Genomic DNA, 133,982 nt, shown 5'->3' with positions numbered 1-133,982 from the left:
TATCCATGCAAAGCAAATTTGGACACTGAAATGTACAAAACGTACAGAAGAAAGGACTGATTTAGCAGTAAGGCTGCAAAGAGGAAAAGCTGGAGACACTGGTTTTGTTTGGTATTGCTGGCTGGGAACAGACATGGAGTCATTTAGCTCCAATAGCTGCTTGGGTGACACAGATTTTACAACTTACTAGGAACAGGAACCAATAGTGTAGTTCTATCTCTGTTCCTTCGTAGCCATGGTCTCTGAGTTTGTGAAGTGTTGCTAACTGGCCTGACGATCATGACAATGAACAGCAAGCAGAGAATGGATGTTCCCAAATACTTGTCAAGACCAGGTGACCAGCTACAGAATTGTCTTTAAAAATAAATGGGTGGATTAGTTTTCCCCTGCTTCCCTGTAGAAGAATAATTCTGTACAAGTAGTTATTACAACAAGCTTAAATACTACTTTTTGGAATATGGGAGGCCTCCATCCAATCCCATGTGTCCTATCTACAGGTGATACCCCTTTTTGGGAAGGGTAGAGTCAGAGCATTGAGATACGTAACAGAAGTACCAGCCCTGCTGTGTATACATAGCCTTAATCCCCCTGGGCTTGCTTATTCTATTTGTAAAGCGGATGGATTTTACTATAATGAGATATTCTGATGAAGTATATGAAGAATTTTAAATTAGTGTGCAATGGATACAATATGAGAATTTTAGTCATTGAATTACTTGATTTTCAGTTTATAGTTTTCCCTTGGGATTACAAGGTAGATAGGTTTACTGTTCTCTCGGGAAGGATAAAGTATAGCTAAATGTTGGAAGATGTTTGGGAGGATTTTTTTCTTCAGATAGGTAGAACTCAGCTTGGAGCCTTACATGGCCATTGACTGTTACTGTGACCTCCTTCCCTGAAAGGGGTCTTTAAGTCTGGTTGGAGAAAAGTTCCTGCGAACATCTTGTCTGCTGTGTTCAGAAAGGCTTGGGTCCATGATCTAGCCAGAGAACAGCAGTTCTTTGGAAAAGTGTAAAAGCATTGCTTACAGGTCTCCTTTGTTATTTCTAGAGTCCTTTTTTCTGCTTAATAACCCAGAAGGGTTGGAAACAGAGGCAATGATAGGCAGCTGTGTGACCATACTGAGAAATAACAGACAATTTGTTTTAGAAAGACACTGTTTGCATTACTGTCAGGTTACTATTCCTCCACTGGGCACACTGCACTCTTAAAAATTTTCAGTTACTCTTTTTTTTTCCTAAGAGTAGTTGGGAAAGAGCAATGTGCTCATTTTTGCCATAGGAGAGCATGATCTCTGAGGGGTCTGGAGAACAAGTCTTATGAGGAGTGGTTGAGGGAACTGGGGTTGTTCAGTCTGGAGAAGAGGAGGCTTAAGAGGGGAGACCTTATCATGCTCTACAGTTACCTGAAATGGGGTTGTGGTGCGGTGGGCATTGGTCTCTTCTCCCAAGTAACTAGTGATAGAATGAGAGGGAATGGCCTCAAGTTGCACCAGGGGAGGTTTAGACTAGATATTAGGAAAAATTTCTTTACTGAAAGAGTGGTCAAGCATTGGAACAGGCTGCCCAGGGAGGTGATGGAGTGACCATCACTGGAGGTGTTCAAAAAAACATGTAGACGTGGCACTTTGGGACATGGTTTAGTGGGCATGGTGGTGTTGGGTTAACAGTTGGACTTGATCGTAAAGGTCTTTTCCAACCTTAATGATTCTGTGATCTGAGGTTTGCTGAATGTCACCAGCTCTGCTGCATAAGGATTGACTGTGCTAATCAAACACAGTCCCGTGTAAAGCTAGTCTGGTGACACATTGCCACATTGTTCGAGCAAGAACTGGGATTAAAATGCCTCCCTCACCTTACACCAAGCTAGGGAAGCGTAGCCTATCTGACCACACTCTCAGGCCAGTAAAAGGTCCCACCAGCTCCTTCTGGCATGACTCTACACTTGAGAAGAGTTCATAGTGCTCAGGATTTGCAAACTCTTCTCTCTTCGTGGAGAACCAATGAGGAAGCTCCTTGTATCATGTTGTTTGGACATACATGTTAGTCCCAAACAACCTCTGAGCATTAAACTATCATTTTTTATCTTCATATGGGCTTTGACTTGTGTGTGCAGACACTGGAACTTCTTTCCAGAACCACTGTGAGCCATGAACATGTCTTTGAGGAGAGTTCTGCCAGCCAGCAATATAGCAAAGTGTGGTAGAGAGGTCATATTTTGCCTTACAACAAATCCTGCTGTCAAGCTATAGCACCCTCTGAAATCAGCGGAAGACGACCTTTAAATAAGATATCTTAAAACCGTCATGCCTCTAGCCCATCTGCTTTGCCCATCAAGATAAGCAGTTTATCCAGCATCTTGCCTTACTTGTATCACTGGGAGAGTCTCTGTTCTGTGCAGAGCAATCAGTTTCTTTTTCAAGATTCAGCTTGAAGCGCAAGGCTGTAAGCAAGAATATTGGGTAGTATGACTCATTCTCTTGGAGGGCTATTTTTATGATTGTTCTCTATGGAACTACATTTTAAAACTCCCAGTTAATGTTCTTAAATAATTTTCACAGCTTTCTGCTAAGCCATCTCAGGACAGTGGTTCTGAGGTAAGAACCTTTCGCATGTTCTCCAGTATATAACTATCCTCCATCCCTGTAGTCTGTGAAACCAAAGTATTGGCTGAATACTTCCTTCTTTTTCTTTACCTCAGTAAGTGGCTACAAGTCAGGGCCATTTAAAATTTAATCAATCTTGTCCTAACAAGATATGCTACTTGGATTTTAACCCATCTTCTACATAAAACAAACCACTAAATTCAGCTACAGTAACTGCCTCATGACAGAACTTTTGTCTCAAGAACCTTTTAATGAGCTCTCATTATCACAAATTGCCCCTGAATATCTATAATATCCTTTGTAGCTCCACACATCTCACCACTTCCTGTCTCCTGCTTTCTTTACAATCCATTAGCATCCCTTAGCAGCCTCATTTGAACAATTAGACTTTACTATTTCTAGAAATTTCTTTACTATTTCTAGAAATGCATAAGGAGCCTCAGGTTCTCCTGTTAGGTCTGTGTCTTTGAGAGACCTGGGAAGGGATTCCAGAGCCCAGATTTCTCCTACAGTTCATGGTCCTCAGAGAAAGATTTAGTGCAGGTTGTTGGCCTGATGTGACTGGTAACTCTATCAGTCTCTGAATCACCCTCTTGGAGGTCCCCTATAAAGGTGCTTAAACTAAACATCTAACTGATGTTAGACAGTAAGAATCTACATCCTTTCCTCATATGCCAGTTTCAAGTCTCCCTGGTTAATCTCAGCACACAACTTTGCCTTCTCTAAACAGTTGATTTGCCAGCAGTTTTTTATTGTGCTTGTTTATGTTCACCATTAATGGCTCAAATTGCCCTGAGCGAGCTGGATGTTCTCATTCACATGCCTGATAATAGGTTCTTATTTACCTGTGAGCCTGGATGTTCTCATTCATACGCCTGATAATAGGTCCTTACTTACATGTGAGTGTTCCAACTACAAGCAGACAAACTCAAACTCATTAAGCCACTACAACGTTTCCTTGAAAGTGTTCTCATGGATTAAAGGCTTGTGTGGCCCTGGAAGATGCTGATCCCTTGCAAAGGGTACGTCCACGGTGTCTGTCACTACTGACATCAATTCTAAAAGTAATTTTGTGGTGTGATGCAAACTGTGTTTTCTGAGCTTGTCTGGTGACTGTGTTTGAGGTCCCCCAAGAACAAACATATCGGAGATTTTACTGCTACAAAGAGCTTGTGCCTGAACGCTAATGGGTACATTGGCAAGCAGATGTAACTTGGACTTTCTTACTCTTTCCTAAAGATATGGAAGTTTTTCTTTTGACAGTTTGATAGATCAGCAGATTCTCATTCCATGTTATATTCCAGGCATGCAGCTGAGAGATGATTCATGTCTATGAAAGTAAAAATACATTTCTTATGTCTCTACTGTGTTGACTGCATTATATCTTACAGGATGACTTCCAGAAGCAAGAAACCATGGCTCCATTCAAGTCAATTGCAAAACTCCCAGTGACAAAAGTAGCTCGTTCATAAAGCTCTAAGGACACCTCACTGTCTTCTGTAACTTTAATTAATGAAATGCTCTCATGAGGAACCAGGCAGAACAAGATCTCAACTCCAACCTTCATCCGATCTGAAGTCTCTCCATTTTGCTGAAGTTCCATGCAGGTATAAAGCTCTTTTTTCTAGTATCACATGGTAAAAACAGAGCCTGTTCCTTTCTGAGTGCAGGCTGTCATACTTTTCTTCACCAACTTCAAAACCATGGTAGAAGCAGATCTTTATTTACTTGTTTGGGTGTGGCTTTTCCCCCCCCCCCCCCCCCATACATTAGGTTTTGGAAATAATAGATCCGTTTTCTTGTTCCCCTTCCTGGATCCCCCAAAGTGGATTTCACCTTACAGATGTTTAATAAGGACTGAATCACTTGCTAAAAATCTGACAAAATACTCTGGGCCTGAGGCACCAAAATACTTTCAGTTGGTTATTTTCTGCCCATCTTCAATGTTTTTTCTAAGTTCAGAGAGTCACTGGGGCTAGAGATGACAACGTCAGCCCCGATCAAAGGAAATGCAGACTTTACGCCACTTGCTCTTGGAGCTCACTGACACTAGAAATGAGAATCTAAGAACATAGCCAGGTTGTCCGCGGAGGTAATGCAAACTCGGCTGAAGCCGTTTAACTGCAAACAGTTAAAAATTTTCGGAGGAGCCCGGGCCGGTCGCAGGCCGGGTGTCTCCGGGCCCTGCAATGCCAGCGGTGGGGGAGGCCCCTCGGGGCAGGGCAGCGGGAGCCCGGGGAATCCCCGCCTGTCTGCGGTCGGTCGCAGGCGAGACACGGCGCTGCAACCCCACCCCAGTTTCCCTTTTTTTGCGCCCCCCTCCCCCGCCATGAATTTACTGCGGGGTTAAAAGGCTTCGCGTAAGAGGAGCTGCGGGCCGGCAGCCCCCGCCCCGCTGCGCTGCCTGTCCCGGGGAGGTGTCGCGCCGGGCGGCTCCCTTGGCTCGGCGCCGCGGTGGGGTCACGCCTGCCCGGTGCGCGGCGCTGGGCTTTCCGAGCTGCCCGCCCGCCCGCCGCAGCCCCATGTCCGCGCTCCCCGCCGGTGCCGACATCAAGCGGGCTCTGGAGAACAGCCCCGAGACCAACATCGAGGATGAGCTGCCCGACGGGCCGCCGCAGCCGCGGCCCAAGAACTACCTGCTCCTCAGCATCCTCGCCTGCTTCTGTCCCGCCTATCCCGTCAACATCGTCGCCTTCGTCTTCGCCGTCATGGTGAGTAGCACACCGTCGGGTGCCCGAGCGACCTGCGGCTCGGGGCTGTGTGTGTGGCGGGGCGACCTCCGGCTCTCCGTGCCGCTCCCGCCCGGGAGCCGCAGGAGCAAAGCGGGACCGGAGGAGCCGTCAGGGTAACGGGCATGCAGCCGCCTTTGTAACCACTGTCCCTGGCGCGTCTGGACAAAGTTAGGTGAGGCGGCGAGCCTGAGGGCATCAGCGGGTCCACTTAGCTGTCCCAGCAGCAGATTGAAAATGTGGAGTGAAAGGTAATTCAAATCAAGTTTTCAGTTATCAGGCTACACAAGGGAGGGAGGTTTATCCCAATTAATGGGATTTGTTACATTGACTAACTTGCACGCTGAATTGCACATAGTATCTATGTGTGAAAGTGGCAACTGGGGAGTGGAAATCAGATTTGCAAAGAAACATGTATCTCATGATTAGCTGAAGTAGAAATCACAAGTGCCTTTTTTCCAGTGAACGGGTTCTTCCACCTGATACTGTTTGCTAGAATTACACACACAACAATAACGATTGTAGGTTGTTGGCAAAAGCCCTTATAAAATTAAGTAACGAGTACGCTGAAAGAACAGCCGTACTCCTACAAGCAGCAACTGATTTTCATAGTCCTTAACAATCCAGCAATCCTGATAACTTCAAAGGGATTATTAGAACAGAATCTTCTTTGAGTTAAAAGTTGCAGAGTCAGATCCAGACTTTTCTAGTAGCATACATGATCAGTGTGATCAAGTAATACTGCAATGTATATGTGCTCTTTAGGAGCTGAAAAGGGTTTAAAATATGTTGTCTATTTTCATCCTTTTCTCTGACAGCCAAGCTGAAAAGGTAAGTAAAAATACAGTTGATTCTTTTTGCAATTAAGTGTGAGAATAATTAACTATATCTAAAATACACTGACGCACACTCTTAAAACTACTAAGATTGATCAGAAATCACACCTAAATATTGGGATACATGCATAAACTTGAAAATTACTTAAAGGAGCTGTTCCAAAGCCATCTTCACAAGCTTTTTTGTCAAGAGAGGTATTATCTGTCACTTTATTTTTTCCTATGTGTTTATTTTCTTTGTTGTTAACTTGGGTACACAACATACTCTTTTCCTTGGTTTGAGAAGATTTGGTTCTGCTGGTACCCAGCATCCTTTCTGCCTGTGGACACTTACGGTGCTATATAAAGTAATGAGAGCTGATGATCTGGGGCTGTGAGCATCTGTTCACTGTGACGGTGCTTTTACCAAAGCACTGGGGCTGCACAGAAGTTAACTGTCAAGGACAGAATTTGGCCTCTAAAGATTTTTGCACCCCATATGGAGAAATCTCCACCCACACCCTAGTTCATGCAGGCATTTGGAGTCAGGCTTAAGTAACTGTCATCGGGGGATATGTAGAAACCAGGGTGGGAAGAGCACTTCCTGAATGCTAAACAGTTTGTGCGGGTCTCAGCTGCCCACTCTCTTAAGGGGGGAAACAAAAACCAAACCAGTAATCTCCCCTGTATGTGAATGCCTTCTGTTTCAATATCATTCTTATTTTCCATGAAAATAACATGTCCAGTTTCCTTTCCACAGGCTGATTCCCCTGCCTTTCCAAGCTGCAACCTGTAACTGCTCCACTAACCTCAACTCTAGGCTCTGCATTTTAACCTATGCTGGTTTTATTTCCACTTCTGCTGGGATCTACATCCTTCCTCTCTTTCTCAGCTTGTTTCCTAGATTTGCTAAGGGTTAGCACTGAGATCCAGGAGTGGGTTATTTTCTTGCAGAAAATACCTTTATAGTCTGCAGAGCTTGCCTGAAATCTTGTGCCAGAAGAGGTAAAGACCCATGAGAGTGTGGTTCTCTATACATTTCTACTTCCTAGAATGGGCCTGGAAGGAAAAGTCCTGTTTGCTTCTAGAGAGGCATGGTTTGGCACCCTGTTCGCCTTTGTAATGTCCTGTTTAAGTGCTCTCACTTCACACAATGTTTTCACTCTGAAAGTAGAGTCTAGGCTCTAACACACCACCAAATCAAATGACAGATTGGTCTTCAGTCTCTTCTGCTGTCCCATTTACAACTCCAGCACTGGTTTCTTCACTTTCTCACCTTTGGAGGTACAAACCTTACCATTTCAGATCTTACCTTCTTGACGACTATGTTTTTAGAATCAACCTCTCCCAAGTTCTCCCTATTGTGATAGTAACCTTTTCTTGTTCCTTATCTCCTTTGTGAAAGAAATCTATTTCTCATGATAGGGCTAAGAGGATAGCTAGTAGAAAGGACGGTTAACAGCATGTGTGTTGATAATATTGGCATTACAAGATCTGTCTCCTCAAAGTAGTTACTGGTCACTTGCAGGCGTGAGGGTTGCTTGGCAGGTTTAGCAAATGGAGATCTGTTTTCCCTATGGTCCTGGACAGGACTTCTGGCTGTAGGATTACTGTTCTCCTCAGTACTATTCTGCAGTTCTGGCCAGATGCTGTCAGTTCTGCTTCCTGTTGCAGCAGCTGTATTCAGTTGCTGTATGATTAGTTGGCTCGCGCAACCCCAGAAGTGCCTTGCTCAGACTTTCCCTATTCTGTCTCACATGGGTGAGACCACAGGCATCAGGCCAGGAGTGTGGGGTGCAGGTACCACAGGAGGTCAGGAGTCAGGAGGCTCATGTGACAGAAAAGACTTCTCTGGTGCAAGGTTGTGGCTAGGTAGTGTGTCACTGAGCTCTTTGGCTTCTTATCTGCAATCATGTCTTTTTCCCCTATTGTGAACCCAAAAGAAGTGGCTTAGGTGGGCTGGCTGTATCTGACTCATGGAATCAGAGCTCAGAGGGAGGCTGTGGGACACCTCTGAAAAATGAATCGGTTAGATATTTCTAATACCAGCACTGAGGTCTGACAGTTGAATGAACTTTGGCTTTTCTCAGTACAGCACCTTCAGTTGACTTCATTTCAAAGATCTGTATGTCAGACTAGTCATCTAATTCCATGAGGCCTTAGATTTATAACAATGTCAAAACAGTCTCTCAAACACCATTTCTCCCTGATTGTTTGCTCCTAATTCTCTCTTTATGTTGACACATTTCTGTTTAATCGTTTGCATGTTTCAAACAACATACATGGTCAAGCTGTGACAATCTTGGCTGATCTGCTCTGATAGCAACAAGTTCTTTTGGCTGCATTTGTTATCCTTGGATTCAGATGCCTTGTCTGTATGTTAGGTTCCCTAAGCAGACAATGAGCCAGAGGGTGGTAGAAGTCATGGGACAGCAAAGGATGGAACTTGCTTTCTGAGGGGGTCACCTCTTCTAATTGGGATCCTAGCGAGCCATGTACAGTGTGTTGGCTTTGGTCAGGTCTGTGACTAGCATAGTGACCAGTGTTCCTGTGCAGCTGTACTTCTCTTTAGTTAGAAAGTTTATTTGGAAAGTTTATTATTTATACAACTTTTTTTTTTAAGTAGCCTGTAGGTACCTGGACACCTAACACCATATGGGACAGCTTGTACCTACTTCAGGGGTGTTAAACAACAAGGCTCAGCAGCTGTTCTTGAGCATTTTTGCATGGCCTTTATCTTTGCAAACTGTTAAACTTTCCCTCTGCAGCAACACTTCCAACTAGTCCCCAGAGACACAGAATCCCAGTGTTTGTTTGCATGCTGCTGTACAGCCTGCAGAGCAAACTGCCCTTTCATTGTGTGTTGCTCATCACTTGTCTCTTTCATTTGCCAAAAAGCAAAGATCAAGCCCTATTCTGAATTGCTCCCCGAGTGCCCCGTCTTCTTTCTCCTTCCCTGAAAGTTGTTCACAGTGAGGAGTCATACTGAGCCAGCATGTCTGATTCTTCCTTTGGTGCGAACTAGAGAGTGTCTCATTTCCAGGCACAGCCTGGCTCATGGAAAGCCTAGAAAATGTTGATTAAAGATTTGTAAGAGATGTAGAGGAGGATTTCTGAAGTAATTCAGTTTTCTTTCTGCCTTTGCCATAAACAGTGCGCTGGGAATGTGGAATAGAAAATGCACATTTAAAAGGATTAATAGTTTGTAGCTAATTCGGCAAATTTCCCTTCATATGAGGTTAAATTGCTTCATTGTTGAACTGAGAATATCTTTTATAAATAGATGTGTGTGAACCTGATGAAGTCACTGAGATTGCTCAAGTAAATAAGCAGCTGTAGAACTGTGGCTTTAATTTAGTTTATGACTTCATAGTGAGCGAGGTAGCAGAAACTTGAGAAATCATATGGTATTAGGTTGAAAATGGCTGAAATTTGTTTTAAAAGTTGAACAGACCAAGCGTAGCACACAGATGCTGTATTCTGTGTATATTGCCTAGCCCTTGGAAATAAACAGATGTAACATTTAAGGCTTTAACAGTTAATACTGTCTATGTCTCATGTTGAAAACTGGAAGCTTGGTCCAAGGGCCCTTTGAAGCAGTTGGACATAGATGAATTTCAGAGAGCTTTGCACCAGACCCCAACCACTCCCCCAAACCTCTTATTTTCTTGACTGCTGTCTAAATTATGCTATTTAATTTAAACCTCTGAATAAAGAAACTTTTGTCTCTTCCTTGTCTCTCCCAAATCCTTTTCTTTATCATTAATGCTGTTTCCCTCCTCTTTAGCGTGGATTTGTATTAAAATGACATTATTTATTAAAGTGCACAGGGTGAATTATTTATGCAGTACCTGCAGAAATCACATGGACATTCTCCAGGCTTCCTAAGTACATTAGTAAAATTGCACGGAACTGCAAGCTGGTGCCTCCATGCCTTGCTTACAACTCTCTCTCAATCTTGAGACCACATATATGGGGAACTGAGTTTAGAGTCCTAGATGTCATGGAGAACGAAGTCAGGGCTGGGGTGTCAGTGATGCTTCTCCATGTGTCTCCTTGTAGCCATAGTCACATCCGTAGCGTTGACAGAGGCAGGAGGAGTCGACCTGCTCAAGACCAAGCCAAGCCATGTTTCTCCTGATACTCCTTTTATTGATCTTCCCAAATGTATTTTGAGAAAACTTAAGAAAGCTTTTCTCCTGTAGACAGGACTGCTGAAAACAGTGGAGTAACTTAGGGGACCTTAGGAACTGCGCCAGCCACCCTTTGTAACAGGAAGCCACACTGGTGGAGAACTGGAGGTGACTGTGCCTCAGCACAGCTGCTGGTTTTCTGCCTGAATTAGGTGTGGCTAGCCTGATACCCTAAGGGAACAAGGCTTGGGCAGTCATCCTATTTGACTATGTGTTTATGTCCATCTCTCATTTTCATCTCTTCCCTCTTTCCCCACTCTATCCTTTAAGTCCACTAGCCAACCTTAACAGAATTTGACAGCAGAGCAGAGGTATTAGTGATATTCTTTAGGGAAATAAAACAGAGAAATGTTTTGGCATGTAGGCTTCCAGGAAGAGAAGAAATGCACCCGTGCTCTCTTTAAGGGCAAGAGTGCATCAGCAGCTCAGCCTTTCTTAGACACCAGAGAATAAGTACCTGCACTTATCCTTGAGATGCAATTCTAGGAATACAGGCTTCGTTGCTTTGGGACTGTCTTGGCAGGAGTGATCTTACGGCAGTGCTAACACCAAGGATGCATCTAGCCCATTAACTTCTGTGTGCTCACTAATCGACAGAACACACACAGATAATGTCCCTAATTATTTTTCTGCTTGGGAAGAAAGGCTCTACAACAATGCTTGGTATACTTTGAAGCTCATTCCTTTTCTGCTCTCCACAGTCTCAGGTCTTCACTCTGTTGAATTAGCTGTTCTGTCCTTGATACAAACAGTGATTCATAACTAAAGCACTTTTGTAATAGCACTTGCTAATACCTCATGCAGTCGTTTTCATTTGATTAGGTCCCCATATTTCTCCCTCCACACCTCCCATTTCTGCAATGCTTCCTGGAATACTTAAAAGATACTAAAGAACAGGTTATGACTAACCTGATTCCTTGAGGAAGTATGCTGAGGTAGTTCAATAGTGCAATCTGATAAAGAAATATGGTCTTAATGTCATGATTTATGAACTCAAACTCTCCTGATAATACAAAATAATTATTAGAAATAATATTCTTTGATAGCATCTTATTCTTGGGAAAAGGTTACTACAAGCTGTTAGACTCGTACTAGAATACTTTAGTGTCCTTCACTGAACCTTTTCTTTTAAAAATGGTGATTTCTCTCTGTATCCTTCTACAGTACCAATGTGCACTGAACTTAATGTTATTTCAAAGCAGTCACATTGGTTTGTGTACAGATTTCTTTTAAAAATGTGGTCTGGTTAAAACAAATTAATTCAGAAAATCCTACAGTCTGTCTCACAAAAGACTGGAAGATCACCGTGGTCCTATCACACCTTGCAATCTCTGCATGTAATGAATCTGCTAAATCATGGGTGGATAGAGATAAACTCAAGTCTGTTGAGATAATATCCATATGTCTGATGCGTACCTCACAATGTATGTGATGATAATTATCAGCGTGTTCCAAAAATACAAAGGGACAGACTTTCTAGCCCATGAAGATGGCACTCAGATGTTTTGTTCAGATGATCTATATTTCTTTGGTTTCGTTTTTTTCCACCACCAGCAAACTACCTATTAATTCTTCAAGCTTAGTTTTGAAAAATAAAACATTGGAAAAAGAGGAAATTTAATAAGCTCCCTACTTACCTTGGACTGTTGGCAGCAGATGTTTATTTTTACAGAGAGAAATCACCACTTTCTGAACTCCCTTCTACAGTACCAATGTGCACTGAACTTAATGTTATTTCAAAGTAGTCACATTGGTTTGTGTACAGATTTCTGTTTAAAAAAAAGTCACAAACTCTCTGTTTCTCTTCTACAGGCTTTAAACAGTTATAATCAAGGAGATATAGAAGGGTCAAAAAGACTGGGTCGTAATGCACTCTGGGTTGCTGTTGCATCAATTATCATTGGCCTTGTCATCATTGGAATCTATTGCGTAGTTCATTTCACAACGGTAAGCAAAATGCTACTAGTTCCAATGCAAGCAGTTCCCTGTACATGAGCTTCAGAATAAGAAACTAAAGATTGCCAGAACTGTCTACTAATGTTAAAATTTAGGGATGCATGCATGTTTTCCAAAAGAACAATTTTTACTTATTTTGCAATTTAGAAAATTCTGTTGTCTGTGGTTAAATGTAAATGACTGTGTCTCAGCAGCAGTGGATTTTCTAGAAACTCTTGCCGTTCCCATAGTGTTTTTCCGATTTAGGCCATTTGCTGGCTTTTTTTTCTGCCCCTCAGTTTCACCATGTGCAAGACCAGGTGCATAGAGATCCTTAGATTTCAGGTAATAAAGTCCCCAGGTGATAATTTTCAGTCTCATAATCTGTCCGACATATCTTTTAACTTTTTAAAGAGAAGAGTGTCAGTTACTATTTTACTGTTTGATACTAAGGTGACCATAACTCTATGAAAAGTGACCACAAATGTAATTTTGGCTTGGCTTGCTGTGGGAGAAGGTTGTTCTCTCTCAACGCTGTGTACCTGACCTGCCTTTGTACACCTGGAAAAATAGTGAAGAAGCTCAGCAAATGAATCTCTGTATACACAGTGGTTACCCAAATGGATTATAAGCTTATTTAGAAAAGAGGACAAAAGTAATTAGGGTATCTATATCCTTTCTTAAGGTTGTGCAGCAGTATGTTGTTTTCTCTATAGTAATGTGCACTTCCTATTAAAATAACCAATTTAAATCAATTTATTGGCTATTTTGGTTGGAGAGCCTTTCAGTACACCATAGAAACTTGTAAGTATAAACACAAATGACCTCATCCACCGCTGAAATGCAGATATCTCCGGGGGGTGGAATGGAGTAGCTGGTTAAACACATACGACATTTTCAGACAAAAACTTGAAGTATGTCATATTGAACTGCAAGGAAGTTAGTGGCAATGGGGTTCCTTTCTGTAGGATATTAGTGGATGGTGCCGCAGAATCAGAAGTTTACTGTATATTCATTAATTCCCCATGCATTTTGCAAGCATGAATCTCTCTCTGGTTCAGCTTGTGTTCAGTTTGTTCAGCCCTCACAGATTTAAAACCAAGTCACTTCAGGCTGAGTGTGCCAAGGTTTGTAATTGACAGCAGCAGTAAATTCCTGTGTTCACTTCTAGTACCTTACTCATCATTTCTCAGACAAGGATAGCAGCTCAATAATCTTTTTTTTTTTAAGTAAGAGGAGAGAAGGGCAGCATGAGGAGTGGCAGACAACACTGACCCAAAGCAGTCACGTTAACCAGGGCACACAACCTGCATTTAGTTGTAGTCATCACTTCTGCTGCAGTAGGGCCCTGTGTGCTGAATGTTTGAATGCTGCTTTGTCCCCACTGCCAGATTCTAGTGGTAGCTAGCACTTTACATCTGGCTAGTATTTGTAAGCACCTCTCTCCTACCCTCAAGGAAATGAGCAGCAGTAAGTCTGTATAATACACCTTTCTGCTTTTTCTTAAGTTTTGTCTTTTGAGGATTTTTTAAAATTGGTTTTGGTTTGTTTTGTTGGGTTTTTTAAAACGAGAAAAATGACTATGTGAGATGGAAGCATTGCCAGGAGCCTAGAAGCCCTCAGCACACTGCTGGGATATTAATTTCTGTATTCAGTGAATAGTTTCCATACAGGTCTCTTGGGCAAATGATGCCTTGAGTTTTGTGAGAACTCAAGGTTTACTGGATTCACCCTGCTCCCTGGCTTTCCAGTCTCTTTAGTGCTCCCCTTCTCCTTCTCACCTATCACCCTCCAAAGAGCCCTTGCTTCTAAGAAAGCATTTGATGGGAGCAACAATCTTCATTCTTCTAATGTGAAAATGAGTGAACAGGAGCACCCAGCTGGCTTCTCTATCCTCCATGCTCACCTGAGTCCCCTTTGTTGCCTTACTCCTGGACATCCATATTTTATACTAAATTGTTTTTGGGTTTGACGTGCCACTGGTGTGGATGGTGTTGCATGCTCCATGCAGTTATCTTGCATCCATTTGTACCATGGTCATGGTTATTTACTAACAGCCACTTTGCGCTCTGCTAATGTGTTGTGGTTTAGCCAAAACCAGGACATAATGTGAAGTGATTGTAAATTACTTCTATGATAGCTTTAATGTATATGCTTCAGTATTAGTAAGCCTTAATAGAATAATATGATAGTCAGCCCTATAACTGATTTATTTGATTACAATTCGGCACACATTTGATGTTTCCATGACCTACACATGCATTTTCCTGGAAGTTAATTTAGACTTCTGCAATAAGCTTGACCCTTCCAGGATTCATTACTGTGTGTTTTATCCACATTAAATTCATCAGCTACCATATTACCCAGTTGCTCCTGCTGATATTCCTTATGGCTTCTTTTGGCCTTCAAAGGATAAGAAGTCTCATTGCAAATTACCATTGGGCATATCCCCTTGTATTCTCCTTCCATATTCTTCTGTGTCTCTCCCTAGAGCTTGTTGTTACCGTCCTACCATGCCATATCTGATCTGTGTTAGTACTTTATCTGTTCTCCCATGACTGCTAGAGCGTCTCACAGAGGATGTTAGTTGAGTATTCATAAACTCATTGATAAATCTTCCTAGCTCATTCTGACTTATCTGTTGTTCTACTGACAGTATCAGAGATGCAAGGTGTAATGAGTTTGAGGGCTGGGTGAGCCTTGGGAGTTCTTCCACAATGTCCCAGGTCTGAAATCTGGAAAGCAGCAAACTTGAGACATCCAAGTCAGGTTGGCAGTAGGGAATCTCTATCAGTTGTTATACAAGTTTTCCTCTTGGTACAGAAACTTGGTTCAGGCTCAGCTGGCTCTGAAGTCTCCTTCAAAATAACTCCTCACCCTCTCCTGGAGGGCTGGCTACACATTTCCTGGAAATGCAGATCTGTGAGACAAAAAGGAACCTCCCTTCTCCTGCCAGAAGTGACAAACTTCAGGCCCTCCCCATCGTGGAAGTCTCCATTCAGCTCTTGTTCAAGTGTAGTCTTTAGTTGTTCATCCTTTGCTTTGTGGAGCTCAGGCACTCTCCTCTGCAGAGTCTCTGTGAAGACCCTGTTGGTCTCCTGTTTGTACACCCTGATGGTCTGCAGTCTGCTCACCTCCTCCTGAAGCCCTTTTCCCTGGAGACTCAGTGCCTCAGTCAGAGTACAGCTCCCACCAGAGACCACTGATGTCCCAGCCCAAAAGACAGGCAGCAGGCACTCCCTGCGGCTGCAACCTGGACAGCTGCATCCCTCTTCCAAAGCTCCATCTGGGTCAAGGCACTGCCAGGCAGTTGCTCCAGCAGTTTTGGGAATGGTGCCCTGTGGCTTGTCACCACCATCGTTGCACAGTCCCAAGCAGTCCCGTGCTGTCTTCAGCAGAGTTTCTGGGTCTCCTTCTGTGCAAATTCACAACTTAACTGAATTGTTAAAAACAGTCATAGCTGCTCTTGAGCATCTCTTACTGAAACCACTGTGAATTGAGCACTGAAATACTTCTCCATTTCTTCTCTATGAATGGTATTTCTAGAACACCAGGTCAATGAGGTCAGTGCCTAACTTGATGAATTTCAGTGGCCTCTGAGTATCAAAACCCGCATGTCCTATTAAAAATTACAACCAAAGTTACCCATTTGTTCCCACATCTCCTCTTTGTGCTTTTCAGGTACCCAAACCTACTATGCATTCTGTCTTGCTTAGGAAAGGGGTTAAGTCCTGTGCTTTAAGCAGAGCTGAGGAGGGCTCACATGGTACTCCACATGCCTCAGCCAGGAGGAAAACATTTATTCAGGGGTGTTGAGGGTAGAAATGGTAGAAGCTGCAGAGAGAGGAAGTGCAAGAAATTCCTGTTTTGAACAGTGACACTATACCCCAAATAATACCCCCAATAATACTGGTAGACTCAGGAAGAGGAAGACCCTTTCACTTTTCAGAAAATTCCTACCTCTGAGCCCCAAGCTTCCTTGCATGCTGCCTTTGGTTTATTCAGTTGCAAAGCAATGTTAGCACAGGAATAACAGCAGGTGACACCGATGTCAGCATGGAAGAAACAGCTTTGACTTTTCATTTTGAAGATTTACTTGGTGCTAAGCCAACTCTGGAGACCCTCCTTTGTCTTTAACACTGGCATGTTATCTTTAGCAAACATATATTAATCTCTGTAGTGATACACACACACATAGAGAGAGAGAGAGAGATATATATATAGCATGGAACAGGGCCCATCTGACACTTGGGAACCATCTACCTTCTACAGTCATGCCATCACTTGCATCACTGGACTTAACAGCCCAGCAATAAAATGTGTCTGTCTTCATCAGTGTAAACTGGTGTGTTCCTCATTATGCTAAGGACTCACTGAGTGTTAAGCTGTGGTGTGTGCTGAATTTGGGCTGTCCCCTATTCCACACTAGGTCAAATTTATTCTTACTCCACCCTGTAACTTTTACCCTCTCCTGTCAGCTTCTCCTGCACTCCTACTTTGCCAGACCTGAATGCTGAATTACATTTCCACTGCTTGCTCAGATGAAACTTAAACCAGTATTTGTGTCACTGCTGAGTCTAGCCCTGCATATGTGCCCGTAGGCATCTTGTCCATCAAGAACTGCAGCAAGAGAAGGGACGTATTTGTCTTCCATAAGGAGACATCACTACAAACTGAAACAGTGCAGAGTTGTGTGCCATAGCCTGCATGTGGCCTTAATCTGCTGTAATATGCCTGGTTAGAGAGTAAGATGGCAAGATATGTAATGACAGGCAACACTCATCTGTGAACCACATCCTGAATCCTGCCTTTAGTTCTGATGTCCTTGTCTTAAGAAAGATGTGGTATACACCCACACACACACAAAAAAAAAACCACCCACCAAACCAAAAAACATCAAGAAAAAGGGCTGCAAGGTATGAGAAAACCTTTATATGTGGAAAGACAAAATAGACACAATCTCTTTGGCTTGGGAAAGAAAGACTTGGGAATCAGTAGTTAAAGGCAGTGAAATAAAGAGTGATTATTTTGTCTCTTCTGAATGAGATGAAGGGGCATCAGAGGAAAGCAGCTTTAAACAAGGAGGAGGTACTTTTCCATGTGACATACAATGCAGCTGTGGGATTTATTCTTTCTGGTTGCTGTGGATACAAAAAATACAAATGTTTTGAAACAACAACAAGTGAAATTACCAAAAAAAAAAAAAGCTTAAATGCAAAGATGCAGATATAACCTCAGTTTCTAAGCTGCAGATTGGCAGAGCTGGAAGGCAGTAAAGGGAGAAATATCATCTTGGACTTAGCCTTTTCTTATATGGTCCCTTTAGGCATTTGTAACACATCATTGTCAGAGCTAGGATGCTGTGAAGATGGCTTTTTGGTCCAACCCACTACCACTATTCTTATGCTGCTTCATGAAGCCTGTTAGTAGCCTTTCCACTGACTTGAATGGATTTGGAGTCAGCCTTCCTCTCTCTTGCTAAATATTTTGATCAGCAAAAGCTGATAATTTTGTCAGTGAATGAGAGCTCTCCAGTAGTTCACAATTTGTGTTTTCAGAGCAGTCTCCAAATTTTTAGAGCAGATTCCAAATTCTGTTTTGTTTTGCTGTTTGATAACACACGATGCTTGGTGTCTTTGGATTTCATTTGAGTCCCACTGGCAGATTCAGGGAAACATAATCCAGGGCTGGAACCTCCTTACATAATTGAAGGAGACCTCAGGTATCGCAAACCCTGTTCTTAACTGGGTTAACATGTCATATTCTACCACAAGAATCATGCATTCTTATTCCATTGCTGGGTTTGCTGCATAGCCTGTTGGTAGTCTGAAACAATATGCAGTTTCTTACTTTTAGACAGCAGCACATACTTTTAGACTATCTCTAGCATCTGAGTGACGCTTGACAATGCTGCTCCATGCAGAACTAGAGTTCACATGAGTTTTGCTTCCCCATTGAGACACAAAGCATAGCATGTAAAGCCCATGTCTTTTGCGCACCCCTCTAGTGGTTCTCTGCAGCCTAGGCAAGTAGGAGTGAGTCAAGTACAAATGTGGAGAACTAGTAAGAGGTGTTAGAGTTAGTGTTCACTAGTTAAGTGAAGTAAAGACATAAGCTTTTCTGTAGAGCTCTGACTGAGATAGCGACAACTTTAGTATGAGGAAGGGTAGCCAAAGTACTGAAGGAAAGGAATGCAAGAAACTCCTGCCAGTGGACCAGTGTCCAAGACTTTTTTTCATTCACATAAGAAGTTTGTGGACTCTCTTTATCTTGAACCCCAGGGCCACAGGCAGGGTAGAATTATCTTCTGGTAATAACTTATGTGAGAAGGATAGTCATATTCGGTGACTTTGGAATTTCATGCAAACCATTATGATATTTTAATGTGTTCATAGAGGAGTGTGAACTTCTGACCCCTTCTTTAATCTCACTTGATCTAGAACTTCACCCCAGGGAAGTCACAGAAATACCACCTATCAGCATGGCTTCGAAAGAAGATGGAGAGACAGCCAGGCTGTGCAGAAAGTACTAGCTTATACTACTTAATAATCAGTAGGGTCTTAAATAAAGCATATATGCAGTCATGCAACATTGGTAATTACTGGTAGAAGAAAAAGGAGTAAGCATTTAGACTATGTACCAGGGACAGATGTATGCATATATTTTTCTTACTAACTTACAAATAATTCTTCAGGGGGAAAAGGCATGCAAGATTATTTTTGGTATCTCTGCTGTCCCCTTCCTGAGGCTCTTAAAAGCCTTTGCAGCCATTTCTCTGAGTGACTGTCTCTCCTTCAGAGAGAATAAACTGAGAGTGAGTATGATGACAGGAATTACACAGCCAGCCTCCAGATCTTTACATTGCCAATCCTGTTCTCTCTACCTTACCATGGGGGGGAAAAAAAGAGCTAAGGAGGACTACCTGCTTTTCACTGCAGGGATTGACCTGGAGTGCCAGTAACTGGAGCACAAAATCTGAAGTCAGGGCATTCCTATTGTCTTTTACCCACATTAATTCTTGGTGTCCACCTAGCCAGTGAGCTCATACTGTTGCTTTTCTATCAGTAAGGCTGCTAACTTATTATCTCCTTGATACCCTACCTCTTTTTACTAGACTTGTAAAAACGTAAGAGCATAAAGTCCCGCTGCCTGTTTGTCAAACACGTTCAGTCAGCTCAGAAGCTGAGTCGTGGGCAGACACGTGTAGATGCACTGAGGCTGAGGTAATCACGTTGCCTCTTTTCCTTAGCAAACCACATTAAAAATTCTGGTCCAGTAGTTCCATCCGTGCATGGAGGAAATGTCCCTGCCATAGATTCTGCCTAGTGGAGTCCTGAGTAGAATCCAAGAGACAACGAACAAAGAAGTTAATGCTGTCTGCAGGATATATTTACTGTTTAATACCTCATGTCCTAGATCCCTCTTTAAGGAGGTGCGTGCTAGAAGGCAAATGCTTGATGGAAAAGATCTCGGGACTCTAGCAGAGAGCCCAGCATCTAGAGACAAGCCAGTGAGATCAGTACATCCATAAGTAATGTCTGAGACCTAGCCCCAACACAAGAATTTGAGGGAACTTCTCAGATCTTTCCTAACGCAGATGCACAGGAGAGGTTACGCAGTCCTTTTAAAACATCTGTCATATATTGCTGTTGTATTTACCAAGCTGTCTACTGCTGAAAGTATTGTTCTTGCCTGACTGTTCCATGTACCACTTCAAGGAAGCAGAGATGCTGTTGACCTCATGAAACTTTGTCAAAATAAGAGCCCATTTCCTGGCAGTGAAAGATCCTAACTTGCATTGATTCAGGTAACCCAGTTTAAAAATTCAGTTTGGATTGACAGATCACCGGTGCCATTAGAAACTTAGCTCTTTGATTCAAAACTATATTGAACCACTAATCTACAGGGATGTTTAAGAGAACAAGTGCCACTAATGTGGCATAATGTATCCATTAGATGTGTAGAATTAATAATTTAAACTCACAAGGCAAACTCTGTCTTTTCCTCCTTTAAAAATATGTATTTCTGTGTCCTTGCAGCATGCTATCTGAAGACCGGGACTACACTTGGAGGGTATCATCATGTAAATCTCAGGAGGGGAAAAAGAAGAGGAGAAGGAAACCCTTCATTCCAGACTGTTAGATTTGACCCTCAAGTCTGCAGAGGCATGTTCCTGGTGGATGAACTGATAGTCCAGTTAGTTAATCAGCATGGCGTAACCAGGTTTTCAAAATTATTTATTTATAAGGAATCTCAGTATAAAGCAGCATTTTGTCTTTTACCCTAATGTATAATGAGATCTTGCCCTAACAACTCCCTTTTCTTTCTCATTTACATGGAATGTTTGCTGGATCCATGATGTTCCTTGGCTGACCCTAGCCAGACAAAGCCAACATATCTAGACTGTTTATAGTGTGCGGTATAAGATCTGATGCAAGCCTGCTGAAGCTAGTAGAAGAACTCCTGTTGCCTCCAGTGGGTTTTGGATCAGGCCATTAAGGATTTTTTTAATTCCTTTAAAATAGTCTCAACACAATCGTAACCATGGGTTTGTGATTTTATCCTGCTATGTGATTTTATAATGCCGTGGGCGTACTCTGATTCAGCAGCTGCTTTCTTCTGTCATCCTCAGCTTTTAGGTCTTTACCTTGGATTTTTAACCACCTGGGACCGACTTCAATCACTTGATTGTTAAGAGGCACTCTTCTTCCATAGCATCCATATTTTTCTTAATGATTTTTTTGTTTTGTTGCCTTTCATTGTTGAACTCCCTTGACTTAGCTCTAGTCCTGCATTAAAGTTGCACTGATCGTATTTTCCTCTTTAAAGTTCGCATATGTAAAAAGTTCCTATTTTTTTATCTGACAAAAGATCTTCTTTTTGAATAGATGTTCTTCATCCTTTTGTTATTGTTCCTCTAGCAAGTCACATAGTTTCATTGTGTTTTACTTTGTTCATGTCTTTTTTTGTTTAGTTCATCCTCTCATCTTGCTATGAATAGTTTATACATCAATGCAGTTAGAGATGGACAGACTTTTGTACCCTTACGTAGTTACATAGGCTCTTGCTGATCCTAAGATACTGTTCAGTGAACAGCCTTAGATTACAGAACTGATGGCCTCTGAATTACTGCAGTTTCTTGATAGCTTATGAAAATTTAGCATGGGACAGCCAATTTTTATTAGCTGAAAACTGTTTGAAGGAGTGTATTTGTTTTGTTACACAGATACTCCATGTTAAAAGGAGTAAATTCTGGTGAGCGTTAAGACAGACGGATAGGTCTTTAATGGTTTTTGCTCCATTTGCTTTAACTTACTACATCTTCAAGCAAGCTATGCCAACTTATGCTTACTCTCCTTGCACTAATGTAAGCCTGGACCAACTACCCAGAAATGCATGGGAATTTAGCGGGTGCAAATGAGAAAAGAATCATGCGTGGCAAGAGTACAAATACCTATTTAAAAAAAAAAAAGTCCCAGAAACCTTTACATGTTTAAAGCATATGCCTGGAAATAGCATGTATTTTCTGTGTCTTGATACTATACTTTTAATGTGCTTTTTTGCTTTTCTTTCTGCCAAATTCTGTTTTTCATTGAAGTCAGTGATGCATCACCTATCCTTAATTACTCCAGTATAAAACTTCATGAACGCTGGTGAAATCAGTTGATTTCTTCAGCATTTACAGTGATCGAGTTTGTCCACGTGGGAATCTTGCCACTGATTTTGATGATCCCAAGAATTGGCTGTTCTGTGAACTCCTCTTTGGTTTTTGAATACTATTTCAATGGTCTGGTATGTCTTGTGGGACTTCTAGTAGCTTGCCTTATTATCAGATATGCTAGAACTGTCATTGAGAAATGGAATAAAATTACTTTTAATTCATGTCCATTCTGGTATGTGGGAAGTGTCTTTCCTAAGTTTTGTTGCTTCTTCTATTTTTAAAGAGTAATACCCCTTTTTCTAATCCCTTGGACAGTTTCAGAATAAAGTGATTCAAAGCAAAAGCAGGATTTCTGACCTACATGGATACTATACAACCAGTCTGTACTGTAGCTAGTATGTTCAGAAGTGGCTAGAGATCAATTAATGCTCAAAATATCAGCAAGGTAGGCTCTTTTCTTCATTTTCAAAATAGCATCCAGAAAGAGTGTTGAGGCTTTTTCAAAATGGTCCCTTGGTGGTCTCTTTAGGGCTTTTCCACCATGAAGGGAAAAGCGGTCAAATGAGGTCACCACAGGAGGGCTCTGAGCAGGTAACAGAGGTCAGACTTCCACCACCTTGAATTGCTGGCATCGAAAGTAAACACCATTGCATTGCTGTAGTAATAGTTTCCTACATCAGTGTATTAAAAACCAAAGCATGTACAAAAAGTTTCATCCTTCTGCAAAATATTAAACTCCAGTACTATAAACTAAACTACAGGTAGTGGTGTGGGAGGGGAGAATGATTGCTGAAGTTATTTGGGCACTAGAGGATAGGGATAGGCAACCTGAAGTATTTTTTTGAAAGTGCCTAACAAGGATTTAGATCAATAGGAGCTAGACACCTGACTTGTTCAGATGTTTTTGAAAACTATACTGGAAATCTAACTTGCATCTTGATGCTCATAAATATCTTTGAAGTCTCACTCTTAATGTAATTGAGAATTGAGCCATTGTATCTTCAGTGCTTCTGAAGATAAATGATGCTACCTTACAGTGCTATTGATTGGTATAAAAATAAAGGCTTTATATTAAACCACTTAATGTGACAGAGAGGGGAAAATGCAGCAATTCCCCTAATGTCCTTAGTGCTTCTATGTCATAGGTAATCTTATTTTGGCTTTACTAATGTACTGGAATTAGTTCTCTTCATTTATTTATGTTTACATAAATTTTCAACCACGTTTGAGAAATGCAGTCAAACACAGCTTGTGCTGGAAATGAATATGGTCCTTGTACAACTAAATCATTCTGTTGTAGGTGTGACAGACCCACAAAAAGTGAGTATCAAACATAGAGAAGTTTAAATGTCATTCTACTGCCCAAATCAGCAAAACCCCTGGTGACAGCAGTGGGTGTGGAAAGCAGAACGCAGTTGTCTGAGGAATTAGTGCCTGCTTTATATTTTGAGGGGCATATAAACAAATTTCATTATCTATGACAGGCTTTGGAAATTATCTGTTGTTCATCATCATGCATCTAGATTTGGATTTAGCCCATTTGTAATTTCATGAAATGGCGAGGAGAAGCAGTAAAACATATTTCAACTCAACATCTGTGTCCTGAGCAGGTGAACAGATTCTTCCTTCCACAAAGCTGTTCCAGGCTTCCATTTTTTTGATGCAGTCTTCCTGCATGCTGAAGGCACCAACTAATGCCTGAAGTCCAGCTCTCTTTTCCTTCCTGCATGTATTACAGGCAGAGACAGATGGAAACTTGAAATTGCTGGCCTCAGCTACTGGATCATGTTAGCATCTTTCACTTCTTACAGGGCAGCTGCATTCTGCAAAACAGCAGTGTGCATGTATCTTGATATGTAACCCTAGAAGAGGGCTTCTAAATATAAGAGAAGTTTCTTTTCTGCCATATGAAGGGGGCTAGCCAGACACTTAAACAACACGTGGTGTATGTTTCATCAGATTGCACAGAAAAAAAGAAAATCAAGGGGACAATATGAAATCAAATTCTTGGGGTTCCTCCTCGCAGGCACACCCAGGAGTTTATAGCTTGTGACTTGAAGCTCAGCACTGGCTCTTCAATTTATGTGGTTGCAACCACAATCCATCAACAGTGTGGCTCAAGGCTCCAGAAGCTGTTGCTTTTGCACCTGTATCTTTTGGATATGTGCTCACAGTGTGAACTGCGTTCTGCCTCTCAGCCTGGAGATAGGTTGTATCTGATTGCTACCATGGTGTCCATCGCTCTCAGAATCCGTCCAGATGCATCTGCTGGAACAGCGTGCGAGCATCTCTCTCCAGGCTCATTTCCTTACCTGGACCCTAACTTTGCCTACCAGTTATTTAATAGGGATTTTGTTACTGATTTGCATCAGTAGGGGAGAGACTGGGTCATCTTCCCAGTTAGTTTTTACTTTGTGTGCATCGTGTGTGCACACATGCACAAGAGGACATTTGAAGGACTGGATTACCCAAGGCAAGGAAGATTTAAATACAAAGAAAGTCACTGGACTGATTCGGGGCCAAGACAGTTAGACACATCCTGGTTACCTGACAGGTGTTCAGGAGTCTTTATAGAATGTGTTGTTTTGTGGAGGGAAGAGTCGGTATTGCCAAACCTTTGCTCCTGATAATGGAGTAAACTAAGAGAGTTGAATAGATGTGGAACCTACCCTGACTTTGGAGGAGATACCTCCAGGCAAAGTCAGAGACATCAGAAGGCCTGTGGATGGTAGTCTGCATGGCTGCTGCTTAACCCGCAGCTCTTCTGAAACTGAGCCCTTTGCCTTTCACGGGCAGTACCTTCAGGTTGAAACACTACTTGAATGTTGGTTTCTTATTACTATCCTCTCATCTCCAACCTTATTTTTAATTAGTAAGTCTCTGAAGGTGTGCAGTGTTACGCTGGAGTAGAGGAGCTGAGAAGAGGTCTACAAGTGATTTTTATGTGCACTCACAATTTTCTGTTTCCCAATCACAACGGCATGTTCTGCACGCACAGCAACAGCATTTATCCCTGAAATGTGAGTGAGCCTTTAAGGAGGCTGCCCAACTTCCTCTGCATCGCTCCTCGGCAGCCTGGCAAAATGGGCTAAATTCAGATGTGACCTAAAAGGAGGAGGGGATTTGGAAACAGATCACTCAGCCAATGTAGAGATGGAGGAACAAACTTGGGACCTCAAGGTAGAATGGAAGGTTATAGTAAGAAATTCAACCGGAAGGTTTCTGCAGTTAAGTTTAATCCAGTCTTGAACTCTAGGATAAGTTCTGCTGCTGCTACCACCTAACTCATTCTCCATGGCACAGAAGCTACAAGAAGCACTTGCTTATGTGTCCTTTTATAATGTGATTTATGGCAAGTCTGAATTTGATCTACCAGCTCATGATTGAGGATGCCTCTTCTGTTTTTGTCATATCTAGCTGTAGGGTTGAGTCAGCTTTCTACTTTGCTTGCAATTACTTCTCTTTGGCTAAATAAGCTTGCATCATGTCACAGAAAAAGAACTTTGCTAGATATCAACAGATTGACAAGAACTTTAAATGGCACAGTCTAAAACTTTAGGCCACTGCATTTCTTTTTCAACACATACTCTGGGGTAAGAGAAGAAGAAACTCCACCAAAATTAAGGGATGCACACTGGCGTAGGCTGTGTGGTAATGGGGAGCCATGGCAGCCTCGTGTACACATACCTCAACCAATGTTCAATGGGGGCTTAATTGCCTTTTGATTTTAACTAATTCCAGGAGATAATCCAAACAGTGAGCATGAGATTCTGGCCTAGAGCACAGGTGGTTGGTGAGTGCCATCACTTCCTCAGGGCTTGCAGAGTTCAGCTTTGACTTTTTATGCCTGAAAGGTTTGTAAGGCCATTCGTCACCGCATTTAATCCAAGACATACATTCCCCTAACATAGTTCTCTCCTGACCTCAGATCTCTTTCTGTTTGGTGCATACTTTCTTTAAAAATGAGTCAGCTGATGAAGAAAGACGGTAAGTAATATCTCCAAGCGGGTGGAATGACTCAGTAGTAAAGATGTCAGTTCACTTGACCCCTTGGCCTCTACAGCACTGAAAGTGCTCTGTCATGATTGTTAGAATTTTGACAAAGTCTGCTGAGTCTCATGATCTTATGAGCCAAGAACCAAAATGCCTTAAAATTAATTTCTGAATAAGATGCTCTATGTGAGTTTTAATAGTCAGGCCAAGTCTAGATCATATTTATTAAAGAAGGTAGATGTGAGTAAGCGAAAACAGGCTGACCTTTGCTTGTGGCTAGCGACATGGTAGATAACACAGAGACCATGTGGCTCTTCATATCTTGCAGGTGTTTTGCAAACCTCTCCTTTTAAAACCTCACATTGCCCTATGAGGTGGTATAGCACAACAGTGAATTGTTGTGATTCCCCATACAATTTCCATGATACCACTTCTTTTTCCTGAGCAGACAACCATAAATCCTAGGCGCATTGTTGGTGTGATTGCTAATACCAAAATTTCATATTTGTTTTTGTGATGACTAAATTTACTGTTTACTTAAGGTGAGTATTTGTTCCATGGAAATGCGGGTAGTGAACACAAGCAGGGTCCTGAATACACCAGAACAAAATAATCTGCAATTCTGAATCTGTATTTAACTAAAAGACTTTGCAATATTCACCCAACCTAGCATGCCCTTCCTTTGGCTGATGGAAAGCTAATAGCTAAAGGCAAAAGTGATTAAGAATCCTTTTGAAGGTCATGCTGGCAGTTAGTGTTGGAGGCAAGAAGGAAGTCTTTATCTAATTCTTTCTCTCCTTCTTGGTGAAAATGCTTACAGTCACTATTCATGGGATCCCCCAAAATTGTAGGGCAACATACACAGCTGAACAAGTAAGGAACAAATTATTCTAGTACCAATGTTAGGAGTGCTTCGTGAAGGCTAAGCCTGCGTGGTCTGTTGCTGTGTCCCCCATCTCAGTGATAGGGTGCTTTTGGAATCTAGAGAGAGTTGTCATGATAAATTATTTCAATGGCAAGTGACACCTTTGACATTCTCACTAGGGAAGTTAACCAGGAACCAGGAACTTCATTTGTGACAACCAGGAACTTCATTTGTGGCACATAGAAGTCTTGATGAAAGGATGTGAACCAGCTCCCCATCCTCATCTGGCAGTAAGAAGAAGAAGGTTAAGACAGGTATGTAAAGGGACAGGAGTAGAAAATGTATTTTGTAGTCATCCTTTGGAATGGGGAGGCTGGTCTTGGATGGAGTGGAGGAGAGGGAGTTTTTAGCCCTTCAGGTTGCAGAGCATGGAAGGAGCCAAAAAGTCACAGATGCTGTTAAAGAGAGGAGCAAAGCTCCAGGGTTCCAGAAGATCAGTGGGTGGATGAGCTCTGCCAGGCCGTTGTGGCATGTCTTCAGCTAATCTCTCACTTCCCACTTCTGCTTTAACAGCTGTAGGGGAATTGGGCTCCCACTCAAGCTGATACAGGAAAACAACACCCCAGTGCATGTGAGGACCATGCATACAGACATGCCCATGAGGAGGTAGGGTGATGATTTAGTGGGCAGCAGTGGTAAGCCCCCATGTAAGACTCATTGTTCATGGTGTAATGTCATCCAGCCCACATAATTCATGGGGACCAGGCACCTCACAAATAGAATGACAGGCTGATTGCTCTAGGACTGTGCTACACGCCCTGCCATGACTGACAGTAAGGGAAGACAAGAATTGGGGTTGAAGAGGAAGCAGTCACAGGGGAAAAGAGGGAAGAGAAGGCAGCAACAGTGAAGCCCAGCCACCAAAAGGTTGAGATGCCTGTGTCCATTGCCTCTGTCCTGTCCACAAGGCTGGTAACTCCCAATGTTTTTGGTATGTAGCACAGCATGAGTGGATGGTTCATCATTGTGTAGGGAGGAACCATCACAAGTTCATACCAGAACTTTAAATTGAGTGATGCTTGGACCTACATAGACTAGCTACCACAGCCTCATGAGCTATTAGCAGTCCTTATCCTGCAGTTTATGACCTATCTGTGGTACTCGGAAGTAACAAAAAAGCATTGCAAAAAAGTGAGGTTGGGCCCCAAAGTGAGGTTGGGCCCCATTGCTTGCAACGAGTCTGGCTGGCTGTTGTGCAGATCATCACAATGGTCCTACTAGGCGAGTGATGGACAAGACATGGTAGCACATGTCCAGCTGACACTGCAGATGTAACCAGTGCATGCAGAGGCATGTGCATTGGTGTTGGCCAAAAAAAGAACTGGGGAGAGCAAAACAATTGGGTTTGGAGACAAAGAATTTAGAAGTGCTAAACAGTGTGAAATATCCAAGTAACAACAGCTGCATTTTATGGCAGGGTAACTGTTCTGCAGGGGCCGGGGAAGAGCTGCACGTACACGTTCCCCTCACACCCCCTCTGGCAGGCTGTCCCATGCCGAGGTGTTCCTCCCATGAAAGACAAAGTAGGAGCAGCTGTTCCTCAAAACATACTGCGGGAGCCAGCCATGCACTTGCGATTAAGCACAGTGACTCTGTCTATCCCCGCAGAATTCTTTCCACAACATAACAGCATGCCACAAGGATACATTTTGATTGGGTAGGAATTCTTCTGTCTGTTTGCAGGTTGCTTCGATGGGTTAAGAAAAATAAGTTTCCTTGTAAAGAGAACTGCTGACCTGGGAACCTGCAGTCCTTATAATTTTATGCCTGTTAGAAAAGTATAGAAGAAAGACAGCGGCAGCTGATGAAGAGCGAAGGGTAAAGTGAGATGGGGTAATTGGAAATGCCTAAGAGAAATATGTTACTGTAATTTAATTTGGGGCACATTTAGCAGTTGAGGACTTAAATTTCCATCTGTGCTTCCTCAGAGGAAATGCAGGCATGTGCTGGTGGTTGCACAGGCTGCTTTGAGCACCTAACAGTCCATGTCTGTTCAGCTGGCCCTTGCTCTTGTTTCATGAAGAGGGGAAATACATTTGTTGCTTAGTTCCAGCGTCCCCTTGTTCACTCATTGGCAATTCTGAGCTATCCAAAACCTCCTTACGGTGGTGATTTGGAGAAAATAGCTCTGAGAGGCAGGTAAAGAGCCGTCATGCTTCACTTCTGCCCTCGTCTGACCTCACGCCTACAACACCAGTTTAGCAGTCACATTAAGTAGGTAAGGGACAGGCGCCAGGGGCCTGATGGAGGCTGCCTGGCCCCGGAGCGCCCGGCAAACGCCGTGGCTGCAGCAGGGCCCGAGGGCCGTCTGCCTGGGGCCGGGCCCCCCAGCGGAACCCGCGCGCCGGGCTCGGCTCTCCCCGGGGCGGCAGCCCGGGGTACGCGGCCGGGCGGAAGCGGAAGCGCTGTGGCGGCGGGGATACCGCGGCGGGCTCTGAAGGCGGGAGGTGGGTTCCCTCGACCGGGCATGGCCGGGCCGGCCGGTGCGGGAGGCTCCGGGACAACCGGCCGGGAGTAGCGCCGGGGGGAGAGGCGGGGTCCTACCGGTTGCTAGGGGGGCGGCGAGCGCGGTGCCCCGGTGCCGCTGTCCCGGTGCCCCTCGGCTACAAGGCCCGGGTTTTGCCTCCGTGCGAGGAGCGAGTGGTCCCGGTGCGCGGGGATGGCGAGGTGCCGTGCGGGTGAGGCCCCAGCGGCCCTTGTAACGCCCTTCTGGGCGCCGGCGGGGGAACCGTGCTGGCTGCCGGTGTGCCCGGCGGACCCGGGAGAGGTGGGTGGCAGAGGCAGAGGCGGCCCGGCTGCCCACGGGCGGGTGAAATACACAAGTGTGTTCGCTGACGAGAACCTCAGCGGCTATTCAGTTTCGTTTGGGCTTTCTCAAAAGTCACTGTCGCAGAATCAGCGAGTCGCTGTTTAAAGAAGATAATGGAATGCTCAAAGCTGTTGCAGTTTCAGGCAGCTAGTTAACATTTGCGTGTTTACATATTTTTTATTGTGCCAGTTAAATTATTTGTTTGTTCAGTTGTTTGTTTATTTTAGTCGTGTACGCTGGGACTGTTTTCAGGTTGCAACTGACCTGAGATCTCTACAGCTGAAAGTTGGGCAACGTCCATAATTCGAGCTTGCAGGAAATAGGGCAATACCCCATCCACGTGTTTGTACCCTGCTGGGTGCTCTGCAAGGCCTGGTTTGTACGGTTCCACACGGCCCCCTTGGCCACTTCTAAGTTTCTGCTCTTCACCTGTAAGCAGTCTTTCAGATAAGATATGGCATGCACATCCCTTCTCCCTGTGGATGTGGCCAGACGGGCTGTGGAGCAGGAGGAAGTGTTGTGTTTCTTGTGTAGCAGGCCGCTGCCTCTCCCAGAGAAAAGCGGAGACTGGAGGAAGCCTCCATTGGAGCACCAGCTGGACTGTGCTGGTTGTGCTTTAGAGCCACAGCCAGCCACTATAAGGATCCTCAGCAGGCTGCCACCTCAGCAAATTTTTCATTTTCTAGTGATGCCCCATTTCTAGTAGTCTGTTTTTGAAGCGTTCTGATAGAAAGTTCTACTGATGTTTCAACTGATGTGGCAGAATGTTATATGCATGGGTTTTCAGAAGAGAGAACAAGTATCACAAGACTCACCGGTTGAAGGACCTAAAACAATAAGAATTGTCTTAAAACATCATAAGACCTCTTGCATCAGAAATCTCAAGTTTCACAAAGACTGGGACAGGAGCTAAGAAGACAGGTTGTCCTTAGCTGATTCAAGACCATAGGAGGACAAAAAGAGTGAGGGGCTAACTCCCCAAATGACCACCGACGACCACCTGAGACCCCCACGCGTGCGTAATTTAGTTTTGTGATGTCAGTAATTATGTTAATGTAGTAAGGTGGAGATTTCCTGGAAATTGTATGAATGTTTATGTTTGTAAGGTTTATAACGAGTAAGCTCTGTACCAGGGTATGCATGTTAGGTGGAGTGATCCCCTGTGCTTCCAGCACTGTAATAAAGAATGGCTGCTTCTTAATGCTACATTGGTGCTAAGAAGTTTATTCCTGATTTCGGTGACACAAGCACTTAGCTTGGGAAGACGGAATACTAGTGTGCTGCTGTGACAGATATCTGCTTGGTCAACTTTTAGAGTGGCTGAGTTGCAGAGGTGCTAGGATATTGAACTGTAGTACATTATCAAGAGTACTAAAGGTTGTCATTTACTGTCTTTGTTCTGAGTATGATATAATTTTAAGATGCTAGCAATTCTGGGTTAATTAAGTTTCTTGGACTCTTCAACTCGGAAACAGCCCAGGTCTACTGGTGAGCCTGCTTTCCTGCCTACTGGCATGCTGGCTTCAAAAGTATGTGTGCTAATCTGGCTTTTCCTGCTCTTTTAGGCCCTTAAAAATGGGGAACACAAGCAGCGAGCGAGCTGGACTGGAGCGTCATGGACACAAGGCATCCCGAGGTGACAACTCAGGAGGAGCCATCAGTACGAAAGAGGGTGATAGACCAAAAATTTTAATGGACAGTCCTGAAGATGCAGACTTGTTCCATTCAGAGGAAATGAAGGTATTGCTGGTTTGTGCTTGTCTTCTAACGGTACAAGCTTGGGAATGCTGTCCAGTTGTGCTGTTAGCAACCTTCAGTAATTCTATCACTGACCGTCTGCCTTGTTTCCCACGCTAAGGAAAGGTATTGCATTGATGTTCAAGCATATATATTGAGTGTAATGTCATAGTGTCCAGCAAGAATTAATTGTAGAAAAACTAAAACGTAATTGGCTCAAAGCTCTTCCTCAGTTCTAGGTACAGCCCACCCCCCCAGCATCCTTCAGATCCTTAATGCTCTTGCAGTCACCAGTGACAATTTACCTGGCTGTTATTTTCCATATTAAAAGATCTGTTAACTGGATTTTTGCTCAGTATTAGATGGATTGTTAAAAACATCTTGCTGTGTATCGTGTTTCATGAGAGTATCTAATAGAAAATTACAGTTATATTTTGACTGTTGAACAGAGCTGTTTCCTATTAACAACTTGGAGTCTTTCTGCCAACTACAGATTTTGTGCCTACAGTATTTGTATAACCTAAATGCTTCTTCAGTGTATTTTTTCTTCATTATTTTTCTCCCTCTTCTTATATGTGTGTATTTTGAAAAGTCTTGTGAGCTCAAGTCATTTATTTTTAATGAATTTAGGCTGGAGGGAGGGGGATTGTTTTGCCTTCCACTCTTTCTGCAAATTTGGAAGTCTTTTGTGCCTGAGCACAAAAATGCCGTCAGTAATATATATGTTGTCTAAGCCTGCCAGGAAAGAATTTCTTTTTATGAAGGCATTGTGCTTGTAGGCTCCGTTGGAGAAAGAAGAATTCCTAGCTTGGCAACAGGATCTGGAAGTGAATGATAAAACCCCTACTCAAGCTCGACCAACAGTCTTTCGCTGGACTGGAGGAGGGAAAGAAGTTTATTTATCTGGGTCCTTCAACAACTGGAGTAAAATACCTCTGACAAGGAGGTAATGAACTGCTGCTGTATCAATGATACTCCACATGGACTGGGAATGCTTAGTGTACCTTTCTCAGGTGGTCACTTGATAGATAGGTATTGGGCTTGGATTTACCACTTTCCTGCTGCTCTTCTCAAGTCCTTGATGAGAATCTGACTTCTTGATTCTTGTATGACACAGGAGGAGAGTTGAGCTGTGTGTCAGTTTTGAGGGAGTGGTTTGTTCACTAAGCACCACGCGTGAACGACCTTGTGCAGTCTGCTGCCTGGGGTAGAGCTGGGCTATGTAAAGTGAAGTGGGTTTTAAGCATAGCATCTTTGGTTGCCCATGTACTTTCTTGCCATATCATTGGCTTTTGCCCAGCTCAAGGGATCCAGATTCTGCTTAGGAAACTCTGAGCCTGGGATACCTGCTGATAAACTACATGAATGAGAAAATAAATCTGTGTTAAGGTACCAAGTGCTTTTTCCTGACAGAGAGCTCTAGAGCTCTGCTTAATTCTGTAACTGAGTAAGTACCTAATTTGAAACAGTGTTTTTTTCAAAGATGTAAGACTTAATGGATGGCAGAGAGTCTGAACTTAACTGCTGATCTGAGTCCTGTTGTCTGTCAATGATGACATATCCATGAAAGATTGGTCTCCTGCCAATTTCTGGTGTTTCTCATCTCAGTGAGTGGCTACCTGCATTGTCATTGTTGCAGAAGTGTCTTAATTTCTTAGGAAACTCGAGGGAGGCGCATAGTGGCCTGAGGAGGTGGTATGGGAGGATTCTTCTGTGCATGAACAATGTGAAATAAATTATCAAGACAGGAGTTGGAAGAAAGGCCGGTGGAACATCAGTATTACTGTCATAGTCTTAAGTAGGAAGCCTGGGAGACGGGAAATGGTGAAATTAACCTGCAAAAAGGACCAAAAAAAAAAAAAAAGACAGGTTTGTCTCTTGTCAGATTAGGTATTTTGGGAAAGGAGATGTTTGGACCTCCTTAGAGGCTGGATAAAATCATGTTACTGAATCAAATATGCTCAAGTAGAAGAATTCATTATTCCAAACTGAAATTTCAAATCCAGCTCTGTGATGGTATGCTTGCGCTCCTTAACAGAGAAAAGGTAAAGAGAGATGCTGGCATTGTGTGGCCTGTTTGAATTGTTTACATAACATTAACTGTTTCTGAGCTTCTTTTGAGATGCTGGTAAAGAGTTGTGAAGAATTGGGGAGTTCACAGGGTAGAAGTATCAAAATTACCAAGCAGCAGCTATTCAGACCCAAAGTAACTCAGAACTATTGAGTTGTTGCTTTCATCTTCTAGTCATTGTTCATTCATTTCATAGGCATTTGTGAGATGCAATTTATGATGGCAAATACTGAAAGGCAGGGAAATATGAGTAAGCTGATCTTGTTCCACCAGCAGGAGTATCGCAGATAAAATGAGGTCTCACATACTAACAAGTAACGCGAAGATGTGAGGGTGACTTTACAAAAGCTCAGTGCCAATTCCTTGATGCCAGGAATGTGGATACTAATTTTGAATGTGTTGGGACTTACTGTCACAGAATAAATGATCGCTAACTTTAGTGTGATTCTTTACCTTTAGATTGCCTCAGAGATCCTCTTAAATGTGGCACTCCCTCTTTAAGTTTTTGCATGCTAAGAAGGCTTGTACTTTGTGTTACAGCATTTGTCACAGTTTATAGGTTGATGTGCTTTTCAGAATATTTCAGGGCTGACTGTTTGTCTTAAATTCTAGTCACAATAACTTTGTGGCCATCCTGGACTTGCCAGAAGGAGAGCACCAATATAAGTTCTTTGTGGATGGGCAGTGGACGCACGATCCTTCAGAGGTAATTTTTTCTTTGACTCGCTGTATGTATTCATTGAGGCATCTGAAGAGGAGAAGCTGGCTGGTTTCTCCAGCCATAGCTGTCCTTTTCAGAGAGAAGGTATTTATTGGCTAACAAAAAATTGGCTAACTGTTTAAGCTGGTGAGAGAGAGATTTCTGATCCCAGCTGGCCTAGGTGGTGGCATCAGACTGATGGCCTCAAAGGACGGGAGATTTTGTAACGAATGGGTGACAGGGTCTCTTGGGTATTGGTTTATAAGAGATGGTGAGCTTTTCTTGTCTAGTGCCAAACTGTCTTTTAAAGCACCGTAGCATTGCTGACAGCCCAAATCTCTCTGTGCTTTACTTGCTATCTGTGCCACAATGTTGCTATTGCTGCTCTAGATCTTTTCATCATCCGATAATTGTGCCAAAAATCTAACAGGCCTTTTCTTCCTCCTCTGTTAAAAATGTGCTGTAACCCTAGCCGCCCAGCAGTCCCTACCTGCTTCAGAACTAATCATTCACAGCTGCTGGTTCCAGTCGTCTTGCTGTCTCGGCGAACCTTGCAGAGCCTCGCAGAATTTACCTTGCAGTAAATTCAGCTCTTTTTGAACCCTCTGCCTTGGACTCCAGTCTTGGCTTTAGCAGTAAGCCAGCACTACCAACCATACTCTGTCCTACAGCAGGCCATGCAGATCTTATCCTGGCTCTGAAAGCCCTTAGAAGCTAGAAGTAAAGCTTAGCTCCTTGTGTCATCACTGTTAACTTTAGCCCAAACCTGATCCTAGCCTTATGTATAGCCCAAGAATTTACTGAGTGCTGTGGACCTAGGAGGTTCAACTGACATGCATCCGCCCCAGTCATAAGTCCTGCACTTGCTCTTTAACTGAACAATGGTGAGCTCTTTTCATATCTGGTACTAGCATATTTTAAAAGCAATATATCTCATTCTTGTTAATGCTGGTTGTGTAGCTTTGAGAATCTAAAAGTCCTGCAAGCTTTTTTTATTGTGACTTTTGTTTCTTGTTTCTTCCTAGCCAGTAGTAACCAGCCAGCTAGGTACTGTCAACAACATCATACAGGTGAAGAAAACTGACTTTGAAGTATTCGATGCTTTGATGGTGGACTCCCAAAAATGTTCAGATGTGTCTGGTATGAGCTTACTGGTAATTTTATATCATGTTTTGTAGAGCTGTTAAAAATACCATCTTCCTCTTAATCTGGAGAGAAAGCTTCAGTATAGATTAATCTCCACTTTTGTCAGGCCCTGTGGACGTGTGCAAGAATCACAAATGCACAGAGGAAGAATGTGGAATTCATAAAGGAGGAAGCCTCTGACAGCAACACAGGTCACTGTAGATCTGATTAGGAGGAAGTCATGGGTGTGCTTACTAGCTGTTCGTTTGCCTGTGCAACGTAAAATGGCTGGTTTTAGTGCACTCGGTGGATCAGTCTCTACCTTACAACATCAAACCAGTGTTGACAGCCTACATTGCTCCTAATTCTATCTTCCTCTGCTAAGGAGGTGGAACCAGGAGGTCAGAAGTTGTGCATGAAGAGGTAGAAATTGGGTGCATCTTAGTAGTGCTAACTTAGGCTCGGGAATGTATCATATCCTCACAGTTTAGTATAAATTACCTATATGTTAGAATAATACAAAACTGCTATTTTTGCCTTAAGTTTCTTATTCTAATGTAACAGAAGAGAGGTAAGATTTAGTTTGAGTCATCTCTGAGATCAGCCTTGCCACCTGTTCTTTATAGACCTTTGTAGGGATGGAGACCACGAGTTGAAGTAGTACCTTAAATCCTTGTAGTACCTTTGAATCTGAGGCAGAAGGTGTGTTTGGTTGGGTTTTTGCTACATGCAACTTTCTTCTGGACAAAGCCTTTTTGGAGAAAGGGTGTGATTTGTGAGACTTGGACACTGCAAGAAGGCAGGAAGAGATTCTAGTAGATGCCTCCCCACCATGTGCTGTAACAACCTTTCCTTATATTTCTTTAGACTCTGAAGGGCTCTTTCTATTACCATGTCCCTGCACGGGAATAATACCTGCCTTTTACCTGCGCGTACCGTGTTTTTAAGTGCTTCCCTCGGAGGCAACGTTGTGGAGCAATGTTTCCTGTTTAAGTGTTTGCTGGAGGAGTGCTGGGCAGAGATGACAATGAAGTTCTGTAATGCAGTAGGGCCCTCAGAACTCTGCCTCCCACATCTTCACAGCTAGTCTCAAGTCAGACAGACTTTGGACGTGTTAAACCACTTCTTGGGAAGTGACTGATCCTCTGGCACTGCATCAGCTGCTGCAGTTCTTTTACATGAATTACATGCCGTTGATTTCTTTTGGCCGCATGTTCTTGGATGTGAAGATCAGCTTGGAGTTCTGGTAAAAACGTATCTATAAAGAGCAGATACTCTTACAGACTATTTAAGAATAAATATTTAACATCTCTCTGGCAGAGTTGTCAAGTTCACCCCCAGGACCCTACCATCAGGAGCCCTATGTTTGCAAGGCAGAGGAACGCTTTAAATCACCACCTATTCTTCCCCCCCACCTGCTGCAGGTCATCCTGAATAAGGATACAGGCATTTCTGTGAGTACATTACTTTGTTTTGCCGAATAATAGCCTTGAGGGTGTGAACAGATGGGGAAAAAAATACGTCCACAGACAGGGGTCGGGCAAGGAAAAACCTTGGAATAGTTGCTGTGTTGGTAAATTCCTTATCCATATGTCCAGATGGATCCACCTCAAGGAAATTTATTTTTCTACTTGACTCTCTTCAAAATTTAAAAAAAAACCTGGGTTGCTTTTTTACTCCCAGAAACCCTAATCTTCGCACTGCAACTCTATTAAAATGTCAGAAGCACATAAGAAATAACTGAGGTCTGTTTCACGATCACAGTGAGGATGCGGAGGGTTTCACCCTGGAGGGATCTTGGATTGTTCTGAAACTTTGTCTACATATGTTGATGGACTCGGTGTAAGAAGCAGCGTGGTGTACTTGAGGGTATGGCTAGTTCCAGACGGTGTTTATCACCCATCAGCTGTGATGAGCAAACTGTGAGTTCTGTTACTTTCACAGTCTCGCTTTCTCTTTTTTTCCAGTGCGATCCTGCTCTGCTCCCTGAACCCAACCATGTCATGCTGAACCACCTCTACGCACTTTCTATCAAGGTCAGAGGCCAAGGCATATTCTTCACACTTGCAGCTTTTAGATAACCATGTAATATGCTCACTTGTTTTCCATCTCCTGTAGGACGGAGTGATGGTGCTTAGCGCTACGCATCGTTACAAGAAGAAATATGTGACTACTTTGCTGTACAAGCCAATATGAACATCGTAGTTTGTGACCAATTGCTCTGGGCCAGTGCAGTCTCAGAAAAAAATACCTTCTCTTAACCAAACGTATTCCTGCTCTGTGCTCTAGTAAATGAACTCTGATTTCATATTGTGTCTGAGACTTCCAAGTTCTCCTGTATTTGCCTTATTTTCCCAGTCCCACCTTGGAAGTTCTTGGAGATGGCAGCTTCGTGGCAACTAGACAGATGGCAAGGGTGTTGGTGCCTGTTGCCAGCTCAGTTAAAAAACCACCAATTAGGCTGAAAAACGTGAGGGCAGCGACGGAGATTAAAGACCTTTAGCAGTGAGGCAGACTGTAAGAAATAAACAAGCGAGCCCAAAGCCTAGAAAATTCAGGATTCTTGCGGAATCTTATTTGACCTCAACACTCAGCAAAAGCAAGCCCATTACTGCTTTCATAACTCATCAAACACGCAATTATTTCAGTAGCAAGTTCCAGACTTGCGTGGTTGAAGTAAGTGTGAATATTGATGATCTCTTTGTAGCAGTCTTTCTGGGCAAAAGTTCACGACACAATCACTGACCAGCTTATTTTTACTTTACGGTAGACGGGGGTGCACTGTTTCTACTGTGAATAGCTCTGTAGTTTTTTTTCTTAATGAAAACTGAAATCCAGCTTTTCCCCTGTGGAATTTCTGGTAAAGACAATTGTTTTTAATGGCTGGATTTTTCTGTAAATCATAAGTGTGTCTTGCAGTAATCTGCTTTTTGAAACCAGTTTCTCTTGCTGTCGCTGATAAGGACTTCCTTAAGCTGGGGTAGGTAGCTGTAAGGAAATCGATGTGTTCGGTTTAGGGATTAGCTCTTCAGTAACAGCCTGAAGGTGACTGCAAGTCACCTGTGTCGCGGTGGCCAAACTTGCCCCTTGGTGTAAGCAGTTGCAGCACGCTGGATAAGCAGCACTGCACCCGCCTGTGCCCGGGGTTAGAGCTGGGCCTCTGCTCCAGGTTGCAGCATCGACTGCGGGTATAAAATCCCTGGTGCTTCTGCAGGCAGGGCTGTGGGGATCTCTGCAACCTTCTATTGTGTTTGTATTTTCTAAGTGATTATAGTAACGCCAGGTTGCCTGTACGTGGTGCTCGCAGCCTGTTTTATCCCAAACCAAATGCAATATGAATGCACAACTGCCTGCCAGCGTGCCTCGGGTCTGCCCTGGAGGAACCAGCTCAGAGGTGACCTGCTGGGTCCTTCCCACCGTTTGTTTTGTGGTGCCTGAGAGTGCCAGTGACTGTGCCAATGATAACCAGCCCCGTCTGACTGTGGGGAAGAGCGCGTTGCGCAAATCCGTAAGAAGTCTGAGCGGGGACAAAAGCTGCAGCAGCCAGCGTTCGGTGGAACCAGCCACACTGGAAGGGTGGTTTGCCATCCTTGGGTCTGTTCACTAGCCTTGTTGCAATATCCTGAGTAGCTCAATAGATCTGGGTATAGTGCAATGGTTTTCTCTGAAAACTCTTTCTTCATTCTGTGCTATGGATAGTATTTGGTATTCTGAAATACGGAATTGCTTTTGTTTTCAGTCTCTTTAGACACAAATAAAACATTTTCAAGAAAAGCGGGTTACTTGCTTTGTTATTATCCTTCCTGTCTTCGGTAACCTCAGCTTCCTTGAGCTGTTATTTTTCTTCTAACCTGTGATTGCAGTTTTATGCCTTGGTGGATTGTGCAAGCTCTTCATTCACAGGTGCAGTCTGAAACACTTTGTCCACTTGCAGTTAAACAGCGAAGGGGAGGAGGGAGGGAGGCGTTTGTGTGTATGTGTGATGTGAAGTTTATAGGAAGAACAAGAGTCCAATTACAAGCTCCAGTGTCGGTTCCTTAGGGCTGAAAAAGTTGGTATTGGCCCTAAGCCTCCCATCAGCTTCTCTTTGTTCCAGCCAGACACTCTTTAAGCTGTCCTTTTTTTCCCAAGCCGATCTCCTTGGCAGCATGGGATTGGGGGTTGGATGCGGTTTGTAGTGTCACAGGCGGCTGCAGGGCCTTGGGTTAGGCTGTGCAGGGGCACAGCCTGCACCCTCTGCCATGTTCATTTAGCACCAGAAGATGCTGACTTGTGAGGAGGTTGGGGAAGACGCTGGGGTGGCGTGATCAGTGCCAGCACCTGCAGGGAGGCCTGTGTGCTTGGTGGGGCAGGGTGGTAGAGGTTCCTTTTAGCCTGAGCTGTGGTTGTCTGGGCAATAAAAAAAGATGCATTGAAAGCAGACAAGGGAGAGCCGGTTGGAAGAGTTCCAGTTAACTAATTTAACAGGATTGCCTTTTGTTGAAATGTAAACTAGGCCAAAAACACCTAGAAGTTTAAATGCAGAGATACATGCTGGTAACTAAATGTGTGATCACAGCTGTTCTTTGTCAGTTCCTTGCTGTAGAGGAACCTGATGCTTAAATAATATTAAATAATAATGATGTTAAATAAAGGCTTCTCCTTCCATAGCAGCGTCAGCGAGGCTGTGCCAGTTCCCGATGTCTTGCAGGGCAACGGCGCTGTCGCACAGAAGCGGCATGGTGGTGGGGTCTTTCGTGATGTGCTCTGCTGCTGGTGTGATAGAAGTGGTCATGGTCTGTTACCGTGTAAGCTGATGAGTGAACGGAACGAGGGCCCAGGGCCTGCAGCTTGAGGAGCTGTGGGGCAGCGAGCCCCGGTACCCGGCTGTGCGCATGTCTCTGCTTGGCGTGCTGCGGCAGCAAACTGGGCGAGGGCACCTGTGCAGAGCTGAGTCTGCCTGGTAGGATGAGCGTCAGCAGAGGAGAGGCAGGTTGTTTGCTGGGAGGAATTTTTCAGCTGTGTCTGAAGAGAAGTGGATGTGAGAAGTCAGGCAGCAAGTCCTCGTAAATGCTTTTAGTGCCAGCAGGGAAATGATACCACAGGTTTCTTATTGGGATGACCTAGAATTAATTAAATTTTTGCGAGAAGAAAAGAGGAGCTTAGAGGTAGCTTAATAAGTTTGGTTGGTTATTTTTTTTCAGTTGCAAAACAAATTTTTCCAAAGTCAGAGACTAAAGCAGCAGAAACTTAGAGAAACGGAGAACAGAAAGGAAGGTGAAAGTATGTGTGACTTAGGGACTTGGTCTCATTGCTTCTTGCTGAGCCGTGTGGATTTTTTTCCAATTACATGTATGCATGACTCCATGCTTTTCATCAGTGGCGGTACGGTGGAACCACAGGACAGAAGGAAATATTTTATAGAAAGTTGTTTTGTTTTTTTTAAATTTGCAGCCTACAGCCATGTCTCGGGTGGTAAAGAGCACTTGGTACATGGTGTGCAGCCGGCACTGCACCACTAGCTTTTGCAGCCCCAAACCAGCTTTGTTTGTGTGCCTCAGAAGCCGGGGTGAGGGGCCCCGGCTTTGGGACCGGTGCGCAGCCCAGCAGGAGACACAACGCTGTGATCGCCTCCGCCTTTCTCTGCCTGTGTGGGGTGAGCGTGCGCAGATGCCCGAGGCCTCTCCCAGACAGGCCAGGAGGTGTGGTGTGCCCCGGCCCCAACGAGTATCTCCCAGGAGCCAGAGCTGCCCTCGGCCCCCCGAGGTCCCCTTCGCTTCAGCAGGAGCCTCCGGCTGATGAAGGATGAGGTAGGCCCTGCTTGTCCTGGTTTTTGCTGTGGGGTGGGTTTTGGGGTGGGGTAGGTTTTTCTTGAGTGTTTTTTTTTTTTTCTGGGTGAATGAATTTAGATTAATCACAGTGTGTTCCCTTATTGTAATGGAATGAATCAAACCCCTGCAAAGGCAAAGGCTGGATCAAGAGCTGGATTTATTAGCTCACATTCCCCACCCACATCTCAGAGTCTGTGCTGTTATGTTTATTCGTGGCTGTTGCTAGGGGAGCACATTTTTTAAGGTAGATGCAGAGACTTTTGTTAGAGTCATTTTTGGGACTCCTCAGTAAGCCGTTACATTCTGTGTCTAGGGCAGAAATAACAAGAGTTCCCTGCCCTCCCAGACCCCCTGCATTTTGGCACAGTGTGTGGTGGTCAAGCTGGCAGTGGATTTGTGCAGGGTTCTTGGTAATCAAAAGGCTCAATAAATAATTTTTTTTTTTTACTCCACCAGTTTCTGGATTATTTTAGTTTTGTTACAATTCTGATCATGCATCATCGGACTGCAACAATGAGCTTTAAATAAGTATTCTTTGTGCACAGTAAAAGAGAAATAAAGGAACATTTAACAAGTTAGCATTTCATCATATACATCAGATAGTAGGCACAATAGATAAATCAAGCAGCTTGGGTTTTATGTAGAGCATCTTCATGGAGAATGTCATGTAGACCAAAATGTAAGAGGAGCTATTAGTAACACACCCACACACCCTCCAACGAGGCCTTTATTGGGGGCAAGGCGGTGGGTATGTGCACAAAACCAAAAACACTGAACAGTAGGAGGACAAATTAAGTTACTGTAGGCAGCAGTGTGAATATTAAAAACCTCTTCCTGTGAAAGAATACTTCAGACCCTGTAAAAACTGGTTCAGTTAAAAATAGATGTATTTACATTTAAGTCTGATCTAGCAAGTTTTCCCAGCAGGTGTAAGTTAAGATGTACAGTTAACTCTGCAGGTTGTACTCAATCTGACTTGATTTGTGGATGTTTGGTTTTGTGGTTTTTTTAAAGTTGCAGCTATGAGGCCTTAAAGCACCAGCATATTACAGCGGTGGGATGAGTAACTATCTCCGTCCGCTTTGCTACCACTGCTGGGATAAATCCGCAATCTGTCGTCATTAGATCACACTATTGTTAATTAAGACTTTTTTTCCAGCTCGAGATGTGTGGGTCATTTGCCAGGGCGAGATTGTTTTCCCACATACTCACACGTGTCTTACCTCTACCCAGAGCACTAGTTAAGTACGTGAGGGCAGAACTTAGCTGTAGGTGTTTGCAGCTAACTGCTGCTATAGTAAACTCTTTGGACAAATGCGCCTGTTTCAGTTCATATGAATATGCTTTGTTTTTTGTGAAGCCACTTACACTACTTGTTCAGGGAATAACGACTATTGAAATGCTAACTATCGTCAAGGTTAGCTCTTTGGTGAGCTTTGACGCCTACAGATTACACAGCCTCTAATGCGGGGTGCAATGGTAGGATGGCTCAGTGTTACTCTGTATAGAAGGAAGCGTTCATTTCACCATGCCAGTCAAGATAGTTATTTGTTTTATTTGGTTATTGTTCAACAACAAAGTTCAGTACGTTCCAGGTGGAGCTTTGAACTGTCCCTCTGGTTCCCTCCCTTGTCAATAATAAAAAGGTAATGAAGAAAAATCCTGTACTTTTAGAGCCCTAAAATCTCATTTATGCTAAGAAGCTTCAATTGCAATTTAATGTTACAATATTTCTTCATGGGAGCGAGGAGGACTAAGCTGAGGCCCCTCCACTGTCTGAAGATGGCTGTCCACAACCACCATTAAAACAAAAAGCTAGTGTTGAAAAACGCACAGTTTACAATAAAAAAGTAGAAACCAATTCAATTCCCTTTTGTTACGAATATAAAGTTTCTTGTAAATATGTACAGTCCTTTGAGCTATTTCTATAGCAGGAAGCATTTCACGAACAAGACACAAGATATACACTTTCAGGACTCAACAACAAGCCCATTTCTGAGGTCTTGAAGATCTTCCATGAGATGCAAAGGTTTAAAGACTGATCTCAGTGACCTTTCAAAATATTCAGACCAGGAGACAACAACTTTCAGCAAGTTTCCTGCCAAATCATCTGACCTAAAATAACCCAACAGACGAGAGAACGGAATACAATATTCATGAAACTCGCCAAAGGACGCTGACAAGGCATTTGAATTGTTACGGGTTTCTAGAACAGGTTAGCACAGGCTTGCAAGGGACTAGCTGAAGTTTAAGAGTGTGGCCAAGGGAAGATTGGATGCAGTTTTGCTCTTTCCAGTTGTAAAGAACGGGGTTGTTCACTTAGAATGTTGCTATTGCAGACTGAATGGTCAAAACCTGCTTTGAAAATCATTTGCTCTCTGCTTCGTGTTCACAGCAAAAGAGAATAGAAAGCAATAAATGGCCCGAGGTCAGATACGCAGAAGCAAAGGCGAAGGTGTGTTCAGTACCCACTAAAGCTGTTCATTGCGAGTATCCTCTTGTGCCGTGACATTTGGTTCTTATTGTATGACAAGCTACAGATCACGGGTGGAAGAGCCAGCCCTGGGCTGTTCTTCTCTCTGGGGAGCGTGAGACTCTCAGGACCACGGTGTCATGTCTGTTCAATGCTGAGAGGAGAACACAAGTGTGACTGTAATTCTTGTCATAGAATAAGGCTTGCTAACCCTTCGTTGCCAAATTTCCAGAGTAATTAACGGTTATTTTGCAGCGTAATCTAAAGGTTTCAGTTAATTTACAAGTGAGGTACAATACACTACTCGGCAAAGCAACCTAAAAGGAGAGAGCAGCCAGTGATGGTGCAGCAGCATGCAGTGAACTGTCATGCAGAAGACCTGGATAAAGTCTTACACCCCAGTAGCTTATAGGCAATGCACTTTGTCTCAGGGCCGGGCACAGGGGATCGTTTAAAGCAGGGTTCTTCCCTCCCCATCAGAGCTGCTCTAGAGCAATTTTAGTGAGAACAAAATAACTTTCCGAAGTGGCAGGTGAACAGACTAATCGGAAGTAATTTTTCTCATGTTCCAGAGAGAATATCCAATCACACCTTCTACTGAAAGACTCACTCACCTTGGCCCTTCTGTTTCCAGGCCATCGGGAATTCCCAGCATGTCTCAGAACTATGATCAGTTATCTGGTAAGGGGTGCTAACCACATTAAAGACCTGGGGTGGGGACTCTAGTCCCGTTTAATTGATTTATTTCCTTGATGAACTACTAGGGACTAAAGTGAATACAAAAAGTTCATGAACTGCTTGAAAGAGTAACAGTAGTACAAAGTGCAAAAACAGGAGTGCAGGAAAGTGCAGAGAAATTAACTGAGATGCGAACAATCTTCAAAAGCGTCGCGTCTCCCGCGGCAGAGCGAGCTTTGGCCCGGGAATGCTGTTTGGTAACTGGGCAGCAGGCATCCGGAGTGCATATACTCAGTATATTTCCTTTTGTTTCCTGCAGGTCAAGACGAGTAACTTTGTCTAGCCGAGACTTACACTGAAGACTGGTCCCAGACCTGGCAGGGAAATAAAGTGACAGTCACAAGTCACACACATTTCTCTCTCATGTATGCACAGGTGCCAGCAGCAGTACCTCACCTAGCCCACTGCTGCTACGGCTGAGCCAGGGCTGTGTGCCTGCTTGCTCCCACAGGGCATAATTCTTAAACCACCCACAAAGGCAAGGACTCTCAGCATCACTCTGAACACAGCAGGCTCCCACATGCCTTCGTCCCCCTTCGAGTCCTCAGTTGGTAAATGCACCTTTGCTTTCCGAGATGGAGGACTTTAGCCTGTTCCAGAGTCATGCTGCTTTTACAGTTGCAGAACTAGCACAAGGGAAGGCGTTCACAGGGCCAGTGAGTTACACCGTATGTGCTCTGCTTTAATAGAAGTTGGGGCGGGGTGGGGGGAGATTTGATTTGCTCCTGTGCTTTACAGTACCACCGGCCCTTCTGCAGTCCACGCCGCCTGCTGAGAACAGAAAGGATCTCCAGGCTCCTGACTGACTTGACTTACCTTATTGACTTGAGCAAGAGGAGTTCTGGCACCACTCACAGGCATTCGTCCTCGGCTGCTCTCTTCGAACAGTCTTCCAGGGGACCTTTCTCTGCGGGTGCTGAGAAGCCGGCCTGGAGATTTCTCCCTCTCCAGCGGTCGCCCAGGTGACTTGTCCCTCCGCAGCTCTGTCCTTCCCTCGCGGTACCGATGTGGTGTGCTTGGTTCTCGAGGGTGGCTTGGACCTTCCGGCGGTCCTGGGCTTGATGCTACCCGCTTGGTTATGTGCTCGTTGTATGTGGGCGGACCTCTCTTGTTAGGGCTACTGTCATTCAAAAATAATGGACGCGAACAGCTGAGCGACAAAAACCTCAGGTTACATTTTCTGTTAGCAAAAATGTAACTTTCCCCAAACACCCAGCAGTGTCTAGGTGAAAAAGCATCAGCCCTCCCTGAGCCAAGGTGCGAAGTCCAAAGATACTTTGATAGCCGAGTATCCGTTACAGTTGCAACACCAGTCGAGTGCCTTAATCAGTTGCTAATCTAGGCCATGTCTATGTAACAGGCCCCAAAAGTACACATTTTCATACATATAAGCAGTGTGCTTTTTCACATGCATTGTCAGGAGCTCCACGTTAGGATGCGCCTCAGTTTCCAGTGCACGCTGGCACTGTCGACCCCAGTGTTTGGGGGTCACTTGTCTGAAGCATCGCTGTTCTGCTGAACAGAACAAGATTGTATCACAACAACTTCCCAACGGTGCCTCCCTAAGGCACGCTCGTTATTTAAGAGGAGGGGCCTCTTGCTTTTAGGGGTAGTTGCAGCCAATCGGCGTTTAGTGTCCTATCAATAGCATCTACGCGCACCGAACATTGAAGTCACAGCTATATCACAACGTAAACGAGTTGAAGATCACAAAGCACTTGTGGAGGTGATTACCCACATATTCCTACAGTGTTACTGTTTCTTTTAAAACCTCAGTGACTCTACTTGTTCCATTCCAGCATTACAATAGTTGGCTAACACCAGCCTCTCTCTCTCTGAGAATGGAACAAAGGCATCCAACACCTTGAGGGGAAAAAGGCGTCTGGAGCGAAGTTTGCTTACAAGGTGCGCAAGGACCGTGACACACTGACTTCATCATACCTGCGTGTAGCAGAAGATCCTCTGTGGTGCTGCTCATTGTTGGTCTCTCTCACTAGATTGCCCTTACAGCAAATCACCCTTAATTTGTCTTGGTAGGAGGAGGCCAAGTAGATAGCTCCCGATGAAATTGCAGGCCCTAGATACCGCGGATTTGGTATCTCCAAGTGGGCTCGTGCAGGAGTTCTGGGTAAAATTGCAGGGAAAAGTCTTTACAATGACAACACTGTACCTTTTTCCTGGCAAGTACACGTATTCTTGCAGCACGTGCTGTTCAAAGTAATGAAAAGAGGACAACTTAACTTACCCCAGAGCAGCTCGTGCCTGAATCTCGATCACTTCAAGGGAATTGAAGTGGGTCACAAACAGATAGGGCTCCCTGTAGGCTGAAGGAACATCGCAGAGGGAGGAAAAACACAAATAAAATTCTCTATTAAAAACTTCTAACAAGCATCAGTGAGCACAACAGAGCCTCACAGCCCCTTGGGATAACCAAGGGACTACATTTTCTCTAATATAGACACTATTACTAAGTAGAGCTTAAAAGAATTGTTGCTTTGAAACTCTCTGTACCTCAAGAATGTTACTAACCAAAGCGTCATGAAAAAGGCATTAAAAACAGACTATTAACTGAAAAAAAATCCCATTTGGTAGTGCGAAAGGCCCGAGGGAACCACACTGCCGTTACATGTTCTTGACTATTTGAGAAACTTCAAAGCATCATTAAAAATTCCGCTAGCCCGTGCAGTCACTGTCGGACTAAGAACATTACAAGGAAATACAACTTCAGTTTAGTTTTCCTCAAATTGTTTATACTTCAGAAGGTTTGCCATTTGGATTTATAATGATCTTAAATCACGGGAAGAGCTCCGTAGTTTCTGGGAGAATTGGGAGAAGGAAGAGGACACGGAAGCGGTGAGTGAAGAATACCTGTCCCACAAAGATGCTTCCCGGTTTCAGTAATTCCCATAATCCAAGTGAATGTCCCTCACACCTACCAAAAGCTAAGGGCAAGCGATTCCATTTGAGGTCATCTGTCCTACTGCGTCTTCCATAGGAATCCACAAAGACACCAAACTCTGTGAAGAAAAGTAACGTCATGTCATGAGCACGCACCTGAATTTTACTCATTTATTTTTGAAGGGACAAAGGCAATTGATCCTAGGCTTTTTAGCAGGGACAGGGTGCTTACTATCCTGCAAATGCTAGAGTGCTGTGAATTACTCTAATTGACATTGAAGCGGCTAAATGTAGGAATACTTTCAGTACCAAAAGGTACTGCAGTTCTAGGTCTTGCTGTACCAATTGAGGTAAGGTTGTTATTTAATCTACAGTTGGGAAGACTATGAGACTCCTACTGTTACTCACCCAAAATTACTGCTAGTGGGCTTTTGACAACTTCCTGTGCATTTCTATGACACTATCCTTAGGGGCCAACTAAAGCAGCTGTACAAAAAAGTAACGCCCCCTCTTACTGCATCACAAGAAGATTACAATGTCTCATCTCTCTGTATGGAAACCAGACAAGAAGGCCAAAGTTTGAAAACCCCTTAACATTTATCAGGATAACCAAACACCTGTTTGCACTTAACATTGACCACAGTCAATGTGCCCTTCAGGCACAGAAGCCTACGCTTCTGGCAGCTGATCCACAGGCACAGAGAACTTTTCAGCCAGAAGCCAGCTGGCCAAAAGCGCTCAGCAGACGGGATCAGTAAGTGCTATTTTAGTGCCGATGCCCTGTGCCTCTTACTGTTTACACCACCAGCCACAACTCTTCCATGGCTTCTAGATTCACCATCTTCAGCAACTCTTCGTTACCAGATACTAGAAAGTGAACTCTATTCAGCTTTCCTTTACAACAGTACTTGGGTACCTTCTGACAGTCCACGTACCAAAGAGAGCAGATGATAGATACAGTGCAACAACTGGACAACCATACAACACACTTACTTACCATGGAAACACAGCAGATACTCCTCCCTCTGCCCTGTTGGGTTCACTTGGATGATACTGACTGGAAAACTGTTTGTGGAAGCAGCAAACACAGCAGAGGCCAAAGTGTGGTCATTTTTATCCAGAAACTCTGCAAAGAGAATGGAGAAAAACAGCTTGATCAGCACCAACTGTTTATTCTGAACTGCTTTAGAAAAGCCCCACCACAAGAATCTGTGGTGCCACTTGGTGCGTTCCTCAGGAAGCATCTCCTACCCTCCAGCGTATACTGCTTCATCTCAATTTCATAGAACTTGTTGGTTCCAATGATGATGCTGTACGTGGTCAAGTGGATGCAGCTGCAAGGCTCAGAGGTTTCAATCTCCTGGAAAAGAGGAAAGTGTGGACCGATATTAGTTCTCTGTAACACTTTACAGATTTTGCTTATTCTGGAAGATTATATATTGCCACATTTATCTTTATAAAAGGGAACCTCAGAGGCACTAACAGTCTCTCAGAAGTATATGGAAAAGTATAACATCTCTGCTGTTAACACTTAAATAATTAGCTCGATGGCTCCTTATGCAAAAGGAAGACAAACATACATCGTACAAAGAACGAGGAAGATTGTGTAACACACGTTATGTTGTCCACAAAGATTTGCATTGTGATTGAACGGCTAGGATAGCTGTGCAGGTTAGCCTGACACAACGCACAGATCCCCAGATACTCTGAGGATAAGATTCCTTGCGTAATTCCTAGTTTATCTGGAAATTTAGTTGGCAGAACAGAAGAACATATTGTGGGCTTGCTGCCATCTTGTTAGGACCTAAATTCAGTTGTCTGGATTAGTGAAGATAAGGAAAACCTGCCTTCTAAAACACGCGTTTGCATGTAAGCCCTTGTCAAGGCAGTTGGCACTCTGGAGGTGAATGGCAGCAGGAGCAGAGGACGGTGACTGTATATCTTCAGTATTTCCTGCCAGCTGCTGCTCCATTGTGAGCAAGAGTTGGTATCAGCTACAAGGCCTGTAGGTGTTCCAGGTTTGCTGGCATCCACATTGTTTGTTTGTGCCAAGATCTTCTCCATCAAACATGTCTTTACTGCCGAGGAGGCCAGCATCTGAATTACTGTGCTGACTCTGCTTCCTTACAGCCGTGCCAGTGTAGCACTCAGCGGGGATAAAAGCCTCAGTCAAGCTATAAACCTTCAAAGTAATGTGCAGAAGCTCACAGGGATATGTAGTTTGACCTGGTTCCTGGGTACCAGCCCATTTTAAGGCAGGCAGTGTTTAAACTCTTTGTTCTGCAGAGATATCCCTATTATTCTGGGTTTTTTCTGGATGTGTGTGAGCATACAAAATTTATTCATGACAATTCGTCAGACTTGTCTTTGAGAGGCAGAGGGGGTTAGATGCTCGGAGTATTACCTGCCTGCAATTGGGCGGCTGAAGAAGAGTTGCAGTGGTTCTGCCTCTCATACCCGTGCGTGGCAGAATGAAGCAATACGTGTACCGGTACCGTACCGTACCGGTGTTGTAGGTAGATAGGGTTCCGTACAGAGGAGGTATATACACCGGCCATATGAGATCCATATCTTACTGCCTTGTTTGCTGGAAGTACGCGCATATCAGGGTAAGCATGGGAGACAGCTGCCTATCCTGTGATGGAATCATACCAAATACCCTTTGATAATCAGTGGTACAGTAAACAAATTCAGATACCCATTGCTTCCTTAATGCAAAGAGGAGAGAATTCACTTGTTATGGATTTCTCCAAGACAACAGAGGTGAGGGAACACTGCTGGATAATTGAGAAGAAATTCTTTTTTGGGTAAATAAGCAAGGGTATGATTACAGCTGAGTCCGGTATCTCAAAAAATCAGTGCTGTTCTGTATCCAAATATGCAGGCTCTTATTAAAGGAAATTGCTGCCTACTCCGGTTCTAGTCAGTGCATATTGCAATTTGTTACCGTTTTACCTGGCAAACAAATGTTCTTATGCATGCAGAAAGATTTAAGATGTTTGCTCCAAAGCAAAGCAAAGTCGTAGTGCAATACGTGAATTACCTTAGCTACTGAAGGGAATGAGTAAGCTTACCTTTCTGATACAGAACTTGCTCAAGCTCTCATTGTATCGCAGAACCACCACTTTATTGGGCATGGCTGCACAGATACAAAGACCATTCTCAACCTGTAAGGAAGATTACAAGCATAGTTTAGGATGGTAAATTCTAATGCTGAGCGTGCGAAATGGATCCGAGTACCTCTTACCACAAAAAGAACTTTGCAGAGATAAGCAAGTACATTTTTAATACGGTAATTATTGTGAAATTAGTGAAATAATGAAAAGCTGCTTGCTTCACATTCTCAGAACATGAATTTGAACCGCTTCTGTGATTTCTTTTATACTTGAAAGAAGTTAATAAAAAATTCGAAGGTTTTCCACAGAAAAGTGTGTCATGAAAAGGGATAAGAAATTCAAATAGGTTAGATCTAAATTTTAACCCTTAAAACTGTTCTCTTCAACATCACTTTGAAAGGAAAGATGTTCAGTTTGTTATCAAAGTAGTCTGTAGAAGTAATTGTTAAAGAGAATTTTTGCTGTGGCTAAATGTTCCATACTAAAACTGGGAATTAATGTAAATATCAAGCATTATCAAGTGATGCAAACACCTAAGTAAATTTGCTAGCCTGGAAACTGTTACATGACATTGAAGAACAAAGAGCGGATGGAATTCACTAATTATAAATCTCAAAATTGCAGTCGACTGCGAGGAGGCAGTTATACGATGCTTTGCTGTATTTCTTATTACGTAGCAGTTCAGGCTATACCATCATGTCATCCTGACTGAATTTATTCATACTAGTCATCGATCCTCCATACTGTGTCCAGCTCGGCCTCTCTTCAGCCATTATACTCTTCTTATTTGAAGAAAAGTATTTAAAACAAGAATACAGACCTTGGATTTGTTGCCAGTGAAATAAAGATGCTGATTTTATTAATATTAAACTCAGTGCAGTCTGAAGGGTGGTCTAGGGGCATGAGGGGCTGTATCCTACCTTGCCAGCAGCAAAAAGATGACATCCTTTGACAGCCTCAAAGACATTTGGTGAGACATCGGGCTGGGCTGGGAGGTGAGACTGGGCTAGAGATTGCTTCACTTTCTTTACATCAACAAGACACAGAGCCCTTTCTTCTCCTGGAAACACACACGGTTACATTTCATCAAGGGAAAACTCCCCATTCTCCACAAAAGTCTGTTACCTAAGCAGCCGCTTATCATCATGGGCTGTTACTGTGGTAACAGTTGTGAGGTACCATGTAGTATTCACCCCATATTATTCCTATTAAAAGTGAAACAGAAAATTTACAAAAACCCAACCACACAACAGGTGGTAAATCCACTGGGAGAACAACCATTCTCTCCATGGGTTATTAGTGTTGCTAAGTTCTAGTAGGTCACAATAACAGCGGGCTCATTAGGACACTATTCAAAATTAGCCAGGAAGTTTTACTCTACCCTGCAGAACTTATTAAAGTAAAAGGTGCTTTAGCCTCTCTGTACCAACAGAGCTGGCAATGGATTTCCAAGAAGTGCCCTAACAAACTGCATTATAGACCAAGCCCAATTCCTCTCAGAAGTCTAGTGATACGATAATACAGCCTTCTCCCAATTTTGTGTGAGGTTTTCTTTTTCCGATTGCTTTTTTTCTCTACCACCTTGAAACCTTAAATCTTTGCAAGGGGAAAAACGCAGAACAAACAGTACAAGGCAGAGAATTGGTTTTTCATTCCCTACAAATGTCATATAGACCCTCAATAATCTGGGCTTTCAGATGAAGAGACGCCCTAGAGTTCAGCATGCCTACATCAGTGTAGGAAGGATTATCTCTGGAAAACCACAGATGGAGAGATTAAAGCTGGCATTCCTTTCATAAGGGAATCTTAAACAAACCATGAAAGAAGTCCCAATTTTGTTTCACGGATTAGTGTTTACAGCAAGAGAGGTTAAGAGTTGTTGGCCCTTAGGCCACAGGGATCATGTTGTGGCCCTCAAATGGTTAACTCTGTTAAAAAGAAAGGTTATGTAGTGATTATGAAGAGATACGCTCACCGATCAGCCCAACACTTTTTAAATTGAACTTAAAATGACAACTAATCCCTAAACTGGAAATGTTTTGTCTCTGGTTCCTCCCTCCCTCAGCTTTGGAAACTGAGAAATCACTTTCTTGTGAAGGTTTAAGTGAGCCTTCATTCACAGGATCATTTACAAGAAAACCTCAGACAATTCTGTGTTAACCACAGTCATTGATTCCTGACAATATACTGATTGGGGGGCGGGGGGGGGGGGGGGGGGGAAGGAAAAAAGCCCTGTAATGAATCTAAAGGAGAGCCTGGCCCTTTGGCACCACAGTACTCTTAGCGGTACAAAGAGTCACCATACATTTACTGCAGGACAAGTGGTAACATATAGCCCCCTACCTGCTATCATGAGTAGCTTCTCCAGATCCTTGATGAGGTGAATTTGGAAGACGGCACCCATTCCTGGGATATGCGTTAAGGAATTCTTCAGTACATTCAGGGCATAGAGACCTTCTTCTGCACCCACCAGTACTACCTACGGTGACAACAGGAAAAAAAATAAGCACGACGTGAGGAGAACAGGGAACAGTCCAAGAGCAAACTTGGACAACAGTGTTTACCAGTGAAAAGAAAAAACAAACCAACAATCAATCAAATCCATAATTACATATGTGGCTCTTAAGATACTATTTCCATGAATGAAATATCAGAAGGGTCCAAGTGAACATTATCAGTACCTGGTCACTGAAGGGCATTGTGCAATTTATATCCAAACGGTCTTCACCCTCTAGCTTCAGCAGGGAGTTCCCAAGCAATTTCTACAAATGACAAAAAGATTTTTTTGTTGTAGTTGAGATAAAATAGTAATAGAGAAAGAGATAAAGATTAACAATGTAAGGTCATCACTTCAGACAGGCAAAAAGCTTGGCACCTATTTCTTTATCTCAGAAAGCTAAAAATTGCAGGGATACCACCTACAAAAGCATTAGTAAACTTTTATCTAACTGAAACAGAGTCAGGCAAACCCATCAGAATTAACCTTAAACTTGGGCAGAACCTATCGTTGTGCCTATCCTTTCTATTTCCCCCAATCTCCTGCAATGGAGCAGTGAAATTTTCCTAGGGGAAGGACTGAAAAAAAAAAAGTCCAAATGTTGGTGGGAGCATGTATTTTCCTCAGAGGCAAAAGGAATGCTAGCATGAGAAAAAGAGATGATTTCCAGCTAGTCAGGTATTCCCTGCCTCCAGATGCCATAGAACACTAATATGCAATGCCATAGAATCAAAACCCCCTTTATGAGAAAAGAGAGTCATCAGTGCAACAATGGTGGAAAAGCCTATCCAAAACTAAAACAAATCCGTTTAACCTTTTATTCTTATCAGGAATAAAACTTAAACTGAAACACACACACCCCCCTCCCCCCCAAGAAACAAAAAACCCCCGACTTTGTAAGAATGAGAGAGGAGGGAGCTTTTTGCTTGTTTCTTTCTTTCTTTTAAGGTTTGCTCGTTCAACGTGGTACATTATGAGATTGGATTAAACCATGTCCTAACTGCTTTTTCTTCCTTTGCTGGAATTACAGAGATACAATTTTGGGATCCTCTTACTATACTCCCCAGGTCTAAAGAAGGATATTGTAATACAAAGCATCAGCCTCACAATGAACTCTTTTCCTGGTACTCATATTGTACATCATAAGGCAGAAGTAATAACTTACCTTCAGTGAAACCCCAGTATGTCAAATACCGAAAAATTATTTTTCAAAACTCTGCTCCCTCCCAGAATATTTTATTATTAAATGAAACTTTTATACTCACAGCATCAGCCTCAGCTTTTTCTCTGGAAACTCTCCCACCTGCCACTATTGATTCCAGTGCTGTGACCCAGCGCTGTTTGTCAGGAAAGCTGGGTGCTAACAGGTAGAGTGTTCTACCAGGCCAGCAAGTGGTGTGTGGATGAGACTCCAATTTTAGGATATATGGCACATCTGAGATGTTATATAGATAGAATAAGACTTAGATTAGTTTTTGGAATATTGTCAGTGGACTTAAAATCAACACCTTTCAGCCTCATTGGAGAGAAGTTGTATTTATCATGATGTGTTACCATGGCAATTTATACATAGGTTTCTCCTTTACAGGTCCTGCACAGGCTAGCTACTTAAAGCTAAATATTAGCTGGATGTATGCAATCCATACATACAATGCTGTCTCTACTACCTAAAAATAATTTCTTGCCTTTTATTCAAAAGAGAAAGAAATACCATTGTGGGGAAAAAAAAAAAAAAGCAAAACCAGCCACTTGACTAAACTTTTCCCTGTACTGTTCAAGAAAAATCTGTAAAAATTGGTTATGGAAACCTTTGTTTTTAATAATCTGTATCCTTTAATGTTAAAGTCAAGACATACATAATCTTTTCATCAGTTCTATTCAATACATACAAATCAAAACATCGACATTTTTTCATAATAAGAGACTGTATACACCCCGCAGTATTTCTAAGTTAATTACTTTCTGCTTAGAGCACAATGGTGGCATGAATTACGACACTTCACACTTGAGAGAGAGCATTGAAAGAAGAAATTGAAATAAACCGAGTGCTTTTAAGTATGTTACAAAACTCTTAAAATTTACTTCCATTTGGCTTGATGATTATATTATTAGCATTTCAACTACCATGACAGAAGGAACGGCCTACGTGTAACTAAATCTAGATGACTGACCTGTTCACCTAATTCAGATAGAGGTAACCTCAAAATTACACAGTTACAGAATGAAAGTTAAAGGGAGAAAATTCTCTCCAGACAAACAGAATGCCAACTGATGGCAAGCCAGATGAAATCCATTTGACCTCATCTACATAAGATTCTCACCTGTCTTTGCTGTATTGGTAAGTTCAGTAGCTCCTACAGCTCCATGAACAGTTACATCACCATCAGGAAGGCAGAGCTCAAATTCCTCCAGAGGCCTCTGTCCAGCTGCAGGGAGAATGGGGAGACAGATTAAGAAAGAAGAACAAAAAAGTAAATGTCAGGAAAATAATTGTGATAGCAAAATGAAGTGGATACACACTGAATTTTTCACAGCTGGGTCATTATGACATACCAGCTAGTAAAACACTTAAGGATCTAGAAAAAGAGTGTTGCCTTATTATAGAAGATTTAGCTAAATTAGGTATGGCCACAGCAAACAGTAATAATCTTTAAGCCTCTCAGCTCACCAAACAATATCTGAAGATTTAAAAAAACGTTCTTCCTACAAATGCTAAGTTACCTTCTCTTGCTTCTGCATCATAAATGAGCACTTTCGTTCCCTCCAGGACAATATACTTCCTGTCCCAGCCCTGTTGCCCACGTTTGTTATTCCTGAAGAAAATAAGCACAAAGCCATGTTGGATTTTCTGCTTGGATTCTGAATAAAACAAGCATCTTCTAGAAAGACAATTTTCAATGGTAATAAGTAATTGTAACGGGCATGTGCCAATTATCATGTTGTAAGAGCCAGGATAATATAAGAAACCGTTCCAAATGTTTCAGCACCTGATATGGCACCAAGATTCATGTTTATACCTTGGCACTTTCATCCATCCTTCAAGACGTAGACCGCTGCTTGGCTCCTTCAGCTGCAGACCGGGAGAATTCATTTTATCCCGGCAGAACGCTTCAGAGAAGTGCGTGGCATATTCTGCTGGCAGTCCACAAGTAGCTGGCAAGCAAGTGGAGCATTTTGGGTGACACATCACCTGGCATTCTGACAAAAGGACAGAGAAAACCTTCTGTTAAGTGACAAAAAAAAAAAAAAAATGATGATACAGCTGTCTCAACTTCTAATGCACAAAACCCCAGCTTTTCTAGAATCTCCTTCTACTCTAAATCATCAGATGTTTTCTAATGTAGAACGTTTGCACCAGCTAGTTTCAAAGTCTTCATACTTGGTCCTTCCTTCAGTTTTCACTGAAAATCTGTTCTAGACAGCTGGTGCTTTCTCATTCCACCGTCCAGTTACACCTTGTTTACGCGCACACGCTGCTCTTACCAAGACATTTAGATGCTTGCCGTCCAAAGTGCACAGTATCCAGACACACTGCACATTTTGTCGCTCTCATATTTAGCCCCACATTAAAACGATGGGGGATATTATGATGCATTCGCTCTTTCAGACGTCGGCTGTACTCTGGAAGGGACAAAATTTATTATCAGGATGAAAACTGAGACAGGGATGAAAATTATAGTAGGGTTTGGCATTTTAAGACCCAGGTGATAAAAAGTGACTACATATCTCTACCAAAGCCCTGCTGAACACAGACGCTAGTTTCCTTTGCAATCTGCAAAACGTAAGCTACATTACCACCTCAGTAATTACCTCATACAGATGTGCAGAATGTGCCGCTTGAGAGCAGACTGTAGAACTGAAATGGCTAATGTTTGGTGTAGCAAGATTATGTCAATCAAACCATCAAAATTTCAAGTCTGCACTCAGCTCCAATTCTTACAATGTGCTAAACTAATCTCTCAATTTTGCTTATAGCTAACAAACCCTTCAACACCTATACTGTTGTAATCAATACACAGCAGGCTGTCTTCATGCTAACCGTCAGTGCCAGCGTACCTTAAAGCACACCTAAAACCTCTGTTAGTAGATCTGTATTGAACACAGTTCATCCTTCAAGGCGTGGTCTTTTACTGGTGAAGGTGATTCTCTTCCCTGCCCATGATCTGCCTCTGAGGACATCTTCCCATACCAATGTTACCCATCCTCCTAGCACCCTGTGCCTCCCCCGCTGTCTCTGGTGGCTGGACCAGTTTGTGGGTTCTGGCTTTTTCCAGCTAAAGGCTGGAGGTTTTAGTTTGGAGTCTCTGGGTTCAACACTCACTCTGGAATGCTGGTTAACTAAGAATAAATAAGCAGAGCCCTCAATCCTTTAACTGTTTCTGATGATCCTCTCTCCTCCATTCTCAAGGATATGGAAGGGTATCCCCTTTCTCTAGTTAATAGGATATCAATGTCATCTGTGACCTGGTATCTTCCTTTTATGCCTAACCAAAATCTTTTCCCTTTACCAAAAGGTCTTGATAGAAACTTTCTGCTCAGCAGAACAAATCTGCAGTTTAGATAAGTAAAAATGTTAACTGCTAACGAAACAGACATAAATCCTTTTGATCAACGCAGAGTGTAGTACAGAAAACATACTCCTTTGAAAAAAAGATATGTTCTTAAAGCAATTCGTGCTAATACTTACTTTCTTGCTGAAGTTTTCAGAAATAAATTATATAATCCAAATAGAGAATTTTAAAACAGAAAGGAAAGAAAAACTTATCTAATATTCCTATCATGAAAAAAACTGTTTTTGAAATTTAAAAAAAAGAGACAGCATTGAAATAGTAGACAAAAATAGTAACAGAAAAGTTCACTAGGAACCTACCCTCTGGTGTGGAAGATTCCTTCCTGCGACTGGAGGGTGGAGCTAGCAAACTGATCGGAGTCGGCTGATGCTCTGGTGAGCGGACTATGGCAGACATGATGATCTGCTGCCTGGCTGTGGCTGGAGTAGATGGATGAGGGTGGTCTGATATTTTCCGATGAGCAGCTATAGATGAGATAAATGCCACTCATTAACATAACCAATATGAAACACTAGTTCATAGCAGTGGTTCTGTGTAACCATTCAGTGGTTACAACCCGCAGAAAAAAACAAGTGTAGCCTTACTGCATCTTCACTGCAGTAGGTAAGAATTAAACAGCGTATGTTACTGCTATAGTGGCATATAATGAAAGGCACGTTTTCAGACCAAAAACGTGTGTCTCCTTCCAGATTCACCTTTTCTGTTAACCCCTACCTTCTTCACGAGCAGATCTGAGTTCAATGCGTGTTTTCTGTAGAGCCTCTTCCAGCTCAGCAGAACGAGCCTTCTCCTTCTCCAGTGCCACTTTCAGCTCATTGTATTGCAGGGGAACCTGTGTGGGTAAAGAAGGGTCCTCTTTCCGCCGACTAAACAGGCCCTAGCAACAGAAACACACAGACAACTCCTAACTCCTAGTAAGAGATGGCTTAAACTAGGCAAAGTGAAACTAGCTAGTGGCAGTCCGGCCAGAGGGCCTAATGGTAATTCTGATATGCGTAAGGATGGATTTTTAGTTCATATTGGCACTGGAGAAAAAAAACGTTGAGATATGGATTAGAGAGGGACGTACGTTACCTGTTAGTACTCACACCTTGAGTTTCCGAAAGCATCTAAACAGAGGATCTCAAAATACGTGGTTAAAATTAAATTACTTATTTCAAAATGACAGAAAGGCTTATGACAAAGATGTGACACAAGTCACATCGTCTGACTAATCAGTCCTGTGCTGTAACTACAAGACAACCACTCTAGATACACAATATGTTCCTACACACATAAATACTTACCATTAAAAAAAAAAAAAAAGGCACGGTTAAAATTCTGTATTCCTACAGCCTCACTGATGCGTGGCGAACTGGATTGTAACCCAAGTATTGTAGGCATAACAAAATACTGGAAAAGCCACAAAGAACACATTCTGCCTAGCAAAGTTTGCATTCAGCGCCTCAGAATGCTCTTTAATGAGGACACAGTTGTGTTACACAAAGAAAGATAAAACAGAATATTATGAATACACAGCACGTAACTAACCACAAACCCATCATTTCATTCCATGCCTCTCAAACCTTTGTCACCCACCTTTTTCTTTTTCGCTGGTTGGTCCATCTTTGCCTGCAGGAAATCAATGAGTTTGGTTTGCTGAGAAATGGTGCCCTCCATTTTCACTTTTTCATGGGAATAGAGAACCTGTGAACCACACACACGTAAAAGAAATTTCATCCTAATGGAAGAAACAGATAACTCAATAGCAGAACAGAGCTAAAAAAGGAAAGCGTCACACAGAAACAGTAGACTCCTTGTGGGGTTTTTGGATGGGGAGCACAGAGTCCTGCCCACTGTTTCCTCACTCTCACCTGAATGTTTTCCAGCTGATATTCCAGATCACTTCTTTCAGTCTTCAGAAGATCTGCTCGATCAAGAGCCTCTTGCAGACCTTGAGTTAGGCGGAAGATGTGATTCTTTTGCAGATCCATTTGCTGCTGCAGCTTTGCCTGCTGTTAACAGGAAAACAAAGGCCAGTGTTTTGGTTTGGTTGACTGCTCGTTTTTATGGCCTATTGTTTACATCTTTGTCTCCAACTAAGAACAGGAAAGGGAACGTGATAAACTACTCCTAATTCTTTCAGGTTTTATTTTTTCTTGATGAGAAAGTCTCTGAGTATGAAAACCATTAATACTCATGTTATGAAGTCTTGCCAGAAATCTTTCACTGTGATGCGTAATGGAGTTCTCAACTCTGGGATAACTTGTCAGTACCCCAAGTACACCAAAAGACTCCAACTACCCTGTCTAATTGCCTGTAACCACCCTTCCCCTGAAATCCTCCTCTGCAACTTCTTCTCCCACTACCCAGGTCTGGCTGCCAGCATTCAATGTCTCACTGATATGGTGCAGGTGTGTAACCTTGGATCAGACTCCTGAGAAACAAGCTACATTATGGAAAAAAGCTGTGAGAAGCCTCACCTGGGTCATCCACCCATGCACACTCAGCACATTGTCTCCAGAGCTTGCACTTGGTCTGGCCAGAGCTATGCTGTCAGAATGATGTCTGGGCACAGACCTTACCTTGCAGACCTGACCTAGGATGTGCCTCATCAATACAGGCTTCTGTAGTGATCACTGGGCCACTGGCTGAACCTGATTACCTTCCCCAAACCTGCTCTGCCCTTCCTGTTCGGGTTCTGTGGGACTGTGCCCGCTGGCTGCAAGATCCCTCCCCTTGCCTGACTCGCTGTCATCCTTGGCTACCAACTCACGTTCCCCTGAGGAACAGTTCGCTTTTACTGCTCCCTGACATGGCCGCACACTTTGCCAAGTTTTAAGTAAACCCAATACCTCCAACTTCATTAATTTCCCCAGGTGCATAGAAGAATGGTGGATATGTAAACACTGCCAATCACACAACTTCCCCCCCTTGCTCCCCCAAGAGGTGGAACCTTCTTCTGAAGTTATAACATGAATTTCCAAGGTTACCTCCTCCAGAAGCCTCTGCTTGAGCTCCCTTTCTGTCTCAAGCTTCTGTTGTAAACTGCGTGCATTCATCTCCAACATAGCATGCTTCTTCTCCAGGTCATTGAGCTAGGCAGGGGGATAGATGGTCAGAATAACATTGAACGCTAATAAATATAGTGTTCCACAATCTTAAAATCCAACTTCACCAAGTACACACTAAAGAAAATGATACAATTATCCTTTACTTACTGAAGGAGGAAAACCAGCCAAACAACGTTTTGGTATGCCATTGCTCAAATGCAGATATCAAATAATTGAAGGACTTCATTGTATGCTCCAGGCATCATAGGCTGCTTTCTGCTTTAGTCTTTTGAAAAAGGAAATCCCGAGGTCTTTGGCTTGAAGATAGAATTCTATTCTATGACCTCCAGTCTTTTTAATTTGCTTTAACATCTTGAAAAAGCTGCTCAAGACCACTTTTCTACAAGCAATATCTCCAGAAAAGTCTCTCATCTAATTATGAAAGCCTAGGGTTGGAAGTTACTTACCTTATCAGAAAGGCTCTCAGCTTTGAGTTTTTGTTCCTTTAGTGCTTGCTGGAGGGCTAGAATCTCTGCCTTGTGTTCTTTGACAGCTAGTTCTACCACCTGGCGAGATTCAGTAATACGCTGATCTGCTCTCACTCTGTATTAAAATGGAAAATAATGTTACCTAACTCCTTTCTGGGCTTGACCTCTTCCTAGCATGCAGTAGCATCAATAACTCTTTCAGGGGTTTGCCTCAAATTCAAGATGTTACTTTATAAAGCCAGACTGTTTGCTGCAACACTTTTATATTATATAACCCTGTTCCTGCCCCTGCTAGAACAACAGCCTGAAAATTTCAAGATCCCACAGGAACAGTTAGGAGCAAAGACTATTTTTCCATATAACAAAGTAGAATATAATAAATCGAGACATTTTAGAAATTACAGTGATAAATACCACTCCCCATGAATTGCTCACTTGCAAAGAAACAAAAGGAACAATACAACTGGTGAATGACTATTAACTAATAAACCATTTTTAGAACTACCTCACAAGAATTTCTATTTAGTTCCAACTCCCATATCCTATTCTAAATATAATTTTTGTACTAGCTTCTATAGAGCATTTTCATAAAATAAAAGGAGGAGGAGGGGGGAGAGACCTGCTCTGTTTCTCAGTATCCAGCATTCTCTGCAACTCTCTAACTCGACATTCAAACTGGGACTTCTCATCCCCTAGAACACTTCTCCATGCTTCCCACTGACGCTCCTTCTCCAAGAGTTCATCATTCAGGGCCTCCAAGTCCATTACTTGCTCTTCCAGCATTGTACATGTTGTCTTCAAGGCCTCCATAGTCTAAAAATAAATCCTCCTATCAATTCTCACATCCCACATCAAGCGTGCACTTTAAGCTTCAGCCTTACCATTTAAATTACAGTACATGCAAATTGGCAGCAAACATAAGCTGGTAAATCACAACCCATTTATTTCAAGGCTACCCCACATTCACTTGCGATTGCCATTAATGTCAGTTCTACCTCATTATGAAAATCTTGAAATTTCCAGGGTCAAAAAATTAAAATGAATAATTCTAAGTTACAATATCTTCAGAGTGCAAAATTTCTAAATAAAATTGCATAAAAATACAATGGGAAATACAAAAAAAGTTCCATCCACTCAACTGCTCTGGGAAGGAGGGCTTAAACGAGAAATGGTTTAAGCCATTGCTCCTGGAAGCACATTCATTCCTTATAGGTTTCCAGATTTAAAAGAATTTTTTGCCTTTCAGATAGTTAGCTAGCTATTACAAAGAGATCATGATCCAGACTTAAAAAGCCTTACTTGTTTCTGACTGGTAAGCTGCATTTCTCTCTCAGTGATCTCCCGACGGAGATGGTCAACTTCACTTCGCAACTGGACAACCTCATCATTGGCCCCTGAGGCCTCATCAAGTTGTTTGGACAGGAAGAAATTCTGATTGTTCAGTTCTGCATTGTCTTCACTGAGCTGGTTCAGCTGCTCTTCCAAATCCGTAATCACCTAGAAAGAAATATAAATTAAATTACATGTTAGTGAGTACAGTTTTTTGAAAAAGTGTTCTGCTCTCACAGAACCGTTTATTGACAAGCAAGGAGACAACCTGGCTTTTAAATTTTTTCAAATTTAAACAAAAGCAAGATTTTAATGGTGGATTTTATGCACAGGAGTGTACTTTGATTAGGAATAGAGTTTTGTTTCTTACAGAAAATAGTTTGAGTTTTTAATTTGGTTTAGAGTATAAATATGCTGTAATGCAATTTATTATTTGAGAGAGAACTGTCACATCTAAAGCACGGGATTGGGAATCAGGAGTTCTGGTTGTATTCTCAGATCTGCCTTTGCCAAAGCCCTTTACCTTTTTTTGCCTCAGTTTCCCCTTAAGTGAAATGAGGCTAATAACCTCTCACAGAGGCTTTCAAAGTGTGATATTTAAGAAAATTGAACAAGTGGTGCAATGCAGGCAGTACAGTCTGATGAATCTGCCTAGCAATCGTTTATATTACTATATGTAACACTGTATGTAACTAGGAAAAGGAGAAAAATTTTAAGAAATATATTCTACCAAAATAACAGCATTATGGATGGCAGCAGAGGGTATATGAAGAAAGAAAAAGGTGTGGCAGCACAACAGATTAACGGAAAATGAGTGAAAAGCAAAAATTCAACAAGGACAATAGCCTGGCCTTTAATGAAGTAGAAGCACCCATTTGTTTAATCAGAATAGCATTATACTATATGCTTTAAACCACATTCCCCTTCAATTTAAAGAAAAATATGAATAACGGTGGGCCATTTTCACAGTCCCATTTGATCTTTATGAAGGAAAGGCCATGAGCACTGGATGGATGAATACCTGTATCTCCTCCTAACTCAAAACCAACATCATCACAACAGAAGAGAAAAGAACCTCAGTTTAATCTTGAAATCAGCTTAATAAAAAGAATTTCAGAAATGGGAAAGCTCTACTCAATTCATATTCAACTCTTACAAATATGTGCTAGAGGCATTTTTCCCTAGATGTCAAAGAAAAGTGAATAAGATACTTCATTAAATGGGAAAAATTAAAATCCCAGAGCACAGTTGGCCACACATTCAAATTTAAATGTTCCAATTTCCTACGCAAGCCAAGGACTTAAACATCTAAAGCAGCAGAGCATACAGCTCTTCTCAGCTATCTGGAAAGATGACAACCATTTCTTTTTGAAGAATCTGTAACACATATATTGGCAGCCTTTTACCATGCCTCTCCTAGATCTAAATTAACAGTGTTTGATTTTAAACTGTCAGCAGAAAAAGTCCAACTGACATTAGTCCCTGCTGGGTGAAGGGGAGTTCCTGCTACCCATACGTTTAGGGTCAAATCAAAATGATTCATGCTCTAAAACACAACATTTCCAATGAAAAACTGATCATGAGGTTGTTTCTTGACCACTTTTACTGCCCTATTCAAAATACATTTTATTCTGTATTGTATGCGTCGTTTTCAAAGAACGTAGACTGTATCATAAGGATGTGTTAGTGTCTATATTGCTGTAGGTTAAGAACTCAGAAATGTATTTATATAAACAAAGAGGAACAAAAGAACATTTGCTTTTACAGTGTTTTACCTGCCATTCTTAGAAGTAACACCTGAGATTTCTACTAACATCTAGGCATTTTTAGGATATCTTTTATACATCCATGGTTTCTTCCACATCTATTTTATATATTAGTACAAGTACTTTCTATAAAAATTGTTAAGCTGGGTTTGAAATACAAGAAAGCATAGATGGGGGAAACACAAAATCGATACAGTGACATGCAGAGTTAATATGTCAAACTACTTAATTTTTTAAAACTGGCTGTATTTCAAGTTGATTTTATCCCTTTAGGGCTGGAAGTTAGGCTCCCATTCGCCTTTATTCTATGTTCTGAGATTTTGACTTCTTACCCTGCATATAACTAAAATTAAAGCAGACCATTTTAATTTCACTGTTACATTTTATCTAGTAGGGTATTTCTGGAAAACTTAAGACAAATAACAAAGCAGTCAAGAAAGAAGGGTTCCAGAAGAAGTGATGTGTTCTCCTTCCCTGAATATTTTCTTAACAGTATATTTGTTGACATCTCCAAAATGGCTTGGCTTAAATTCCAAATATATTATAACCTATATAATGTAATCTATATAGATTGATAGTTTTTTTTTTTTTCCAAAGGAAGAAAATTCGTTCTTCTTGGTACAATTTTCCTTTTTTCATGAGAAAAGGGTAAATTTCTTGACAAATCCAATTTTTAAAAGTTATCTGCAGCTATGTATAGTCCAACACAGGGTTGCAGAGTTTATAAAGCCTAAATAGTAATGAGTCATACTGACACAGGAAAATGGGACATGGTGTGATATGCCTGTTGTGGGAACCAAGAAAAAAAGAAACACAGATCAAAAAACCACATTTGATAGGAAGTATTGTCTTAGGCATATACATATGCATACAACCTATGCCAGAGTCCTGTACCTGAAAAGAGTTAACAGCTTTAGGTATTTTTCTTTTCCGTTAAGGAAATCCCCAGGCAAAAAAACCCCAAATAAACCAACCAACCAACTTCTGAGCTATTCTGGAGTTAAATTTGTAAGTACATTAAAGAAAAGTCCGTAAGAAAACACTATTATATCCTTTAGAAACCCATAGTATAATTACAAAAATCTTCACATTCGAAGTTTATAAACAACCAAACACTTGAAAACTTGGAAAAGCAATTCTAGCCAATCTGTGCAGCCTTATCTGTGCCACTGTATCATCACTCACAGAGCAACTGAAATTTTCTCTTCAATCTAGGCACATCTTCATCACAACCAATCCACAAAATAGAGATATAATGTAACTACACCACACTGATCTTGGCAGATTGTTCACTACATGCCACATCTAAGAGCACAACTTATCTTTATACTGATACAGAAGACTGTATCTCGTTTTTAAATATTACGGAGCAACCCAAGCATAACAGCTCTTCAGGAAAAGTGACCATATTCAGCACGCTTCCCTCCCCATTGCACGGTTTCAGAAAAGCAAAGTGTTTCTGTATTGTGAGATTGTGGAGATCCACAGCTGTTATACCTGGCCCTACAAGCTTCTCCAGGTGTGGATCACAAATTAAGTGTCATAGCAACAAGCAGTTCAAGGCCATGATGATTAGATTTGCATACCAGACACAACGTACAAAATTTAATCCATATGCTCCACGTATCAAAGCCACAAGCAAAATAATGAGGGAAAGGAGAAAAGGAAGCAGTTTTAGAATACTAACTGCAGTTTGCAAACTTCGCCATAACCTTATTCCTTCATGAAGACATCTCAGTTCTCAGATGCCACTAACAAACATGCAGGAAAATGCTAGGACACAGCAACGTTAACTGTTTCAGGATGCTATCAGCAGCATGTTATTTGGAGTTTAATGCAATTTTTTCATACAACCTTAATTCAGAACTTGCAGACATAGTTTTATTCTATCCATTTCTACTCCTCCCCATCCCCACTAATCTTTACTAGAAAGCTAGATGTCAAAAGTAAGTAGGAAAAAAGAAAAAGCTATCTCTCAGGTTCAAATTATTGTGAGGAGGAAGAAAGAGCAGGCAGACGACTCACTTCATCTTAACTATCACATTTGGATCCAAGAGACAAAGCTTTACTAGCGGAGAAACACAAACCACTTTAATGAAGCAGCATAATAAGCCTCTTAACAAAGACAGCTGCAGACAGATACCACTCTTGTATCTCTACCTGTTTTATCAATATATAACAATGAACTCCTCACTTTCTTCCCTTTCCATAGTCAGACAACATCTGTGACTTGAAACATACCTTACACAGAGATCTCAATCTCCAAACACTCATCGTGGCTTAGCTTGGGGTCCGTTGCTCTCATTAGTAGCTGCAGAGCAGTAGGACATTGCACAGTCTGCACTCCTCCCCACACCAAGCCATTATTAAAACAGAGTCTCCTGTACTCCTCCATCCTAGTTTCCAGAAGACAAACTGCCTTTACCAACCATAAGCCTCATCCTCAAATGATGATGACACTGTCATCATCCATGATGAAGGTCCCATTAGCCTCTTTCACAGCAACACCGCATCAACACCCTAGACACCTGACTTTTTGTCAGGCTACAAAGCTCCATTTTTGCCTATAACTGGCATATGCCATCACATTCTGTGTGACATGAGAATCAGGGATAACCCCTCCCACCCAACAGCCAATTTTTTTTTTTTTTTTTTTTTACAAATTTAACAAAGCCATATAAAAGTTTTTGCCTGGGTATTAGCCTTGTTATAGTGGGCAAGGTCCCCTCACTCTGCAACATAATTTAGCATCAAAGCATAAAACGTCTTTAGACATAATTTTGGAACTTCTCAAGAACACAGATTATTCTTGTATGCCAACTCATCTAGCCAATGTGGAATCAGGGTCTTAAACCAGAGTCAGCAGGAGTTTATCCATGACTAAAATTATATATGAGCCTAATGGGCTTGCAGATTTAATGCCTCAATATCCAATCTCATAGACAAGTGCAGAATCAAGCCTGTTAATGCTTAAGATAGGAACACATGATGATGACAAAAGAACCTGAAGAAGGGGAGATAAACCTTGTTTTACTGGAGAAATCTTGAATGAATGGAAATGCAATATCCAATTAGTGTTAAGAAATGACACTCTCCTTGCTAGAATAAAAGCAACAGCCTGTACCTGAAAGAAACTAGAAGATTCGATGGTGGTTCCCTGGACTAGCAATAGTATTTTACTAAGCTGAGTGTAAATACTTTATAGGATTCTTCTAAAAATGTATAGACTTTACCACCTGCTTACTGAATGTTTTCTTTTTGGAACAATTCTATTATTTAGATAACTTAGTTGCATTTTTAACTTCAAATGTGCTGATGATCCAACAACGAGCCATAATTAAGAGGCTGTTGGACACCACTGACAAATACGTAAATTTTCCTATTTAAGAAAATGCCTTTTATTTCTAGATCTTCTTCTGATTGCCTGGAAAATACTTTTAATGCTCAAATGTATCATATTTTTGATAGATAACTCTTTCAATGTAGGGAAGTAGTCATTTTCCCTCAACAGATTTGCTGGATGAGCTAACATTGTAAGAAGATGATAAAATATTGTTCTTCTTGTGTGCCCACATGGATCTGTATGTGTGTACAGCAGGTGCTACAATTTATAATTTTTATTGTAATTACATATCATATTATTTCTTGCACGACTGAGTGACAGAGAACACAAAAGTAGCATTTTCTTTTTGACCCCCAATAGTAAGAGAGAGATGTCACAAGATGAAACAATGCAGAGCTATCAGAGCAACTGAATATAAATTCATGAACAAGGCAGAAATTACGACCAACAACATAGCAATGGTCTCTATATAGGCACCCCAAAACACAGCAAATTTATAATTAACAACCAGGAGAGCCTAAAAAATGTCTACTTAGTCATAGACCTCAGCAAAAGGAAGAACAAGAGTGCAATGAGGGTACAAGGAAAGCAGACACACATTTGAGGTGTAAGCCTTCTCTACAATCGGAAGCTGTGAGCTTTGTGAAGCTAGAGAAACAGAAGAAATACCAAAGTAAGTAGATTAAGTATTTTTATTTATCTTTTGAATACTATGAAAGTACTGAGGCAATTCAATCTTTCTTCCCCCCCCCCCCATCTAATCTTATTTTCATAATCCTTATGCTGTTTTGGGCTTCTCAATAAGATTAAATAAAAAATAAAAAATAATTCCATACCAAAGTTTGCCAGACTAGTTCAAAGAGTTTGTTTCAGTTTTAAAAAGATATCTTTTGCAAACTTGCTAAAGCAATAAACTCACTCATCATCATGCTGCGCAAGTAGCAGCATATTACAATTATTCCCTTGAAGTGTTATCTTATTTTAAAAGGAGTATAAATTGTAATCACCTTCAAGTAGAATCACATGTTCACAAAAAAGCAAAGCTTGCATCATACTGGTCACAATCAGATAAAAATGAGGTTGAAACATCTGGTGAAGGCACAAAAATAAACATTCCCTGATCCCTCACTGTCAATAAAAGATTGTCCTATATTTTCTCTCAGTGCTCCTCAGTAGACGGGATGGACAGATAGAACTACTCATAACACAGAACAAGGAAGTTTCTATCCATGGTCAATTAAATTATACATGCATTCTCCTGGGCTCGAAAGAGAATGTATGATGAGCATGTATTATTCATTTAGGAACTATTTAATTAATTTCTTATTGATGAGGATGTCTGATCCCACTTATCCCACTGAAGGGCCTTACAATGCACAACACTTTCAGAAATCCTTTTATGCAGAACCTTTGAAGCTCTCAACATTCTTGAAGTGTTATGGGTCATTCTTCACTGCTGGAGATTGTTCACCACACTTACAGAGCCAAAGTGTTACCAGATAATGAGTTATAACCTCTGAAAGGCAGCCTACCATGCAGTGAAAAGAAGCTACAGATTTTCCACAACTGGTTTTTGCCTGCATGGAGATCACACAAGCATTTTGATAGAAAGCTGTCATTCTGTAGAAAGGGCAAGATCGAACAAAAAAAGATAGCTATGGATGTAAGATAGCACATATGGAGCTAGATGATCAATCTAAGTAAACAAAGAAGGGAACAAAAAGTGAAGTTTTTGTGCAGGATTTCTTTTAGACAGAGGTTAGCACTACTCTACCAGTAAGCTCTGCTTCCTCACTTCTTCATGTCAGTATATTCTATGAACAGAAAAGAGGAATCTCCTTGCAACTGAGGAAGACAGAGTAACTCTCATCCTGAAAAGATATTTTTGAAAGATGAAAAATTGTACATTAGATACTTAGTCCTACAGCATGAAAAATTAAATTTGCATAAATCACTGAAAGTAGGGAAACAGTCAAGATTTAAAAAACAGCAATTAAGTCCTTCTTACAGGGTGGGGAAAGAAGAGAAAAGCCTAGAAAGATCAGCAATCAATGCCAATCCAGAGGACTATGGTCCTTTTGTAATTCACGTCATGGAAGACAGATGCTCTCCATCAAGTGTCATAACTCTGAAGCTAGTGTTAATCTGCAAGAATCCCTATTGATTGACAAACCCGTGGACATCTGTCCTGGATTAATGAAATGAATCTAAAAACATGTCAAAAGATCTCAAGCAATAGAAGGTACAAATTAAGATCCTAAAGTCCTCTCTGCTCTTTGAGCAGATGACTACAATGTCAATGTATTATTTGGAACCATAACATTTCTTGCCTCTTCAAACAGTGTTAAAGTCCTCCTTAAAATCCAGAGTGGCATGAAGGCTTTTCCACTCTGGCCTAGATCTACAATGCAGCTCAAGATTTGGACAGGTAGATCTTTTCTTCTCGTGAGCAGAAAAGAGCTTCACCTAAAATCATTTTTTGCAGCTGCTACACCATTCTTATTAGCTGCACTGCAATGAGATATTTTAATTTACTTTCTTCTCCAAAAAGAAGAATAGTGTCAATTTCATGATCAGACCAAAACCTCAAAATTGAGGTTTACCTGAAACCTAAAAGAAATCAAATCCAATCCATCTAGCTCCTACTAACACCTTGAATCCAGAAGTCCACATTAGGAACTAGTGTCATCAAGGATTAAATAAGTAAATCGTTTGTTTCCTTATCCTTAATTTCAAAATAATTCAATGATTTGTATTTAATACTCACTGTGCAGCTATTACGAAGGGCTTCAAATTTACGCTGGATTTCATCTCTATGTGCCTAAAGGAGGTAAGAAGTTAATCATCAATTTTTCATACATTAGAATTCGAATCCAACAGCTGTTGCTAAACAAACTGCAGAACAATCTACCAGCAAGCAAAGTTTGGAAGGCAGATGCTGCAGGCTATGAAAGCACTCTGTAGTGGCAAAGAACTGATTAGCAAAAGTCACATCCTACTTAATCAAAATACACTTACGCTCCCAATTCTGAACTACTTTAGAAAAATGTACAAACTCGAGAATTTAGTTATGTAAAAGGTTCCATCTGAAATGGTCACCAGAAGACATGTCGATTCCATGTTAGGTTTGTACATTCTTGACATTTAAATTTTAGTTTGTTTTGCTTCCATATCCAGATTAGTATTTAATATAAAATAAATACTGCATACAATTTAACGCTTGCAAAGAAAAACTATAATGATGTATTATGCAAGCTATCCCAAACAGCTCTGCCAATCTACCTGAATCCTACCATAAAGTACCATTTAATCCTGAGCCTCTGTAAAAGGCAGTGATGAAACATAACAATCAATTCTTTGGAAGACAGCATCCAAAGTATGGAAAAGTGCAAACACTTATTTTAAAGAATGCAGTATTGCATGCACCATTTTACCTCCTAATTTACAAGCAAAGCATGACAAAGCAAAAGTTCTTGTTTCAGCCTCATGACCTCTCTCAAAATTCATCAAACTGATTTAACAAGTGTCTAATGTCATACGCTGTCTGAAAACTTAACAAATGAAAGGTTAGTGTACTAGCACATCCAGCCACCTTTCTTCATGCAGAACAGTTTCCTTAGAGCCAAGAGACTAAACAGGAAAAAAAACTGTTCAGCAGAAGTCAAATAGGAGAGCTAAAAGGCTATCTTACCACAACAGCCAATGTGAAAAATAAAAAAAGTGTATTAAAAAATTTGTAACAGAAATATTCCCAAGCCCACCAAACTGGGACTATCTTACAACAGCAGGTCCAAAAGCACTACCGTTCTGCCAAATTAACTGAAGCAATAACTGAGTGAACACAGGTCATGAACATTCATCTGTTTCAGTGGTTGTATAAAGATACCAAGCACATCGCCATGCCATTGGCAGTGATTATTAGTTGTTATGCTGGGAGGGGTCTGCCTCAGTTTTGAGCAAAAAAGAAACTGAAGCCATGTTCTATTCGGTTATTCTTAAGCCTTGATGTTGCTGCTGTACTTTCCCAGCTTGTACCCACTTTAGAACAACTCAGTGAACAGTTCTCCCATTCATCTACCCAAAGCATCAACATAATACAAGCACCTATCTCAGTTGAACCCACATCTCTTCCGAAAAATAGCAACGGCAGAAACATTCGGAACAGTTCTTTGATCAAATGCCACTGGAGCAAGAGAATGCACATTTTCAACACTTCAAAAATAACTGGATTTGAAGGTCATTAAAGACTGCTGTTCAATGGGGGTTAGCTGGTAGCAGGTCATATACTTCTCCACTTTCTGCCCCCACAGCCCTGGGAATCTTTTATGAAGGAAATATTTCTTAGAATCAAGCAGTTTAAAAGCATCTTTTTGTACTCAAGAGACAGCAACCAGCAACATATAATTTAGAATTCCATTTACTGGGAGTTGGGGAGGGCAGGAATTGAGCTTTTTCTTTCGTTTATATCATTCACACACCTCACCAGAGACTGCAAGACACATGTGACAATTTTTAATGAAATAAGCATTGGAATAAAATTATGTGCTAACAACACTATTTCCCTAGGAATTTGGGGCTTTTTTCCCCACATAAGGATCCTCAAAGCAGGATAACTGATAGGAAAAAAAAAAAAATTATCAACAATTTTATTATCATCAAGTACTTTCAAACTGATGAGATATTTGCATAATTAAATTACAGATTAAAGCTGCTAACAATAAGAATTTCATATGCAACTTTCACCCCGTCACAAAAGTACTAATATTCTTACAAACAATCAATCAGTTTTGGCAGCAATGAACCACTACTAGGAAGCATTCATATGGTTAAAGATAATAAGACAGACAAAATTTGACATTTTAGCCATTCCTGCCTCTACCAACACAAGGCACAATTCACATATAGTTCTGAAAACTAAAAATAAAATAGTATAAACTCATTTTAACCTCTTTAAGAAACATAAACCTACATAATTCTAATCTGTATATATAGCTCACAGTACAAATTTTAGGGCTCACCGTGAGAGCTTGAATCTCTTCCTCTGCCTCAGCTGTCGTCTCCTCTAGTTCAGTTTTGGCTTCGCGGAGCTGATTCTCCAGGGCTGTCCGTGCAGCCTGCAGCCCGGTAACTTGAGATTCCCGCTCCTGGAGTGTCAGCTGCAATTCTGTCAACTGCCTTTTGAGTTCCAGCTTTTGTTCTTCATGCTCTAGACTAACCTGAAGAAAGAAAAAGTAGCATCCAAATATAAGTTACTAACAAATAAAATATAGGCAATGCAATCTCATTTCAGACCTCACTTTAAGATGCCATTGCCATGTCTATCCCAAAAATCACATCTTGACAGATTGCTTAAGCCACTGAGAAGTCAAGGATGCAGCTTTGTCTACTACCTGAAAACTACTGGTTTGCTTTGAAAAAGGATAAAAGCAACCTGGCATTTTGAAACAACAACAAGGGCACAAGAATAGTTCCAGCTGTGACTCCAATATCACATATCAAACATTGATATAAAAGGCATAAAAGTTGAAGTCATTTGTGATGGACTCTCTTCACTGAAATTGAGAATCTTTAAAAATCTTTATTTGAGAACTTTTAGGCATAAACATCAATACTAATCTTTACATGTATGTAAATATTACATACATTTTGCAATTGACTTTCATATTTCATTTTCCCTTCAGATTCTTTTTAAAGAACCAGATCATCCGGCTCAGGGTTTATTTGAATGGCTTCGGTTGAAGGTTTTCTTGAGGCATACTCAGGGATAAACATGTCATTTCCAGAAATGGATAAGAAATGAACAAGCAGCAGAACAGATCTCAGTGCTCAAAATCAATTCCAAACCTTAGCACCTTCTTCAGGCTGTCTGCTATCCCAAGTGAATCTGTCTGTTGTGCTGTAGATGCGCGACAAGCCTGCCAGAAATCTTACACTGGTCCCAACCAACTTCCGGTCAAACAAGGACATGTGTTGGTCGTCCAACCCTCTTAGCTAAAGGCAAGATTTCAGTCTTAGCTGAAAATTAGTGGAGTGAGACTGGAGAAGGTAAAAGAAGATTTGAAGTGGATCCAAACTAGTTGATACAAAACTAAAAACGAAGCACAGCTCACAAATCTTTAAAAATGCATATTTTCATATTACTGTTAGGTTTCCTTTCCAGAAAACTTCTGAAAAATGTGCGTGAAGCAGCAGGTCTCGTTCTGTTGTGTCCTTTGCTTTCTAATCTGTAGACTCTAAGGCTATGGTTAAGCTGGTCATTGTACATAGCTAAGCTTTTATTCTCTACCCCATAACCATTCTAGCTGGGCAACATTATAAGGGTATTGTACAAAAAAACATAAATGTGATTCTGAGAAAGTAAGATGATCTAAAATCTCAGATTCAGTTAGGTCTAAGAATGACAAATCTTTAATACTTACTCTTATCTCCTTCTAATGAGCAATTTTTAATTTTTTTTACTATTATTATTTTTATTTTACTCCTAGGGGAAAAACAAGTACTGCTAGACCAAACTAAATTAATACATCTTAAAATACCATTTTTTTAATGACACCAGAACTGAAACAACTTAATTCTAGTTCTCACTACACTACTCAAAATGGGGTACACATCCAAGTAAGTTTGTTTGGAGGGATTAAACCCAAGTTTTCACCTCTCGCAGCCTCGTCTCTAACTCCAGCAGGCGGTTCTTGTCAGTGTGATCTTGGTGACTCATCTTTTCCAATTGTTCTTCTAATTTTCGATTCTGTGCCTCTAACTTTCCAGCTTGTGTTTCCAAGTAGAACTTCTGTTGCCTGAGCTCTGAAATCATCTCCTCCTGGGCTTTCCTGATAGAAGAAAAGCACAAGTGACAAACCCAAAATGTACTTAACATATGTCCTTTCACTGGGGTAAAGTAAGGAAGAATATACTACAAGTTTCCTGTTAAGCAGAATAGTTAAGTTCATAGCTTAAATTCTACATCCCAACTTAAAAAAAAAAGTCAACTTTCTATTCCCATCTGTGAAAGATCCATGTACTATTATATTCATCAACACATGCCCAGAGCACTAAAATTCCATGTTTGCAAGTTGCACAGAAAAATTAATCCTGTACACAGTAATCTGCAATATTTAAGTTCATTCAGTTCATTCTTCTCATTTCACTTTCTATACAGGAAAAATAAATGCTAAGAAAAGTTGTTTTCACACAACATATTTCCATGAGATAAGAGAATCCCTATGGTTCAGGGTTTGGGGGGGTAGAGTGTTGTGGGTTGTTTTGTTGTTTGGGGTTTTTTTTAAGGTGTAATGGACCTAGAGCTTGACCTACATTGAAGCGAAGCTTTGTTGTCTCCGATCAAAGTCTTAATCTACAAAGTGAACAAAAATAATTACTTGTGCTCATAAGAGTCTTGAGAGCTGGAAACCATTAATTATTACCATAATAATTTGAAATTGATACCCTCATAAAAAAAGAGAGAAAAAAAAGAAAAATAATGAAAAAATTACATTATTTACAATTCTTGGAATCATTTTATCATGCATTGGAAGATTCTGCCTTGTAGCGTGCTTTCTACTTTGAAGTCTCACAAAGCTCTACGTATATTAATGAATTAATATTTTAGGAAGTTCACTGTGAGATAAACTGTTATTAATCCTATCCCAGAGAAATTCTGTGGGTTACCCAAGATCAAATAGGAAAACTTTGCAAAACTAAAAATAGAACTTAAGTCTTCTGACTCACAATTCTGTGCATTGCACACAAAACCACCCTTTCACCCTTTCTCTTTTTTTAACCTACCTCTACAGATTATTGCCAGCCAGAACTGTCAAATGGTGTTATTGCACTTCCTACTGTTTACTGGGCTATCTTCTCAGGAACCTGATAATCATTAGTTCCTGATATACTGATGGAACAAAAGCTAGCAGTGTTCCCTTCTCCTCTGAAGGGTTTAATCACAAGTTCTCCTCTTTAAACATGCTCAGATTAGCTGTAGCTTTTGTGGATTCAAAATACAGTCCAACAACAGATTTATACATTTTCACCACCACGATTCCCAAAATAAGCACAAATTCATTAGCTGTCTGCATGCATAATAAAGCAATTTTCTCTTCAAATGTTAATTCTGTACCATCTTCTACCAGTCCTGCAAAATGACATTACTTGACAATGTCCCTCAATAATCTATTCTAAGTCGTATGTTAAAGCTTTATTATATTTTTTTTCTTGTTTTCTACGGATCTCCAGTCTAGTGTCCTGCTCTCAGAGGATGCATATAGCACAGCTAAGTTCTTACACTCAGTTCAGCACCAATGACTGTGACCCTAGACCTCGCATGTGCTGCCCAGGCACATGCTGAGACAATACTTCTCTTTTATTTCAGAGTGCAGGTAAGTTATGGCTTTTGCTGCCTCAGCAAACTTCCTGAGTGATTAACTGGAGGTTGTCTGGAGCATAAAGCAACACAATTAAATTTCTCAGTTATTTCTGTGAATATTTTTGGCTGCTTAGGCTAAAATAACTTGCTAGATATTTGAAACAGAACAAAAATTGGACCCATTATGTAGCTGGAGGCATAATCACCGCTGAAAAGGAAAAAAAAGCCAACTCTGCTAAAATTCATCCTTGCTTGATCCTATACAATATTACAGGTGAATCTATCCAAGCACTTCCCACAGAGACACTACCAGACATTGCATCCAGCAGTTGATGAACACTGAAAACCTTTCAGCAGATAGCCAAAATTGATGAATCTCTTAACTCAGTAAGAGCATATACTACTTTAGCCCTACCTTCCAGGATGCATCAAACAATCCACGCTTTGTCCTAAACTTGAAGTAGAATTCCTATAAGCCATTTATGACAGAAAAACATCATTATAAGGACAAGGAATCTCAGTTAGAATCGAAAGCGAAAGTTCAGGCAGACAAAAAGATCTGACACAGAAGATTTTCTGTGTTTAATAAATAAGAATTTACCACAAGAACAATTGCTGATTACACAGCAATTCATTAAATCTTGACCAGTAGTATACCCCAAAACCACTGAACTGACTACTACACCGGTCATTGATGAGAACTAAAGAGAGGCTGAAGCCGACAAGGCAATAGAAATATATGCAAGTGCTACCTGGGTTAGGAAGAAAACAAAATGAATTGAAGCAGCATTCTGAAGCTGAAGCATCTCCTACTTCACATTACTTCTTCCTGTTTCAGTAACAAAATATCTCACTCTTGCAACCGGCAATTCAAAGACATGCAGAAAAACTTTTGGCTTAAAATTCTAGTTTTCTTACTTGTCTTCTCACCCATCAAGGCAGGATGGAATGTTTGTGAAAGAAAGGTGTTTATTGTTTTACATTTCAACAGCACACAACTGTCACAGGAATCAAGGAAAACATAAATCTATTAGCAATATGTATGTTCAAAAAAGGAATACATGCTTCTCCAGAGGTATTTTAGACATTAAAATTATTAGTATTCATTTAACATGTTTGGTAAACCTGCACAAAGCACCAGCCTTAGGAAAGGCTCCAAAGTAAACATTGTAATACAAACCAATTTTCCTAGTCATGTTTGAGGAAACACAAAATACACAGTGAACCACAACTATTTGAAGAACAAGCGTATTTTTGCATCACTGAAAAAACAAGCAGGGAGCACAGCAGGCCTGCAAGACAGAACCACTTTTACATAAAGAGATCTTACTGAGAACTGTTCAGTAGTGACCAATATGATAACCGTTGTTATACTTACATGTTCCTCTGGGTAAAAAGGCTGCTATTTGCTGCCAGTTTATTGGCCTCAGACAATTCCACTATTCTCTGCTCCAGTGACCTAATCTTCGAATCCATTGCATTGATCATCTGAAACAGAGCAATGTGCCTTTGAGACTGCACAATAGTAGTGATTATAAAAACAGTGTTTAAAAAAAGCCTGAACTTTTACAGAAACAAAAAGAAGTAAAACAAAACTGATCAAAAAGAGCATCACAGATTCAACTGCTGGGGCTATTTACAACTACTGTATACTGATTTAATATTAGGAGAAAGCAACCATTTTATTAGCAACCATTTTATTATCAATGCAAAAAGTAATGGGTACACAGCAAGCTACACGGCTACTTTTAAGGAAATATTCTTGAAAATACCTTGAATTAAAAAAACATGTCTTTTAAAATTAGTATTAATCAGTGGATTTCCTTCAAAACAGCTCAGCAGCACTACAAAACCTCAAACAAGATTATCTTGCTTGAAATCAGTCTCAGAAAGCTACTCTTAAAATCCTTTGATTTCCAATTAACTATACGTACCGCCTTCTGTTCAGCCAGGACTTTACATTTCTCACGTGCTTCTTCTTCGTGTCTTCTGAGCATATTCTCAAGTGCTTCCTTATCTGCAAGATCTTTCTTCATCTGATTTTCCAACACCTAAATGAAGACATTTCTTTTGTCTAAATTATATCTGTTTCACTGGGCAAAGGGCAAGCAGAAAGAAAATCATCATGAAAGACAGAAAGTTTTTTTAAGCAACTGATCATCTCTCAAGCAAAATTAAACCCAAGATGCAATTGCACGAAAACCATGCAATGGAGCAAACTCCAAAAAAAGAGCTCCTCAGTTAACTCCTCAGTTATCTCTGAAGACTGAATTTAATGATGGAATTTCATGAAGACACGGAGATAATGTAGATTTTTAAAAAATTATTATTTTAAGTCATATAAACTGTGTTCAAGAAATAGTCCATACTATAATGCAACAGAAAACAGAAAGCTCTATACCCAAACATGTACAGTAGAGGAAGTAAGCAAGTGCAAATCCTTTGGGTGTCCTATCAATATAGCTCAGAAGTAATTGTAAGTTCTGTAAGTATGCATGAGAAGGCAACTAAGAACCCATGAATTCTTCAAGTCAGAGACACCAAATGAAACAGCTAAGTAAAAGACTTCTTTTTGTGGCATGAATACCTGTCATTAAGAACAGAACTAACTGTTACATTTTTTTTTTAAAATGCATGTTATGTATGTATGTCCAGAGCTTTAAATCAGTTGTTAAACTGAAGGTCATTTCCTTCAAAGGCAAGTTTTTAAAGGCACAAAGTCTGAAGACCACAGGATATCTTTTACTGTTCCAGTTACAAACATCCCATGTCCTCTTTCATCCCTTTGAATCACTTTCACCTGGCTTCCTGATTCCTCCTAATAAACCCTATATCATATGTCCCCATAATACACTGGCTCTCTTTTTCTTTTAATGTCACCACATCTCCTTTCCCAGCATCTGCCTCTGGTCTTCCTGCTTTCTATCGCTCTCCTCTCATTACTGATTACCACATGCTCTGGTCTGCCAGGAAACCTTCTTACATCTCTTTTTTTCTTTCATGTTTCTCTCATAGAAATTCCTTCTCTCCTCTTAAATATTACATCCTCTTACATTTAAGCTGCAATGTAGAATTAAAGTCCTGGGTAAACATAGTAGATAGACATTGCTCTAAACAGATTATGCTTAGTAGAAACAAGATTCTTAAAAATGCATTTACTGGCTGATGTACTGCAGCTTCTTTAGAAAAATCCTTAGCCAGTGCACATACTCCTATTTCCCAGCTTGTTTTTCCTAATTTTAGATTGTGTTATGTTTCGATTGTCTTATGTTACCCTGGAAAAGACAAAAACAAAGTGGGTTGTTTCTGTGGCTTTTTGGCAGATGTTACAGCTCCAAGAAGATGGAATTTCAGAAATACTTTAGTATTTGCTGAATTGAAAACTTACAGATGAGCTGTGTGAATATTCTTAGAAAATCATCAGTAGGAACTGAAATCTTTTTCAGGATGTGAGATCCAATAACATTAACTATTAGTCAGCAATAGTCAAATTACAATCAGCAACTGCCTTCCTATAGAACTGACTTCAAATGCCATCTGTTTTAATGCAGTGCTAAAGACAGATAAGGTACAATGGCACAGACTATAAGAAAAACTTAGTCAAATTCCACTAAGCTCTCTGAACTTTTCGGTAGCAAGAAGGCAACTCGTAAGACAAAGCAATCAGAGCCAAAAGGCAATTGTTTTTCCCTGGACTCATTCTACCCACAAAAGTTTGTAGGAAGATGATAAGAAGATAATTTTACTTTGAGTTTTTCCTCATAGAATTGTTCCTTCTGTTTCAGCTGCAACTCCAGATGTTGTGCTGCAATCTGAGCCTCACGATGCTTTTCTTCCAGCTCCTAAAAACAGCAGAGATTCATATTCAGACACAAAGAAATAGTAGGTGCTGTGTGTATGTGTTACATAGGTATCAAACATTCATTCATTGTCTTTTTTAAGGCTTCACACTATAAAAATCCCAAGACCAGGGCTGTCATAGTAAAAAAACATTATGAGTGCTGCACATTATCAGTTTTAAGTTTTGCATATTGCTGCTGACCCATCTACTGTAGACCACATATACTGTTAAAGACAAAGATTTCTACTGCCACAATAAGAATCTCCATTTCCCAGTAAAATATTCCCAAAGATGGGCCAAGGTTGTTTTGCGAAAACAAGCAGTTATAAACACTTGATAGCTGCAGTGGCATCACAGGAAGTTCAGATCTATTTTTAACAAGGTCTCTCACTTGTTTTCTCACAGAAGACCACAGTAATGGGGCACTGCCGTCTATTCTTTCCATTCTACATTCTTAGAGTGGGAATAGTATTTACTGTGCTATATTCCTCAGACAAATGTGGTCAGAATAATTGTTTATAAATTGCTTGGAAAATGAAAAGTGAAGAATGCAATATATATGGTCGAACATACCAGAATATTTTTAATCTCTTTACTTCATACCAGATAGTTTGAGCCATGCACAGTAAGGTCTTAAATAATTCTGTATCTCAGAAGTTAGCTATTTCTGCTGTTTGACTATATTATTCAGGTTATATCTATAATCACCTTTCAACAGGATACCTCAAAGAGTTGAGCTTAGAACTTCATGCTCATTCATCATCATATTTGCCATTCCAACTATTTCCTTACAACAAGAGGCAGATCCAGGTCTGTCATTCACTACCACTGGGTTGACCCTTGCATAGGCAAGCCCAGGTTTTGGGATGCATCCAGGTCTCCTGTCTGCCTTCATTATTGCACAGCACAGGAAAATTTCCTGGTATTTCTACTTTAGCTCTTTTCATATTCTCTTTTCTGATCTTCCTCATCTTGAAAATGTACAAAGACATTTTTTTCTCCAGTAATTGCAATAGACCTCTTTTTCCAGAAGGGAGAATCAAAGAGAAGGTTCACCAAAAGTAGGTCATCTACAGTGCCTAGTACCCAATGCTTCTGCGAGGAATGGTGATTGCTGCTTTTTGCAATTGAAATATGTCTCCCAGCAACAAGAGGGACAACTCACCTCCCTCAGAAGCCCACACATTTCAGGTCCTGGCAGAGAATCAGACAACCAGATCAGCAGCAGCTTCAAAGCTACCAGCATCAGATTGCTCATATTGTAGCAGAAGCTTCATCAGTTTCTGCAGTGGCACTTAACAGCCAGTGTGGGCTTACAAAGGTAATTTCTTACCATTCCAGTTCTCACTTACTATCCTTTACGTAGCGCTAACTTTGTTATTAGCATCATAGCAAGTACTTACTTTCAAGCAGTAATAAATATCTTCTCTAACTTGTTTCTTAGTTATTCAATTCTCTACAGGCAGATCAGCAGGTAATTCTCAGGTACTGCTAGGTAAGTGTACATGAAACCAATGCCTTTATTCAACAATTTCCACCTTATTCTATGCAATTCTGTATCTTCAGCTCCCTTCCTACCTTTCTATACCAGGAAAAGTCAGAAGTGTTTGAAGAGATCAACTTGAGGGAACAAACAGAGTAGAAGTGGAGAAAAAAGAAAAGTATTACCCTGTGCTCCCAGATCAGAGCTGCAAGGAACTAGGGGAGACTCTGTCAGATTAGTTCTTCAACACTTGTTTGAATTTTTTTATAAAATACTTCTGTGTCTCTTCAACATTCTGTCAGAACTCCATGGAAACTATAAGAAGAGCTAAACATATCCTATGGTGTAAAACAATTAGTCTATATTTCTGCATTCTGTTCCTGTTTTTTCTCCACAGAGAACGTAATCAAAATTAAGGAACAATCCCCAAATATACACAAGAGGCTTATGAAACAATTTGAAGTTTTACACTATTTCTAAACATAAAGATGGCTCTGTGCCCAGCAAAACCATAGCCTCCCACTTAACCATGCACTCATGTTATCAAAACAATCTGAAAGAACTAGCACTACTAAAGAACCGATTCTACCTTTTCCTGAGAATGCTCAGGCATTCTAATGCTAAAGTCTACACATGCAGCTATTGCCCAGAACAAGTATGGTTCATCTGTTGACTCCAAATACGGTTATTTGGAAGGCCATTTCCATTTGGCCTTCCTCAGGTGTGTGTATGCTCAGGATTGCTACCAATAAAAAGTAATCTTTTTTTCCTTGTTGTATTGGCAACATAGAATGAGAACTCATAGGAAACACAAAATTAATTTAATTATTCCACTATAAAATTATGCTTCCTGTCCCAGGTAAGTAAAAGTGGGAAAGACCAAGAAAGACCCTCTGCTTGGTTCACTGTAGACTGACATACCAACTCACTCTAAAGATTTAATAGGTTTAACAAGGAGAGAAACAAGAAATTGCCAACAGAAAAGGTATGTGGGTGAAAATGGATTCCTGACAAATATTATCTTTGGAGATGAACAGTTTAGATGACTAATTTCTCTCTGCTTCAAAATATAAGCATTTCAAGTAGATCTGACCTCTAAATTCCTTTGCAATTTAGTTTAAAAGCTAGATATCAATGTTTTTATTGTTGCAGTATCCTGTCCTGAGAATGTTTTACTTCTGAAATAATCATTAGGTAATTAATTTAAATATTACTAAGGTGACTTAAAAGTGCTCCCACTGAGTCAACAAGAATTTTAAAGTAGTATTAAGAATAAAGGTACAGGAGTGAGCTTGTAACTAAAGGTGCAATTAGAATTCAAGCGCTTAAGCTTTCTCCAGTATGACTGGTACAAGAAACAAATCCCTTTACTCAACAATTTCCAGCTTATTCAATGCAATTCTGTGTCTTCCATTCCTTTCCTACCCCCTTCTTACAAACTCTTACCCCATATATTTTATTTTCACTTCTGCTCACCAGAATTTTTTCTGCCATCTGTTGAATCTGTTGAGATTTAGTTTGAATATCTTCCTTAAGTCGGTTTTCTCTTCGTTCCACGGTCTCTAATCTCTTCACTTGATTCTCTAGAGAATGGCGCCGTTCCTGTAGAGCAATTATTAACTGCCATTTAGGCTAACCATTATCTTAAAGCAATGAGTAGTTTCTAGAAAAAGTCAGCTGAAGTAGTCAATAGATGGTTGTCTTTTATAGTTTAAATTCTCATCATTCCTCAAATCCCTTACGCTAACCACATGTCCTTATTTACTCCTCACTGAAAATAAAAAGCCTCTCAGTTTTCTTCAAAGAAATATATGCTTTTTAATTAAAAATTGATTAATATCATTATTAATATGTAATTTTATTAATATGTTAATTAACATTATTAATAACATTACTTTCCCATTAATAGTTACTACAGGAATACAAGCTGTTCCCAGTCATCCAAGATGAGGGTTTCTAAACTGAGACAATAACTCTCAATAACTAATTTACTCTAGATAGACGTTCTCCACTCACCTCCGCTTCAAGCAATTTCTTCTTCATGCTTTCATTAGAATCTTCCCGATTCTGCAGTTTCTCTAACTCCTTCTCAGCTCTCTCCTTTGCTTGACGAATATTCTGAAGAAGTTCAGTTGCCTCTGAGCTAGCTTTCACAGCCTAAAAGTCCAAAGGAGAGGAAAAAGAAAAAAAAAAAGAGGTGTTATAAGAAAAACACACACACAAAAACTTACTATGTGAAAAGTTCATAATCTCAAGACGGTCAACGATTTGAATAAAATTGCTACAGAACTTTGGCCTAAAATTAAGGCAACCTACAAACATGTGCAGGAACCCAAATTCTAACTTCTGTTACATAATTCTTTTGTTTAACGAAAAACTGAAAACCCAGGAGACTTACATTTGTCTTGCTGTACTTTAAGTTTTTAATTGTCTCTATGTACTGAAAGTAAAGTCTACCCCCAAATTCATCTCAAGTTCTTGGAAAGAGTTCACAAAATACTCTTACTAAAACACTAGGAAAATAACCTGTTGGCCTACAGATAATTCCTTAGAATTAATGAAAGGAGAAAAGGGGAGAAAATATGACTGTTTTGAAATATTAGAAGTACTATTTCTACATAGTTTTGGCCTCCTATTCATATTGTGGATCACTAACCCTTGAAAAAGGCCCCTCTCAGCAGGTGCCAAGTTTGAAAAGGTCTCTCAGTGGACTATTATGACAAACCCTTTCTTTTCTGCTGAAAGATCCCAATAAGATAAGTTCCCTTACTGTGCTTACAGCACCTTCTTAAGTGACAGACTGACCACAACTGCAAATGTTAGAGATTATGTACTTCCTTCAGCTTACATTGCTATGGTATTTTAATTATGTTGTGAATCCTTATCATTCAACATTTTTACTGAGAAGAACTGAACTGGAAAGTGATTTTGCAATTAAAACATAGCATACTGGGAGACTAAACCAAGTCCAACGTGTATTTTATTGGTGAGCTAAAACCACCTGAACCTTGTCTTCAGGAGCAAGGGAAGAGTGCATTGCATACAACATACTCAAACTGGCCTTTTAAATTAAAATTTCTCCACACTACTCCAGTTCTGACTCAGCTTCATTTGTAAAAATAAACACTGTTGACATGTCTCAAAAGCCGAAAGCATATTGAGAACACCAATGATTTCAGATACCAGTTCCCACCCCCTTTTCCTTATCATCCCCCATGCTATGACTAATTCTATTTTTGAGGATAAAACAAAGTGCATCCCTCCTCTGCATTAAGGTTTCACTGGAAAATCTTGTGGAAAATTCACTTTCACCACCCAGACATTACCTTTGTCAGCTTTTCCTGCAGCTCCTGGATTTTGGCCTGCTGCTCTGTATTGATCTACAGTTAAATAAAAAGATGAGGGGAAAGAGTATTGTTAAATCAAAAAGGAAAAAATGCTCTCCACTTATGATACCATATTTATTTTAATTCACTTCACAAAAATCTTTGTTTCTCCCTATAAATTCTTACATACCAAAATGCTCCTTGGCAAATCTACTGCCATTATACTAACTTCTGGCTAATTTCATATTTTGGTCACAAAGTAGGTTGTTTAGTGTGAGAATACTCAGAATTCTTTTTATTTTTTATTTGCTATTCTTTATTCATAAAGAAAACCCTTACGTATTACTAACCTAAGTCCAAACTCAGATTACACATAATGGCCTATCTTTGCCTAGTTTCTAAACACAATCCATTAAGAACAGGATATTCAAACACAACTTGATACCAAATCAGAAACAACAATGAATCACACCAAGAAAAAGATTTTTAAAAAAACTAAAATAAAACAGGGAGGGATGTGAGGTTGTGCATGCCATTAACTAGACAAAGATACTCTTGGTTTCTGAGCATAATATGAAAGTCTCAGGAAGCAAAGTCCAGGATACTGAAGTAGCATACCTTCTCCAATTTGGAATACAACTCTCCTGCTTCATTTTTTCCTTGATCTTTAACCTGCAACTTAAATATGAAATATATAAAAGTCTCAGGAATAATTGTAGTACACTGGTCTTCTATCCAGTCACCTCATGCAATTTGAACACAAGCAGCTACACAAAGTATAAATTAAACTTCAAGTGTACAATTGAAAGACATTTTGTATTAGTTGTACAAACCACACTGATCTCTAAAGGACAAACACACAACTTCTTTTGTGTGTGTGTGTGTGTGTGTGTGTGTAAAACAGCACTAGAAATTCAAGCAAGCATCATCCCTCCATCCCCTGAAGCCTAAACTACCTTTTGCAATTTGTTGTGACATTCAGTAGCTTTACGTTTGAATTCTTCAGCTGCCAGTCGGGACTCTCTCAACTCCGATTCATAAAGATCACTACGCCTGCGAGCTGAAATAAGATCCTCTTCTAATTGATTCATCATCAACCTCATTTCTTCTACTTGAGCTTGATATTCCTGTAGTCATGATGGAAGGGAAGGAAAAGGTATTACATTTTAGAGGCAACAGGGGAAATACTTGGAGCAGCAGATCCCAGAATACTGACTGCAGGCAAGAGGCACATTTAAGAATATGTGGAAGAAAAGTAAAGTACAAAATAAAACAGTAAGAGCTAAATAAAATAACATATCCATGGTGTTCTGGTTTGAGTTTTGCCATTTTCAAGTCAATACCTCATAAAGGTCAAATCATTGACTTTTTGAGAGTGGCTTCACTGCAGAAACACATACATACATCTACGTACAAATGATAAAAATTACTTACATTTCTAATTTCTGAAACAGAAATGTGCCTTTGAGTTGATGTCTCTGCTAAATGCCCAGATGCTCCCTCAAGATATATTTTCTCAGGCTGATAATATGACAATTACCAGAGATCTGCATAGCTTGGGTAAAAGGAAAGAAGGAGAAGCAGAGGGGTAACATACTGTGGCTTCTAGCCATCAGTTATTTTCTCTTCACAGACTTAAAAAGGATCATATTGCTCTGTGTGGGAGACAACCTAAAATCAAATATTAACTTAGAAAAACTGTCAAAAAGTCACACTGCCCATAGAAGATATTTGCCTATATAGGCAGAAATAATGATTCCCCATGCAGGACAGTACAAGATAGGACATTTGGATGGGGAAGGTGGGAAAAGAGAAGAACATTTGAATTTACTATCTCAATGAGACTGGGTACTCAAACTGAGAGTAGCTTGTGAGACTTGAAAAAAATAACTGGAAAAAAGAATTTATTTCTGTTTATGCAGCATTTACTAAGTGCTGTAAGTATACATTTTGTAGAATTACTCAAAACAAAACAAACACCAAAATCAAAGTATTTTTTATGAAGCTGAGAACAAGTAGAAAACATGCACATCAAGAGCTAGTAAAAAAGATTATGAAGGACTGACAGTGGGGGAGTCTATCTTTCTTTCCATTTTAATATCTTATAATACGCCTGACTACCTCCATATTCAAAAGAATAACTGTCTCATGACAAAAATCATGTTTGTCATCACTCCTTCCAGCCAGCCAGCTGTCCTTAGTTAGACAAGCGACTGCGTGAACACTGACCCTAACGTCACCCTATGATTCTCTAGCTTATGCAGATATTTATATTTAAAGAAGCTGGGCCTTTAATAAGTTGCTTTCCTGTCCATTACGGGGAGCATACCAGAATGGCTCTTTGGTTCATAATCCCCAAATTGGTTGTCCAGTTTGTAAGGCAGACAGGGGACCTACTCCTTCCTGTTAGTCTCCCTATGGATGTTCTTATTTTCTTGCTGGAAAGAATTAGAGCCTTTTTCTAATAAATGAGCGTACATTAACTCAAATATTCATTTCATACAAATACATTTGTGAATAAAAAAAGGCAGAATGGTTTGTAGGAATACATGTTCTGCTCAGAAATCATAACTTGTTAAGACTTCCTAAAATAGCTTTTATATCAGCAAACACTTGACCAAAGAATTACAGGTATGACTACAGGTGCCACTGTGAAAATGAGGTTTGGGAAGGGAGGAAAATGGGAAGGGAGAAAAGAAGGAAGAAGAGGAGAAAATTAGTAATATTTCAGTTTTTCTTGTTTCTTGATGTTTGCAAGTCTGTCTTTGACTAAATCTCATGGTAGGGTCAGAGGAACAGGCTGTGTCAACTCAAGGTGACACAGAACAATACCTCTTGCATATGCATTGATCACAGTTGGAAAACTATCAAGACGTACTTAAGCACATATTAATGGACAGGCAAAGCTCAGGGCATATACCTGAAGCAAATCACATCAGGGTAGCTGCATACAAATGAGTGGGCCTTTGAAAAAATATTGATTCTGCTTTGTTGCAAGTTCATCCATTCATATGGGTTTTCATCAGGTAATGACCAGAACTCAGGTTTAGTTAAAAAAACCCACAAAACCAAGACAAGCAAAAACCAAACACACACAACAAACAAACAAACAAAAAAACCAGACAACACACAATCCCATTATGCTCTTCTATTCAAGTATCTGGAGTTAAGATGAACCTACAGTCTTGCCCTGAAAATACCAAATGCCTAATTATCAGTTTTTGAAGATTCTGATTTGCTGTTAATTTTACACATTCTCTCCCAAGCTTCAGGTTTTCAACAGCAAAACTCTAAGGGACTCTTCCACCTCACCTCCCAGGTCCCTCTGACTTAAAAGTAATGATCCAAGTCTTTAATGGCTAAGATCCACCTGCTGGTATGAGTCAGCAAAAACATTTTTGCATATATTTGACAGGTGTAAAAATCTTTGCTAGTAAAAAACTGGCTGGATGGCCAGGCCCAAAGAGTTGTGATGAATGGAGTTAAACCAGTTAGTGGCTGGTCACAAGTGGTGTTCCCCCAGGGCTCAGTACTGGGGCCAGTTCTGTTTAATATCTTCATCAATGATCTGCATGGGGGAATCAAGTGCACCCTCAAGAAGTTTGCAGATGACACCAAGTTGAGTGGGAGTGTTGATCTGCTTGACACTAGGAAGGCTCTACAGAAGGACCTGGACAGGCTGGATCGATGGGCTGAGGCCAGTATGAAGTTGAACAAAAAAGCTAAGTGCCAGGTCCTGCACTTGGGTCACAACAACCCCATGCAATACTACAGGCTTGGGGAGGAGCAGCTGGAGAGCTGCCCAGTGGAAAAGGACCTGGGGGTGCTGGTTGACAGCCGGATGAATATGAGCCAGCAGTGTGCCATGGTGGCCAAGGCAGCCAATGGCACCCTGGCTTGTATCAGAAACAGTGTGGCCAGCAGGACTAGGGAAGTGATTGTCCCCTGTACTCAGCATTGGTGAGGCCACTCCTGGAATACTGTGTTCAGTTTTGTGTCTCTCGCTACAAGACAGACATTGAGGTGCTGGAACGTGTCCAGAGAAGGGCAACGAAGCTGGTGAAGGGTCTAGAGCAGAAGTCTTATGAGGAGCAGCTGAGGAAACTAGGGTTGTTTAGCCTGGAGAAAAGGAGGCTCAGGGCTCTCTACAACTACCTGAAAGGAAGTTGTAGCAAGGTGGGTGTCTGTCTCTTCTCCCAAGTAACCAGCGATAGGACAAGAGGAAATGGCCTCAAGTTGCACCAGGGGAGGTTTAGATTGGATATTAGGAAAAATGTCTTAGATGAAAGAGTTGTCAAGCATTGGAACAGGCTGCCCAGGGAGCAGGTTGAGTCACCATCCCTGGAGGTATTTAAAAGATGTGTAGATGTGGTGCTTAGGGACGTGGTTTAGTGGTAGACTTGGCGGTGCTAGATTAACAGTCAGACTTGATCTTAAAGGTCTTTTCTAATCTAAAAATTTCTATGATTATATGATTTTGTCACAGTGTTCTTGCACATGTTTTTCAGACAGCTCAGAAGACCACCCCAGATGTGAAAGTCTGCAGGATATTACAGATTCGTTTGTTGACCTAAGCAGCATTGTTATGTCATCCTGAATCTTCACAAATTAAAAGATTCTGGGACAAAACATTTTATTAAAAATTACTTGCATTGCTTTTCCTCTGTTACATGTGTCTGTACTGCCTCAGAATCTATTGATATTTATCATCACCAAAAATGTTCCACATTTCAGTATTTAAAGCAACTTTGCTAACAAAGCACCAGAACACAGAGTAATGAGCTTTAGATCCCTTGTATTACATAAAAAAACCATCTAGAAGAATGCTGTAGAAGTCTATGGAGGCCTGCTACATCCAGGGGGTTGTTTTTGCATTTCATTACTTTTTACATAAGAGCGGCTCATGTCTGGAGATTTATTACCAAGGTTTCTGGGCTTCCTTGTCTCAAACACTGTGAAATTAGTCAGTTAATGTTTGTAAAGTGCCTTAAAGATGAAAAACAACAGAAAAGCACTGTTTGAACAGCATAGTAAATTTCAATTTCTTTCTCTCAACACAATATGTTGCTATTAATTCATAAAACTGAACAGGTTCTATCTTGTAGACCATTTTAAATCCTAAAAATGTCCACATTTGTAACCATATTTTCATTTAATTTTGACATTTTTTTCCTATGAACAACTGTATGGATTAATGAATTTTCAACATCCCTCTGGTGGAAAAAAATTATGAACATCTACTTTGCAAATAGATTAAGTTAGGAAAAGAGCAGTTAGGCAACACAGATTCTATTTTGAAAGACTATTACACTTTTTAAGTGACCAGGTAAGAATGAAAAAAAGAAAACAACACAAAATTAAGGCTAGCTCAGTTGTCTCTCAGGTGGAGATTCATGAACATGTGAAATTTGTATAGGTTGACCATTTAAAATGGATAGTTCATTTCTAATGCAGCATATTACTAAAGCATTGCAACTTTCTCCTAAACTGGCTGTATAGAGAAAGTACTTTCAGGACTAGGAAAACAAAAACTTGAAGTTTGAAGTTCGTGCTTACTTGCAATATACACCAATTTTGTTTCATCCCATTTTGTTTAAGAAACCACGTGAAAACACACAGATTGGGAGTCATCACAGCCTACCAACATAAAACATAATCCTGGCAACAGAGCTAGAATATGCCAAAAATGCCTATTTGTAGATAGTCACTCTGCTCCCCGAAGAAGCAGGTATACCTGTTCTTTGATCTCTTGCAGTTTTCGGCTTTGCTCTCTGATATCATGAAGTAGCTGTAATGCCTTATCATCTTCCTGAGACACCTCCATCCGTGCCTGCTCCAGGCTTCGCTTTAAGCTCTGCAGAAAGCAAAATGTTCAATACATAGTCTTTCTTTTTTCAGATGGCTGTATAATAAAGATCTTTAGCTATACAAATGCCTCCTTGAGTGCAATGAGGCATCAAAAAAATAGAGGCACCAGTGATGGAACCCTAAAGAAATTCATGGCCAGTGCTGCTTCTGTCTGGATAGAAGCAGCTCATTTTACAAATACTGTTTACTATACTTAAAACTTAGTTCAAATCTCTACTTCCTCACATCAGGTTTAAAGACAAAAAACAAATAGAGATCACAAAAGGCATCCAATATTGACAGCATTTATCTATATTTTATCTAGCACTATTACTTCACAACCTAGATACAATCCTTCAACTTCATGGTACTAACAAGCCTATTAATTTTTCTTGTTGCTGTTAAGCGAGTTAAATCATCATTGAACTTCTACAAAGGACAGAAGAGTTGTTTCTGTATCTCACCACATACCTTACCTGCAAATTTTGACAGACCAGTGGTCCTCCTATCAACTGTGTATTATTCTTCAACAGAAAGATACAAAGTGATTTTTATTTATTTGCCTAGTAACATTTGGTATAGGAAAATCACGCAGCCCCATTTTAAGATATGCTTCCCAACAAACCAACCAATCAGAAATGCTTTACAATTCTCTGAAACAAAGTATTATCTGGAGTTTTGTTCTTGGTACAAAAGAGGAAAGAGAATATTATATCCAACTGAAAATACAGAGACTATTAACTAGAATGAAAATATCCTCACTGGAATCTTGCCAGGACGACTGGGCAGACATTCCAGCTCCCATGAAAAATGCCAAATGATCTTTGAAGACATGGTTTTAAGGCCTCATTTTTACATTCTATCTGAAAAATATCACCTGTCCTAGCATCATCCCTGACATTACGCTGTGGAACTGGATCACTCTGAACTCAGAATACCACCATTGTTTCCTAATAGTCTTATTTGACCTTGAAGGTTTCTGCCTAGGTACTGATTAGGCCCCATCCTCTTCTTGCTAAGAAACCCGTAAGAAGTCAAACCCAAGCATGTTCTAGCACAGCCAGTAAGACAAACATCACAAATAGTTTCAGCAAGACCAGGACAGTAGTTAACCCTGTATGTTCTAAGAATATGACCATGAAACAAAGTTTGAATAAAACTGTCAAGGAAGACTCTGCAAACAATTCAGGGCTCCCATATTCAACAGATATCCTCTCATATTATTTTCTCTCCATCAAGTACCCCACTGAAACCATGATGGAAGAGAAAGGCAAAGACCACAAGATTTCAGGTCTTCAGAGCTGAAAGGACAGGTGTAAGGGCTCACACTGCATTCTGTGATATAGGTGGCCAGGTCCTGCTCCAGGAGGGATCGCTGGGTCTCAGAGGCTTTCAGTTCCACCTCCTTTTGGCTAAGTACAGCCTCCACCTCTGACACTCTCCGGTGCAACCGCGTCATTTCCTGCTCCATCTGCAATAAATATCAAGAGGTTATAAGGGGGGCTTCAAAAGCTTTGTTAACTGCTACTTTGAGCTCTGTTGAGTAGGAATTTGTCTCCAAGAGACCTCTAGCTATATTTCTCCAAATGGTGTTTAAATTCCAATACCATTGTCTCTGCTCCAGGAATGCACAGTTCTTCTTAAGGATAAGTAGTAAGTCTAAGTCACCCCATTCATTCAAGCTGCTTGTTCATATTCAGTCATTCTTCGAACCCCAGTTAGCAAAGAAGACACAATCATTTTTCACCTGACTTGCAGAGATGGGTCACTTTAACCTTATCCCAAATCCATGCTGGACCAGAAGATGGTTTCCCCCCATCTCCTTGTCAGGAGCAAATGGTGAAATCCAGAACAGAGCAGGCAGAAAAGTAATCGAACTCTCATAAAAGTCTCAGACAAGCAGTAAGTTTTAAAAGACTCCACTGGGTTCCCTTTATTGGAGCACAGCAACTGTTATAAGATGTTCACCATAACCAGTGACGTGACAACAGTTACGTAAGCAGAAGCTGATGAGTTAGGGAGAGAACCTCAGAACAGTACTGCTGTAATTGTGCGTATGATGAAGAGGCACGGCCTGCAGGAAGAAGCAGTCGTCTGTGTCACGCTGAGAAAAGGACTGTTTAAAATCCAGAGCCACTTCTTGTTAAGATAAAAGTATCTAGAGCAACAGCATGGCCTAAATTCATCTCCCTTTGTGCTGGACAGGAAGCCACCTCACTGAAGGAAAAGCACTTTGCCCACCACGAGTCTGGATGATCAGCAGCATCTGACAGATCCCTGGACATACACTGGTTGCAGATTCCTGGAGCAATGGAGACGGCCAATCGCATAAATAAATACCTTGTGACACTTCTCCTGGGCGTCTTGGAGTTCTTTGCTCTTGAGAAGTAGTTTCTTTTCCATGGAGCTGACCTTGGCTGGAGAATCCACACTTGAAAAAACAGATCTAAAAGAGCAAAGCCAAACAGCACATGAATATAGGCAAAAGGTACAGAAATGTGCATTTATGCAGACTTGGTAAAGTCATTGGGTACTTACTTATACCAGGATAAAAGAAAGGGGCAGCAATCACAGTCTAACAGCCATCATTTCAGATCAAACATACTATAAAACCTGATGACAGTATATCATTATTAAATAATCCATGTGTGCTTCTAGCTACAATATTAATATTTTCCATCGGTGACTTTTATGTCAGAGTGCAAAACAATAAATCACAGCAACATTATTGCCTAACTTGTACAGATTTATAAATGTAACAACAAAAAGTCAATGTAACCATTTGGAAAGATAAAAAATTTTCAGGGAACTGCTTTTTATTTTGTACTTTATTTTTAAACAGGTTTTAAATTTATCATCAAAGTACAAAAGGCCTAAAAACTTTAACATGTCGTAATCTCCACCACAGGAAGAAGAACTGAATATCCTTAGTTACCTTCTGTGAATCAAAATTGAACTGAAACTTTCCTAACCCAATTCATATGATCCCTACGAACTCAATCAATATCAATATGATTAGTCACACTGCAGAACCTCAGAGTTCCACTTAATAAGTAATTTTTTGCATGAGACAGAACTTAACTGTACTATTCAAAACAATTTGACTCCAGAAACCTGTGGAAAATATTTACATGTTATTAAGCTTTCTGTCTAATTGGGACACAATATTTAAGAAGTTTACCATTTCTGTTAGTCTAAATTCATTACAGAAAAGGATAGGAAGCCACTCAATATTTTTGAGCATATCTTTAGTGCTTTGCAGTCTTAAATATGTAATTTGCAACCAAAAAATTAAGTACACACACATCAAAACATAATTTTAAAAATCACATTCTCCCTCACATAAAATTATTCAAACTAGATATTTAAGCAGTTGATGATGGAACCACTGTCAACTGATAGATGAAAATGCAGAAGTACAATGAAGGTGCTAATAAAAGATCATACAGTCTGCCCACACATTGCTTTCTGCTTCTCCTGGCCACAGTTTGGTATGCAGCCAGTTATCCCCATGGAGAGAAATGAGCTTTGAGCAGCTCTCTGCATATAGCCATACACCCACACACAGCAGTACAGTCTCTTCTTAACACCAAGGAAAGTTTGATTCCATCACCACCATTTTCTGAGAAAAATCTACTGCTTAATCCAAATAGATACACAGGATAGTCACAAAAGAGAGACACGTGGATTTTTATGAAAATGCTGCAGCAACATATCTGTATCCAAAGAGGTATCTTCAGTACCACCACCTTAAGCAGTCATTAGGAAACACTGTTTTGATATTAGCAAACAAACATAGCAAAATGCATCAATCCTGCCTTGAAAGGTCAAATATTAGTATTTCTTCAGAACCCTGATATGGAAGAAACTTAGAAGAAAGAGTCCTGCACATCAACAATACAAATATGATCAGGACTTAATAGAAAACAAGCATTAAAAGTGAATGCTTTTGTAAAGCGTTCCTTTAGCCCTGGTCAAATCAATCCGATCCATCAAATTGTCATATTTAAAAATCAATTTATAAAGTGTGTCTATACTCCTACAGAGAAAAGGCAACCATCTGAGAAAGATGCATATTAAATCTCATAACAGCTGGGTGTACAAACAAGGCTAAAAATGAATAGTTGAGAAAAGCATTCTAAAAATACAAATTAAGGCTCGCATTAACTAAAAAAGACACTAAGAAATCTGCTTTAAAATGTTAATCAAATATATGTAAATAGCTGCAAATGTGTACTGAGACAAGTCTGAAAATCTTTCTGTAATAAAATTTTAGCTTTACAGGTCTGAACTGTATTGGCTAAAGCAATTTTTGTTTTAATTAATTATAGTTTCAACATTAGCCATCACCTTTTTACTTTTATTCTTTTCAAATCCAAGTCATTACCCAAGAACACTCTAGCCAGTTCTCACAGACCTGGTTATATTTGCTGCTTCTATTTCACCTCCCTAAATGGGGCTTGTTTTATTTGTTATTTTTGCTTATTTGCTATTAAAAAAAATCAGAGCCGAATATTACAGGCACCATTTTGCATTTCAGAAATTTCTCCTAGCAAGCCAGCTTACAGCATGCATACGCACTGCAACACAGGAAGTAACAGGACAGATTCAGGGGAGAAGACACAGAGCTCTGCAAAGACACGTTGTTCAGCCAGGAGTGATGGGATGGGACAGAGTACGGGAGACTCTCACTGACCGAAGTTTGAATTGCGTTGGGTGACTGTAGAGGGAGCCGCTCCTCAGGGTTGATGTCAGTTTTGTAAGGAAAGAGAAGGCTACAAACTAGAACTACAATCTTTCTTCCTCATCCCTGTCCAAAGGGAGGAAAAAATTCCTTTAAAACATACGTCCTGGTGACACGATGATTTTCCTGCCATGGAAACAGTACATCTTATCCCCAGGTGAAGCTGATTTCAGTTAGCACTGGACACACAGTTTTTGAAAGACATCCTTTCCCAGTAATTCTTTCCTGTGTACAAACTATATCAGAACAACTTAATGAACACTCATACAACCTTCAAAGTATCAGAAAGAGGGTAGAGAGAAGAAATCAAGAGAAATGGAATACTGAGTAATCTAATAAGCCTTGTCATGGTGATATAAGTTCTCAACACAGCATGACGAGGTGGAAAATACCCGCGTTGCTGGGGCACTTATATTCTTCCTCAATCAGCATCACCTCAGAAATGAAACATGTACAATCCAACATCAAAAGCTATGATGCAAAACTATCATTCAGGTTGGTACCATCTCAGAATATTTCATTTAATTAACTGCTACATCTGGATCAATTCTCTTAGCACAACAGAGCAGTTTCTGCTGTTTCCTCTGAAGGGGGCGGGGGGGGGGGGGGTGGGGAAGATTAACAAAAGGTAACCAGAATACATCACCAAGAAAACTGCAATAAAAGGCTAAGAAAACTCAAAGTCAAGTCTATAGTACCAAGCTCTAATAGCACTAGCTCTGCCAATTTACTTTCAAAAGAAGCACCGCCTGCATGACTAAAAAACAAGTGAACTTAGAGCTGACTAGTGATTTCACAGCTCAATCAGCAACAGCCTCAACCAGCAGAACTATCAGAAATGGTGCTAGCTGTGTAAAAGCTCATCCAGTCTCAACATGGCTGAGATGAAGAAGAAAAAAGTATTAGGAAAATAGGAAGCTAGAAGGAAAAGCTAGAAGATGATTCTGGGATATCAAACTTTTACTCTTTTCGTACCTTAACCTCTCTTGTGCATCATACCTCATACCTTCCTTTGTCCTTTTATGCCACTCTCATAAACCCCCAACTCACCTGTGCTTCTTCCTTCTCAAGATTGACACCATCTGTCCTAATCCTGGCCCCCACACAACATGCCTATAATCTCATCCCCCGTCCCTCATGCTCTATTCTTTTTAGCATTATACTCATCTGTACCTTCCGCCCCCTCGTAAATGCTTGCTCAGGCCTAAAAAAAACCCAACCAAAACCAAACAGTGATACCATCAATCTGTGAATAGAGTTAGCTGAAGCAAAGCATATTTTTGGTATGCTCATCCTGTGCTTCCTCTTTATCTATCTTTGGTGAAAGAGTTTATCAGAACCCGACAAACTGTTGGAAGAAACCAGCAGTCCTTCTTCTTGGAAGAATGGCCCATTTTAATGCTCAGTATTTTATGACAATCACAAATCTGTATCAAATTTCAAAATAAAAAAAAAGAAATCTTGTAAAATACCACTTCTTTGGAACTTACAGAAAAGATCTGGACCATCTACCAAAGCCTCACAGACCACAATTCAAAAATTACTAGAACTACATTTATTATATTCTGATAAATAATTAAAAAAAATAAAACCCTATCTCAGCAACTGAGATTAGGTACTAGTCCCACAGTCAGCCTTGGCTGCAAATATATCTCTAGATTCTGGTTTAACAAGTATTTTGTATTAATGTAAGTTTTGTATCATAAGTAGTCAGGCCTCTTTAGCTCCTTGCTCCGGTCTAAGAGAGGACAGAGGCAGGCAAAAATTTACATCATAAACTATTTAAATTAGGTATTTATTTTTATTAGAAATTTTGGTATATTTGGTTAGCACTGGATTCATAATGTATTTATCTTATGCTTAAGGACCTCTGCTAGTCACCTGCAAAGGACAAGAACAATTTTCTTTCTCCACTTGGTGCGCATTTCTGGCATCTAAGGGGTTTTCTGACTTGGTCTAAGCACTGGAGATCCACCACAGTTAGGGGCAGGAAATAAGGTGGGGCTGGCTTTTAAAGGAATTAAACTCTCAGTAGCCTGTTTTCTTGTCACAGTCACATGCTCACAACCAAACCAGCAGCCAGATTTGCAGTCAGGCATTTCTCCCCCATATCAAGAATTCAGAGGCCATGATGAGAGAAGGACTTAGGCTCGTCCTTCTCTGCAGCCTGGTCCCAGTTCTTAGAATCATATAGGACATTTATTTAACAAACACTTTGCTCATATAGGTTCCTATAGGTTCCTATGACATAAGCAATGCCCTTGATTTTTCCTGATTGCTTCCAATGACACATTGTCATGCCTTTTTTTCTTTAGTTAAATCTTACATTTGTTATAGGGTGACAAATTCTTCCAAAAACTCATGGTATGGGGCAACATACAGAACATTTTAATTCAATGGAGCCTTCTAAACTACACACTGACTATATGATTTCTGGCAACAGGTCTAAGTGACTTAGGTGAACCCTTCTAACCCTAAGTGGTTCAGGCAAAGGAGAATGGAAAAAGAGAACTCTTCTCCTTCTTCTGTCCAATTTTTTAACTGCCTTTTCGCATAAGTATTTGAAATTCCTAGCTCAGCTATGGCTTCTTACTGTCCAGTGAACAAGAGCAAGACTATAACCCTAAGCTTCATAGCTTGACAGACCTCAAATTAAAAGCAATGAAAGTTTCAAGGACCTTGTTAATGGCACTCTGCAGTTGCCTGGCCTAACTATGAGCAGCACTAGAGGCGTTAGAGCTATCATGCTGCAGACATAGGAAAACAGATCTGCATCACTTAGCAACCATAAGGTTAGACTTTCAGAGGAAATATTTTAAGAAGGAAAACTCTGGACTGATAAACTTGGTGACTTAGGACCTTCCAGAGGAGACATCCCAAGATGCACAACAGATAAGCCTACCCCCCATTTACTGTCTTCCTCCCATCTAGAATTTGATATTCAAGCTATTGTGGACAGAAACAGTACTTTATTTCCTCAGGTAATACATCACACAATATTTTATAAGTAAGAAGTTATCTTTATGACCCAATGTTGCAGTGATACTGAGAATAAACTAGTCACTGCATTATTTAAAAACAGGTATTTTCAAGCCTCCATACACTCTTTGCCATATTTAAATCACCTTCTTAAAACAAAATACAACTATTTACTGCTAAAAATATCAAAGTGCATTTATCAAGATCTCATTCAAAAAAATAAACCACTAAGATCTACTTATATTAAAATTATTTGGGGGAAAAAGAAGCACATGATGTCTTTCTGTTCCAGCTCAGGAAAAAAAGAGGCCACATCAAGCAGAAATTTTACTTCAGTCAAAATTTCTCCAGAGCACATGTATGTGCATATTCTTTTGCTATGTCCCTTCTTGTCTATTACCAAGATTCAAATATAACTTCAATACACATTTTCAGCACTAGCTCCACAAAGAAAGCATATCAATCAACCTGCTACATCTATTTTACTTTTCAGCCTTCAACCTCCAGCATAGTTACACCACTGTTCCTGAGACTTTACCTCATGCTTCTGTTCTAGTCCCGGGCCCCGCTCACATATACATTTTTACCATACATGTATGGTCACTGGTGAGCCTCTTCTGACTGTTACATGAATGGTCATGTAGCCTTGATAAATGGATTGCAGTTCCCCAGGCAAAAAAGATAACACTGTAAGTTAAGTCGCTTCTGAATCAAGACAGATTTTAACCCCAGGTATCTACAGATATAACATTCCATTTTTCTAATTCTGCTGACAATGTTAGATCATTTCACCAAAAGAATACTTTTTTGGTTGTTATATCTTCTCTTTTGTCATAAAAGCAACTCTGCTGAGGAGGAACAGTCAAAGATTCCCTTTTTATTACTGGCATAACCATCGTATAACCTTGATTCACGGTGTGGGCAAGATCAAAGATGTCAACAGTATCACCAGATTTGGTTACACACTTACCGCAGAGGAACTATCACAACCAATATGACAAAAAAATGAAAACTTGATTAAGACAGATTGACAACGAAGTCCCTTAAGGGAACTAACTAGCAGCAATGAACGATGGTTGACACGAAAACACAGTGCCTTAAGTGCATTGAGTCACTAAACCAGCTAAAGCCATTGCATTCCTAAGAGGCATCATGATACTGAGGTAAGGACTTCTCAACTTCACGTACTGCACTAATACTTTTTCAATAGCTCTGTCATCAGAAACTAACCACCCACCACATCGAATGGTTTATACCATACTATTTATATTCTTCTTTTTCTCCGACTCCATTCTCTCGGAAAGCCCATTTTCTTTCAACTGAAAAACGTTTTTTCTAGATCTTTACCTCCCTCCACAAATACATACTCTGCATACTTCATCTGAATCCCCAGTCTCTTAACACACAATACAGCAGTCTTCGTATTTAACTTGACCCAACAGCACAGTCAGCTGCCATGAAGCTCCTTCTCTTGTTCACTGACCCACCACTGCACATTCCCAGATTAGTGGAGCTCCATTTCTGTGGATCACTGATTCAGCCTTACACATCCCCAGCACTTGGTGCCCGCTCTCTGACCTAATAACATAACACCCCCACTTTTCCATCTCTGAACTCCTCAGTATTCTCCTTCTTTCAGGGATCTGCAATACCAGAAATGCAATCACCTACCGGTCCCTGGTTAACAGCAACAACTAATTCAAAGTCTTTGAATAACAATTTTAACAATAACTGTTTTAGAATCAATCTTTCCATTCCTTTTCCTCCCCCTCATCCCAGAAATAGTCACAGAATGGTAGGACATGCACAAGCCACAGTAGCAACAGATAAAAGCCAGAATCTGGCAGCTTCCCTAAAGCAGAGTACAGGCCAGTTAAAACAGCTTTTCCCCCCCCACAGCATCCTCACTGTAACAGCCCTTCACATTTTTCCAGTGGTCCTATGCACCTAAGCAATAATTCCTACTTACTCTGATCTGAAGATCCCTAATGCCTTGCTGAATGAAAACCCCACAAACGGCAAATCTTCACCCGAGAAGCCTGCTGGGTTCAACTGGCGCGTAGAGGATAAAACCCGTGAATTCTTCTCTGGTTCATCAAAATTTGAGGTGTCATCGTCAGACTTGAGGGTAGGAACGAAGGGGGGAGGAGCTGGTGAAAAAAGCAAGAAGAAAAGACAAAATTCAGCTACTGTTCACTCTGCAACAGTCCCACTCATTCAGTGCTTGCAATGGCACTGCAGCTCCTGCTTTTAATCTTGCTAACACAAGCAGACTGAGCTGCTGCTCTCAAATCGTATTACAGCAACAAGAGATTAACCCTTAAGCTACCAACATGGCTACCACTCTGCAGGCAGAACGTCTCCCACACTGATTGAACTGGGTTTTAGGTTGGGGATTTGAGATTGTTGGGTTTGGTTTTTTTTGTTTCAGGTTAAGGTTTTTTTTTAAACATATCCATTGAATCAAAGCACCAGGCTAAGAAAATCATTACTGTAATATAGCTAAAAGTAATTCAATTCTGATTCATCTCAAAAAAGCAAAGGTCTCCAATCTACCCACAATTAGTGACACTACATGAGAATGTAGTCTGATCCTTTGCTAGTCATCTAAGGGATATATCTACCCTTTAATACTACCAAGAATCTTCCCAGCATGGGTTTCTAACCAACAGCAAACTGGTCTTTCTCCTGGAAGATTCTAATAAATGATAGCTACTAGAAGCTAATTGGTCTTTAGGAAGGGAAGAAATATCAGTAAGATTTTATTTCTCCAAAGGAGCTTGCTAAAGATCTAGAACTCTTGTTGGGACACCACTGCAGTCTGGCTCGGATACAACCAACTCTGAAGAGAGGTATAAATAGCAGGAATTACAATGTATTTCTAACTATAATTTCTAAATTGGTACCACTTAACTTGTTAAGCAGTTGTTTAATTTCAGCTGATTTTCTCGCATTTGCTTCAGTTTAATTAACCAACAGAACAAAAGAACAAGTTCTTCTCAATGATGTGCAGCACCCAAGCTACCTGCTGGCTTGGCTATGCATGTGAAAGGAATGAATGCAAAAAGCCTGCTGTGCAATTCCTACCTCATTAAATCACGTTTTCTAAGATACTTTTTTAAAGTTATTTCATCACTCAGGTCCTCACTCACTGCAAATCTACTAATCTCTTTTTTGCTCTATAAAAGGAGACAGCTCTTCAGTCAGCAACTAGAACACAGCCCATTGTCACAAGCTGATGGAAGTGTAGTGTGCTAAAACCGTTACCATGGATCCAGTATAGATCTCCTGTAGCTGAAGGGCTGATGAGAATTGAAGAACCAGGAACAAACATTACAACCCCTGCAGTGCAGGCTCCCTGCTCCTCACTCTCTGCATGCTCGGAGTTTAACCCTACCTGCCTGCGATCGTGACAGATGCTGGTGCTTATCTGACTGACAGAGGCAGAATGAGTCACGGCTGGAGCTTGCTAGCTCCCTCTAGGTTGCCAAAGCCTTTCACAGCCCGCTTTTTAACTCCTCATTCTCTAGACAAACGTATGCTTCAACTACCCACCAGACCAGCATTAATAGCGCGCGTACACCCCCCACCCCCCCCCCAAAATCTGTCTGTATAAACTGCCAAATCACAACTACACATGCAGGCTTTGTTAACAGCTCCCCAAGGAGCCGTTCTGACGCTGCTCCCAAGCAGGGAAGTGAGAAGAAAGTCCATGAAGCAGATAGGATGCTGCTCACGTACAGTACTTCCAAGACATTAGAATGAGATAAATGGGGAAAATATACAAATTAAATAGGTTCTGTAGTAAGCAGTTTTACTTACTAGCTCCAGAACATTTAAAATTTCTGTCAATATCATGATTTTATTAATTTCTGCTATTTTATTGGTTATAATATAAATTTAGACCCACTATAACACTGACATTTATGTACTGTAAACATAATTTTGGGCTACAGATTGTTGATTAGGATTGGTCTTTTTTTAGAAATTCACTTAATGTCAAGATAATGTCCAGCTATTTTTTCATATGCTCTTAATGATTAAAAACAGAGAAGCAACAGAAAACAGTTTGTAAGTATAGCATCTTTAATGCAAATATAAGCCCAAAGTTACAGTTAATTCATAGCAGAGGAGGATAAGTTCAGAAATTAGTATTTTTTTAGTTTAGGACCTCTGCTGAAAGAACTTTGCACATCATTTTACAGGAAGGGGTTGCTGTGGCGTTTTTAACACTGTCTTTGAAGACAGATACTGTCTATGAGGTAAAGTAATAGAGAAAACAGCAAACTAGACACTTCGTCTGGGGAAGTCTAGAATCTTTCTTAAAGAGATAGCAAAAAATAACATAGCTGTCTTTTTATAATGGTATAACAACCCTGTTATGTATTCCCCAGAGTTTGACAGATAACTTCATCTTTGAAAGAGAGATCTAGTGTCTCACTTCTCACCAGAAATTAGCTAAGATCTTAAGAGTCATCTTCAAGCCTTTGCAATTAAAAAGAAAGCCTTTCCTCTTACCAACAGTAAGAATTCCTAGTCAAACCACACGCATTAAAAAAAATATATAATTTAAATATGTCTAAGATCAGCATGCACATAAAAAGATGAAAAGCACTCAATAGGGGAACAATGGATGCAAAAAGATAAAACTGAATGCGAGACAGAGCAAACCTTTGGGGCTGGTGGAAACTAGTTTAAAGAGCACAATGTTTTACACTACAGTTTCCTTTAATGTTTAATAAAAGATGTGAACAAAGAAGAGAAATTGTGAACACTAGATTAAAAAAAAAAATGAAAAAATCATTTGCCCTCTATTTTTCATTCACTAGAAATCCATGACTAACACAGTCCAAAAACTCTGCTACTTTGCAACTTTACAATATTTGTATCAAGAAATAGTAGCAACTAAAAAGAGAACTTAGAAAGAAAAACACCCCTAGATGTTAAGTAGTTCTGAGCTGTCAACAGTAACTGAAGACAACAAGCAGAACTTCTTCAGAACTTTCAGGACACTGGAGAAAAACTCACTCAGGAATAAGAGGGAATATCTTGAAGGAAAAAAAAAGCTAGATCCACTCTCTCTGATTTTGTTAATTATTTGGTAGCTTCTTCATAGTTCTTTACTCCTAAGACTAGGAGTCATTTGTCTGATGTCCAAAATATCTACAGAATAAAAGGAGTAGTCTTGTAAAAACAAGCTAAAACAGACAAGCAATTTTGTTCTTCAATGTGGGTCACATGGTGACATAATCTCTAGTTAAATTATTTCTTCCTTAAAATCAGAGGACTGTCACAGAACTATAGTATTTTCAGAACAAGATGAAGATTGGTGAATGCAAATACATTGATGTGCTTATCAGTTGCTTCTTTAAAGGGAAGAATCCTTTAGTAGAGGTCAAGATAAGCCTCTGAGAACTAAATGTTAAAACCATGCCATCGCATCTGACAAAGTGAAAAATTTGCACTTTTTTCAGGCTCACCCAAAAGGGAGGCAAAACTATTACTCAAAAAGACAGTAAACCCGATGCTTCTACTCGTACAAACTGGTTAGGTATAAAGACCTCTTTTTGTCTCCAAAATGTTACAAACAAATGTACATGTTCTGTTTAGCATTTAAAGTATCTTGTAGAGAACTGCATGTTTTAAAAAAGCCAATTGCTTGCCTAGATACCTCCCCACTTGTGGAAGGATGTAACCCTCTTCCATCTGTTCCAAAGAATGACTTTCAAAGGAAAAGGGGGTGTTGTAGGTTGCTAAGTTAAAAAAAAAAAAAAAAAAAAAAAAGAAAAAAGAAAAAAGCAAGAACCAAAACCACCACACGTACACTGCAGTACTTTAACCAGTTCATCATTAAGATTGGATTAAACGCCTCTTATGGAACAAACCTTTTTTAAAAAAAAAACAAACCTCTGCACTAGTGTGTGTATTTATGACTAGTTCAAGCAACATCGCCTTAATCAGATCTTTCCATCCTTTCAAAATAGTTTCATGCAAATTCAGAAAAGATATACTGCATTTCCCCTGGGACAGTGAAAGACCTAACTGAAATAGGAAATTCAGAGAAAATAAGGAACATTTCTTAAGAATAGAAATGTGTCCTTTCTTGATCTACAAGGTGATCTTTCTGAGGAAAAGCATCCACACGGCCTTTTTAAGTAGGTTAGGCATTACTCTTCCTCAGGCTTTGAGGCCTGTGGAAGTGTTACAGAAGAAAAATAGAAAACAGAAAGTCCAAGATATGTAATTTAAGGACATTTTCTCTAAGACCACTTAAAAAAAAGGGCATTATACTAGTTCTAACCAATCTATACAATATTATTTTAACATCTTTTCTGTTCTGTCAAGACAATGATCCAACACATACACTTCTGTTAATAAAAGTTATCTTTAAGCTGACATGAAAGTGATCTCCACTTAGAGAAATAAGTCAACACATTTTTCTGAAGGCAAGCATTTAAATGAAACATCACAATATTTAACTGTTAACATACTGAATGACAACTTGAGGTTCATAAGGATGAGGAAGAGTCTTGGACTTATGAACAATGAGATTTGGGTTTCTGCCTGTTTTATAGTAGAAGACAGACTAAAAATCAGTCTCCAACATTTTCTGGTTTTTTCAACATTCTGTTTCAAGTTCTTCTATTTGCACAAGATATTAATTCTTTACTTCTCATATATAGTTTCCTCGTGCAAGTCCAAACATGTCATTCCATTTTCAAGACCTTTTGGACTGCAGTTACAAAACAATTCTTAAAATGAAAGATTCTTTATGCTATGCAAATATATCACTCAGATGACAATAAAAGTCTGACCGGCTCTCAGCTAGCCTTCAGCAGGCAGACTTTTGGTTCCAAATTAAACAGCTGATGTAATTTATGGATTTCAAATAACAAAAGGTGATTAACAAAATCCCCATATTATATAGAATGCAACCTTGTTACTGATAACTCAAGTACGTCATTCCCCCATCCTCTACCCCTGATTTTAGATACTTGTCAAGTACTCAAATAGTTCTGTTAGCAACTTTCCAGTTAAAATCCTGATCATTTAACTGAAACAGATAGAAATACATTTATTCTAGGTAAAAAAATTCCAAAATAGTTTCAGAAAATTCTGTCAAGTAAATTAACACAATCTCTTGAAAAATTTGGGGGGGAGAGGGGGGACGGTGTCTGGTTTTTTGTTGGTGGGGTTTTTTTTTTTAGAAACTTTAGAAGTCATTAAACACCAGGAATCAACAAATACAGAGAGCAGAATCTATAAATATGTTTCCGTACAGTAGACCAAGGAAGGGGAAAATTATCTGTTGAGACAGATTCAGTTAAACCTGACCTTAAGTTTAAATTGGATTCTATTTCTGTAACTTAAGAGCTGCTTCTACGGATGCATGCTACTTGAACCCAAGGAAGCTGGGAGCTTTTTTAGGGGCAACTATCTTCTGGGAGGGGGTTTAATGAAAAGTCAAGTGTTTCATAGGTTACCATAACAACAAAATGTAACACTGAAAAACCCTTTAATGACACATTCTTAACCAAAGTGGGTGCATTAAGAATGGTTATCCTGGAGCTTCCAGCATGATAATTTAAATATCTGCAAGGCAGGGGTACCAATTTTTTCCCTACCTTTCTCAGTCTGAAATAGAAATAACATCATTGCTTTTATAAACTAGAGGAAAGTCTGACTGTGCTGACACAGAATTTATTTAACAATCATAGAATCATTTAGGTTGGAAAAGACCTTTAAGAGCATGGAGCTCAACATTCCATACCCCCAAAATCTTTGATCAAATTAACTTGAGGGAGTGAGATTCTTTAATCTAAGTCCTGTGTCCTCTTCCAGCACTCACTAGCTTCCTAATTTTCTCAGGCTGCCATTGCTCCAGTTAAACACCACTATCAGTGGAGGTCAAGATAAGAAAGAAAACTTTAGCTTTTAGATAGCCCGGGTCAAACCCGACAAGGGTTTTGAATAGAATGACAGCAACACTGCTCTGAATAAACCAGCAAACGGAGAACCACTGCAGAGAGCAAAGCAATAGGTGACGCATTGAATCTGCTACTAAAAGCGAGAAGACTGCTGTGTTTTGTGCTAGTTACAGTGGGGTTTTATGAAGTATGAGACATAACAACAAAGTCGGGGATCAAAACTGCATGAATCTTCACAGTAGGTAGGTCCGGATATTACAGGGAATGATGCAATCCACTGGCCAGCTGCAGACAGAAATGGGATTTTTAAAATCCCGAATCTTTATTTCAACATTACAACGACATCAGGGCTGCCTACCAGCTTGTCCATCAGTATCACCATTGCCACATGAAATGGCAAAACACTCAGTTCATTTGTGCAGTAGTGAGAATACTGGACAGACAATTGCCAAGGAAACACCAGAACATATGCTCACATGCCATTTTTTTCCAGATCTGAGCTAATATGATCCAAATGCAAGGAAACAGAAACTGGTGGCTTAGGCAGGGCTCTGGGGAAAGAAGGCAGAGTGACCTGTAGTCTGGGAAATGTATGCTAAAATGATGAAAAAGACTCAAGGCTCAATGGCTCTCAAAGGGCAGAAACAATGGAATTTAACAGAACAGCAGCTCCACAGGTTCAAAATTAATGAATCAACAGAAAAGTGAGTAAACATTCTGTGGAGCTGACAGCTGAAGTGCTGAGATAGTCATCAAAAGTAGAAGCACTAGCTTAGCAATTTATCATGGAGAATGGAGCACAATCATTGCTCTTACAGTATATTTGATAAAAAATATAAGGCAGACACGTTTCTTGCCCAGATAATCTTACAGTCCAAATAATTTAAAACACTATCCTAGTCAAGTCAAGCACTCATACATAGTTCATTGATGATCTGTGAAATATTTGCTTTTGCCATGGAGCTGGTGCCTCAATACTTCCAAATACTAAATTCCACTGCTTCCATAGTATTAGAAACATTTTTCTGTATAGAAAATTATCTGCTTCACTAGTTTTATTCTATTCCTCGTGGAATGAACAGATCTCTGCCAAAAAAATTTGTCATATATTAGCTATATTAACTTTGCTAAAAAACTCCAATGCCCCTATGACCGCTGACATTTTATCACCTAAAGGATCTAAAAAACCCCAACCACCTTAAATGAAGTTGGATCACAAGCAATGAAAGAGGGAAAGCTGAAGACACAACAAAAAAATAATGAGATGAAGGCAAAATTAAGCAAATTGAGTTGGAAAAGGCATGAAAGAACATACTGATGAATTTTAATCTGAGGAAGGACCATTTTGATTTTCCAGTCTAATGCCTGCAGTAACATGGCAATTGCATCAGAAATTCACACAGAAGGATATTAAACTTCATCTTACCTTATAGTTTTCTCCTGAGAGAATATGTTAACATATTCTGATATTCTGAAAGATATGTTAACATATCCCATCCCAAAACCAAAATTAATTGTTTTGTTAAAACACCTGCTCCAGGACACAGTTCTGTTTCATTATGAGTAATTATTCAGATCAAACACACCTAAATACTAACATTGTATAAATTTTCATGTTACCCAAAGAAACAGGAATTGTTTATAAATACAGTATTACTCTACTTACAGTTACGGATATTATTCCAGTCAATTTTAGAAAAAAATGGATGGCAGCAGAGTCCCTCATAATCCAGCCTTTCCTTCTGCCCACAAAGCAGGCTCTGGATCAGGTCAAGAAATTCACTACTAACTTTCACATCCTCTGGGAACTTCAGAAATCTCTGCATTAGAAAAAAAAGGATTTCTGCTCAGTAGGAAAACACTCCCAGAACAGTAAGATTAAGTTGCATTATTCTGAGATATGCTAGGCACAAAGGATAAATATTTATAGCATACAAATAAAAGCATTATGCATTTTTTACAAATAGGCTTTTATATGCATTTCCTGCAGTAAAGATAAGAACATAAGAACAACCATTCCCAATCAGACAAATGGTAGTCCCAGATCACCATCTTATGCCGAACAATGGCCAATGGCATACACAAATGGAAGAGTAAAACAAGACACTTCCCCAGAAAATTCTCCCAAACTTCCAAGGATTTGTGGCTTCGGATTTTCTAAACCAGGGATGATGTCTTTGTATTAGCCAGATCTCAATGGATTCTTCTATGAATTTTCCTAGTCATTCCTTGAACACATACAAACATTCAGTCGCTGCAAACTTACAGCAAAGAGCTCCACAGCATGAGAATGCGCTATATGAAGTATCCTTTTTTGTTTGTAACATAGTTACTGCTGGCTACTTCCACTAACGGTCCTAATTCCCATATTAAATAGATAATAGGCAACCATTCTTTGTTCACTTTCCCCCAACTACACGATTTTTTTTTTTTTCTTTCCTATTGACTCCTACCATTCTATGTGCTGCTTTTTGGACTTTTACTAAGAAATAAACTAACATTTGCATAGATTATAACATCAAGATACTATTCTTGAGCCCACCACTGCGTTCCCATCATATGCATTGTTTTATATTTATTTACACTAAATTTCACATGATGTTTTAATCATGTAGACACTCAATATCCTCAAGTCTTCTTGCAGCTCTTCATAGCTAGCCCTTGCCTTTACTATCCAGAAACACTTAGTAAGAATCAGAAACCTTATCAATCCACAATTCATCCTTTTAATCCCTTTTCTAGATTATTTTGGAAATGCTGCAATTACAGTTGCATAAGATGGACAGCTACATCTTTTTTCATTCATGCAGGCAGATGGCTATTTTTAGACAATCATTAGAAAAAATAACCTGGTATCTACAATACAGAGAGAGATAAAACCAATATAAAGCATACATTCTACATATTTTATGAACACGACAAAATAAGAGACATCCATAAGCTTTGTTTCTCAACTGTAAAAACATAGTCTTTATCACAGCCTTTTTACTCAAGAACACGGGAGGAGTTCTCTCTACCTGGAAGTTCATGATGTTATTGAAAGTTTTTGCTGAAGTCCCTTCAGCAAACGGAGATCTTCCATAAATCATTTCATACGCAATGACTCCTAGAGACCACCAATCGCATTCTGGACCATAAGAAGCTTTGCCATCCCCATTCAACCCTGTTAGCATTTCTGGTGCCATGTAGTCAGGTGTGCCAACAGGTAGCTTAGCATTTACCTAGAAGCAAAGATACACCAAGTGAAATTACAGCACTCCCTGTTCATTGTGATCTTGGTAATAAAAAAAAAAATAAATCTTTGTTTGTTTGTTTTTCCTTCTTTTTTTCTTTTTTAAGTAAGAGACAATTTCCACTCCTCCAAGTGAATTTTAAATAAGTAATTTGAAGCAAGGCTGTTAAGCAAAAAAAGTGCAAGGTTAAGGAAACTGCTGATAAACAAACAGAAAGCAAGCCATTTGGTGTAAAAAGAGTCAAATTACCAGAGTTAACTGTTACTAGAAAGCACAAACAGCTGAAGTAGAAAAGCAGCATTCTAAAAAGCACAGAATTACTAAACACTGATGTTTTAAGCAGTATACATACTCTAGCACAACTGCTTCAACTAGCATTAACAGGGACATCATAGCTGAAATTTCAAAATTAGTCAAATTTAGACATAAATATTCCCTGTCCTCATTCCATTCTGTGTCATTCCTACCTTTTTACCTTGTGTTCATGATGTGCAAAGTACTAGTATTTGAATTTCTGGAGTGCTTAGAAAAGGTAATTCAGGAGCCAAAACTGCAATCATTTTTGCACTGATTGGCATAAAGAATGAAACAAAACAGCAGGCAGACTAACACAAAAACCTTAAGATGACTGAAAAGATAACATTAAGGAAAAATCTAAAAGAAAAACTTAATGCAGAAAAGCACTGAAAAGGGAAGAACAGGGAAAACAAAATATTAAGAGTCACAATACTAAGAAAATGCTATAAACAAAAAACCTGTATAACAAGACAGGAATCTGGTATAGAACTTCATAGTCTCGCTTAGATATTTTTTTAATTTCAAATTATCACTTGAAATTGTATGCAGTTACCTAAATTTACACGCAAATTATAAAAAAACCTCAACCGACTCAGAGCTTTGAATATAGTGCTTTCTGGTGAGTAAAGCCCAGAACATTGGAATGTGACTCATTTCAGTTAAGAGCTCCCTGGTCTTCAATACTGTTACAATAAACACTATTTTCAGTTCAGTTATGAACAATTATAAATCCAGGTCCTTCTTTAAACACAGCATTGAACAGTTGTAAGAATCTCTAGAAGTATGATTTTGTATTGCAGTGCAGCACCATGAGAAAGTAACTTGCCTTTACCTTACTTGTGTACTAAAATTTTAGTAAGCAAATATGTATCTACCGAGCTGCAAAAGATACTCGAGCTCATGCTTGAAAAGCCATTCATAAATGGAAAAATGTCACTGTGAATAGATTCCATACTGGACAAGAAAGGCAGAAGAACAAGGTGTAATCAAGGAACAGATAAAAAGTTAGTTTTCCCTTTTTGACTAGACTATCCAAACAAGCCATAGACAAAGTTTAAATCCACATTATTACCGTTTTGTTTACTGTCATTTTGGCAGCTGACCCAAAGTCCACCAGTTTAATGTGTCCTGTTCGGTCAATAAGAACATTCTCTGGTTTGATATCTCTGTAAGCAAGAAGAAAGCAATCACTACCTTTCCATATCGTTCCCCACTGTCACATCTAGATAACAAGATATCCTTATTCAGCTACACTCAACCATGTGCTCAGTTGCATAAAACCTTAACAAGTGGGAGTCTTATTTCAGAACTGTTGTTCTGTTTCCAAGCAAATATAAAAGTAGTAAAGTTCCCCTTATTTCATGGAAAGTTAGTAATCATTGACAGAAGATGGAAAGAGAAGGTGGTTTTGCACCTTGACTACATTGTAACTGAGTTACAGTAAAGTATTATGTAGCTTTCTTCACAAATTTCCTCACAACTTATTTTGTACATCTTTCAAATCCAGCCACCTACCTTGCATTAGAAAGCCACAGCCTATGCTCTAAGTGCAGCAAACTACAGCTGCTTGGAACGTAAAATACTTCATAGCATTTCCAAAGCCTCAGAATGGAATAAATTTATTAAACACCAACATGATTTGAAAATGCATGCAGTAACAGCCTTCAAGCCTTGACATGATCTTTAGAAAACTGTGGTATTTAACTACTCCAACATACTATACTGCCATGTTTACCAATCAGCACACAACAAGTTCTAACAATTACACTAATTTCCCATACTACTTGGTGCTAAAAGCAGCAGTCTCTGGAAAAGATTTTAATTTTTCTAGTGCCACATTAAGGCTTCCTTTTACTAAGCCTCCAGAAAATATATCTAACAATCCTTTCTTGATATTAGTTTGAACTTTACATCAAAGTTAATGCCTTTAGTTACAATTATAGTTGGAGTCTGATTAATTTTCTAATTTTCTCTTCTGATACAGCATGGAAAATACTGTCCTGAAAGAGGACGGAATATAAAAAAAAAAAAACAAGAATGCATCATTACAGAACACTTTTTCTGGAATGATACTGATCAAATATTATGTGCAAAGCAATCTTTACCTACCGGTGTACATAACCCATCTGGTGGACACTGTGAATGGCTAAAACCAACTCTGCAAGATAAAACTGCACCATACTCTCATCTAGTTGGTCCTCATATCGGTTTAAGAGTGACAGTAAGTCCCCTCCAGGCTGATACTCCATAACCTACATGAAATTTTAAAGGAACAGATATAGTTCACATATACAAAAGATATTCCATTCAACTCCTCCATATTACATGGGACACATGTCAAACAGTGACATGTAACGTAGGAAAATTTACAGAAGGTGAGCACACTTCAACCATCACGTTGTTCTTGGCAATAGCATTCAATAGAGGAGAAAAGAAACAAAGACAAGGCATTACCAAGTACAGATTTTTCTTGTCTTGAAATGCATACTGTAACTGTGGAATCCATGGACTGGTGCTCTGAGATAATATGCTGCGTTCTTCCTCAAAAAATGACACCTACAAGAAAAGAAAGTGTTATATCATGATGAAAATGAGTTAGAATATATTGGAATCCCCTAGTTTTAGAAAGATTTGAGTCTGTGCCAAAGGTACACATCACAAAAAAATTACACAGAAATATTAAATGCTATTTCCTTGTGATGTGCACCTTTAAAAAAGTAATTTTATTCCTTTGTGTTTTCTGTTGCCCTCACACCTTCTGTTGTCTAGCTTGCTTTCAGCTGAATAGTCCCTGCAGCAAAGGCCAGCTTCCCTTTCAAACTGATGAAGTATCTACCAGTCTGGAGTGCAATTTTGATTGACCTCATCTGGACTGGCTCTAATAAAATAAAACTAATCTCAAAAGAAAGAGACAGGCAGAAAAGAAGCTACAGCAATTATGGGGTAGTATCTTGCAGCTAATTCAGTAATAAATTCATTGTAAGGCATTAAAATACAAGGCTTTCTTAAAATCATCCTTTAGCAACTATTTAATTATTCAGATGTGCAGCCAGAAAACAAGAAATTAATTACAGAGATACTGCAAGTTCATTTAGATCAACATTCCCTATTTTCACTGACTCACACTCAACAAGACTGAGCAAGTGTCATACTGAGGGTAGTATCATACTTTGCTTTCTTGTAAACCTATGCCATAGCAAGAGTAATTTTAGTTTATCTTCTTTTCTGATACCACAAACAACGCTAAAGGATCTCAGGAGCAACCTAACTGCACCATATATTGGGAATAACTGCTGCAGATATATTGCTGTATAAATTCACAAGGTCTTTCATGGAGTATCTCTGTCCCACTTGTCATCTCATGACAGTAAAAGATTAACTTCTGTTTCTCACCAAACTATGATAACAACCTCCATTATGCCTTTTTTATGTTTTCAAGTAACACATTTCTCAAGCCAGTGAGAGGCTCTCCATAAAAAAACAGCCACCACAGTTTGCCTTTACACCTACTCTTGACATTCTACATTGCTCTTTAAAATAAAAAAACAAAAAAACAAAAAACAAAAAACTCAATGAATAGATTGCCTGAAAATTCAAGCCAACATCAAGCTGACCAATACTGACTCAATATTTTCTTCATCTGGTTTTTCCTGTCTTCCAATTAGATGGCAGGCTCTTTAAGGCAAGGGTCATTTTTTGGTTTGGATGGCACCTCATCCAATAGATTCACAGTCTATGACAATGGCTTTTCAATACAGTAAAACCATACACAAATATATTATTTCACTGAAACGTAGGATGATCCTTCTCAAGATACACTTTTGACTTAATTCTAATAGCAGTGACAAAAAGGAAAAGTTCAAAAATTGTAATTTATTGTTCTACTATCATAACAGAAAAATATACATACATGCTCCTGTGCCAACAAGGACTCCTTGCTCATCACCTTCATAGCGTATACATCACCAGTAACTTTCTCTCTTACTACTTTTACATCTGCAAAATGACCACAGCCAACCACATTCTTTACTTCAAAATCCTTCACGCTGGGTTGCAGGTCCCTTAATTCAGCTATAGTCTCTGAATCTACAAAAATAAAATACTTATTTTTACATTAGCCAATTAGCATTTCATAACAAACACAACAACAAAAACGGGGAACAAAAAAACCAAACCCATTTAGTTCCAGACTCTCAAGAAATACTGAATCTTCTTTAAAAAAAGCTAAAAAGCATTAAAAAAAGCATAAGAACTAGAAAAAGACTGTATTAATGCATAGTTAAGACTGAAATATGGTACATACAAAAGAATCAGGAAATGTTACGACAGTTCCCATAGCAACCATAATTCTGTCCCATTCATGCCAGCACAGGCTGATAGCCTCTTTTGTTTCTAATTTCTTTCCAACCATCCTTTACCAACAAAGTGTATTCTCTAAATATGAGGGCTTTACCCAGCCGAGTTCTAGGAGTCAAGTGGCAGGGTTTCCTCCTCCGCCTGTAGGAGGCACTAGTCTGTTGTCTAACAAATAACCGTAGACATTTATTTCAGATACTCAGTTCAAGTTTTCCATTGACTAGTTTCCACCAGCATGCACTGTAACAATCATTTGCTCACTATAGTTTGTTCTAAAAATTCTTCAGACTAGCAGAAAATTACTCTCAGCTAATAATATCTAGAAACTGTTGGATGGAACTATTATAGAGAGAAGTTACTTTTAACAAAATGGCTTTCTAGCATATCCAATAGAAAAATTTATGAACCTTTTTTTTTTTCTTTTCCCCAAAAAGAATCTGACTACATTATCAGTAAAATGTTTACTCCATCAGAAATTACATTACTGAAGCACAGAACTACTATTTACAAGTTACACATGCAAAATTTGGATAACACATGGAATCCAAGAGATTATTTCAATCAAAGAGCCAAGGATTACCAAATTCCTTTCTAGAACTTTTTTCCTAATACCTCTAGTCACTGTCCTGCTCTCAACTTCTGACATCTTTCTCTTGTGAATACTTGGAGCTTTGCTGTATGCAGTACTCAGCCACTTTTAAAGAAAGTACCTCCTCAAGTACAAAGATAGCACTGACTAAAAAGGATGTACATTCGAGTCACAGCACTTCAAAAATCACTTGCATTTGACCTTTTTGGACTTGAACAAAATCTTACTAAGATTGCCAAGATCCCCTTTGCAATGTTGCGTCTGCCACAAAAAGCCAGATGGCTCAAAGTCCTGGCTACAATCATTAATGAATCTAAGCAACTAAAGCATTATTTAAACGTTCAGATTCTTAAGAACTGTCTTAAAATGACACCTGAAAATTAGTCTAAACAAACTTACACTTCCTGACAAAGTTGCCAACATGTTTAATTTTCATTAAAGCAGGGTTTCTGCATTCTTCAAAAAGAACGAATAAAGAATCAAGGATGACTTCCCGGGAGAGAGGAGACATCTGCTGTTGAGTCACAAAGAGTGGCTTCCCCTGGAAAAAAAAGAAGCAACGGCAGATGGAGTCTCTGACAACAATGAAAAGCCTCAAATCAATAACATACGTATACAGCAGAGTATGTATTATCCATTTAAAAATCACTACTACTTCAGAAATTAGACAAATGATACAGAAGTATGAGGTAAATATATCAACTCCCTATGCCTATCTGTAATAGCTGTTACAGGTATTTTACTTTTAGACAAAACAATCCATTAAAGATTGTTAAAGTTCAAATCACAGCTTTCTTGAAACTATCTACATCCTACTGACAACTCTGGTCTGACTGGCTTTTTTCCTGACATTGCACCACGTGGGTTTTTTCATGGTACAAATAGTTTAAGCAATCAGTATCAATACTAGCTCTAGAAGGAAAAGCTGCTGAACTTCAGATGATCAAATAGCAGCTGGTTAGGTAAATCCAGCTCGTGACAAACCCTCAGCTACATCACCATGAAAAAAACTGTGGATTACAGGACACAATGCAATATTCCATCTTTATGGGGGAAAATCCTCTCAGGCTAAAACATTAACAGGGGCACACAAACATAAGTCCAGCTACGATCCACTGAACTTTGTGCAAACTAGATACATGCTTTGAACTTCAACAAGTTGTCCCCTTTTTTTACCCCTTCCTCTAAAGAACCCCACACAGGCACTCTTTGAGTGTCCCCACAAACAAGCAAAACTGTGCTTTCATATGCTGGGTATGGACACAGGCAAAACCGAGGTCAGCTAATCCCAGGCCAGATACTCTTTACCTGAAAGAGCAGATTTAGCCGAGAAATTCGGCTGGTGATGGGTTCCATCGGTCCTGCCTCTACCGGATTTCGGGCACTGCATTTGAACTTCAACATCTTTACAGATTATCTTGTATAAAAGATCACCTGAAAAAGAGAAAAGGGACTTTCAAGCAGAGGCGCTTTAATAGATGACTTTAAATTAAAAAAAAGGAAGTGGGGGTATAATTTCAGCAACTTTTTTTTCCCTGGAGACAAAATTTATTAAAACTTGCAAGTTTGAACGCACCCGGTGCGTCACAGCAATTAACATGTTTTTGGGAAAGGCGGGGAGAGGAAAGGCTGCAGACGGAAAACAAACCCCGGCGGTACGAACGGCGGCCTTTGCGCTTCGCGGAGCCGCCGTCGAGACGCAAGCGCCCGTGCTCCCACAGCCGCTGTACCCCGGCCTCCAACCGTCCCACAACCCCCCACGCCGCTCTCCACACCTGCCGTCCCGCTTTGCCGCCATCCTGGTTTGAACGGAGCGAAGGGCGTGCCCCGATGACTGTCACTTCCGATGACGCGTGCCAAGCGCCCCCGCCTCAGCCAATCCTGAGGCCGGCCTGGCGGAAACTCAGTCGTCACCAGCCGCAGCCCATGTAGAGGAGCGATTGAGGCCCCTGGGGACGTCAGCGGTGTGTCACTCCCCCGAGCGGGCGGGCGCGGGAGGACGGGTAACGGTTTTAACCGTCAAGCTGACGGTACGCGGGGCCGGCCTGCCGCTGAGAGGGCTGGTGCTGCAGGAGGGCCGCGCCGCGCCGGGCCTAGCAGCCGCTCGCTCGCTCAGGACCCGGTGGGGAGCCCGCGGGGGGCCGTCTTCGCTCGGCCGTTGTGGGGGAGGTGAAGGGGAGGACAAGGCAGGGCCCCTCCAGTCTTCAGCCGGGCAGGAACTGTGCCAGGTCGCGGCTTGTCGGGTACTGCTGTCGCTGTGATGCTGCTCTACTGTCACGGGTTTGTTCCCGTAAAGTGTACGCCACTTGTCCTGTGTTTTACCTCTTTTTTTTTTTTTTTTTTTCTTTGCCAAATCTTAAAAGGCAAGAATGACTCATTCTTAATAGTTCTGACTGGAGCTGGTTCAACCCTAGACTAGACGTCATAGCTGGCAGCAGCGAACTGCCAGGTAGGACAGCCAAAGGGGAAATAAAAATGTTCTCAGAAGCTTTAAATATTCTTCTGTAAAAGGGTTTTTTGACATTTATGTCCACCTTATGTGTGTGTGTGATATGTGTGGCCATTGTATTCATATATAGGGTAATCGGCTTTCAAGTGAAGTATTGATGAAAATGTTCCAGCTCAGCATCCCTTCCAAAGTGCCTACGTGCCATCCATCAAAATGTTAAGTGGAATGCAGCATGACCTTGTTTAACAATGGATCAGTGCAGTGATGTCAGTGGAGAACATCAGCAGGAAGTATTGATGCTATCTGGAAACATCACAGTTATGCAAAACACAGGATGCTGTTTCAAAGTACAGTTCATTGTTACACAGTCTAGGCAGGATTTAAGCTGGTAACAGAAATCTAGGTGATGAGGTTCCTTAAAAATAATCATGTTGCTGTGTAGTGACATAAACCAAGATGTTTTGCTATCCAGCAATCATTTTAATAACGCTAATACTAGCTTGGCATCTCGCTGATAAAGTAATGCACTGGTGAATTTGTTATATTATGATTATATAAATCATTTTACTGATTTGTGCTTCCTTCCACCTCTTCCAGTGTACTTCTGGAACACTGACATATTCTTAGTGTCTGTCTTGTCTCCGTATCTGGGTTCATTTCAAGTTATTAAACCTGAAAGATTTTTTTAAAACCTAATTTATTGTCCACCACCAGCGCTGCCAGTTTGCTTTTTGGATTCCACTCAGGACACTGTCATTGTCTATGTCTCATCCACAACTGCATTTCACAGGAGAGATCAGCTTTTAAAAAGAAGTGCAATAAAGACCTTTGTTTTCATAAACTGTTCAATTTTCATGCTAATGCACTTTAGTAAAATACCACATCCTGCCTTGATAATTTGGAACCCTATCATGTCTACAGGTGCTTTGTCCTAGATTTTGGACAAGTCTTATTGTCAGCCATCCAAACTAAGAGGAGAACTGTAGGCTCCTCTGCCTTTCCCTTTCCCCAGCCTACCTTCTCCTGCACAAATGCCGTTAGCCTCCTCTCTTTTAACTGCCAAAATCACTGTTAAATATCCATACTGTTTCTAATGCCACTGGGGAAATTAGCGATACCTTTACATTAGTTTAGATATAGAAAATGGGGGAAGCAGAAGAGCTGGGTTCTGCTTCTGACAGCTCATTTCCATATTGTGTTCAAATAACAAGGTGTGGCTGGTTCTCTTTCCATCTTCTCTGCAGGATGGTGTAGAACAGCTGATCCACAAACTGGATGAGGAGACGGGTCATTAAAGGTTTCATCCCATCCACATTAGGCTCCCGTTTCCCTTCTATGCCGTGAACACTAGCTCTGGGTCTCTCACACAATATCCCAAATTTGACCAGCCGGGTGAGCTGCTTGGCTAACAAGTCTGCCTCAGTTGGATAACTGGCCTCTCAGCTGCCCAGCAGGTTCAACGATGGGATGAGTTTAGTTGCTACAATTTTCATGTTTATAATTTAATTCTTCCAAGTAAAGATTTCTTTCTTTGCATATTGTTGAGTGCTTGCAAGCAAGAAAGCTGTCTGTTAAAAGCATTGTTTAGAACACAGTTTTCCTCATAATTTAGGTGAGGGCTTAAATTGGATTAGTTCCCTTTAAGAAGGCCCTTAAATACATATTTTGCTAGAAGCAGCCATGTGGTAGAAGATCACTTACTGTTTTTTCTTTGTTGCTGTGTAAAAGACTCACATAAACAAGAATGTCTACCAGCAAAATGAAATGGTAGCAGAAAAATACAGCTGCACCAGAACTGTTACCAAATGTTACGAAAAGAAGATGAAGTGGCAGATGAGGGGAGTAGAGGAGAGAGAGAAAAGCTGTGCAGTATCAGTGATAAAACCTCTGTACCCATTTCTGATGTCTCAGGTAAAAAAAAAATACCTTTCCAGAAGAACACGTATTTTGTTTTTCTTTAAATCCATGATCTGAAGTCTTCAGAGTGAAAGTGATGATTCCTTCATAGTTTTGATATTTTTATCAAGAGCACTCATAGTACACTAGTTCTTCATCTTCATAGTGGTCAAATTACATATCACTTCTTGATCTTGACAGCTACTCCTGTGGATAACCTCACTTAACTTGAAGGAACATCAGCAGACCTGCAATTGTACAGAACAAGGCTTATTCCCTACTATGAAATTAACAGGTCATTCAAAAGCATAACAGAATAAATAGCTCTATGATTTTCCCTAAACGAGTCCCAATGTGGTGCTCAGCATGTTTTGACATCTCACCATGCATTGAATTGGTTACCAACTCTTTGGCATTTTTGTATTATAAGAGTAGGGGTTTCCCTTTATTTCCTTGGCCAAAATTCTCCTCCCTCATGCTGTTGTATAGTGCGCCAAGATGACCGTGATCCAAAGATTGCTTGTCACTGTAACATCATTCAGGCTTGCTTGGGATCTAAGACACGAGGTAAATGTAAGAGATCAGGCATGCAGGTGTGCCAACTTCTTGCCAAGAGCCTGGCACTCAGATTCTCATCCAAACTAACATCACCATGTTTTAATGGGCAGAGAGATGCAAAATTCCCCCCCTAACACCATCTGACTGTGAACTTCTGTATTTACAGCAGCATCACTCTTGAATATCATCATCTTTGGAGCAGCCAGATACTTGTGACTGCTCCTAGCATGCTAACTTCCTGAGATTTACGTATAGCTAGAAGGTAATAAAAAAGGCTTGTGCTATCACAATTCTCAGAGCTAAGCATGACCAAAAATTCCTATTTTTTTGTCCTACCTTGGAAATCTCTTCAGCTCTGTTGTTTCCAAATTTTAATGCTAATATATTAATGCAGACTGGTAGGAGTTTGCAACCCAGGCTTCCAGAGTATGTGGACACGAGAAATAAATTGTGTTCTTCAGTAATTCTTTTGTTGAATAAAGGGTTAAACTTGTCTGACTTGAATACTATCATAAACCCTTGCTAATAGTAGCTCTCACTATTGCTTAATGGCACCTAAATAATCCTTAGATCCTAGGCACAATTTTTGCCCTTTTTTTTCCCAAACTATCACAAAATATCCAACTTGGATATAATAGTCATGCACATTACAGGGTATAGAAATATTTCCACAATACATCTTCAGAAATAACAGTTATGGAAGAGGTAAATAAATTCCTTTTCAGAGAAAGATATGAAGGCAAAGAGAAATAATCACCAGGAAAACAATTATATTGTCTTTCCTTCTGCAGTATTTTCAATTTCCTCCTTAGAATTTTTGTAAGAAGACCACTCTGCAATCATTCTCCTAGGATAAGCAGAAAGGAAATGAAACTTTAAAAGACCTAAACGGCTGTTAGGTGTTTCTTCCATAGACTTCCACCAGGAGGTAGGTACAGTACAGAGCTATATCTTAATATTCTTCAAGGTTATTTTGGTTGAACTATTAAAGGCCTTTTTTGTTTGTATTAGCAATATGCTAATAATAGTTTTATATAAGTGCTAATGTTCACTGGGGGGGTTATACATTGCTTTTCTTTTCTTTATATTTACAGAAGTAAAATCCATCAAAATAGTGTTTTAAATACACATGGTAGTCCTCCTATTAGATACATAGCCATCATCTATCTTTTTATTTATTTATAAAAATGCAAACAGATACATGTGATGCTTTTCAGGCCTAACATCAGTTCTGAGGATTCCTCATTCCAGAGCACACTGTTCAGTGACTACCCGTTTTCTTACCAAACTCTCCTAACATACAGCCGTATGTTGAATATTTCTGTAAGCCGAAACATAATTATGCTAAATTTCTGGTGTGACCAAAAATGAAATGGCAGCCAAACTGGGTCACTAACAATCTTTTTTATGTGCTAACTGAGCATTTAACCACATGAAAGTGAAGCGTTTTTTATAATCCTAATTGTCTTCCACAGTATTTTTTTACTATTTATCCGAAAACAAACACCTCATTACTTTCTCGAGAAATAATCTATTAAATTTTAGATGCAGTGAAAAGCAAATGATCTTTTATATATCTCAGCTTCAGGTTTCCTTTGTGTTATTAGAGGAACACCCCTTATTCCACAAAAATTGTTTTATAGAAAGCAATGTATTAAACCTCACGATCTGTCAAGACACATGAATATTGATGTATTCACATTAACATCTCCTGGAGCAGCTGAAAACTAAATTTGTCATGACTTAATGGGAATTATATGTTGCAGAGCAACAAGTGACAGGGGCTTAATTAAAGCAAAACTGACAAAGTATCTGAGCAGCTATAATAAATGTGCTGTTTTGTTTTAAATGTAGCTAAAGAACTACTTGCATGTTTTAATTGAGGGGGAAAGGAAGGTAATGTTGAACTCCGTTTTAGAAGATAAAACCTAGAATGGGACAGGTGCAGTTTATAATCTGGAAATTGCATATAACAAAATACTCAATTGCTCTGGAATTTAGATATGGTAACCATGTAAAAGATGGCCATATCAAATTATATTTTACCTAGATTCCAAGAGAAGATATGAACTGAGATACCTTCATAGTGAAGGCACCAAATTCTTTTGAGAGCACAATTAAAAAGTATTATTAGAATTTAATCTTATATTGGTCCTAGGACAAATGAATTCTAGATGTTCACAGCAGGCCTTTTTTCCTTGCCTTAAATCAACAAATCCACAGGAAAAGACACTCTTTAGTTTACTACAACAAGAATTTGCTTGCTTGTGGGATGGTCATCGGTGCTTCATTGCCATGTGTTCAAATTCCATTTAGAAACCTGGCATTCCTCACCCTTCTGTGGGCTGGAGAACATTTTGTATTCTGTTTTGTGGTGAAAGAATTTCTGACTCAATCCAGTCAACACACTATATTCGGAAACTGGAAATCTGACCATCATCAAGGGAAAGTGCGCAAAAGATTAATTCTGTCTTAATATAAGTAGTAGGCTCTTAGTTGATCTCCATCCCTGAGATCAGCCAGAAACAGAGTTGTGCCAGACAGACACTCCCTTTCCAGTATTGATGAGTAGCAGAGCCATGCATACCCATAAATCTCTTTGGCTGACTTCCAGAAAGGTGTAAGAATGTGAATTAATTTAGGAGTTAGCTAGATGGCGTTGAAAGATACTCATATATTGCTATTCCATTGTGATTTTGGGGAGAACAGGTCTAGTTACTGTTTGGAGTTTTCTGGAATAAATAAAGTTAAATTGATGTTGAAACTACACTATGTAACAAAATGGCTGGGGAGGAAAGCATCACTAAATCAGTTTTCCACTGGACTGGAAAACATCTCCCTTTTTGAAACAAGGATGTTTGTTAATTTGTTTTTTTTTTTTAAATAGGTCGGTTCAATGCCAGTTACAAACTACAGTTCAGTTGGGAGGAGCCTGCACATATCAAATCCACACACTGAGGCAATTGCTCCAGTCATCTCTGCTGTAGAAGTCATTGGGAAGTATAAGGTGCTTTCCTGAAGCCCCATGTTGGCTGACAGATGTAGCTACAACATACTACAGAGTTCCAAGATTTGTTCTCTAAAAGCAAAATAAAACCACTTACTCTTACCTACAGTTTAGCAAAACAAATACTGTCAGACTGAAGCATCAAAATTAAGTATTAAAATAGATTAAACAAAACATGTTTGTTAAAATTATGTAAGCTCTTTAAAAAAACCAAAACCAAACCTTTTTACTGACTCTGGTGAATTAAGATACAGAGGTAGACTCGGCTTCTTCATATAACTGAATTTGAAAGAAATTCTATCTTTTTTCTTAGAAGATTTATTCCAAAAATTCCAATAAACAATCATCTGTGCACTGCAGTCTTACAGGCATGGTGGCAAGAATTAATAGGGTAGAAAAGAACAATAGTAGCACTTTGTTCAGAGTATAAATAAAAGCATCAGATGAGGCAATGACAGCTTTAATGTAGAAGGACTCTTCCAGGTAAGACTAAAAGAAATGTAGATATGATTGCCTGTCTATTTTTTAGTTTGGAATCACGATTTCGGTACTTTACAGATTTAAGATGTTCTTGCTCTGAGTGGGTGTGTTCATTCCTGTCTTGAAGAGCTCAGCAGTGACAGCCTACATGTTACTTTATTTAATTCTTCTAGAATTAGTTCTATGCTGTTTGCTTGGAGGCCAAGAAATACCTTACAGTGACTATTGTGGGATTCTGATTTTTAAACAGCTTTTCCATGTTAAGAATTATGATGAATAAGTGATTAAGTGATAACACTGACAAACAGTGAAGTAACTTAATGTTTATGTGGGGATTGAACGACATTTTCTGGCTGCTTTGGAGGTCTCTGCATGGTCAAATCGCTCTTTTTGGAGTGCTGTTCACCATTCCTGATGTGCTATTGGCTTGGCTCACATTGTTTTCTTACACATTTAAATTTCTTTTGCAACCTAGAAGGAAAAGGGTACAAAAACAGTATATTCTTCCTCAAACAGAAAAAAAAAAAAAGCATTGTGGGAGGTTGTCACAATGATGCAATGTTCATGGTCTGCCAAGGAATTGCATTTAGCCATTTTTAGCCAAAGACTGGATACTAAAATGCAAGTCTTGAAAGAGGAACAGAAACTCCATGCAAAAGAGTTTCTGTGGAATAAATATCTCCTGCAAAAAAAACCCATAAGGCTACTTTTATTTTTTCTTTTGTTTTTAAAGTACTGCAGATGGACTTAAAGTTTTAAAAATCACTTTTTAATGAAAGATGATTTTATGCTACTGTTTCAAATTCCTCTATAATTGAATGAATTACATAAGTACTAAGGTAGAATATTTTCTACTTTGTGCTCTTCCCATCACTCTGCTATCCAGTTTTCCTCGGAGCAATGAGTCTTGTGCATTCATTCTCTGAAATTTTGAAATGGATCAGATGCAGCATTTATGAATTTTGCCGTTGGATGAAAACAGCTAATAGCTGTTACTCTCTTGGAAACAAAGGGAGAGATGCAAACTTGTTGGGGCACAGTAAATATTACAGTTCTTAAACCTTTTAAACATGAAGCAGAAAGTAGTCAGCTTTTCATATCAAACAATTATCAGAAAAAGCTTAATAGCCAACTTCAAAATTAAAAAAAAAAACAAAAAAACAAAAACTATGCTAAGTAATTGTTATTTGCTAACAACCTTTCTAAAGCAGAACACCAGCTACCACTTAAAATCCTCCAGAAGACAGCAGTTAAAGAGCAGACGAGGCTGGATTCTGCATCAACTCAATCCACCATGAACAGATATTAGGAAATAAAGATTTTACATTTTAGAATACAGGGTGCTGGAATAAAAGAGTATTTGCACACAGGCTGCATAGTCTGTTGCATCTCTGTCCTCTTTATATTCTCCTGGGCTTCATTCTGATGCCTTTCAATACCCCAACATCAAAAGATGGTATATCATCTAGTTCCTGTGAATAAGAACGGCTATTTCACTCTTGAAAAGGGCTCTTTTACATCCTACTCTTTTTCTGTTTTGCCAAGCTGGGGTTCTTCAGCACCAAACTGAGCCAGAGGCACAGACAGGCAATGCTGGCAACGGTGTTCAGCAGCTGTGTAGAGTCTGCTAAAGGATGGCTATTCTAGAGCTGGTCTTCCCACCTTATATGTAGCCTCTTGGGGCAAAAATGCCATCTAGGCATTAAAAAAGATCCAATAAACAGGCTGATACAAGGTATTTATAAATTATGAAGGTGCAGGAACAAGGCTGGCTCACCACCCTGTTGTCAATTGCCCCTGTTGTATGAGCAGGAGGACACACAGCTCCCACAGCATCAATCGGGAGTACCAACACATCAGAAAATGGAAACTGCCGAATAACATTTTTCTTTTCATCCGTATCAAGTCTTTTGTAAGGGGCTATTTCTGCCCAAGCTCAGGTTGTTAGTAGATTGATGCTCTCTTGCTTCATCTGCACAGTGCTTCATGCCAAAACCATGAGACTGCAGGACTTCAATCGCAAAGTAAAAAATAATCAATAAGCCTAGGCAGCTTGTGACGCTTAGTGACAGATTTTCACTGCCTCTATAGCTATATTTTAATTTAGCCAAAAATAGTTAACACTGCACTTGCATGCAAAAAGAAGTCATCTGCTTCTTATCTAAAGTGTAATTCAATAATGCCTATAATTGATCTTCATTGACAGTTTATGCAAGCTCACTCACCCACACTGCACATATTGTGCTTCCTGACATAATTCCCGACATAGACTATGATATTTCAACAGAGGAAGCTTGTTAAATCTGGTCAAAAAAAATAAAGAATCAAAATCTGCTGCAAGTCTTTGAAGCTGTCTGTCTTTTCACCCTCTCCCTTCCTTCCCCCCCAAAAAACAAAGAAACAGAACTATTGGTATTTTTGTAATGGGTTAAAAATACAAAAAACAGTTTTGTTAAATACTGATAGGCTTCAGAAGAAAAATGCATCATCATTTTTTTCCCTAGATGCTGGACTATTACTGTTGATCAGATATAACTGCCAGTCTTCATTGTTTCCACATGGTTTGATATTCCCTGGAAGTACCATATATATTCTAACGATCTGCTGCATTAAAAGAATTCTAAATCGGTTCCCAACTGATGAGACACTATTTCTGAGATAGGCCAATAAAGGACATTTTCTCTCATAGACAAAGCAACACAAAAATTATGGAGGTGATAATGTGTCTTCAGGTATCTGAGAGAACGATATGTAATTTCAGAGAAACACAAACAATAGATGTATTTTCCATTTACAATAATCGTAAATAAAGAGAAACATAATATTTCTATTTTATAAACACAATCACTTGCCTAGCCAGCATTCTCCAACTACTTCAAATTATTCTTATTCTGCAAAGAAATGAGATCTATGAAGAGTTTAACAGACTAATGAATAATAGATAAAATTAATGGTAGCAGAAAGCCAGACAAAGTTAAATAGAGGCACGCTAAAATACTAGATGCAAAAGGCTGGAAGATCATTTCCAGAGCATATGCTAGCAGAGGGGAAGCCCTGATTTAATTTTCTAAACTCCAGCTTTTTAAACAAAGCATTATTTGAAGCTCAGAGCAAGGCACTTTTCCAAAGATGTATATTCCTTTGTTACAGATTCTCTTCCCAACTGAAAGATCTAGTTCTATAGCAGTTGAGCATATTATTCCCATAAATAACCTCCTTCATCCACAAACCTTTTCCCCTGTCAGTTGGGGTTGGCTCTTAGGCTAATGATTGCTGAATGATTTTCCAATTTCTGATGGCTATAGCACTTCAGATTAGTTATGTTACACCTTACTTAGCTAGTAAGTCATCAGGAAGAAAAAGGGTACCAACCAAGGGTGGCACATGGGCAGATGCAATAAAAATCACAGTAGCCTGCTCTTACCGTTCATGCCCACAGCCAGTTCCTAGGGAGGCTTCTGCATGGGAGAGAGATGTTGGTATGCTCTGAAGAGTAAGACAATATTTCATGAGCTTTGCAGACGTGTCATTTTATGCAGAAGCATCTTCCTTTTCCTGTAGAGTAACTTCTGAAACACTAAACAAACAAAAACATTTGATGGGCAAACCCATAAATATTTCATTTATTTTTATATAAGTTACTCTTTTGGAGTTTAAAAATGGAGCAAGACTGACCCAGCATGTACGTTACCTGTCACTGACACTGAATGGCACAAAACTGACCCAGGGACTAGCAAGGATTACTAGCTCTGGGCCAGACTGTTTGGCACAGGCAAGCCATATAGGCTTTTTGGGGAGGATATTCCGTAATGCTTTCGAAGGTAGTTGCTTCCCTCTCTTTTGGCCTTTGCTGAAGTTCCTTCACTTAAACATAAATTTGGGGAAACAATATTCATCTATCTATGCGATGTCTTTGAATCAAAACAGTGAGGGAAGATATAAAAATGAATTAAATTCTTCACAAAAGGCTACATCTGACACTAACCCGAAAGAGGATGATTAAAACAGGCAAAAACTATGTTCATTTAAATGACAACGTTCTTTTAATAATAAAGTGTTTCTGAAAGAAACCAGATACCCTAATACATGGGGAGATAATGCAAGCTAGCCCACAGCACTGAAATAATGCACGTAAGAACTTTTGATAATTCTTCTCTTACTGTCCAATGAGTCTGGTTTCATGTGGTTCAATAGATCTTGTCAAGGCAAAGGTCTGGAAGCTTTATAAAACAACCTGATCTCCAAGGGAGAGGAGAATCACCGTCCAAAGCACGACAGCTATGAAAAGGCAATCAGCCAAACTGAGCTCTGCTGGAGAGCCTGAATTGCTGGAGAGTTTTATCATAGTCTCTACATCTAAGATGAAAGGCCATCTAGTAAGCAAATACAGGAAAAAAAAGCTCTATATCCTTTCACAACAGCATGTCAAAGTATTCATCAATCCCAGTGAATAATATTTAGCTTCATGTTTGTCACATCTCTCGTTTGTCACGTTGCAGGTCACACTGCTTTCACACACCCCATGGGAGAAGTTGACTGTGAACTCAGACCGAGGCAGCACTAAATGTTCATAAATGTCATTTCTGATGAGACTGAGCTTGCCTAGCCTCTCCAGGCGTGGAATGCTATAAAGCAAAATTTGAAAATGGGAAACAAGAATAGAAAATACTTTATTAAGGTAATGTTCATATCTGAATTTCACCCCCATATAGATCATGTGTGGGTGAATATTAGATTTAAGCAGTTAACTGAATGCTGAATATGTTAGTGACAGATATGGTCTATGCACTTCCTAAAATGTCTAGAAGTAAACAAAGCAATAATATGGGAAAAGCAGGACAGAAGGACAAAGGAAACTTTTAATCTTAAGGTTTATTTTGAGGTAATATATTGAATGAAGGTTTGGCTTTTCCATAGAACACCCACATCCATGCAGCAGAGCAAAGATTCTGATGAATGTGATACCCAGAGTAACACAACTTTCTCCATGGTTGTTTTTGTCATATAATGTAGTTAGTTAATTGCATCTCCTCTGATCAATCATTGAATTAACGCTTCAAAAGCCATTATGATATGATGAGAGTGCCTCGCAGCAGTTAAACACTTTGATTTTTCTGTCCTAACACATTTACAGCTCCTGTGAACTAGGTCCTCCCAGCAGGAATAGAGAAATACTTTTCCTTTTTTAAATTACAAGCACAATTTATCGCACAATTTAAAAACTGACCAGTAAAATTACTGTAATATGTATTCATTCTCTCCCCTTCTCCTTTCTGGTATTTAAGACTAATCACTTTCATGTTTTCTATGTGTCTTATGTTTTGATCTCAATCTCTTTGGAGCGGCAACCTTCTCTCTTGCTCATGTTCTATTCCGCACTTTTAATACCATCACCATTACACATCTGTGACTTCTGCTGTGTTAGAGCATCTTCTTCCTTGATCCTCGTGAGTCTGTCTCAAAAACCGAAGAGCTGTAGTCATTACAGGAAGATACTAACAGAATCTGTTTTGTTTTCCTCTTGTGACTTGGCTCTTGCAGAGGAATTGTGATCTAAGGGTTAAGGCTGTGGGTCACAACTTCAACATGAGATTTATGCATGACTCGGCATTGGGGACTGTTGGCTAGTTACTGCCTTGGCTTCTTTTCATCTCTCTGTGGAAGGGGAATAGTGGTTACAGGGCAGTGTTACCCCAAGACTTGCCTCATTATAGTTTCTATGAAGAGCTTTGGACTCCTTGGAAAGCAGACAGTATGGGAAGAGATGGTATGTAGTTTTTGGAAAAGGCTGGTTTTGCTGCGTCTCCAAAAGCAGATGACATTGAAGGTGTAACATTCAGGGATCTTTGCACAGTGCTGTACAGACGAGTTCTTATGCTAGCAGTAAAGCAGACAAATAAAAAAGCTTTCAAAGTCGTGCTTCTGTTAGTGATACAAGTCCCCAAATAGGGAGGAAAGATGCATTATTTTTTTGAGCAGTATAAATGATGGAAAGTAATTTACTTTTTAATCCTAAAGACATTTGCCAGATGAAAGAGCTGAACTGTAGTAAAGGAAGTTCTGCAGTTGCCTTTCCAGCAGGATAGTGCAGTCTGCAGGTAATTAAACAACAGAAACAAATACCCATAATTCAACAGTATGTCTTAGCTATTAGTTGGCAATTCTTTTTCTCTTGAAAACTCTTATACATAAATATGAGCTTAAAATGTAAATTACTCCTAACAAGTTTTATTTGAGTGTGAATTGTTCTCATACAGCAATATGCAACCACATTTGCAAAAAAACCCAAATCTCTCTTACTGCCAGCTGAAGCTGACCTGCACTCTTATGAAGTCTGCTATTTTGAATTTGAATGTGCTACCTGTTACGCGGGCAGCAGACCCCAGAGAGATGATACACCAGTCTGGCAGTTCTCCATTCTGTGAAGTAGAAAGGTGCTGACGAACTGGAGGGGATTTAGAAACCAGCAACTAGAATGAGAAGACACAAGATTTTCTTTTTTCTGGAGAAATTAAGACCTGGGTATTTTTATAGCAAGTTTTATTACAATCCCCAGATTAAACCCCACTACTCAGGGAAACAAATTATCATCTGCAAGCTCTTTTCCTAGTAATTGCAGTGTTCCCCATGGCCAGGCTGGCAGAGGAAAGGCAGATTTCCACATGCCCTCCACCAAATGAAATTTCTTTCATTCCTTTCTTACGGCTGGTTTCTTTCTAAACACCTGTTTCAACCCAGAGGACTGTGTTTCTCATAAGCTAGTATTTAGCAAATACTACAAAGCAATTTAGTATTTGGTCAATATTAAGAAGCAATACCAGGCTTTTCCAGCTTGAACTGGTATGGGCAAGGTGAAAAACAAGAACATTTCCAAGTACGATCATGTTAGTAGAATGCACACTGATAGACATCTCACCCTGCCTGGCCTCTGCATCTGGATGCCGAAAAGATCAGGCAGTTAACTTCAGGCTTAAGATGAACATGTATAAGGTAATAATGCTCTTTTTAGTAACTGAACTGTTTAAAAGAAACAGAAATAAAGAAACCACTTTTGAAAGTATAAAAGGAGAAGGATGCTGGGGAATAGCACTGACTAACTCATGCTAATGCAGGGTTCTCTCACCCATGCAGAGTGAACTTCAGCTAACCAGGAGCAACTTTATTACTTCTGTTCAATGGTTTTCCACCTACGTGTTTATCACAGTTCATGGTCTTGAAAAGCGCTGAAGAAACAGCTCTGGGGATGAAAGGCTGCTCATCTCATAGGTAATGAGTGCTACAAAATCTCCTGAAGGCTTCTGTGCTGCACATACCCAGGATGCCTCCATCCAGGCTCCTAATGCTGTGACAGTTCAGGCTCTGATTTTTTATTCCAGTGCTTGGGATTAGTAAATAAGAGGATCCCTTTGCACCAGTTGAAAAGGTAGGTTTTATCTGAACAAAATACTCCAAGCCAAAAACCCCTCAAGGCTGCCCATTCCGTTACCTCAAGGCAAGAAAATAGCAGTAGATCGGAAGGAAACTGTTGCACACACAGCGTCTCTGAGTGTTTAAATGATTGAACAGGAGCAAGAGGTTCTTGTATCAGATTATCAATCTCTTGTAGTGTCCAGTCCTTCATAAATCCTGGTATCAAAGACAAAAGGACACATCCTTCCTTTATACCCTTAGCAGTCAAGGGATTTTTCCCCTGACCTTGTTGTTATGAGTCACCTTGATGAATGAGTGCTTTTTTTGCTCTGGGATACCTGTAATATTGATAACCCTGGGAAACAACAAACTTGCCACTCTGTGGGAATCACAGAATCACAGAATCACAGAATCACTAGGTTGGAAAGGACCTTTAAGATCATCAAGTCCAACCATTAATCCAGAACCACCATGTCCCCTAAACCATGTCCTGAAGCGCCACATCCACACATTTTTTGAACACTTCCAGGGATGGCGACTCCACCACCTCCCTGGGCAGCCTGTTCCAATGCCTGACCACCCTCTCAGTGAAGAAATTTTTCCTAATATCCAATCTAAACCTCCCCTGGCGCAACTTGAGGCCATTTCCTCTTGTCCTATCACTAGTTACTTGGGAGAAGAGACCAACACCCTCATCGCCACAACCCCCTTTCAGGTAGTTGTAGAGAGTGATAAGGTCTCCCCTCAGCCTCCTCTTCTCCAGACTAAACAACCCCAGTTCCCTCAGCCGCTCCTCATAAGACATGTGCTCCAGACCCCTCACCAGCTTCGTTGCCCTTCTCTGGACACGCTCCAGCACCTCAACATCCTTCTTGTAGTGAGGGGCCCAAAACTGAACACAGTATTCAAGGTGCGGCCTCACCAGTGCCGAGTACAGGGGCACAATCACTTCCCTGCTCCTGCTGGCCACACTATTCCTGATACAGGCCAGGACGCTGTTGGCCTTCTTGGCCACCTGGGCACACTGCCGGCTCATATTCAGCCGGCTGTCAACCAGCACCCCCAGGTCCCTTTCCGCCGGGCTGCTCTCCAGCCACTCCTCCCCAAGCCTGTAGCATTGCATGGGGTTGTTGTGGCCAAAGTGCAGGACCCTGCACTTGGCCTTATTAAACCTCATACAGTTGGCCTCTGCCCATTGATCCAGCCTGTCCAGATCCCTCTGCAGAGCCCTCCTACCCTCCAGCAGATCAACACTCCCACTCAGCTTGGTGTCATCTGCAAACTTACTGAGGGAGCACTCAATTCCCTCATCCAGATCATCTATAAAGATATTGAACAAGACTGGTCCCAGAACCGAGCCCTGGGGAACACCACTCGTGACCGGCCGCCAGCCGGATTTAACGCCATTCACCACAACTCTCTGGGCTCGGCCATCCAGCCAGTTCCTCACCCAGCGAAGAGTAAACCCGTCTAAGCCTCGAGCCGCCAGTTTCTCCAGGAGAATGCTGTGGGAGACGCTGTCAAAGGCTTTACTAAAGTCCAGGTAGACAACGTCCACAGCCTTTCCCTCATCCACTAGGCGGGTCACCTGGTCATAGAAGGAGATCAGGTTGGTCAAGCAGGACCTGCCTTTCATGAACCCATGCTGGCTGGGCCTGATCCTTTGGCTGTTCTGCAGATGCCCTGTGAGCACTCTCAAAACCAACCGCTCCATAATCTTCCCTGGAACAGAGGTCAGGCTGACAGGCCTGTAGTTCCCAGGATCCTCCTTCCGGCCTTTCTTGTAGACGGGTGTCACATTGGCAAGCCTCCAGTCTTCTGGGACCTCCCCTGTTAACCAGGACTGCTGATAAACGATGGAGAGTGGCTTGGCAAGCTCCTCCGCCAGCTCTCTCAGTACTCTTGGGTGGATCCCATCAGGCCCCATAGACTTGTGGGTGTCCAGGTGGCTTAGCATGTCCTTGACTGCTTCCTCCTGGATTATGAGGAGTACATTGTGCTCTCCATCCCCGTCTTCCAGCTCAGGGGGCCGAATATCCTGTGGATACCTGGAGTGGCTATTAAAGACTGAGGCGAAGAAGGCATTAAGTACCTCAGCCTTGTCCTCGTCCTTGGAGACAATGTTCCCCGCCATATCCAGTAGGGGATGGAGATTCTCCTTGCCTCTCTTTTTGTTGTTAATATATTTGTAAAAACATTTTTTATTATCCTTTACGACTGTGGCCAGACTGAGCTCTAGCTGGGCTTTTGCCTTTCTAATTTTGTCCCTGCTTGACCTAACGAGATCTTTGTACTCTTCATGAGTTGCCTTCCCCTTCTTCCAGAGGTGATAAACTCTCCTCTTTTCCCTGAGTCCCAGCAAAATCTCCCTGTTCAGCCAGGCCGGTCGCCTTCCCCGCCAGCTCTTCTTACAGCACATGGGGACCGCCTGCTCCTGCGCCTTTAAGATTTCCTTCTTGAAGACTGTCCAGCCTTCCTGGACCCCTTTGTCCTTCAGGACTGTCTCCCAAGGGACTCTCTCAACCAGTGACCTGAACAGGCCAAAGTCTGCCCTCCGGAAGTCCATGATAGCAGTTTTGCTGAGTCGTCTCCTTACTTCACTCACAACTGAGAATTCTATCATGTCATGGTCGCTAAGCCCAAGATGGCCTCCGACCACCACATCTCTCACCAGTCCTTCTCTGTTTGTAAACAGCAGGTCCAGCAAGGCACCTCCCCTGGTGGGCTCACTCACCAGCTGCATCAGGAAGTTATCCTCCACACACTCCAGGAACCTCCTAGACTGTTTCCTCTCTGCCGTGTTATACTTCCAGCAGATGTCCGGTAGGTTGAAGTCCCCCACAAGAACAAGGGCCAGCGAATGCGAGACCTCCGCCAGTCGCTTATAGAATGTCTCATCCGTCTCTTCATCCTGGTTGGGTGGCCTGTAACAGACTCCCAGCAGGATGTCTGCCTCATTGGCCTTCCCCCTCATCCTTACCCACAAGCACTCTACTTGGTCTTCACAATCTTCGATTTCTATGCAATCAAAACACTCCCTAACATACAGAGCCACCCCACCGCCTCTCCTTCCCATTCTATCCCTTCGGAAGAGCTTATAGCCATCCATTGCAGCACTCCAGTCATGAGAAGCATCCCACCATGTTTTTTCATGAATCTTGAACCTTGGGAATAATCAGGATGGTCTTTTATTTTACTACATGTTGCTTGGTTAACACTCATAACAGCTTTCTTTTCCCTTCTGTGTAACCAGAAATTTCTGTTCTCTTCTGTTACCAACCTCTGCAAATACACTTTTTCATCTTGTATTTCCTCTACCCAGCACCAGGGAAAACCTGGACACACACATACCAGATAGCTTTGGACATTACAGAAGCAAACAGAAAAAAGGTCATACATGAGTCTTATCTTTGGCTTTGCTGTTCTGGCCTGCTTCGAATGCAAGACATGTATGTCCTTTAATTATTCATTTGGGTAACTGCAAACCCTGAGCACACTCTCTTAGGCTACCTGCACCTCTGGCTGCCCATCTTGCAGCAGCAGGAGGCTGTGGTACACTGAAACACCTCAGCACAGAGGTACACAACCAACCAGAACAACTGAAACATTTGTCAGAAATAAAATGCAGTAAAGCAAAGAGAAAAATAAAGCAATAAATCATTCAAAAAGATGAGAGAATGTGAGCATGGCAAAAGAAACCTGATAGCTTGTGCCACCTTCCCTGGAAGACTGTCAGCCCGCTGACAGAAAGATTAAGAATGCTGATAGGAATTCCTCTCTCACCACAGTCAGCTTTAAAAGCACAGGACAATAATCTACTTTTACAGGTCTGGCTATGGCT

General features: G+C 40.4%; 3 protein-coding genes across 4 annotated transcripts; 2 read left to right on the top strand and 1 right to left on the bottom strand.

The window, feature by feature from the left end:
• Positions 1-5,027: 5,027 nt before the first annotated feature.
• Positions 5,028-22,050, top strand: TMEM233 (transmembrane protein 233; the record flags this gene model as incomplete). Its single annotated transcript, XM_082007608.1, is given in 5 exon segments — positions 5,028-5,316; positions 12,155-12,289; positions 21,857-21,931; positions 21,935-21,956; positions 21,959-22,050. Coding segments are annotated over 5 exon segments (513 nt in total). The 5' UTR covers positions 5,028-5,127.
• An 8,520-nt stretch (positions 22,051-30,570) lies between these two features.
• PRKAB1 (protein kinase AMP-activated non-catalytic subunit beta 1) lies at positions 30,571-37,494 on the top strand (the record flags this gene model as incomplete). Its single annotated transcript, XM_082007828.1, has 8 exons — positions 30,571-30,680; positions 31,231-31,405; positions 32,182-32,348; positions 34,086-34,179; positions 35,199-35,313; positions 36,619-36,752; positions 37,266-37,334; positions 37,417-37,494. The coding sequence occupies exons 2-8, from the start codon at positions 31,241-31,243 to the stop codon at positions 37,492-37,494; spliced, it is 822 nt and encodes a 273-aa protein (XP_081863954.1). The 5' UTR covers positions 30,571-30,680; positions 31,231-31,240.
• A 7,115-nt stretch (positions 37,495-44,609) lies between these two features.
• Positions 44,610-115,745, bottom strand: CIT (citron rho-interacting serine/threonine kinase; the record flags this gene model as incomplete). 2 transcript variants are annotated; one of them, XM_082007845.1, is made up of 47 exons in its annotated part: positions 44,610-44,633; positions 45,136-45,439; positions 46,261-46,443; positions 46,565-46,643; positions 47,256-47,336; positions 48,215-48,343; positions 48,469-48,577; positions 50,292-50,384; positions 51,254-51,393; positions 52,677-52,812; positions 53,015-53,095; positions 54,096-54,265; positions 55,152-55,256; positions 55,552-55,643; positions 55,848-56,028; positions 56,314-56,451; positions 57,701-57,865; positions 58,116-58,278; positions 58,980-59,087; positions 59,255-59,395; positions 60,374-60,478; positions 60,901-61,036; positions 61,541-61,734; positions 62,221-62,418; positions 70,127-70,180; positions 72,378-72,575; positions 74,012-74,186; positions 77,097-77,206; positions 77,653-77,769; positions 79,465-79,560; positions 82,519-82,644; positions 83,059-83,199; positions 84,369-84,422; positions 84,987-85,040; positions 85,325-85,495; positions 90,103-90,222; positions 91,543-91,686; positions 92,556-92,661; positions 99,908-100,088; positions 107,533-107,686; positions 108,884-109,087; positions 110,469-110,562; positions 111,506-111,648; positions 111,851-111,952; positions 113,307-113,482; positions 114,741-114,882; positions 115,650-115,745. In XM_082007845.1, the coding sequence occupies 47 exons, from the start codon at positions 115,743-115,745 to the stop codon at positions 44,610-44,612; spliced, it is 6,213 nt and encodes a 2,070-aa protein (XP_081863971.1). The 2 variants fall into 2 exon arrangements, with proteins under 2 accessions (XP_081863971.1, XP_081863972.1); XM_082007846.1 differs by lacking the exon at positions 82,519-82,644.
• Positions 115,746-133,982: the final 18,237 nt, after the last annotated feature.

This window comes from Phaethon aethereus (genome assembly GCF_964289735.1).
Source record: "Phaethon aethereus genome assembly, chromosome: 17".
Lineage (NCBI taxonomy): Eukaryota > Metazoa > Chordata > Aves > Phaethontiformes > Phaethontidae > Phaethon > Phaethon aethereus.
The sequence above is the reverse complement of the archived record's forward strand: the minus strand, read 5'-3'. Positions and strand labels throughout refer to the sequence as shown.